Source organism: Coregonus clupeaformis, chromosome 7 (assembly GCF_020615455.1).
Source record: "Coregonus clupeaformis isolate EN_2021a chromosome 7, ASM2061545v1, whole genome shotgun sequence".
NCBI lineage: Eukaryota > Metazoa > Chordata > Actinopteri > Salmoniformes > Salmonidae > Coregonus > Coregonus clupeaformis.
In genome coordinates, this window is record NC_059198.1 from 120,973 (window position 1) to 264,817 (window position 143,845).

A 143,845-nucleotide genomic window follows, 5' to 3' on the forward strand; every position below is an offset into this window, starting at 1 on the left:
CGGTAAGACAGAGAAAAATTGAATCTCCCAAAAAATAGTGCCCACCTGGCTTGACGGGGGTTGAGCTGCTTCGCTGACTGGAGGTAAGCCAGATTCTTATGATCCGTCCAAACGATGAAGGGTTGTTCCGCCCCCTCCAACCAATGTCGCCACTCCTCGAGAGCCAGCTTAACGGCGAGCAGTTCACGATTTCCAACATCATAATTCCTCTCTGCCTGAGAAAGTTTCCTTGAGAGAAAAGCACAGGGATGCAGTTTGTTATCTTCAGGAGAACGTTGTGACAACACTGCACCTACCCCAGTGTCGGATGCATCCACCTCCACGACAAACTGGCGGTCGGGGTCCGGCTGCATCAGAATGGGAGCCGAGGCGAAGCGATGTTTCAGTTCTTCGAACGCTGATTCGGCCCCTTCATTCCAAGCGAACGGTCGTGAGATGGAGGTGAGAGCGGTGAGTGGCGCCGCAATGCGGCTGTAGTCCTTGATGAACCTCCTATAGAAGTTCGCAAACCCCAGGAATCGTTGAAGTTGTTTGCGGGTAGAGGGAGCTGGCCAGTCCGTGACAGCAGAGATCTTAGCTGGGTCCATCCGCAGCTCCCCTGAGCTATGATGTAACCCAAAAAAGAGGTCTCAGACACATGAAATTCACATTTCTCCATCTTCACAAACAGTTTGTTCTCCAACAACCTTTGCAACACCTGGCGCACATGCAGTTCATGTTCCTGGGAGGACTCTGAGAAAATCAAGATATCATCCAGATAGACAAAAACAAACCGATTCAACATGTCCCGAAGGACATCATTGACTAGTGCCTGAAAAACAGCAGGGGCATTAGACAACCCAAAAGGCATAACCCGATACTCAAAATGTCCCAAGGGTGTGTTGAAGGCAGTCTTCCATTCATCACCCTTACGAATGCGCACCAGGTGATACGCATTTCGTAGATCCAGTTTCGTAAAGATGGTAGCACCATGAAGGAGGGGAAAAGCAGAATTAATCAAAGGCAGAGAATACTTGTTCTTAATGGTGATGTTGTTAAGTCCACGGTAATCAATACAGGGTCTGAGGGTCTTATCCTTCTTAGCAACAAAAAAGAATCCCGCTCCTACAGGTGACGAGGAAGGACGCATAATACCTGCCGCCAAGGAGTCCCGAATGTAGTTCTCCATAGCCTCCGTCTCCGGCCGGGAGAGATTGTACAGGCGACTGCTGGGGAGCGGGGCTCCTGGCTGGAGGTCAATGGCGCAGTCGTAAGGCCGGTGAGGAGGAAGAGAAGTAGCTCTGTGTTTGCAGAAAACGGATGCCAGGTCATGATACACGTCAGGAACAGCAGAAAGATCCATGGACTCCAGTGGAGGTTGAGGCACAGTACTGGCAGGAGTCTGAGCAGAACACAAACAATTCACATGACAAAATGTGCTCCATGAAACAATGCTACCTGTCACCCAATCAATGTGTGGATTGTGTTTTATGAGCCAGGGGATACCAAGGACCAGGGGAGTCTGTGGGCAGTCGATAATATGGAATTGAATGTTCTCCTGATGATTTCCCGACACTCTAAGACAAACAGGAACAGTCTGATGGGTAATGCGGGTCAACAATTGTCCATTTAGACCCTTAGCCTGCAGCGGACAGTCCATAGGAACAGTCTCCAAATCCATTTGTTGAGCCCACTCTCTATCCAAAAGCTTTCGTCGGCACCAGAGTCAATCAGCGCACTAACAGAGAAATTCTGGGACTGCCACTGGAGGGATGCCTGGAGCAGAATGCGGGGAGAAGAGGAAGAATCCGCTGCTCGGCTCACCAAAACTTCTCCCATAAATGATGAGCCGGCCCTTTTCCCCGGACGAACTGGGCAGGAAGGAACGAAATGACCAGCTTCTCCACAATACAGGCAGACCCGAGCCTGAATACGACGTGCACGCTCCTCTGAGGACAACCGTGCACGACCCACCTCCATGGCTTCGGGTTCAGTGCTCCTCGTATCGACTCGGGAAGACACGGCTCTCTCCGTAGGGACGATGCAGGGAGGAGTTTGTTGATGACAGACAGGTTGCTTGGAACTAACACTCCTCTCCCGGCGGCGCTCCCGAATCCGATTATCCAACCTGATAGTGAGTGAAATAAGATTATCCAGCGTAGGCGATTCATCATATGACACCAATTCATCTTTTAAAGTCTCAGACAAAGCATTGATGAACACTCCTTGTAATGCCTCGTCATTCCAACCACTCACTGCTGCTAAAGTCCGAAACTCCACTGCCATCTCCGCCACACTACGAGCCCCCCTGCCGAAGAGAAAACAACCGTTTCGCAGCCTCCTTGCCTCGTACGGGGTGGTCAAAAACCTTCCTCATCTCCGTGGTGAAGGCCACGTAAAGCGTTGCAAATGTCCGACTGACTCTCCCAGACCGCGGATCCCCAGGCACGAGCGGAACCGCTAGTAGAGTTGATAAGGTAGGCACACGGGCTCTTTCTGAGGCGTAGGTGAGGGGCTGTTGTTCAAACACTAACGAGCATTGAGTCAAAAAATCGCCACAGGTTCCCATGTTCCCGTCATAGCGCTCTGGAGCAGGAACAAAAGGCTCTCTGATCTGGGCTGAAGGGGTAGTAAGGACAGACACTTGATTGGTGAGTAATTGAACCTGATTAAGCAGCACCTGACTGTCCTCAGCAATCGTCTTAAACAGGGTATCATGTTGGCCAAGTAGAATGCCCTGATTGGCTATGGCAGTCCAAATTTGAGTGCACTCTGGGGTGGTATCCGAGCTACTGTCTGCTGGGTTCATGTTGGTCAGATCATACTGTTATGATTTAACTGGATAGAACCCAAATGCAGACAAGTACACCAAGCCAGAGAAGTTTTAACAGGTTTATTATAATGTTCAATAGTCCAGGTTTCCAATAAATGGGGAAGAGCAAGTCCAGGTTACAGGGAGGGTACAGATCCAGGTCAGGGCAGGTGTGGTACCGTAATGTCCTAGTGTCCGTGGTGAGTCCAAAGGAGAGGCCCGATAGTGGAGAGCAGGATGGTGGTGGCAGGAGTGAAGCGGAGGCAGGAGTCAGGTTCCAAATATATGGTTGTCTTGACTATGATCTGACGATGAGTGGAAAGTTTGACCGGGTCTTAAAGGCTGAGGTGATTATGGTGAATGAGCTGCAGCTGGAACCCTGACTCCCGCACACCAGACTTCACTCCTGCAATCAAGGACAGACAGAGGGGAGGGGGAGAGCAGAGAGAGAGCTACCTAGCAGCAGTAGGCCTAACACCTATAGGCATTGTTATTCCTTTCCTTACATTGTTTTGTGCACACACCTCACATCTTGCTAATGCCTCATCTATTATTGCCTGTAGGCATGGAGACCAGTATCCTTGTTTTTAAATTTTCCTTGTTTTTAAATTTTCCTTATTATCTCCCCCCTTGCGCAATGGTCAAAACCATGCAAATCAGTTATCAGTAAGTTGAGCAACACAATGGGTGCTACTATGGTTCCTTCATGAGACCTCCATAATCCCTTCACATCTTTGGTGGACCCTCTTTGGTGCCACATAGTCTGTTCATAAGGTCCTATTCTTTCCTGCATCCTTATTATATCGTCTGGTTGTGGTATGGATTCAATAATGACCATTGGTGCTGTTAACACTGGGATGGTGCATCTAGATGCCTTCTTTGCAGCTTCATCAGCTGCATTGTTTCCTTTGGTTATAAATCATTTTCCTTTCCTATGCGCTTGACATTTCACTATCGGCAATTTAGTGGGATACATTAACGCCGTCACCTCCATTGCTGCTCCTTGTTTTCCTATAATTATGTACTGAGACATTATAGGTACTGATTTCCCATTTGCATTTAACAACCACAGTTGCTCTAAAAGATCATCACGATAGGGATCATATTGCATGGTGCAGTGATATTCTGACTTTCCTCTTTCTGCCTCTGGTATCTGAGCCTGAATAAACCTACCCCATTTCTTGACTACCCTATCTACTTCTGTCTCAATATCCCCTAACCAATAGACATTTGCTGTATCCTGGTTCATTACCATTTGTAAGTTTAACCCTGCCCTGTCTATGATTACCCCTTCAGAGGAACATCGAATTTGTATACCCATTTTGCATAGGGCATCTCTTCCCAATAGATTGACAGGGGTGTGTTCTGATACAAGTATAGTGAGGGTTGCGGATTTGTCATCCGCTGTCATGCGAACTGGAGCTGTCATTGGAATTAACTGCATTCGTCCCGAGAATCCTACAGTTTTGGCATATTTGCCAGACATGGGGAGGTGAGAGGCATAATTTCAATTTACACAGGTGTAAGTGGCTCCAGTGTCAACCATCATGGGTTTGCCTCTGTTCTCTATTTGAACCTGCAGCATAGGTTCTCGATCAGCTCGTGTAGTTAGTACTGGAAACTTTCCCTCCCGGTAGGATTCTCTGGGCACCCCTAGTACCCCTGATTGGGCCCTGCCCATGGATTCACAGGACCTTGGATTTGTTGCTGATTTTGTTGCCAACCGTCAGGTTGCTTTGGTTGCCAGCCATCTGCTTGCTTCCAATTATTTTGGTTTTTGTTCCCCTGTTGTTGCCAGGGGTTTGTGGGGCAGTTTCGTCTGGTATGCCCTGGCTGCTGGCATCCTCAGCAAATTCCAGGTGTCCCTTGTGGGCATTGATTTCCTCCATTCTGATTATTTTGCTGAAATCTTTGCTGTTTATTGTTATTATTCCATTGCCGGGGTTGTTGTGCATACACTCACTACTGGTGCTGTGGGTTGTACTTGGGACTGTGGCGCGGGAGGCAGATATGGCCCTCCTGGAGTGACTGCAGCCATCATTCCTGTTTCATTCGCAGGTGCTGTTACTGGGGCCTGGATTTTCTTCTTCCCTCTGTTTGTCAGTTCTTCCAATTGGAGTTGAGTTGGAAGTCTCTGTTCATCCTTTCTGTGTTTTTCTACAGCATGTATCACATGGTCACATAATTATTTGTGTGTCTTTGAGGTTAGTCCCACCACATCCTCCAGCCTGCTTCTCACTGATTGGGGCATGGCCTCTATTATTGAGTTTCAGAATAGAGTTGTCATCGGTGGGTCCCCTTCTGGATCTCGTTCTGTTTCCAGTCTCCATCGTTTCATCTGTTCATGTAGATAGGCAGCTGGATTCTCAGTTTCTCCCAGTGTCCCCCCTTTCAGTGACTTGGGGTCAATTCTCGCCGGGTATTCCAGTCTTAGTGCTTGCCAGACTTCAGGGCGGTGTGAATCAAAGTCCATCCCATCTCGTTGTGGGTCACTCACTTCTCTCCTCAGGTCACTGTTCCCCAGTATATCCTCCATTTTTGCCTTTCCAACCACCCTTGCCAACAGTGCCTTCAGATACCCCACAGCCAGCAGTTTCCCCATGGTTTGTTCCTCAAAAATCCTTATCCATTTTCCTGCCCCATCATGCAAATCTGGCAGACGGGCAACTAATCCTTCCAGGTCCAGTGATCCCCACGGAACATAGTGAGCCTGGGTACCTTTTATTAGAATTGGATATTGTCCCTTGTATTTTTCAGGTCTTCTCAATGTTCTCCTATTCCGTAATCTTTCTTCCCTTACGCCTTGATTGCAATCTCCCCATATTTCAGCTGCTGCTCCTTCTTCCTACTCTAGCTCTCTGCCTATCCGCTGTCTTACCTCACTCTGCTCCCTCTCTATTGCTTCCTTTTCTCTCAATATTCTCATTTTATTGACACTACTCCGGACACCTGGGGATATTGTCCACCAACATATGGTGGAGGTCCCGCTATTTCTCCCTTGCCAAAGGGATACCTAGCATTCAGTATTTCTACCACCGTTTTATTCATATTTATGACCTATATGTTTTTTTAAACTTCCTTTTTAATCTATTTTAGTATTCGTCCTATTTATTTATTTATTTCTCCTTCTTAATTATTTTTATATTAGTATTCGCTTTTATTGTTAAAACTATTGGTGCTTATTTGATTATTGTTTGGTCAGAACTTATTTATTATTAATGGGGATTGAACAGTCTCTTTATAAAATAATAATATGATATCTCCTGATGTCCACTTTTCTTTTGTGTGGAACACCTCATGAATCTTTTCCCTTGCTAGTGTTTTTTCTTAGCTTTAAATCACTCAGCTATATTCTTTATGTAATAATAATATAATGTCTCCTGATGTCCACTGATCTTTTGTGTGGAACACCTCATGAATCTTTTCCCTTGCTACTGTTTTTTCTTAGCTTTAAATCACTCAGCTATATTCTTTATGTAATAATAATATAATATATCCTGATGTCCACTTTTCTTTTGTGTGGAACATCTCATGAATCTTCCCCTTGCTAGTGTATTTTCTTAGCTTTAAATCACTCAGCTATATGTGTGTTTCTACCCCTATGAGCATCCACACACCATTCACTTTCTCTCCTGGTGTGAGACCGGGTGCGTCCTTCCTACCAGGTTACACTTAAGCAACGGTCCAGGAAAGGTGCGTCAAACTTTCTCCACCAAGGACAGAGACTTTCACACTCACTTTCACTCTCACTCTTTCACGCACTTGTCTAAGTTACCTGTAAACTTAACCCCTTCTTGATACACTTCCTCGACACAAGAAAAACAGTTTTATACAGGATTTCTATTTATTTAGCCCCCTAGGTGATTCACTTCCTCGACACACCTGGACTTCTACCTATCCTACGCTTTCCTAAGCGACCTGTAAATCCTGCCCTTCTTCTCTGATTCACTTCCTCGACACAGAGAAAAAGCGGTATTTATACAGGATTTCGCCTACCTAAGCAGTCCTCAAAAATGATTCACTTCCCCGACACGTTTAGAGCGGTATCTGTAGGACTTTCTACCATGTTATTCTCTGATCGTTCAACCAGATGGACAGCCGCCTGTGCCGAAATGACCCAGACAAAGTGATCAGCAAGATGAATCAAATGAATCGACCGAATTGAACAGACGCATCAGATGAGCAGCCGAGTGACCCCGATGATTGAATGCACAAATTGAGCAATCGAATCAAACAGATCGATCAGACTGTCCAGATGAGCAACCTGAATGAGACAGATGAATCATCCAACTTGACCACAACCAATCAAATCACAATGGATTAAACAGAATGACCATTAGGACGAACAATTGAATCAAATGATTTGAACAAGCGGTTCAGACGAACAATAGAGTGACATCGACGAGTACAAGACGCGTCAAAACAGTCGGTTTAGTCAAACAGATGCAATCATACTGACCAAATGATCAACTCAAACGAGACAGATAACCCACCCCACTCAACCACAATGACTGAACCACACCAACCCAAGCAGACCATCCACCTACTGAGCAGATCTACTTAAACTATTTTCTACTTATTGCAACCCTCAAGGCTTTTCATCATTTAACATGCATTTTAAATCCAAAAGCTCCCAGTCTCTAATTTTCTGGTTCTTAAATTTGGAGAGACCTACTTGGTATTCTGCAGCTGAGGCCGGGCCCCGGATCGAACCACACAAACTTTATACTATATAAGTAAGAACTTGGCTTACCTTTTTTTTTTTTAAGCGGCCGCTTTTGTTTGTATGGTCCCTCCAAGCCGTTTCACAACCGCAGATGTTCACTGTCTCTGGTCTCTGTTTTCAACTCCTGGCAACACTCGCCATTTATGTGGTAGAAATATTTGACTCAAAAGTGGTCAACTCAAAAATATCTCTCAAGAAACTGGAGCTTGTGAATGCAAAAATTAGACTTTATTATCTAATAATGAAGCCGAGCAGTTCCATGGAATGACTGTCTCTCTTTGGCTTAGAGCTCCCTTTTATACACACACAAATGCACAAACATGCTTACATGGTATATACAGTTACTCCCCTTATGGCAAATTCCTAACTTATTTTAGTTCTGCGCCACCCTTCTCTTTCAACGTCCAGCTGTCACACATGGTCCACTCCAAAAGGACATGAATACTTTTCAATATGAAGCCTCTCATTTCTATTGGTTGCGTGGCTCAGGCCCTTTCTTAAAAAAATAATATACATACATTCATTTAAAGCACAGTTACATACTGCATGGCTATATTCCTTATTTAAGCATGCATCTGGATTATAAAATATCAAACATGTTTATTATATTTTACCTTTGGCATCTCCCTACATTTGCCTTAATGATACATAAAATATCTCTATACAGGTAGCTCCTAAACGTGTCGGTGCCCAGTCTGGGGCCGGCAACCAGTCCTATTACAGGGCTGGAATTTTCCTCTGCATCGGTGCCCAGGCTGGGCACGGCGTTTAGTCCTGCTCCAGAGATGGGAATGGATACGGGTCCAGAAGTTTGCTCCATTCCGGACCCAGAGCAACCACTCCACCGGTGCCTGATCCAGCTCCGGTCGGTTGCTCCACTCCGGAGCCAGAGCAGTCCGCTCCACCGGTGCCAAGTCCAGCTCCGGTCAGCGGATCCACTCCGGAGCCAGAGCAATCCGCTCCACCGGTGCCTGATCCAGCTCCGGTCAGCTGCTCCACTCCAGAGCCAGAGCAGTCCGCTCCACCGGTGCCAAATCCAGCTCCGGTCAGCGGCTCCATTCCGGAGTCAGAGCATTCCGCTCCACCGGGGTCCAGTCCAGCTCCGGTCAGCGGATCCACTCCAGAGCCAGAGCAATCCGCTCCACCGTTGCCTGATCCAGCTCCGGTCAGCTGCTCCACTCCGGAGCCAGAGCAGTCCAGTTCGGTAAGGCCCGTACCTGCTCCCCGCACCGAGCCAGTGGTGCGCGTATCCAGTCCGGTACGGCCCGTGCCAGCTCCTCACACCAAACCAGTGGTGCCTGTCGCCAGCCCGGTATGCCCCGTACCTGCTCCCCGCACCAAACCAGTGGTGCGTGTATCCAGTTCGGTAAGGCCCGTACCTGCTCCCCGCACCAAACCTGTGGTGCGTGTATCCAGTCCAGGACGGCCCGTCCCTTCTCCCCGCACCAAACCAGGGGCGCGTGTCGCCAGCCCAGTACGCCCCGTACTTGCTCCCCACACCAAACCAGTGGTGTACGTATCCAGTCTGGTACGGCCCGTGACAGCTCCTCGCACCAAACCAGTGGTGCCTGTCACCAGCCCGGTACTCCCCATACCTACTCCCCGCACCAAACCAGTGGTGCGCGTATCCAGTCCGGTACAGCCCGTGCCAGCTCCTCGCACCAAACCAGTGGTTCGTGTATCCAGTCCGGCACGGCCCGTGCCTGCTCCTCGCACCAAATCAGTGGTGCGTGTCTCCAGTCCGGCACGACCCGTTCCTGCTCCTCGCACCAGACCTGGGGTGCGGGTCTCCAGTCCGGCCCGGCCCGTTCCTGCTCCTCGCACCAGACCTGTGGTGCGTGTCCCCAATCCCGCCCGGCCTGTTCCACCGGTGCCTGGTCCAGCAACGGTCAGCGGCTCCACTCCGGAGTCAGAGCAGTCCGCTCCACCGGGGTCCAGTTCAGCTCCGGTCAGCGGCTCCACTCCGGAGCCAGAGCAGTCTGCTCCACCGGGGTCCAGTTTAGCTCCGGTCAGCGGCTCCACTCAAGACCCAGAAGTCAGCCCCTCTCCAGGGTTGGGGACTCCCACACCAGGGTCCAGACAGGGCTTGGTGCATCGTGGGGGGATTGCCGATCCAGGCCCAGACGTCAGCCTCTTTCCAGGTTCGGGGTCTCCCACACCAGGGTCCAGACAGGGCTTGGTGCATCGTGGGGGGATTGCCGATCCAGGTCCAGACGTCAGCACCTCTCCAGGTTCGGGGTCTCCCACACCAGGGTCCAGACAGGGCTGGCTGCATCGCGAGAGGATTGCCGATCCAGGCCCAGACGTCCGCCCCTCTCCAGGTTCGGGGTCTCCCACACCATGGTCCAGACAGGGCTTGGTGCATCGTGGGAGGAAGGAGAGGGGAGCATCGCGCCGAGGTCCAGACCAGACCAGGGGCGCAACGGGGAGGCAGAGAGGAAGAGGTCGTCACGCCCGGAGCTGGATCCACCTCCGAGGCTTAAAGCCCACCCGGACCCTCCCCTAATGAGTCAGGTTGGTGCGGCCGGAGTACGCACCTTTGGGGGGTACTGTCACGCCCTGGCCGTGAGAGGCCTGTTGTCTTTAGATGGTTTGGTCAGGGCGTGAGTTTCTATGTTATATATTCTATGTTTACGTTCTAGTTAGTCTATTTCTATGTTTCAGTTCTAGGTTGTGTGTCTATGTTTGGCCGGGTGTGATTCCCAATCAGAGACAGCTGTCACTCGTTGTCTCTGATTGGGGATCATACTTAAGTAGCCTGTTTGCCTACCTTAGTTGTGGGATCTTGTTCCTGTTAGGCTGGTATGTGTATAGCCCTTTGGACTTCACGTTACGTTGTTTTCTTGTTTTGGTTGAATGTTTATTTAATTAATAAACATGTACGCTTTTCAGGCTGTACCTTGGTCCGACCCGTCTCTCAACGTTCGTGACAATCCTAGATCTGTACCTAGGGGAAATACTGTATCATCCCGGCTCGGAGCTATCGCCACCACACTTTCTAGCGCTAGAAGAATGGTTGTAAGTGGCCCCGTTTAGCGCTGTGCCCCATTGAACATTGGGTTTTTAATGCTTTGATAAAGCTTTCACATGGTCACTGGTTGCTAGGGGTTTAACCAAGCTGCACTTTAAAGAGATATGTTTTCAGATGTTTTTGGAAGATGGGCAAGGGCTCTGTCAGGAGGAAGTTCGTTCCACCATTGGGGTGGCAGGACAGAGAAGAGCTTTGACTGGGATGAGTGGGATCTGGCCCCTCATTGGGGTGGAAGCAGTGCTTAATTTGTAAATTGGGAGGTGCCGGAACAAAAAGTGAGCCCGAGAGGGGTGTGACCTGGGGGGCTCTGAGGTACCAGAACGCATTAAATTGTATTTTATTTTATAATAAAGCATTGAATGCATTATCATCACTTTTGCGTAGTGGCATAGAGCAGTAGAGCAGAGGCGCTTGCAGAAGTTGCACACATGGCGATAATTTTTTGAAGCCTAGGGTCCGGGAAAATGTTTGCCTTTCTACATCATTTTAGATGAATGGAGACTTTAGCAGAAACCTTTTTAATACCTCACAAATGATCGAAATGATAGTCAGTCTACTTTGACACTGACAAACTGAGAATCTGAGATCAATAAAAACGACCTTGTCTTGAATCCATCAACTGCCTAGACCTAGGTGTGTGGAGACACACATATTGTACAATATGAGGAGGAAATTATACTCCTAAAAAAGCTTTTCATTTAATTTACTCACCCAATAATGCAGCAGCTCACTCACCAGGAATGGCTGATGCGCTCATGCCAAAAGATTATCTCTCTTGTTTTACTTTGTCAAACAAAGCTGTTTGCTCAATAGGCCTATTTGGAAGTTGATAACTTGGTAGCCTACTGACAGATTATTCTTCTCTTCTCATTAGGATCCCTTTGCTTTCCAACCTGCGTTTTCCCGCGATTGTATTTGAAATATTGCGTTTTGGCTGCATGCTGTTCACTGACAGATTTGCCGCGATTTCTCAACAGCAGGCATGCCTTTTGATTGGGCTGCACATAATCCACAGCTAGGCTATAAAAAAAAGAGAAAAAAAAAGCTATTGATCCTCTGTGGCTAATTCATAGGCCTACTTCTGGTGTAGTAGTCGGAATGATAGCTCCGGCTCAAATTAAGCACTGGGTGGAAGGCCCAAGAGGCTAGAGGTGACAGAACGAAGTGCTCAGGTTGGGGTGTAGGGTTTGACCATAGACTGAAGGTAAGGAGAGGCGGTTCCCCTTGCTGCTCCATAGGCAAGCACTAGGGTCTTTAACTGAATGCGAGCTTCAATTGGGACACAGTGGAGAGTGTGAAGGAGTGGGGTGACGTGGGACAATTGGTAGAGGTGTGTGTATTGGGAGGGATCCAGGATGACATGTACTGTAAAAGCACAACTGTGACAACTGCTGATGCAAACATGGCTTTATAAATAATTTTGATTGATTGATTGACCCACCCAGTGATGGCCTCTTTTGCCTGTAGGACAGAGACCCTGGAGTCCAACAGACACACGTTGAGGTACCAGGCTGGAGGAAACAGAAACACATCACATGGATGACAACACCCAGATGTGCTGTACCCATGTGCCTATTATGCTTACAAAACATAACAATATAGTGGTACTGCTACAGTATAATCATGGTATATCACTGGGAGATAGGAGATACAGATTATAGGATATATACAGTGAGTGTACAAAACATTAGGAACACCTGCTCTTTCCATGACATAGACTGGCCAGGTGAATCCAGGTGAAAGCTATGATCCCTTCTTGATGTCACTTGTTAAATCCACTTCAATCAGTGTAGATGAAGGGGAGGAGACAGGTTAAAGAAGGATGTTTAAGCCTTGAGACATGGATTGTGTATGTGTGACGCGAACTGGCTGAATCGATTCAGTGGCTAGCTTTGCACTTAACTGGCTAACAGTAGCTACTAAGGGTAAGTTATAACCTACATTTATTTTTGTTTTGTTTTTACATACTGGTAACAAGAGTTGTTCAAGGGAATTCGGGACATGGGTGACTAGTTAACGTTAGCTTGGCTCTCTCTGTGTGTTTCGTGCCGTCGGAGGAGGGGTGGTTCGTTGGCAGAGAGCAATGGCTAGCTAGTATGCTAACTATTCTAGCTAACTAACTGGCTGAATAAGTTGATGACGTACTCACTCAAACTGTCAAAACTAACCCAAAACTTTACACAACGACCTGTTTGGCGTGTTAACACACTGGTTTGTTGTAACTGAATATTGGTGCTAAACCATGTTATTGGAGGCTGGCATGCTAGTTGGCTATGGCGTCATAGGATTCGGTGCCCTGGACGGTTTTCACGGAAGAATACTGTACCAAGTTAGCTAGCTGAATAAACTAACATTTACATTTTAGTCATTTAGCAGACGCTCTTATCCAGAGCGACTTACAGTTAGTGAATACATAATTTTATTACTTTTTTTATACTGGCCCCCCGTGGGAATCGAAACCACAACCCTGGCATTGCAAACGCCATGCTCTATCAACTGAGCTACATCCCTGCCGGCCATTCCCTCCCCTACCCTGGACGACGCTGGGCCAATTGTGCGCCGCCCATGAGTCTCCCGGTCGCGGCCGGCTGCGACAGAGCCTGGATTCGAACCAGGATCTCTAGTGGCACAGTTAGCACTGCGATGCAGTGCCTTAGACCACTGCGCCACTCAGGAGTACGTTAGTCTATTCCTAGAAAACATTGAACCGCTGTAGTTTACAACAATTATAATTTCTAAAGTGGAAGTTGGGAGAGTTATATTTGAGTGTTTCAGTGAAACGTAAGTGAGGGAGGCCTCGCTCTCTCGCTTTCCCAGATGTTTAGTTCATTTCATTCTGATCTCCTTTGCATTATTGTAGCCTTTTTCTGTAGCTTGTCAACTATGTGTCTGTCTATCCCTGTTCTCTCCTCTCTGCACAGGCCATACAAACGCTTCACACCGCGTGGCTGCTGCCACTCTAATCTGGTGGTCCCTGCGCGCACGACCCACGTGGAGTTCCAGGTCTCCGGCAGCCTCTGGAACTGCTGTTCTGCGGCCAACAAGGCAGAGTTAATCTCAGCCTATGCTTCCCTCCAGTCCCTCGACTTCTTGGCGCTGACGGAAACATGGATTACCACAGAAAACACTGCTACTCCTACTGCTCTTTCCTCGTCTGACCATGTGTTCTCGCATACCCGAGAGCATCTGGTCAGCGTGGCGGTGGCACAGGAATTCTCATCTCTCCCAAGTGGACATTTTCTCTTTTTCCCCTGACCCATCTGTCTATCTCCTCATTTGAATTCCATGCTGTCACAGTCACTAGCCCTTTCAAGCTTAACATCCTTGTCATTTATCGCCCTCCAGGTTCCCTTGGAGAGTTCATCAATGAGCTTGATGCCTTGATAAGTTCCTTTCCTGAGGATGGCTCACCCCTCACAGTTCTGCGTGGCTTTAACCTCCCTACGTCTGCCTTTGACTCATATGTAAAAAAAACATGTATGCACACATGACTGTAAGTCGCTTTGGATAAAAGTGTCTGCTAAATGGCATATTATTATAATATTATTATTATTTCTCTCTGCCTCCTTCTTTCCACTCCTTTCCTCTTTTGACCTCACCCTCTCACCGTCCCCCCCTACTCACAAGGCAGGCAATACGCTTGACCTCATCTTTACTAGATGCTGTTCTTCTACTAATCTCACTGCAACTCCCCTCCAAGTCTCCGACCACTACTTTGTATCCTTTTCTCTCTCGCTCTCCTCCAACACTACTCACTCTGCCCCTACTCCGATGGTAATGTGCTGTCACAACCTTCGCTCTCTCTCTCCCGCTACTCTCTCCTCTTCCATCCTATCATCTCTTCCCTCTGCTAAATCCTTCTCCCTCCAATCTCCTGATTCTGCCTCCTCAACACTCCTCTCCTCCCTTTCTGCATCTTTTGACTCTCTATGTCTCCTATCCTCCCGGCCGGCTCGGTCCTCCCCTCCTGCTCCGTGGCTTGACGACTCATTGCGAGCTCACAGAAGAGGGCTCCGGGCAGCCGAGCGGAAATAGAGGAAAACTAGACTCCATGCGGACCTGTCAGCCTCTGCCTCTAACCCTAGGAAGCTCTTTGCCACCTTCTCCTCCCTGCTGAATCCCCCTCCTCCTCCCCCTCCCTCATCCCTCTCTGTGGATGACTTCGTCAACCATTTTGAAAAGAAGGTTGATGACATGCGATCCTCATTTATTAAGTCAAATGACACCGCTGGTCCTGCTCACACTGCCCTACCCTATGCTTTGACTTCTTTCTCCCCTCTCTCTCCAGATGAAATCTTGCGACTTGTGACGGCCGGCCGCCCAACAACCTGCCCGCTTGACCCTATCCCCTCCTCTATTCTCCAGACCATTTCCGGAGACCTTCTCCCTTACCTCACCTCGCTCATCAACTCATCCTTGACCACTGGCCATGTCCCTTCCGTCTTCAAGAGAGCGAGAGTTGCACCCCTCCTCAAAAAACCTACACTCGATCCCTCCGATGTCAACAACTACAGACCAGTATCCCTTCTTTCTTTTCTCTCCAAAACTCTTGAGCGTGCCGTCTCTAGCCAACTCTCCTGTTATCTCTCTCAGAATGACCTTCTTGATCCAAACCAGTCAGGTTTCAAGACTGGTCATTCAACTGAGACTGCTCTTCTCTGTGTCACGGAGGCTCTCCGCACTGCTAAAGCTAACTCTCTCTCCTCTGCTCTTATCCTTCTAGACCTATCCGCTGCCTTTGATACTGTGAACCATCAGATCCTCCTCTCCACCCTCTCCGAGTTGGGCATCTCCGGCGCTGCTCACTCTTGGATTGCATCCTACCTGACAGGTCGCTCCTACCAGGTGGCGTGGCGAGAATCTGTCTCCCCACCACGTGCTCTCACCACTGGTGTCCCCCACTAGGCCCTCTCCTATTCTCTCTATACACCAAGTCACTTGGCTCTGTCATATCCTCACATGGTCTCTCCTATCATTGCTACGCAGACGACACACAATTAATTCTGATAACCAGGTGGCGAATCGCATCTCTGCATGTCTGGCAGACATATCAGTGTGGATGTCGGATCACCACCTCAAACTGAACCTCGGCAAGACGGAGCTGCTCTTCCTCCCGGGGAAGGACTGCCCGCTCCATGATCTCGCCATCATGGTTGACAACTCCATTGTGTCCTCCTCCCAGAGTGCAAATAACCTTGGCGTGACCCTGGGCAATACCCTGTCGTTCACCGCTAACATCAAAGCGGTGACCCGATCCTGCAGGTTCATGCTCTACAACATTCGCAGAGTACGACCCTACCTTACACAGAAAGCGGCACAGGTCCTAATCCAGGCACTTGTCATCTCCCGTCTGGATTACTACAACTCGCTGTTGGCTGGGCTCCCTGCCTGTGCCATTAAACCCCTTCAACTTATCCAGAACGCTGCAGCCCGTCTGGTGTTCAACCTTCCCAAGTTCTCTCATGTCACCCCGCTCCTCCGCACACTCCACTGGCTTCCAGTTGAGGCTCGCATCTACTACAAGACCATGGTGCTTGCCTACGGAGCTGTGAGGGGAACGGCACCTCCTTACCTTCAGGCTCTGATCCGACCCTACAACCAAACGAGGGCACTACGTTCATCCACCTCTGGCCTGCTAGCTCCCCTACCTCTACGGAAGCACAGTTCCCGCTCAGCCCAGTCAAAGCTATTCGCTGCTCTGGTACCCCAATGGTGGAACAAGCTCCCCCACGACACCAGGACAGCGGAGTCACTGACCACCTTCCGGAGACACTTGAAACCCTACCTCTTTAAGGAATACCTGGAATAGTATAAAGTAATCCTTCTTCCCCCACCCCCCATAAAAAAAAGGGGGAAAAAAGGTGGTTGTCCCACTGGCTATCATAAATTGAATGCACCAATTTGTAAGTCGCTCTGGATAATAGCGTCTGCTAAATGATGTAAATGTAAATGTGTGCTGTTCAGAGGGTGAATGGGCAAGACAAAATATTTAAGTGCCTTTGAACGGGGTATGGTAGTAGGTGCCAGGCACACCGGTCAAGAACTGCAACGCTGCTTGGTTTTTCACACTCAATTTTTTCCTGTGTGGTGTGCAACTCAATATTAGGAAGGTGTTCCTAATGTTTTGTACACTCAGTGTAGATTATAGGACATAGATTATAGGAGATATTGATTATAGTAGCTAGATGATATGGGAGATATAGATTATAGGAGATATAGATTATAAGAGCTATAGATTATAGAATATATAGATTATAGTGGTGGTCCTCTGTAGCTCAGCTGGTAGAGCACGGCGCTTGTAACGCCAAGGTAGTGGGTTCGATCCCCGGGACCAACCATACACAAAAAAAATGTATGCACCCATGACTGTAAGTCGCTTTGGATAAAAGCGTCTGCTAAATGGCATATTATTATTATTATAGAAAATATGGATTATACAATATATACATTTACATTACATTTTAGTCATTTAGCAGACGCTCTTATCCAGAGCGACTTACAGTTAGTGAATACATATATATATATTTTTTTATACTGGCCCCCCGTGGGAATCGAACCCACAACCCTGGCGTTGTAAACGCCATGCTCTATCAACTGAGCTACATCCCTGCCGGCCATTCCCTCCCCTACCCTGGACGACGCTGGGCCAATTGTGCGCCGCCCATGAGTCTCCCGGTCGCGGCCGGCTGCGACAGAGCCTGGATATATAGATTATAGAAGATATAGATTATAGGAGATGTAGATTATATAACATATAGATTATAGAAGATATAGATTAAAGAATATATAGATTATAGGGATGTAGATTATAGAATATTTAGATTATAGGAGAAGTAGATTATAAAATATATAGATTGTAGGATACATAGATTATTGAAGATAGAATATAGGAGATAGATTACAGAATGTATAGAAAGGGATATAGTATTTATATATTATATAGGAGATATAGGGTCATCCTAACCCTTCATGTATGCACAGTAAGTACTCTTTACTAGTATCTCTCTTTAAACATAAAATACATAAATGAACACACCTTGAGTTGAGCTGTGTAGGATGGGACAGATTGACAAGCTCCTAACATTCACCTCCAGACATGAAAGTGCACCTGTTATACTGCGCCGTTCAAATCAAGCCAACGCAACAGAGGAAAGGAGCAGTAGTGAAACCCAAGCTAGGGTCAATAGGAAGAGCAGCAGGGTAGCCGATGTAACTTTCTTTCTCATAGGGAGGGAGGGAGGGAGGAAGAGAGAGGCAATTCAAGCCTCTTTTGGTCTCCCTCCTTGGCAGGAAATGGAAGAAAACAAAGTGGGAATAGAGTGAGGTGATTTACCAACCTGTCTTGACATCAGAGTGGAAATAAACCAGAGCTGCTGGAAACAGGTTGGCCTGGAGGAGAAGACGGTGGTTATTACACACGTGGCTCAGAAAGCACGGCGCAACACTCTCACATCACAGAGACATCACAACTGGAGCTGGCCTGGTTCTGGGAGGGACACTGTATGTAGCCTACAGCTGCTGCTTGGGCTCGTCCTGTATATGGAGGACCAGGAACTGTGAATACATGCCGGCTGATGTCATAAAACACTTAAAAGTGTTTAAAAAAGTGTTTAACTTTGAAGTTGAGAGTTGAAAAGCATAGTGTAACGTGACAACACTATGGCTTTCTATTCTGGAACTGTTGATGTCAATGGCTTCTCTCAGAGAGAGAGAGAGAGAGAGAGAGAGAGAGATGAAGTGAGGTTTTGACCTTAGGTTGCATGCATGGTACTCCATCCTCTCTCCTCCTCCGTCGCCGAGTGTTTAGCCACTCATGTCCAGACTCAAAATGTGAACCCCCTCCAAGAACAGCAACAGAGCAGATCCAATCTCAACGAGCTGTAATTTTTAAAAAAACGTCTCCCCTGGAAAAACAACAATAAATTTGCGAGGGCCTTCAAAAGAGCCGCCTGTGCTCTTACCTTTTTGTACATAAAACAAAAGTACCGCCTGTTCAGAGACCACTTCAATCGCTCCCCCCTACGACGGGAAACACATCTAACAACACACAGAGACAAAGACCATGAGATGTAGAGAGAGAAGAGAAGAGAGGTAAAAGAGAAAGGCCTCCTCTGAGTTTGACTTATGGAGGTTTTTATGCTGTCAGACTAGGAGGGCTGTTGACTGAACAAGAGCTTTATAATTTTTTTTAGGCTGGTGTGTGTGTGTCTGTCAGGCTTGCAGCAGTGATATCTTACTGTAGTGAGAGAGAGAGAGAGAGAGAGAGAGAGAGAGTAACCAGTGACGAACAAACACCATTGTACAGTGAGGGAAAAAAGTATTTGATCCCCTGCTGATTTTGTATGTTTGCCCACTGACAAAGAAATGATCAGTCTATAATTTTAATGGTAGGTTTATTTGAACAGTGAGAGACAGAATAACAACAAAAAAATCAAGAAAGATGCATGTCAAAAATGTTATAAATTGATTAGCATTTTAATGAGGGAAATAAGTATTTGACCCCCTCTCAATCAGAAAGATTTCTGGCTCCCAGGTGTCTTTTATTCAGGTAACGAGCTGAGATTAGGAGCACACTCTTAAAGAGAGTGCTCCTAATCTCAGTTTGTTACTTGTATAAAAGACACCTGTCCACAGAATCAATCAATCAATCAGATTCCAAACTCTCCACCATGGCCAAGACCAAAGAGCTCTCCAAGGATGTCAGGGACAAGATTGTAGACCTACACAAGGCTGGAATGGGCTACAAGACCATCGCCAAGCAGCTTGGTGAGAAGGTGACAACAGTTGGTGTGATTATTCGCAAATGGAAGAAACACAAAATAACTGTCAATCTCCCTCAGCATGGGGCTCCATGCAAGATCTCACCTCGTGGAGTTGCAATGATCATGAGAAAGGTGAGGAATCAGCCCAGAACTGCACGGGAGGATCTTGTCAATGATCTCAAGGCAGCTGGGACAATAGTCACCAAGAAAACAATTGGTAACACACTACGCCGTGAAGGACTGAAATCCTGCAGCGCCCGCAAGGTCCCCCTGCTCAAGAAAGCACATATACAGGCCCGTCTGAAGTTTGCCAATGAACATCTGAATGATTCAGAGGAGAACTGGGTGAACGTGTTGTGGTCAGATGAGACCAAAATCGAGCTCTTTGGCATCAACTCAAATCGCCGTGTTTGGAGGAGGAGGAATGCTGCCTATGACCCCAAGAACATCATCCCCACCGTCAAACATGGAGGTGGAAACATTATGCTTTGGGGGTGTTTTTCTGCTAAGGGGACAGGACAACTTCACCGCATCAAAGGGACGATGGACGGGGCCATGTACCATCAAATCTTGGGTGAGAACCTCCTTCCCTCAGCCAGGGCATTGAAAATGGGTCGTGGATGGGTATTCCAGCTGTCACGCCCTGACTCTGGGGACTCTTATTTGTTGAGTCAGGGTGTGATGTTCTATGTTGTATTTTCTATGTTTGTGATCTAGGTTTTGTAGTTTTATGTTTGGCCGGGTGTGTTTCCCAATCAGAGGCAGCTGTCGCTCGTTGTCTCTGATTGGGGAGCATACTTAGGCAGCCTATTGGCAATTAGGTGTTGTGGGATCTTGTTCTGTGTGAGGTTTGTTGTGTGTTACCTTTGGACGTCACGTTTCGTTGGTTTATTGTTTTGTCGTTGTTTATTAAGTTTAAATAAACATGTATGCATATCACGCTGCGCCTTGGTCTGACACGTCTATGAATGAACGTGACAGAAGATCCCACCAAACACGGACCAAGCAGCATGTCCAGGAGCAGACAGCCTGGACATGGGAGGAGATCCTGGAAGGAAAGGGATCCTGGTCATGGGAGGAGATTCAGGCCGGGATGGATCGCCGTCCTTGGGAGGAGACAGTGGAGGCCCGGTATAGAGAGGAGCAGCGGCAACGCAGAAGGCGCCGGCCGAGGAAGAAGCCCGAGAGACAGCCCCAAGAAAATGTTTTGGGGGGGGCTAAAAGGGTGGTTGGCGGAGCCTAGTGTTAGTGCAGAGCCAACTCCCCGTACTCACGCGAGGAAGCGTGTGACTGGGCAGGCTCCGTGTTATGCGGAGCTACGTACTGTGTCGCCAGTGTGCCGGCACAGTCCTGTACGTCCTGTGCTAGCACCACGCACGTGCCGTGCGAAGATGGGCATCCAGCCAGGACGGGGTGTGCCGGCTCAACGCTCCTGGTCTCCAGTACGCCTCCTCGTCCCCGCATATCCTGCGCCGGTTCTACGTACTGTATCGCCAGTGCGCGTGCACAGCCCTGTGCGTCCTGTGCTAATGCCTCACACATACTGTGCGGAAGTAGGCATCCGGCCAGGACGGGTTGTGCCAGCTCTCCGCTTCAGACCTCCAGTCCGCCTCCACAGTCCGGTACGGTCCGTTCCTGCTCCTCGCACCAAGCCAGTGGTGCGCGTCGCCAGCCCGGTCCGGCCTGTTCCTGCTCCTCGCACCAAACCAGTGGTGCGTGTTCCCAGCCCGGCCTGTTCCTGCTCCTCGCACCAAGCCAGTGGTGCGCATCGCCAGCCCGGCCCGGCCTGTTCCTGCTCCTCGCACCAAGCCAGTGGTGCGCGTCGCCAGCCCGGCCCGGCCTGTTCCTGCTCCTCGCACCAAGCCAGTGGTGCGTGTCGCCAGCCCGGCCCGGCCTGTTCCTGCTCCTCGCACCAAACCAGTGGTGCGTGTTCCCAGCCCGGCCCCGCCTGTTCCTGCTCCTCGCACCAAGCCAGTGGTGCACGTCGCCAGCCCGGCCCTGCCTGTTCCTGCTCCTCGCACCAAGCCAGTGGTGCGCGTCGCCAGTCCGGCCCGGCCTGTTCCCGCTCCTCGCACCAACCTAGTGGTGCGCGTCGCCAGTCCGGCCCGGCCCGTTCCTGCTCCTCGCACCAAGCCAGTGGTGCATGTTCCTAGTCCGGTTCGGCCCGTGCCTGCTCCTCGCACCAGACCAGTGGTGAGTGTGTCCAGTCCGGCACGGCCCGTGCCCGTTCCACCGGTGCCTGGTCCGGCACCAGTCAGCAGCTCCAGTCCGGAGCCAGAGCAGTCCGCTCCACCGGTGCCTGATCCAGCTCCGGCCAGCTGCTCCATTCCGGAGCCAGAGCAGTCCGCTCCACCGATGCCTGATCCAGCTCCGGTCAGTTGCTCCACTCCGGAGCCAGAGCAGTCCACTCCACCGGGGTCCAGTCCAGCTCCGGTCAGCGGCTCCACTCCGGAGCCAGAGCAGTCCGCTCCACCGGGGTCTGTCCAGATCTGGTCAGCGGCTCCACTCCGGAGCCAGAGCAGTCCGCTCAACCGGTGCCTAGTCCAGCTCCGGTCAGCGGCTCCAGTCCGGAGCCTGAGCAGTCTGCTCCACCGGTGCCAGGTCCAGCTCCGGTCAGCGGCTCCAGTCCAGACCCAGACGTCAGCCCCTCTCCAGGTTCGGGGTCTCCCACACCAGGGTCCAGACAGGGCTTGGAGTATAGTGGGAGGAAGGAGAGGGGAAGCAGCGCGCCGAGGTCCAGACCAGACCAGGGGCGCAACAGGGAGGCGGAGAATTGGTGGTTGTCACGCCCGGAGCCGGATCCGCCTCCGAGGCGGAATGCCCACCCGGCCCCTACCCTGTTAAGTAAAGGTTGTGCGGTAGGAGTCCGCACCTTTGGGGGGTACTGTCACGCCCTGACTCTGGTGACTCTTATTTGTTGAGTCAGGGTGTGATTTTCTATGTTGTATTTTCTATGTTTGTGATCTAGGTTTTGTAGTTTTATGTTTGGCCGGGTGTGTTTCCCAATCAGAGGCAGCTGTCGCTCGTTGTCTCTGATTAGGGAGCATACTTAGGCAGCCTATTGGCAATTAGGAGTTGTGGGATCTTGTTCCGTGTGAGGTTTGTTGTGTGTTACCTTTGGACGTCACGTTTCGTTGGTTTATTGTTTTGTCGTTGTTTATTAAGTTTAAATAAACATGTATGCATATCACGCTGCGCCTTGGTCTGACCCGTCTATGAACGAACGTGACACCAGCATGACAATGACCCAAAACACACGGCCAAGGCAACAAAGGAGTGGCTCAAGAAGAAGCACATTAAGGTCCTGGAGTGGCCTAGCCAGTCTCCAGACCTTAATCCCATAGAAAATCTGTGGAGGGAGCTGAAGGTTCGAGTTGCCAAACGTCAGCGTTGAAACCTTAATGACTTGGAGAAGATCTGCAAAGAGGAGTGGGACAAAATCCCTCCTGAGATGTGTGCAAACCTGGTGGCCAACTACAAGAAACGTCTGACCTCTGTGATTGCCAACAAGGGTTTTGCCACCAAGTACTAAGTCATGTTTTGCAGAGGGGTCAAATACTTATTTCCCTCATTAAAATGCAAATCAATTTATAACATTTTTGACATGCGTTTTTATGGATTTTTGTTGTTGTTATTCTGTCTCTCACTGTTCAAATAAACCTACCATTAAAATTATAGACTGATCATGTCTTTGTCAGTGGGCAAACGTACAAAATCAGCAGGGGATCAAATACTTTTTTCCCTCACTGTAAATACAACCATATTTATGTTTATTTATCTTCCCTTTCGTACCTGAACTATTTGCACATAATATGACATTTGAAATGTCTTTATTCTTTTGGAACTTTTATGAGTGCAATGTTTACTGTTAATTTGTATTGTTTATTTCACTTTTGTTTATTATCTACTTCACTTGCTTTGGCAATGTAAACATATGTTTCCCATTCCGATAAAGCCCTTATATTGAATTGAGAGAGAGACAGAGAGAGAGAGAGAGAGAGAGAGAGAGAGAGAGAGAGAGTCAGAGAGCAAGACAGAGAGACAGTCATAGAGAGAGACAGAGAGAGGTGACCAAAAGAGCACAACGCCAGACAGTGACAAGCTTTGGAACAACATCACTCCTCCTCTGAGGTCATCCAGATGAAAGAACACTGTGGGTTTCGCCCCATTTGTGTCTCCATAGGTGACGACATGACAGAAAGTCCAAATGATACAAGTTAAAATGATACTGTACTTTGGCTGCTCCAGTCTACTTATGGTGTACATATTAGGATATACATGCATGTCGTCTTTGTGGGATGTCTGATGTAGCATGTATGTCCTGATATGTATACCATACTAAGCATGTCATCTTTGTGGGATGTCTGATGTAGCATGTATGTCCTAATATGTACACCATACAGGTAGCATGTCATCTTTGTGTGATGTCTGATGTAGCATGTATGTCCTAATATGTACACCATACATATAGCATGTCATCTTTGTATGATGTCTGATGTAGCATGTATGTCCTAATATGTGCCCTGTGCTGACTACTGAAGGCTTCTGGTGCCACTTATCCTGATCCACCACAGAGCAGAGGAGGATGAGTACCAGGATGAACTGGGGGTGAATCTCAAAAGCATTTTCTTTGAATTCTTACGTCCTCTCTCCTTGCCTCCGTCTCAAAATGTCAGAGGGAAGCGAGGTGAGAGAGAGAGAAGCGAGGGGAGAGAGAGGGAAGAGAGGGAAGAGAGAGGGAAGAGACGAGAGAGATAGGGAAGAGAGAGGGAAGAGAGAGAGGGAAGAGAGAGAGAGGGAAGAGAGAGGAAAGAGAGAAGAAAGAGAGAGGGGAGAGAGAGGAGAGAGAGAGGGGAGAGATGAAAGAGAGAGGGGAGAGAGGAAAGAGAGAGGGGAGAGAGGAAAGAGAGAGGGAAGAGAGAGGAAAGAGAGAGGGAAGTGAGAGGGGAGAGAGTGGAGAGGGGGAAGAGAGCAAAGAGAGAGGAAAGAGAGAGGGAAGAGAGAGGGAAGAAAGAGGGGAGAGAGAGGGGAGAGAGGGGAGAGAGGGAAGAAAGAAAAGAGAGTGGAGAGAGAGGGAAGATAGGAAAGAGAGGGAAGAGAGAGGGAAGAGAGGGGAGAGAGAGGGAAGAGGGGGAAGAGAGGGGAAGAGAGGGAAGAGAGAGGGAAGAGAGGAAAGAGAGAGGGAAAAGAGAGGGAAGAGAGGAAAGAGACAGGGAAAAGAGAGGGGAGAGAGAGGGGAGAGAGAGGGAAGATAGGAAAGAGAGGGAAGAGAGAGAGAAGAGAGGAAAGAGAGAGGAAAGAGAGAGGAAAGAGAGAGGAAAGAGAGGGAAGAAAGAAAAGAGAGAGGGAAGAAAGGGAAGAGAGGGAAGAGAGAGGGAAGAGAGGGGAGAGAGAGGGAAGAGGGGGAAGAGAGGGGAAGAGAGGGAAGAGAGAGGAAAGAGAGAGGGAAAAGAGAGGGGAGAGAGAGGGAAGATAGGAAAGAGAGGGAAGAGAGAGGGAAGAGAGGAAAGAGAGAGGAAAGAGAGAGGAAAGAGAGGGAAGAAAGAAAAGAGAGAGGGAAGAAAGGGAAGAGAGGGAAGAGAGAGGGAAGAGAGGGAAGAGAGGGAAGAGAGGGGAGAGAGAGGGAAGATAGAGGGAAGAGAGAGGGAAGCGAGAGGGAAGAGAGAGGGAAGAGAGGAAAGCATTGGAGGAGAACGTCACCAATGCTTCCCTCCTGAGGATTTGAGGAAGCGCAGAGAGAGAACGCGAGGAATCAAAGAACATTTGATTGAGATTCACCCACAGGAAGTGACTGTAAGCTGGACACACTGCTTTCATCCATTGAATGACCAGCTACACCAAAAGCTTGGGTGGATATTACAATTTTACACTCCATGGTCTGAGGAAAGAGAGAGGGAAAATAGGGAAGAGAGGGGAAAGAGAGGGAAGAGAGGGGAAGAGAGGGAAGAGAGAGGGAAGAGAGGGAAGAGAGGGAAGAGAGAGGGAAGAGAGGAAAGAGAGAGGGAAGAGTTGAAGAGAGAGGAAAGAGAGGGAATAAATAAAAGAGAGAGGGAAGAGAGGAAAGAGAGGGAAGAGAGGGAAAAGAGGGAAGAGAGGGGAGAGAGAGGGAAGAGAGGGGAAGAGAGGGGAAGTTAGGAAAGAGAGGGAAGAGAGAGGGAAAATAGGGAAGAGAGGGGAGAGAGAGGGAAGAGAGGGAAGAGCGGAAAGAGCGGGAAGAGAGGATAGAGAGTGGAAAGAGAGGGAAGAAAGAAAAGAGAGGGAAAAGAGGGGAAGAGAGGGAAGAGAGAGGGAAGAGAGGGGAGAGAGAGGGAAGAGAGAGGGAAGAGAGGGGAGAGAGAGGGAAGAGAGAGGGAAGATAGAGGGAAGAGAGGGGAGAGAGAGGGAAGAGAAGGAAGAGAGAGGGAAGAGAGAGGGAAGAGAGAGGGAAGCGAGAGGGAAGAGAGAGGGAAGAGAGGAAATCATTGGAGGAGAACGTCACCAATGCTTCCCTCCTGAGGATTTGAGGAAGCGACGAGAGAGAACGCGAGGAATCAAAGAAAATGTTATTGAGATTCACCCACAGGAAGTGACTGTAAGCTGGACACACTGCTTTCATCCATTGGATGACCAGCTACACCAAAAGCTTGGGTGGATATTACAATTTTACACTAGGGAAGAGAGGGAAGAGAGGGAAGAGAGAGGGAAGAGAGGGGAAGAGGGGAAGAGAGAGGGAAGAGAGGGAAGAGAGGGAAGAGAGGAAAGAGAGAGGGAAGAAATAAAAGAGAGAGGGAAGAGAGGGAAAAGGGGGAAGAGAGGGAAGAGAGAGGGAAGAGAGAGAAAAGAGAGAAGAAAGAGAGAGGGGAGAGAGGAAATAGAGAGGGGAGAGAGGAAAGAGAGAGGGAAGAGAGAGGAAAGAGAGAGGGAAGTGAGAGGGGAGAGAGTAGAGAGGGGGAAGAGAGGAAAGAGAGAGGGAAGAGAGAGGGGAGAGAGAGGGGAGAGAGGGAAGAAAGAAAAGAGAGAGGGAAGAGAGGGGAGAGAGAGGGAAGAAAGAAAAGAGAGAGGGGAGAGAGAGAAGAGAGAAAAGAGAGAGGGAAGAGAGGGGAGAGAGAGGGAAAATAGGGGAGAGAGGGAAGAGAGGAAAGAGAGGGTAGAGTTAAAAGAGAGAGGGAAGAGAGGGTAGAGAGGAAAGAGAGAGGGAAGAGAGGGAAGAGAGGAAAGAGAGGGAAGAGAGAGGGAAGAGAGGAAAGAGAGAGGGAAGAGAGGAAAGAGAGGAAAGAGAGGAAAGAGAGGGGAGAGAGGGAAGAGAGGAAAGAGAGAGGGAAGAGATGGAAGACAGGGGAGAGAGAGGGAAGAGGGGGAAGAGAGGGGAAGAGAGGGAAGAGAGGGAAAAGAGGTAAGAGAGGGGAGAGAGAAAAGAGACGGGAAGAGAGGGAAGAGAGAGGGAAGAGAGGGAAGAGAGGAAATAGAGGGAAAAGAGGGAAGAGAGGGGAGAGAGAGGGAAGAGAGGGAAGAGAGAGGGAAGAGAGGAAAGAGAGAGGGAAGAGAGAGGAAAGAGAGGGAAGAAAGAAAAGAGAGAGGGAAGAAAGGGAAGAGAGGAAAGAGAGAGGGAAGAGAGAGGGAAGAGAGAGGGAAGAGAGGGGAGAGAGAGGGAAGATAGAGGGGGAAGAGAGGGGAGAGAGAGGGGAGAGAGAGGGAAGAGAGAGGGGAGAGAGAGGGAAGAGCGAGGGAAGCGAGAGGGAAGAGAGAGGGAAAAGAGGAAAGCATTGGAGGAGAACGTCACCAATGCTTCCCTCCTGAGTATTTGAGGAAGCGACGAGAGAGAACGCGAGGAATCAAGTAAAATTTTATTGAGATTCACCCACAGGAAGTGACTGTAAGCTGGACACACTGCTTTCATCTATTGGATGACCAGCTACACCAAAAGCTTGGGTGGATATTACAATTTTACACTCCATGGTCTGAGGAAAGAGAGAGGGAAAAGAGGGAAGAGAGGGAAGAGAGGGGAGAGAGAGGGAAGAGACAGGAAGAGAGGGAAGAGAGGGAAGAGAGAGGGAAGAGAGGAAAGAGAGAGGGAAGAGAGGGAAGAGAGAGGGAAGAGAGAGGAAAGAGAGGGAATAAATAAAAGAGAGAGGGAAGAGAGGGAAGAGAGGAATGAGAGGAAAGAGGGAAAAGAGGGAAGAGAGGGGAAGAGAGGGGAGAGAGAGGGAAGATGGGGAAGAGAGGGGAAGTTAGAGAAGAGAGGGAAGAGAGAGGGAAAATAGGGAAGAGAGGGGAGAGAGGGAAGAGAGGAAAGAGAGAGGAAAGAGAGGGAAGAAAGAAAAGAGAGGGAAGAGAGGGAAGAGAGAGGGGAGAGAGGGAAGAGAGGGGAGAGAGAGGGAAGAGAAGGAAAAGAGTGGGAAGAGAGAGGGAAGAGAAGGAAAAGAGAGGGAAGAGAGAGGGAAGAGAGAGGGAAGCGAGAGGGAAGAGAGAGGGAAGAGAGGAAAGAGTTGGAGGAGAACGTCACCAATGCTTCCCTCCTGAGGATTTGAGGAAGCGACGAGAGAGAACGTGAGGAATCAAATAAAATATTGAGATTCACCCACAGGAAGTGACTGTAAGCTGGACACACTGCTTTTATCCATTGGATGACCAGCTACACCAAAAGCTTGGGTGGATATTACAATTTTACACTCCATGGTCTGAGGAGACTCAGAACAGGAAATCAATGGGATACAACCAATATCCTGCATCCTGATTCTGGCAAGAGGGACAGGGCCAGGCCATGACTGAGTGACCCAAGAGAAAAGGCCAGGTGTCCCCAAAGCACAAGACAAGCCCTCCTCCCTCCAGTACTTATCCTGCCCACCAATGGCTCCATCAAGCTATGACCTCCTGGCACAGTGATCTTAACCAGTGGGGTGTAAAGCTGGGTGGGACGGAAGGGGGGATGGATGAGGGGATGGATGGGAGGATGAGGGATGAGTGCTGGGGATACAATAGCTGCTGGATCATGAGACTTCAATATAAAGTTGAAAGGGAATATTTATAGTTTGAAAACAAAAACATGTGGAGGGAGATGATGCACTATAGAAACAGAGGTATGGGCAATGTAACCATATGGTGTAAAAACCCATCAGACAGATAGTCTTGTCTGTTCACATTGAATATTTTGTATCGCGTCATACAGTATACCAAAAAACTGTTAAATAAAACAAGTAGCGATTATCTTAATCGTAGGAGTGATAATGCAAGTCAACAGAAATATGTTTTCATTTTAGGGCCTCAAAGTGCACTGCTGTTTTCTATTTTCTGGTTTGATGAAGGCACTTCCAAAGGCCTCAGCACTCAGCAGAGACATGCTGCACAGTGATGGGGGGGAGAGACCTGAGTTGTTTGGATGTCTAAATTGAAGAAAGATTTGGGCGAGGACATACGTCCATTAATTGTCAAAGTAAACATAGACGTCTCAGAGAGAGAAATTAGTGAGTGACAGTTTAGCCTTTTTAGTGGTAGATGATGGGAAAAGTAGTTTGATGGTTTGGTTTGAGGTGATGCCCCTTGGTGGTCAGCAGAGCATCAACAAGTTGCCCCCACATCACAGACGAAGTGAATCATCCATCTTTCATAGACGGCACTATTTTGATGCCAACATTGGCATAATATATCTGCGATGGTTGGATGGGATGACAGGCGTTGTGGGTGGTTGGAGAACTGTTGAGTTTACATGTTTTTACATTTTAGTCATTTAGCAGACCTTCTTATTCAGAGCGAGTGAGCGCATACATTTTCATAGTTTTTTCGTACTAAGATTGGGAATATGCTTGATCAGTTGATTTTTACTGTGCATATTTCCAACTGTCCATAATTGAGGTTAACAGCCTTCAGTGTTAAAGGCCCAGTGCAGTCAATAACGTGATTTTCCTGTGTTTTCTACATATTTTCACACTATGAGGTTACAACAATAACAGATAGTTTTCAGTCACCCCCTCCCTACTCAGATCACACTGCTTTGCTTTATCTTGGCCAGGTCACAGTTGTAAATGAGAACTTGTTCTCAACTGGCTTACCTGGTTAAATAAAGGTTAAAAAAAACAATAAAAAATAATAAAAAAACTGTTGTAGCTAAATTCTTGGTTGAGAAATTGCTCTTTTCTAAGAAGCTATTGTTGTTTATTTTTGTCCATTTCAATTAAAAACAATCACAGTAAGGTACTTGTCACGAACGTTGAGAGACGGGTCAGACCAAGGTGCAGCGTGGTATGGGCAGCAGGTAGCTTAGTGGTTAAGAGCATTGTGCCAGTAACCGAAAGGTCGCTGGTTCTAATCCCTGAGCCGACTAGGTGAAAAATCTGTCGATGTGCCCTTGAGCAAGGCACTTAACCCTAATTGCTCCTGTAAGTCGCTCTGGATAGGTGCGTCTGCTAAATGACTAAAATGTAAATGTAAAATGTAAATGTAAAATGTATGCGAACATGTTTATTAAACTGGATAAACACTAGACATAATAACAAACTCAACGAAACCGTGACGTCCTATGGGCTATACACGAAACAAGCCTAACAGAAACACAAACAAGATCCCACAACCCAGGCAGGAAAACTGCTGCCTAAGTATGATCCCCAATCAGAGACAACGAGCGACAGCTGCCTCTGATTGGGAACCACACCCGGCCAAACATAGAACTACAAAACATAGATTTTCACACCCTGACCAAGTGACAGTACCCCCCCCAAAGGTGCATACTCCGGCCGCACCAACCTGACTCATTAGGGGAGGGTCCGGGTGGGCATTCAGCCTCGGCGGCGGATCCAGCTCCGGGCGTGACGACCTCTCCCTCTCTGCCACCCCGTTGCGCCCCTGGTATGGTCTGGACTTCGGCGCGATGCTTCCCCTCTCCTTCCCCTCACAATGCACCAAGCCCTGTCTGGACCCTGGTGTGGGAGACCCCGAACCTGGAGAAGGGCTGACGTCTGGGTCTGGAGTGGAGCCGCTGACCGGAGCTGGACTAGGCACGGTGGAGCGGACTGCTCTGGCTCCGGAGTGGAGCCGCTGACCGGAGCTGGATTAGACCCTGCTGGAGCGGACTGCTCTGGCTCTGGAGTGGAGCCGCTGACCGGAGCTGGACTGGGCACCGGTGGAGCGGAATGCTCTGGCTCCGGAGTGGAGACGCTGACCGGAGCTGGATCAGGCACCGGTGGAGCAGATTGCTCTGGCTCCGGAGTGAAGCAACCGACCGGAGCTGGATCAGGCACCGGTGGAGCGGATTGCTCTGGCTCCAGAGTGGAGCAAACCTCCGGACCCGTATCCATCCCCATCTCTGGAGCAGGAATGGGCCGGGCCGGACTGGAGACACACACCACAGGTCTGGTGCGAGGAGCAGGAACGGGCCCGGGCCGGACTGGATACACGCACCACAGGTCTGGTGCGGGGCACGGGCCGGGCCGGACTGGGGACACGCACCACAGGTCTGGTGCGAGGAGCCGGAACGGGCCGGACTGGGGACACGCACCACAGGTCTAGTGCGAGGAGCCGGAACGGGCCGTGCTGGACTGGAGACACGCACCACTGGTTTGGTGCGGGGAGCAGGTACGGGCCGTACTGGACTGGATACACGCACCACTGGCTTGGTGCGGGGAGCAGGTACAGGGCGTACAGGGCTGGCGACAGGCACCACTGGTTTGGTGTGAGGCACGGGCCGTGCCGGACTGGATACATGCACCACTGGCTTGGTGCGGGGAGCAGGTACGGGGCTTACCGGGCTGGTGAGGCGCACTGGTAACCCAGTGCGTAGAACCGGAGCAGGATATACTGGACCGTGGAAGCGCACTGGACATCTGGAGTGTACAGCTGGCCCAACCCGTCCTGGCTGGATGCCCACTCTCGCACGACACGTGCGGGGCGCTGGCACAGGACGCACTGGGCTGTGAACTCGCACTGGCGACACAGTGCGTGGGACTGGCGCAGGATATACTGGACCGTGAAGGCGCACTGGAGACCAGGAGCGTTGAGCCGGCACAACCCGTCCTGGCTGGATGCCCACTCTCGCACGACACTTGCGGGGCGCTGGCACAGGAAGCACTGGGCTGTGCATGCGCACTGGCGACACAGGGCGTATCTCCGCATACTTAGGTTCTTCTATGAACACACGCTCCTTCTGTTGCCTTACCAGCTCCTCTCTCCTTGCCTCCACTACTTCCTTCTCACTTTGAGCCTCCTGTAGCGCCTCCCTCTGAACGGATACCTCCTGCTCCCTCTGATCTAACAGCCCCCGTAACGTGGTGGCCTCCTCTTTCAGTCTCTCGATCCGCAGGTCTTGGAGGACCTCTAGAATAGCGGCCTCCTCCTCTCTAGTCAGCCCTATTCCGGCCTCCTGCTGCCTCGTCGTCCACCCCGTGAGCCCCCCAAAAAAATGTTTATTGGGGCTGCTTCTCGGGCTTCCTCTTCGGCCGGCACCGTTGATGTCGCTGTTGATCCTCTCCTGCTTGGGCTTCCTCCTTCGCCCAGGGTCCTTTACCTGCCAATATCTCCTCCCAAGTCCAAAATGACTTCCCCACCTGTGTCCAGGGTGTCTGCTGCTCCTGGGCACGCTGCTTGGTCCATTTTTGGTGGGATCTTCTGTCACGAACGTTGAGAGACAGGTCAGACCAAGGTGCAGCGTGGTATTGGAACATGTTTATTAAACTGGATAAACACTAGACAAAATAACAAACTCAACGAAACCGTGAAGTCCTATGGGCTATACACGAAACAAGCATAACAGGAACACAAACAAGATCCCACAACCCAGGCTGGAAAACTGGCTGCCTAAGTATGATCCCCAATCAGAGACAACGAGCCTGCCTGGCAGGGTTGGTCCTACAAAGCCAGAGCCCCCTGATGGGAGAGCATAATATACAAGGAAATTCTCAAAGCTGCTAATGAGAACCTTGACAACCTTGTACCTAGCCGGTGGGGATTCCGGTGGGGTACCCCCACCCAGGTAGTGGCAGTGCTGGCAACACTGGCTGCAGTAACCCATGGGAAGGGGGTCACACTCTGACAATCAGAGAGTGGGCATATTATTGTGGTCCTGGTGGCACAAAATAATCAAAGGTCTGACTGCACGGAGATGCTTGGGAAAAATGCTTACAAGTGTTTGTGTCTCAGGGGAAGAGGGTGGATCTGATCTCCATCACCTAGAACTTGACATAGATTAATCAAATCTCACATTGTTGTCAATCTTTGCTCAATTTTGCATGCATTCTCAAACAGCTGTAACTGTATTCGTAAATCAGGTCCTTCTTGAGTTGGGCTCTGGGATGTAACAACCATTGAGCATCTGATCTTATGGTTGATTGTGGAGGAAAGGGGTTGAGTGTGTTAGAGTATGTGCGTGTGTGTGTGTGTTTATCCCACATCTGTTGCAAGGGGGTAAGGATGTTAGGGAGAATATAAGATGAACCACAATAATTGTTTGCTAAAATAATAATTGCTTGACAAATTGTAATGTAATAAAATGGCAATCCAGTTTATAGGTAACAATCCTACGCATGAACTGCCAACATGATTACGCATATTACTTGATAATGATGGAAATTAAGATATGCAAGATATTTGAATAGATATACATTTTTAAATAGCTATATATATATTGAGGTGAGAGCATTGGAAATGCTTTTGGCGGTTGACCTGCTTCTGTTTTGTGGGTGGCACTGTGTGCTGTTTTCGATGGATGGTGTCACGGTTTCGGCCGAGGCTGCCTCTCTTCCTTGCTCGGGCAGGCTTCGGCGTTCGTCGTCTCCGGAATACTAGCTGCCACCGTTGCATGTTTCTATGTTCGTTTGCTTTTGTCTGTTTGTTGTGACACCTGTTATCGTTTAGTGTATAAGTGTCCTATAAGTTCTCGTTGTGTTTGTCTAGTGTTGTGTGTGATTGTTTTCACTGTCGTGCGTATTGCTTGTGTATACAGTTTGCTCGGTTGAGCGGCTCTCCATTTGATTTTGGAGTATTTTGTCGCACGTGTTTAGTGCGCCCGTTTTATTTCGCCTGCGTGCGGAGTTTCTCGCCTCAGGGCATTGATTTTCGTGCTGTGTTGTTTTGCTACACCACTAAAGTCTGTTGGACTTATTTTGTGCGTCCTGCGCCTGATTCCACCACCACACCCACCTACAGCTATACTGACAGAATCACACACCTTCAAGAATGGAATCAGCAGGAGCCGCAGCAGCACAGGCGACGCTGGAGGACAGGGTCCGCGAACAGAGTGACCAGATCCTGCGGATGGGGTCCGCACTGCAGGAGGTGATCACCACCATCCGAGGCTGGGAGACCCGAGGGACTTCTCCACCGCCATCCTCCCTGCCAGCACCATCGGCAAGTCAGCCCATTCCCGCTCCGGAACCCAGAGGAGTTCGACTCTCGCTCCCGAGGGCCTACGATGGGACCGCGGCCGGGTGTCAGGGATTCCTTCTCCAGGTGGAGCTTTACCTGGCCACCGTGCACCCGGCGCCCTCGGGACACGAGAGCGTGTCCGCCCTGATCTCCTGCCTTTCCGGGAAGGCGTTGGAATGGGCCAACGCAGACTGGAGGAGAATCGACGCGAACACCATCACCTACGACGAGTTCTCCCGCCGCTTCAGGGAGGTGTTTGACCATCCCCGGAGGAAGCGGCGAGGGGCGTCTGGTCTGCCTCCGGCAGGGGAAGAGGAGTGCCCAGGAGTTCGCCTTGGAATTCCGTACTCTAGCGGTGAATGCAGGGTGGAATGAGCGGGCTCTCATCGATCACTACCGATGTAGTCTACGCGAGGGCGTCCGTAGGAGCTGGCCTGTAGGGACACCAGCCTCGTTCGACCAGTTGGTCGACATGTCCATCAGGCTGGATAACCTGCTAGCTACCCGCGGGACGTCCCGAGGGGGTCCGTCCATTTCACCCTCCAGCGCCTCCGAGCCGTGCCCCATGGAGCTCGGGGCGCTGGCGCTAGAGAGAGGAGGGGTCGGCTTACGAGGGGTCCATCTCCTGCACCAACTGTGGTCGGGGAGGACACACCGCGGCTAGGTGCTGGGGATGGCCTCCTAGGGGAGAGGACGACAGGTCCCGCACTGGGGAGTCCTTCCAGGTGAGTAGGCGCCCACTCACCCAGAGCTCTCTGTTGCACATTTCTGTATACCTGTGCGTTTTCCACAGGTAGCACCTCATTCCCAGCATAAGGCGCTGGTAGATTCAGGCGCGGCTGGGAATTTTTTTGATAAGAAGTTTTGTTTAGCCTTAGGGATTCCCCTTCTTCCTGTTGACGTCCCCTTCCCGTTCATGCCCTAGATAGCCGTCCGTTGGGTGCGGGCTTGATCAGGGAGGTCACTGCGCCACTTAGGATGTGTGCGCAGGGGGGTCATCAGGAGATGATCCAGCTATTTCTGATCGACTCGCCTGCGTATCCGGTGGTGCTGGGCATGCCCTGGTTGAGTACCCATAACCCATCTATTTCGTGGCAGGAGAGGGCTCTGATGGAGTGGTCTGCTCAGTGTGTGGGTCGATGTTTAGGCGTTTCCGTGGGGGCTACCTCGGTGGAGAGTCCAAACCAGGTGCCCGCATTGCACGTTCCCCCTGAGTATGGGGATTTGGCTATTGTGTTCAGTAAGTCGAGGGCGACGCAGTTGCCTCTCCATAGGCAGGAGATTGTGCGATAGACCTCCAGGCAGGAGCTGCGCTCCCACGGAGCCATGTGTATCCTCTGTCTCAGGAGGAGAAGAGAGCTATGGAGACGTACATAGACGAATCTCTGAGACAAGGATACATACGGCCCTCCACTTCCCCTGCGTCCTCGAGTTTCTTTTTTGTGAAGAAAAAGGATGGAGGATTACGCCCGTGCATTGATTACCGTGGTCTCAATCAGATCACGGTGAAGTACAGTTATCCACTCCCGCTGATTGCGAACATGACGGAGTCATTGCACGGGGCGCGTTTCTTCACTAAATTAGATCTCAGGAGCGCGTACAACTTGGTGCGCATTAGGGAGGGCGATGAATGGAAGACAGCCTTTAGTACCACCTCGGGCCATTACGAGTATCTCGTCATGCCATACGGGTTGATGAACGCTCCTTCAGTTTTCCAATCGTTCGTGGATGAGATCTTCAGGGACATGCAGGGGCAGGGGTGGTCGTGTACATCGATGACATTCTCGTGTACTCGCCTACCCGAGTCGAGCATGTGGCCCTGGTGCGCCGAGTGTTGCGGAGGCTGTTGGAGCACGACCTGTATGTCAAGGCAGAGAAGTGTCTGTTCTTCCAGGAGTCGGTCTCCTTTTTGGGTTATCAGTTGTCTGCGTCAGGGGTGAAGATGGAGGTAGACCGGGTGTCGGCCGTGCGTAATTGGCAAACGCCAACCACTGTGAAGGAGGTGCAGCAGTTTTTTGGGGTTTGCGAATTATTACCGGAGGTTTATCCGGGGTTTTGGACAGGTGGCAGCTCCCATAACGTCTCTTTTGAAGGGGGGTCCGGTGCGTCTGCAGTGGTCAGCCGAGGCGGACAGGGCGTTTGGGAGGCTGAAGGACCTGTTTACCTCGGCTCCGGTGCTGGCGCATCCGGATCCCTCTTTGCCATTTCAGGTAGAGGTGGACGCGTCAGAGGCCGGGTATAGGAGCCGTGCTGTCGCAACGGTCCGGCGCGCCACCTAAACTCCGCCCCTGTGCCTTCTATTCCAAGAAGCTCAGTCCGGCGGAGCGAAACTATGACGTGGGGGACAGGGAGCTGTTAGCCGTAGTACAGGCCCTAAAGGTGTGGAGGCACTGGCTTGAGGGGGCTCAACACCCCTTTCCTCATTTTGACGGACCACCGTAACCTGGAGTACATCCGGGCAGCGAGGAGGCTGAACCCTCGCCAGGCGAGGTGGAATATGTTTTGACCCGGTTCACATTTAAGATCACGTACATCCCTGGGTCACAGAACGGTAAGGCAGACGCACTGTCTCGGCGGTATGACACGGAGGAGAGGTCCGTGGAGCCCACTCCCATACTGCCGGAGTCGTGTCTGGTGGCACCGGTAGTGTGGGAGGTCGATGCTGAACTCGAGCGGGCGTTACGCACCGACCCTAGTCCACCGCAATGCCCGGAGGGTCGGAAGTACGTTCCGCTCGAGGTTCGGGATCGATTGATCTATTGGGCTCACACGTCACCCTCCTCTGGACACCCTGGTATCGGCCGGACAGTGCACTGTCTTAGTGCCAAGTACTGGTGGCCCACGTTGGCGAGGGATGTGAGGGTTTATGTTTCCTCCTGCTCGGTGTGCGCCCAGTGTAAGGCACCTAGACATCTGCCTAGGGGTAAGTTACTACCCCTGCCCGTTCCACAACGACCATGGTCTCACCTCTCGGTGGATTTCCTCACTGACCTTCCTCCTTCACAGGGGAATACCACTATACTGGTCGTTGTGGACCGGTTTTCTAAGGCCTGTCGTTTGCTCCCTATGCCGGGCCTTCCTACTGCCCTGCAAACCGCCAAAGCACTATTCACCCATGTGTTCCGGCACTACGGGGTACCCGAGGATATTGTGTCTGATCGAGGTCCCCAATTTACCTCCAGAGTCTGGAGAGCTTTTATGGAGCGGTTGGGGGTCTCGGTGAGCCTCACCTCGGGTTACCACCCGGAGAGTAATGGGCAGGTGGAACGCGTGAACCAGGATGTGGGGAGGTTTCTTAGAACATACTGCCAGGATCGGCCGGAGGAGTGGGCAAGATACGTTCCCTGGGCCGAAATGGCCCAGAATTCCCTACGCCATTCCTCCACTAACCTAACCCCTTTTCAATGTGTGTTAGGTTACCAGCCGGTTCTGGCACCTTGGCAGCAGAGCCAGATCGAGGCTCCTGCAGTGGATGAGTGGGCGCGGCGCTCGGAGGAGACATGGAACGCTGCACACGTCCACCTGCAGCGGGCCCTCCGTCGTCATAAGGCGAGCGCCGATCTCCACCACAGTGAGGGACTGGTGTACGCACCTGGTGATCGAGTCTGGCTCTCTACCAGAAACCTGCCCCTCCGCCTGCCCTGTCGGAAACTGGGTCGGCGGTTTGTAGGGCCATTTAAAGTCCTGAGAAGGTTGAACGAGGTGTGTTACAAATTACAACTACCTGTTGAATATAAAAGCATTAACCCCTCGTTCCATGTGTCTCTTCTCAGGCCGGTGGTAGCTGGCCCACTCCAAGAAAGTGAGATCAGGGAGACTCCTCCGCCCCCATTGGACATCGAGGGGGCACCGGCGTACTCCGTGCGGTCCATCTTGGATTCGAGACGTCGGATGGGGGTCTCCAATATCTAGTGGAGTGGGAGGGGTACGGTCCGGAGGAACGGTGCTGGGTGCCGAGGAGAGACATTTTGGACCCGTCTCTCCTGACGGAATTCCATCGTGGGCACCCGACGCACCCTGCTCCGCGTCCTCCTGGTCGTCCCCGAGGCCGAGTCGGCGCACGTCTGGAGCCGCGCGTCAAGGGGGGTACTGTCATGGTTTTCGGCCAAGGCTGCCTCTCTTCCTTGCTCGGGCAGGCTTCGGCGTTCGTCGTCTCGGAATACTAGCTGCCACCGTTGCATGTTTCTATGTTCGTTTGCTTTTGTCTGTTTGTTGTGACACCTGTTATCGTTTAGTGTATTAGTGTCCTATAAGTTCTCGTTGTGTTTGTCTAGTGTTGTGTGTGATTGTTTTCACTGTCGTGCGTATTGCTTGTGTATACAGTTTGCTCGGTTGAGCGGCTCTCCATTTGATTTTGGAGTATTTTGTCGCACGTGTTTAGTGCGCCCGTTTTATTTCGCCTGCGTGCGGAGTTTCTCGCCTCAGGGCATTGATTTTCGTGCTGTGTTGTTTTGCTACACCACTAAAGTCTGTTGGACTTATTTTGTGCGTCCTGCGCCTGATTCCACCACCACACCCACCTACAGCTATACTGACAGATGGGTCCTGGCCTCTCAGGGGCCTAGGGATACGGGGGGACGGGGGTGGTATGCCGATCACTGGGATGACGGCCAAACTTGGGATGGGGAGGGGCTTTAGCGGGGGGAATAGTGGAGAACAATTGGAGGGTTACTTAGTAGCAATGCAAATATCATGGTACAGCTATATGGACACTCAATCACTATGGTATTTTTTATTGGTAAATTTACAAACATATATAATGATAAATAGATTTGAAACTTTAATCTCATGGTATGTGGTGAAATAAGTATAGCCAGTTATAATTGTAATGGCGGATAATAACAAAAGTATGAAAAAATAAAAAAAATAATAATGTATGCACTCACTAACTGTAAGTCGCTCTGGATAAGAGCATCTGCTAAATGACTTAAAATGTAAAAAATATAATTTTTTTATTTTAAATATGTTATTGGACCATAAACAGATATCGCTCATTAACCTTTACGGACCAAATAATGATGATCCACACTTCTTTGACAATATATACAGTGGGGAGAACAAGTATTTGATACACTGCCGATTTTGCAGGTTTTCCTACTTACAAAGCATGTAGAGGTCTGTAATTTTTATCATAGGTACACTTCAACTGTGAGAGACGGAATCCAAAAATCCAGAAAATCACATTGTATGATTTTTAAGTAATTAATTTGCATTTTATTGCATGACATAAGTATTTGATCACCTACCAACCAGTAAGAATTTCGGCTCTCACAGACCTGTTAGTTTTTCTTTAAGAAGCCCTCCTGTTCTCCACTCATTACCTGTATTAACTGCACCTGTTTGAACTCGTTACCTGTATAAAAGACACCTGTCCACACACTCAATCAAACAGACTCCAACCTCTCCACAATGGCCAAGACCAGAGAGCTGTGTAAGGACATCAGGGATAAAATTGTAGACCTGCACAAGGCTGGGATGGGCTACAGGACAATAGGCAAGCAGCTTGGTGAGAAGGCAACAACTGTTGCCGCAATTATTAGAAAATGGAAGAAGTTCAAGATGACGGTCAATCACCCTCGGTCTGGGGCTCCATGCAAGATCTCACCTCGTGGGGCATCAATGATCATGAGGAAGGTGAGGGATCAGCCCAGAACTACATGGCAGGACCTGGTCAATGACCTGAAGAGAGCTGGGACCACAGTTTCAAAGAAAACCATTAGTAACACACTACGCCGTCATGGATTAAAATCCTGCAGCGCACGCAAGGTCCCCCTGCTCAAGCCAGCGCATGTCCAGGCCCGTCTGAAGTTTGCCAATGACCATCAGGATGATCCAGAGGAGGAATGGGAGAAGGTCATGTGGTCTGATGAGACAAAAATAGAGCTTTTTGGTCTAAACTCCACTCGCCGTGTAAATACTTATGTCATGCAATAAAATGCAAATGAATTACTTAAAAATCATACAATGTGATTTTCTGGATTTTTGTTTTAGATTCCGTCTCTCACAGTTGAAGTGTACCTATGATAAAAATTACAGACCTCTACATGCTTTGTAAGTAGGAAAACCTGCAAAATCAGCAGTGTATCAAATACTTGTTCTCCCCACTGTATAATAAATTATCAACCCTGCAAGCAATACAAGACTATGTTATTATGTTGGGAGATTATAATACTACGGTCGGACCATCATATAATTGGCATATACATTACTCTTACTGAATTTCCACGTGGGCGAGGATATTGGAAATTTAATCAAAGCCTATTGGATGATAACTTGTTTTTAACTAGGACAGAGGAATTTATAAATGTTTTTTTCCGACATAACATAGGTACAGCAAATCCCCTTATTGTATGGGACACTTTAAATGTGCCTTTAGAGGCCATGCAATTCAGTACTCATCTCGAAAACAAAAGCAATTTAGGTCAAAAGAGTCCATACTAACAAAGGAAATAGAAGGTCTAACAGAACAGATAGATAACAATAAAAACTGTAACATAGAGGCTAAGAATAAATTAGAGGAAAAACTAAAATAGATCAAGTGTAATATATTATAAAAATAAAGCAAACTGGATGGAATATGGGGAAAAATGCACCAAATTATTTTTAAATCTTCAACATAGAAATGCTACCAAAAAGAATTGAATGAAACTGGTTACAAATGACAGAGTCACCCATGATTCACCAAATTATATTTTGAAGGAGGAACCAAAGTACTTTAAGCATATGTTTTTGTTTTAGTCGCCTCCATCTCCTCTAACTGAAGCTAATTGTAGAGATTTTCTTTCTATTGATAATGTAAAATTAACAGCCATACAGAAAGACTCATGTGAAGGTGAAATTACAGAGGAGGAACTTCTGGATGCAATTAAAGACTTTAAGTCCGGGAAAACTCCAGGGTTGGATGGCATACCAGTTGAGGTATACCAAACCTTTTTTGATATACTCAGAGGACCGTTATTAGCATGTTTTAACCACTCCTATGTAAATGGTAGATTATCAGACACTCATGAAGAAGGTCTGATTGAATTATTACTGAAACAGGATACAACTGGAAAATATAAAGATCCAGTCCATTTAAAAAATTGGATGCCCCTTACACTTCAGTGTTGTGATGCAAAAATTCTAGCAAAATGTATAGCGCATAGAATTAAAAAGGTATTGTCGGACATTATTTATTCTAATCAGACAGGTTTTTTACATGGACGATACATTGGAGATAAAATAAGGCAAGTACTGGAAACAATAGAACACAATGAAAAATCTGGGAAACCAGGCCTGCTATTCATAGCAGACTTTGAAAAGGCATTTGATAAAGTACGACTGGGGTTTATATATAAATGCCTGGAGCATTTCAATTTTGGAGAATCTCTTATAAAATGGGTTAAAATCATGTATAGTAACCCTAGGTGTAAAATAGTAAATAATGGCTATTTCTCCGAAAGTTTTAAACTGTCAAGAGGAGTGAAACAAGGTTGTCCACTATCGGCACATCTATTTATTATGGCCATCGAAATGTTAGCTATTAAAATCAGATCCAACAATAATATCAAGGGAAAAGAAAGGAGGACCAAGACACTGTTCATATAATTAATTAAAATGCCTTTATTTGTATGGCATGTTCAATAGAAACAAGTTTAATTTTTTTATCCGACACGTTTCGACGAAGGCCATGCAGCCGAAACGCGTCGCCCCTTTTATCAAAGAGCACCTTCTGTCTACCAACATTTACTATTGTGTACCTTAGTAGCGCTTCCCTTCCTCCTCTTTCTACTAATAATATCAAGGGATTAGAAATCCAGGGTTTAAAAACAAAGGTGTCATTGTACGCTGATGATTTGAATCCCTCCACAGCCTCATAGAGGATCTAGATACATTTTCTAACCTCTCTGGATTACGACCAAATTATGATAAATGTACTATATTACGTATTGGATCACAAAAAAATTTAAATGTTACATTACCATATAGTTTACCAATAAAATGGTCTGATGGTGATCAAATCAAATCAAATCAAATCAAATTGTATTGGTCACATGCGCCGAATACAACAGGTGCAGACATTACAGTGAAATGCTTACTTACAGCCCTTAACCAACAGTGCATTTATTTTTAACAAAAAATAGTAAAAACAAAACAACAACAAAAAAAGTGTTGAGAAAAAAAGAGCAGAAGTAAAATAAAATAACAGTAGGGAGGCTATATATACAGGGGGGTACCGGTGCAGAGTCAATGTGCGGGGGCACCGGCTAGTTGAGGTAGTTGAAGTAATATGTACATGTGATGTGGATATATTCGGAATACATATCCCAAATGAAATAAATGATCTCACTCCAATACATTTTAATAGAAAGTTCGCAAAAATAGATAATATCTTGCTACCATGGAAAGGTAAATACCTGTCAATTTGTGGAAATATCACCCTGATTAACTCTTTAGTATTATCCCAGTTTACGTATTTGCTTATGGTCTTGCCTACACCTAGCGAACAGTTTTTTAAATTATACGAGAAAATAATATTCCATTTTATTTGGAACGGCAAGCCAGACAAAATTAAATCGGCCTATTTATATAATGAAAATTAATTCGGAGGACAGAAATTATAAAATATTAAAGCATTAGACCTATCACTAAAAGCTTCAGTCATACAAAAGTTATATTTAAACCAAACTGGTTCTCTTGCAAATGAGTAAGATTGTCTCACCCAATGTTCAAAAATGGCCTTTTTCCCTTTATTCAGGTTACAGCCTCTCACTTTCGATTATTTGAAAAGGAAATAATCTCCCAAATATCACTAATTCTAAAACAAGCCATAGAAAGTTATTTGCAATTTCAATGTAATCCTCCAGAAACGACAGAACAAATAATGCAACAAATATTGTGGTTAAATTCAAATATACTAATTGATAAAAAACCATTATTTTTTGAAAAAATGTTTACAAAAGGTATAATTTTCGTAAATGATATCATAGGTAGGACTGGTGGAGTTATGTCGCACATACAGCTAACAAAAACATATGGAAATGTCTGCTCTACCCAAAATTACAACCAAATAATTGCAGCATTACCGCAACAATGGAAGAGGAAAGTGGAAGGAGGAAAAAGTAAGGACGTTTTCTGTCGGCCCTGCATTAAAGAACATAATTGGTTAAAGAAAATTGTGATAAATAAAAAGTTTACCAGTTTCATTTAAGGACCAAAGGATTGACAGCCGTCCCATATAGATTGCAAAATAGTTGGGAAGAGATTTTTGACGTACTGATTCCATGGCATAGTGTTTATGAACTGATACGCAAAACGACGCCGGATTCAAAACTTAGAATTGTTCAATTTAAATTATTATACAAAATTCTTGCTACCAATAGAATGTTATTTATATGGGGGATCTTCCCAGTTCTGCAGATTTTGCTGCGAAGAGACAGAATCATTAGATCATTTGTTTTGGTACTGTCCATTTGTAGCTTGTTTTTGGACACAGGTCCAGGAATGGCTGAAGGATTGCAATATTTGCATGGAGCTGACCCTGCAGATAGCACTACTGGTTGATCTGAAAAGTAATAGTAAATCGATCAATAATATAATAATACTTTTAGCAAAAATGTTTATTTTCTATTTACAATCTGTAGAAATAATGAGAATAGAAGGGTTCAGAACTTTTGTAAAACATCACAGTACAGTTGAAAAATATATGGCAAATAGAAATCCAATATGGATGGTGTTAAGAGGTAGATGGGAGGTGTTGAATGGAGTTGAAGGATGGGACTAGTAACAACTAACAACAACTAATAACAACAAGATAACTAATGTAAAGCATACTGTGTCCATAATAAGTATATAGGTTATAGGTAGAGAGCTTTTGTGAAAGAGCACAGTTAGAAAGATATGGCATATAGAAGCAAACCGGATGGACATCATGAAAATGATCGGAGAGGTTGAGGGTAGAGGAAGTTCAGGAGTAAAAACAAACTAAATAGAATTATTGTAAAATTGACTGTGTTCATAAAATGTATATAGTATGTATAAGCTGTAAGTAGAGGCCTAAGCATTGTTGTTCACTAGTTTACTTCAATTAGGGAAGGGGTGGTGGGGTTGGAAAGTAATAAAGGGAAATATATATTTTTAAAGGATATGTATATATGTATGTATGTGTATATGTATGTGTGTGTATGTATATGTATATATATATTTGCGATGATATGATGATGTATACATTACTGGCTGCATCTGAAATGGTACCCTATACCCTACATAGCCCTGTGAACCCTGGTCAAACGTAGTGCACTATATAGGGAATAGAGTGCCATTTATTTGAGCTTTTACACCCTCTAGTTTGTGAATGAAATATCTTCAGGCTGGGACCCAGCTTACCCAGGTGCAGAAGATGCCAACAGGACATTGAGGTTACTAAACGTTGTGTTTGCTGACAGTAGCTCTATCTTCTTCCTCCATCTCGCCTTGTCGGAGAACTGTATCCACAACATCAAGAGGAAGGCCAGATGCTCACCAACAATGCAATAACAAAGCAAAGCCATCGGAACTTCGTTTTCTTCCTCGTTGCATCTCTGATACTGAGAGGGGAAACAGAACCTGTCCACCTACAGCTGAGTAAACTATTTAAATATTATATGAGTACAGACATGATTTTCGAGATGGAAAAGGCCAGAAAATGTGGTAATGATAGAGATGGACAAACATGGTAACGTTTGATTGGTAGACTTCCTTTTGTTGTTTCACTATAGCGTTTGAAGTCTGGAGAGAGGGAGACCAGAGTGAAATCGTAGCGAACTGTCTTCAATTTCGGCACTTTCTAGGGCTGATAACATCTCCTGGACGAGATTCACAGAGGACCGAGCCTCTCTTCGACAACATTCTGTGGGCTACCAAACGCTAAACAAAATGTGCAGTGGAAAACCGGTGCCTTGTCTTTAAGGAGGATCTCACATTGTCTCCTTGAGCCAGCTGTGTGGTAGCTCTCAGCAATAAAATAAGCTCAGGGCCCATTTCCTCCACTACCTATAAATATGGCCTAATCACCCGGCAGTGTGACTGCGAAAGGCAGATGTTGTGATGGCGCTCCGCTCCGCTGCAGTCGCTCTGTGATTGGTTTGCATGTTTACTCAGTTTGCATTCATCTGTGCTACGTCCATTCCCCAATTGTAACCAGTCGCCAGCCTAGAGTCTGGTGGCGGTTTGCAAAGCGGGGCCTCTTCCAGCATGTGGAAACCATGCTCTTTCGCCTTTGTGTATTTCGTGACTCCACACAGAGGAGAGAACTGGTCTCTGGATCTAAACAGAGGATAGAGGGAGGGAGAGTACAAGGAGAGCAACATAACGTTATACTTTGATCTGCTAATTACTGTAGAAAATAACCTGGCAGACAACTGGTATTTTTACGTTTTACGGCATTACCCACATTTTCCACCTAAAACTGACAAATCCTCTCAACACTAAACAATAAAACAAACGTTTTAACAGAAACGCAACAGGTGTATTCCTGTAACGTGCATATTGTTTCGTAAATTACACAACCATCCACCCATTCAATACTACATCCACCTCTTTAAGAGAACATTAACTGAATCAATCCAACAGAAGATCCAACAAATTACATTACTGAATACACTTATTAGCCTTAAAATACATTTACATCAAAACATACTGGAGTCAAAGCAGATAATATATTTAAAAATAAACTATTTTTTAAAATCCTGAATGCTGATTGGATGAGCAGTGTTCCAAGCCGTGCTGTATGGGCCGTCACAGACACACCTATGCCTGCTAACAGTTCCATCTGAAAATGATCACTGCGCCTCCATAAGAATATCATGTTCATGTTGCTGTCCAAATCATCTTTTGTATTTATCTCAACTCGCACATTATTTCCCCTTGCTTCCAGCCTAGCATTTCGTTTGGTACAGCGGGGGTTAATATAAGCCTCGCTGTCTGCCTGTCCGACCTCGGAAACAATATTTCAATTTTGAATTTTGATCTCTGTAGTACCATACATATATTGAACGGTGCCCAGAAGAGACGAGACACTTTTTCCTGAGCGAGTAGAAATCACGTATCAACGTCATTATCATGGACATAGTAAAGTAAATGCCAATAGAAAAAAAGCTCAAACAAACAAAAATGCACCTAGTGTACTGTCATTCCAGGTTCAATGTTTGACGTGACTGAGTTAGCTGAAGTTGGCAAGCTAGCTAGCAAATGACAAAAGCGTTAACCAGTCTGCATAGCAACTGTTTTGTTTAGAATGGACCACCAGTTCTTTTGCATAGTAACTATGCAAAAAGAATTAACGACTAGGTCGCGTCTGTAGCAGCATGACCAAAATAACTAACAACCAGATTTTTGTCCGGACTATATCTTCTGGTGTAATAATTAAATTGTATGAATTGACTTATCAATGTTTTAATGAAAATATGTAATTCATTGTTATTTTAATATGTTGGTAACAGTTTTATAAAAACAATAAGGCACGCGAGGCAGTGCTGTATCATGAATACAGTCACAGGTAAATGGGTGGACTGGCCCTCTGCTACAACGCCGTTTCCCTGTGACTGTATTCATGATACAGCACTGCCTCTTGTACCTTATTGCTTAATTATAAACCATCAATCCTCCTGCCCATTACATAGTATGAACTACACTGCTCAAAAAAATAAAGGGAACACTTAAACAACACATCCTAGATCTGAATGAATGAAATAATCTTATTAAATACTTTTTTCTTTACATAGTTGAATGTGCTGACAACAAAATCACACAAAAATTATCAATGGAAATCAAATTTATCAACCCATGGAGGTCTGGATTTGAAGTCACCCTCAAAATTAAAGTGGAAAACCACACTACATGCTGATCCAACTTTGATGTAATGTCCTTAAAACAAGTCAAAATGAGGCTCAGTAGTGTGTGTGGCCTCCACGTGCCTGTATGACCTCCCTACAACGCCTGGGCATGCTCCTGATGAGGTGGCGGATGGTCTCCTGAGGGATCTCCTCCCAGACCTGGACTAAAGCATCCGCCAACTCCTGGACAGTCCGTGGTGCAACGTGGCGTTGGTGGATGGAGCGAGACATGATGTCCCATATGTGCTCAATTGGATTCAGGTCTGGGGAACGGGCGGGCCAGTCCATAGCATCAATGCCTTCCTCTTGCAGGAACTGCTGACACACTCCAGCCACATGAGGTCTAGCATTGTCTTGCATTAGGAGGAACCCAGGGCCAACCGCACCAGCATATGGTCTCACAAGGGGTCTGAGGATCTCATCTCGGTACCTAATGGCAGTCAGGCTACCTCTGGTGAGCACATGGAGGGCTGTGCGGCCCCCCAAAGAAATGCCACCCCACACCATGACTGACCCACCGCCAAACCGGTCATGCTGGAGGATGTTGCAGGCAGCAGAACGTTCTCCACGGCGTCTCCAGACTCTGTCACGTCTGTCACATGTGCTCAGTGTGAACCTGCTTTCATCTGTGAAGAGCACAGGGCGCCAGTGGCGAATTTGCCAATCTTGGTGTTCTCTGGCAAATGCCAAACGTCCTGCACGGTGTTGGGCTGTAAGCACAACCCCCACCTGTGGACGTCGGGCCCTCATACCACCCTCATGGAGTCTGTTTCTGACCGTTTGAGCAGACACATGCACATTTGTGGCCTGCTGGAGGTCATTTTGCAGGGCTCTGGCAGTGCTCCTCCTGCTCCTCCTTGCACAAAGGCGGAGGTAACGGTCCTGCTGCTGGGTTGTTGCCCTCCATGTCTCCTGATGTACTGGCCTGTCTCCTGGTAGCGCCTCCATGCTCTGGACACTACGCTGACAGACACAGCAAACCTTCTTGCCACAGCTCGCATTGATGTGCCATCCTGGATGAGCTGCACTACCTGAGCCACTTGTGTGGGTTGTAGACTCCGTCTCATGCTACCACTAGAGTGAAAGCACCGCCAGCATTCAAAAGTGACCAAAACATCAGCCAGGAAGCATAGGAACTGAGAAGTGGTCTGTGGTCACCACCTGCAGAACCACTTCTTTATTGGGGGTGTCTTGCTAATTGCCTATAATTTCCGCCTGTTGTCTATTCCATTTGCACAACAGCATGTGAAATGTATTGTCAATCAGTGTTGCTTCCTAAGGGGACAGTTTGATTTCACAGAAGTGTGATTGACTTGGAGTTACATTGTGTTGTTTAAGTGTTCCCTTTATTTTTTTGAGCAGTGTATTATAAACCATCTATCCTCCTGCCCAAGGGCAGTAACTCTTGAACTGTTACACTGATTGAGGCTGTCTTAATATGGACACCGTAAACTGAATGGTTAACTGTTACAGTGAATGAGGATGTCCTAATATGGGTACCGTAAACTGAATGGTTAACTGTTACAGTGAATGAGAATGTCCTAATATGGGTACCGTAAACTGAATGGTTAACTGTTACAGTGAATGAGGATGTCCTAATATGGGTACCGTAAACTGAATGGTTAACTGTTACAGTGAATGAGAATGTCCTAATATGGGTACCGTAAACTGAAAGGTTAACTGTTACAGTGAATGAGGATGTCCTAATATGGGTACCGTAAAGTGTCATTGTTATCTTGCAAAGACTTTTGTGGTCCTCTGACACATTACTACCTGCACCTTGGTGATGCCTTTACTTGCAGTTAGAGGAGCAGAACAATAGAGCCGGGCCCAGTGGATGCCGTCACGTTTAATGAGGGGCTTGGTGAAAAGGGGGCGGCCGCGTCGGCACGACCAAAGGACTGCTTCCTCCATCCACCTCCATTGGACCACAGTGGTCCCGCAGGGATTTGATGGGCCCAGGGAGTGCACTCAGTGCAGACCATCTCTCTCCCACTGCGAGTGGCTGTGGTGGCTGCGGTGACATCAATGGCTCTCGCTGTGCGAAAGGGGGAACGGAGAACACAGAGTGGCGCGCCACACCTCGTGTTTTTGGGGGAGAGGTCATAGGCTAACCGCAGTGGCACCGAGCAGGGTGCCATGGAGGGAGTGGTTGTCTGTCAACACTGCCCACTGGGGCACAAAAATAGGGTTCAACACAGTGAGAACCAAGGAGACCAGGAAAGCCCCGACTCACCAGCTGGTGCACTCTCACTTTCTCTCTCTGTCTCTTTCACTTGATGTGTAGAGAGAATAGGCTACTCCAAGACATAATAATAATAACACATTGTACTACTTTGAACAAAGGCTTGCCATGCTATGCATACACGTAGATCCACATGACAACGACAATGACATGTTACACAAGAGAGAAAACAATGACAACTGTGAAGTCCAGACCCTATATTTAAGAGAGGGAGGGTACGTGGGCTCACGGTTGCACATGGAGTCCTCCGCCCCCAAACCTCATTCCAATCGCTTTGATTCTTTATTCATCCTGTCTCCTTTTTTCTTTCCCCACCCACCCCACCTTCCTCCATCCTTAAGGCCAGCTGATGGAAGCTCTTTTGTCCAGCAGCACCCAGGCAACAACATCAAAGGGGTTGCTGGGTAGAAATGCGGAGGGGCCGAAAAACAAAACAAAACCAACAAACTGAAAGAAGTCCCAGAGGGGATGGGAGATATTCACAACAGGACCTCAGAGAGAGGGGCAGGAGAAATAATGAAGGAGGAATGGATAGAAGGAGAAGGGAAAGAGAGAGACAGAGACAGAGAGAGAGAGAGAGAGAGAGAGAGAGAGAGAGAGAGAGAGAGAGAGAGAGAGAGAGAGAGAGAGAGAGAGAGAGAGAGAGAGAGAGAGAGAGAGAGAGAGAGAGAGAGAGAGAGAGAGAGAGAGAGAGAGAGAGAGAGTGAAAGAGAAACAGAGAGCGAGAGAGCGAGAGAGCGAGAAAGAGAGAGAGAGCGAAAGAGAGAGAGAGTGAAAGAGAGAGAAACAGAGAGAGAGAAAGAGAGAGAGAGAAACAGAGAGAGAACAAGAGAGAGTGAAAGAGAGAGAAACAGAGAGAGAGAGAGAAACAGAGAAAGAGAGAAAGAGAAACAGAGAGTGAGAGAGCGAGAAAGAGAAAGAGAGCGAGAGAAACAGAGAGAGAGAAACAGAGAGAGAGAGAAAGAGAAACAGAGAGTGAGAGAGCGAGAAAGAGAAAGAGAAAGAGAGCGAGAGAAACAGAGAGAGATAGAGTGAAAGAGAGAGAAACAGAGAGAGAGAAAGAGAGAGAGAAACAGAGAAAGAGAGAGCGAGAGAGAAAGAGAGAGAGAGAGCGAGAGAGAGAGAGAGAGAGAGAGAGAGAGAGAGAGAGAGAGAGAGAGAGAGAGAGAGAGAGAGGAAATACTAGCAGTAACACACCCTATAACAGGCTCAATAACTGTCATTAGTAACACATTCATCATCATTACTGAACACACAAAGGTGCAGGGTCATCCTCAGGTTAATGACAACAATAAACACAATGACCAGACCCACATTCTACTATGTGTACACCACCATTATGCTGACTGCTTTGTTGTTGATCATCAAAGCCCATTATAGGAGATGGCGAAAGACCTGATATCACTGTTCACCACAGTTCCTCATTCACTGGGATCTCAATAGGGGAGTAGTTACACAGATCGTTGCACTCACCCTCCACTGTGGAACAAAGTCATGGTTCAGGAAGGAATACAACACTCACTTTGATCTAGGTGACATCCTTGAAGCTAAATGAGAGCTGATGTGTTTACAGCCAATCTGGCTATTCTACTTCTATGCTCCACCAACAGCAACGCCAGACGACGCAGTGTGTGTGTATGTGCATGCGCGCGTGTGTGCCAATGTGTGTGTGTACGTGTGTGTGCTTTTCATCCCTACACCCTGTAGTCTCATGCTGCGTGACAACATGCCTCCTCTAAGGCTTTGTACCCACAAAGTACCCTCCCCCACAATGACACTGTCTATACAGAGTGGGGTACCCTCCCCCACAATGACACTGTCTCTACAGACTGGGGTACCCTCCACCACAATGACACTGTCTCTACAGACTGGGGTACCCTCCCCCACAATGACACTGTCTCTACAAACTGGGGTACCCTCCACCACAATGACACTGTCTCTACAGACTGGGGTACCCTCCACCACAATGACACTGTCTCTACAAACTGGGGTACCCTCCACCACAATGACACTGTCTCTACAAACTGGGGTACCCTCCCCCACAATGACACTGTCTCTACAGACTGGGGTACCCTCCACCACAATGACACTGTCTCTACAGACTGGGGTACCCTCCCCCACAATGACACTGTCTCTACAAACTGGGGTACCCTCCACCACAATGACACTGTCTCTACAAACTGGGGTACCCTCCACCACAATGACACTGTCTCTACAGACTGGGGTACCCTCCACCACAATGACACTGTCTATACAGACTGGGGTACCCTCCACCACAATGACACTGTCTCTACAAACTGGGGTACCCTCCACCACAATGACACTGTCTCTACAAACTGGGGTACCCTCCACCACAATGACACTGTCTCTACAGACTGGGGTACCCTCCACCACAATGACACTGTCTCTACAGACTGGGGTACCCTCCACCACAATGACACTGTCTCTACAAACTGGGGTACCCTCCACCACAATGACACTGTCTCTACAGAGTGGGGTACCCTCCACCACAATGACACTGTCTCTACAAACTGGGGTACCCTCCACCACAATGACACCGTCTCTACAGAGTGGGGTACCCTCCACCACAATGACACTGTCTCTACAGACTGGGGTACCCTCCACCACAATGACACTGTCTATACAGAGTGGGGTACCCTCCACCACAATGACACCGTCTCTACAGAGTGGGGTACCCTCCACCACAATGACACCGTCTCTACAGAGTGGGGTACCCTCCACCACAATGACACTGTCTCTACAAACTGGGGTACCCTCCACCACAATGACACTGTCTCTACAGAGTGGGGTACCCTCCACCACAATGACACTGTCTCTACAAACTGGGGTACCCTCCACCACAATGACACTGTCTATACAGACTGGGGTACCCTCCACCACAATGACACTGTCTCTACAAACTGGGGTACCCTCCACCACAATGACACTGTCTATACAGACTGGGTTACCCTCCACCACAATGACACTGTCTCTACAAACTGGGGTACCCTCCACCACAATGACACTGTCTCTACAGACTGGGGTACCCTCCACCACAATGACACTGTCTATACAGACTGGGGTACCCTCCACCACAATGACACTGTCTATACAGGCAGGCACCACTGGCACCAGGTCTGCAGCCAGTTCCAAACTCAGAATCCTATTCCTTATGTAGTCCATTATGTTTGACCAGGACCAATAGGGCTCTGGTTAAAAGTGGTGCACTAACTAGGAAATAGGGTGCTATTTGGGATTTAGACAGAGCGACAGAGGAGACGCTACTCTATAGCTTGTAATTAAAACTCTCCGACCTCAGAAGAAGCACAACAATCACCAGTCGTAATGGTAGGCTTCATTTTAAGGCATTGGGATTAATGCTAACTCTCTGTGCCCATAGGCCCAGTGATGTGGACAGAGAGGAGGAAGTAAGATATTAAGACTACAAAGAAAGGCTGCTACACATCCCCCATTTTGGATTAGAGGTGTTCACCGTATGCATCGCAAATGGCACCCCACTCCATAGGGAATTGGGTGCTGTTTGGGACGCAACCAGTGTCCCCCTCGGAAGTCTAAGTGGATGGATAGGTTAGACCAAATCCAACATAATAACTCTGAGTCATTTAGGCTAAATCCCCCTGCATTGACTGGCTCATGGGTTATTATTGTACTGTTCCACAATGACTTGACATGCTAAGAAGGGCGACAGCCTGCAGGACATGAAAGTGCCTATAAGAGCCAATGGCAGGACAGGAAAGTTCCTATAGGGCCAATGACAGGACAGGATAGCACCTGTAAGAGCCAATGAGTGGACAGGAAAGCACCTATAAGAGCCAATTACAGGACAGGAAAGTGCCTATAAGAGCACATGACAGGACAGGAAAGCGTCTATAAAAGCCAATGACAGGACAGGAAAGCACCTATAAGAGCCAATGAGAGGACAGGAAAGTGTCTATAAGAGCCAATGAGAGGGAAGGTTCATGTAGTTCCTGTAAAGAGAGCATGTTGTGTGATCAAGGGGGTGACCACATCAAATGGTGTAGCTGAAAAAAACAGCTTGAAAAACAAGGCGCTTCCTCTGTCACGGAGGAGAGGAGATGAGGTGTTGTTTCGGAGGGTGGACCGGCCCATGTTAACCGCCACACTCTCAGGAGACAGACAGACGGACGGAAATAAGAGACAACATACCAAACTGGTCCTCTGTAGCTCAGTTGGTAGAGGACGGTCCTCTGTAGCTCAGTTGGTAGAGGACGGTCCTCTGTAGCTCAGTTGGTAGAGGATGGTCCTCTGTAGCTCAGCTGGTAGAGGATGGTCCTCTATAGCTCAGTTGGTAGAGGATGGTCCTCTGTAGCTCAGTTGGTAGAGGATGGTCCTCTGTAGCTCAGTTGGTAGAGGATGGTCCTCTGTAGCTCAGTTGGTAGAGGATGGTCCTCTGTAGCTCAGTTGGTAGAGGACGGTCCTCTGTAGCTCAGTTGGTAGAGGACGGTCCTCTGTAGCTCAGTTGGTAGAGGACAGTCCTCTGTAGCTCAGTTGGTAGAGGATGGTCCTCTGTAGCTCAGTTGGTAGAGGATGGTCCTCTGTAGCTCAGTTGGTAGAGGATGGTCCTCTGTAGCTCAGTTGGTAGAGGATGGTCCTCTGTAGCTCAGTTGGTAGAGGATGGTCCTCTGTAGCTCAGTTGGTAGAGGACGGTCCTCTGTAGCTCAGCTGGTAGAGGATGGCACTTGCAAAGCCAGGATAGTGGGTTTGGTTCCCAGGACCACCTGTACGTAAAATGTATGCGCATATGACTGTAAGTCACTTGGGATAAAAGCGTCTGCTAAATGGCATATATTATTATTATATTATAAATAGGGCTGTCAATCGGTAAAAAATGTAATTGAGTTTATTGCAGGATTTGCTGTAATTAATGACGATTAATTGTAAATTAAGAATTTACTCAAATTGAGCTGTAATTTAAGATTTTTTAAACAAAAACCATTACAATAATATTGACATCTTGATTTTGTACAAAGTAACGGTTAGCAAAATCAGGTACATTGATTAAGCACACTTTCCTTAACCTCAATGTCAACTTGCTTTGACATTGCATTGTTGTTTTTAGCTGTATAGATTATGTATTTGGGATGTTTTCAGTGTATTATGAACGCTTTCAGACAATACGATTAATCACAATAAAAAACAATATAGTGCACTAAAATGACAAAAAGTGAACTGGAGTTAACTGAATAACTCTGACAGCCTTAATTATAAAACTAACGTCTTCAACGATGGACATGGATGGATAATGAAACCGAAAAACAAAAGTATTTGTCATTGGACAACACCTTATTCAAACGAGAGAATAAAAGAATTACAAAGTACTTGACAATACAATGCGAGGACATACGTGCATGGGGTCTACAGTATATTTCTACAACTGTTTTCGCTTTGTCATTATAGGGTATTGTGTGTAGATTGATGAGGAAAATATTTTATTTAATCAATTTTAGAAGAAGGCTGTAACGTAACAAAATGTAGAATAAGTCAAGGGGTCTGAAAACTTTCCGAACATTCTAGGTCTGACCTGCACTGTGTTCCCATACATCCCATTCTATTAACTATTATTCCAGATATATTATCTATATCCCAGAGCGCACAGATTATTCTGCTCTTTCGCATTCCATCCCTACTGTCTGCAACTGAGGCTGATGTTACACTGTAATTCCCCATCAACAATGTGACATAATCTAGAGAGAGAACGCTTAATGTTGGCAAATTTACTAAAGAGCTATCATTGAAACTGACAACATTAAAAGGAGCCGTCACGACCATGTAAAGCGAACATGATGTGGGAATCACCTTAACAGAGGCAAGGAGGAACTACTAACAGACCATGGAGCAACCCTAGTCCCGCATACACTCAAGTTCTACACCTGATGTAAAACACATTTGGCACAACCTCTGTGATATAACAGAGAGTTTTTCTGCAAATAAATAATTACACAAGCGCTGTGCAAACTCTCCATTGTATCACACAATTATCAGTTGTATCACAACCATTGTATGAAATGTGTTGTACATCAGTTGTACAACCTGAGTGTATACAGGGCCTTGGAGGGCTCTTAGTGGGCCTGAGAACAGCAATATTGCAGCCACATGTGTGAGCTTGTTTACCTACGCGCTTGGCATTTAACTGGAGGAATCTCATAAATGAAACCACAACCTAACAGCCTAAATTATTAGCATGTTGTATGGCATCTCCCTCCGCCCTCCGCCCTCCGCCCTCCACCAACACACACACACACACACACACACACACACACACACACACACACACACACACACACACACACACACACACACACACACACACACACACACACACTCATTGAAGAAATAAGTGAAAGTATGCATGCATACACAAACACACACACACACAGCCCTCTGTGTACCCGTAGGTAAGGGGATGGAACGTTTATTTCTAGAAGCCTAATCATGTAAATCTGTCCTTTAAACAATAAACTTTCGACTTCATTTAATCTCTGTCTTGCCAGGACCACATCAAACAAGCCCTGAGGTCAACAAGGGTCAGCGAAAGGATTTGGATAATGACGAGGCTCAAAGAGAAAGAGGGAGAGAGAGAGAGAGAGAGAGAGAGAGAGCGAGAGAGAGTGTGTGTGTGTCAGAGAGAGAGAGAGAGAGAGAGAGAGAGAGAGAGAGAGAGAGAGAGAGAGAGAGAAGACCACTCACTATGTGCAAAGGTCAAGACTTGTAACGATAGACATTGTTGCATAAATAAACAGGAACTGTGCAGGCTCAGGTTCCCCAGATAGTAGGGCAAGAGAGGAAAGCTTTCATTTCAGGGGACAACTGAGGTTGATTGAGAGGAGAGCTTTGGTGGTGTGGGCTCTGGCTCTGGCTCTCTCACCTCTCTCAGTGCTTCCTCAGTCACATCTCCATCAGAACGTCTCAGTTTCTCCTATAAAAGGTTCTCAACTGTCTGATCCAGTGCCATTTATGGCCATGTATATCAAAAGAGAAAATACCATAATTTATAGTTCTATAGCCTAGCTCCAAAAATGAATGCTAACATAACATGACATGACAACATGCCGTAACGTAACATAACATGACATGACACCATGCTGTAACGTAACATAACATGACATGACAACATACCGTAACGTAATGCAACATAACATGACATGACAACATGCCGTAACGTAACATAACATAACATGACATGACAACATGCTGTAATGTAACATAACATAGCATGACATAACATGACAACATGATGTAACGTAACATAACATGGCAACATGCCGTAACGTAACGTAGCATAACATGACAACATGCCGTAACGTAACGTATCATAACATGACATGACAACTTGCCGTAACAAATGTAACATAACATGGCAGGACAACAAGCCGTAACATAACATAACATGACAACATGCCGTAACGTAATGTAACATAACATGACAACATGCCGTAACGTAACGTGACATAACATGACATGACAACATGCCGTAATGTAACATAACATGACAACATGCCGTAACGTAATGTAACATAACATGACAACATGCCATAACGTAATGCAACATAACATGACATGACAACATGCCATAACGTAACGTAACATAACATGACATGACAACATGCCGTAACGTAATGTAACATAACATGACAACATGCCATAACGTAATGCAACATAACATGACATGACAACATGCCGTAACGTAACATAACATAGCATGACATAACATGACAACATGATGTAACATAACATAACATGACAACATGCCGTAACGTAACATAACATGACATGACAACATGCCATAATGTAACGTAACGTAACATGACAACATGCTGTAACGTAACATAACGTGACATGACAACATGCCGTAACGTAACATAACATGACATGACAACATGCCATAACGTAATGTAACATAACATGACAACATGCCATAACGTAATGCAACATAACATGACAACATGCCCTCACGTAACGTAACATACCAAATAGTAGAGCTGGAGGCTTGGAGGTGTGTAGGAAAGAACAGTGTAACTTTATGTTAAGTAGCAGGCTATCTTCTTGTTTGATGCTACGGAGACAGAGAGACCATCTGTATAGGGTCAGATAAGTGGGAAGGGGGAGGCTGGAGGAGACTACAGAGGTTCTCTGATGTCCTCGAGGCCCACATCTGTGATCGTCTTCCCTTCACCTCCGCCACCATTACCGGGGCCTTCTCCCTTCTCTGTTCCCCTCTCTCTCTGTCCCCCATCTCTCAGGCCCACACCAAGGCTGCGACCCGGGCCAAAATGGATACCGTCCCAAAATGGATGCCGTCCCAAAATGAATGCCGTCCCATTAAGAAGGCCATCATCAGACAAACAAGATAAACTAAGACCTCTTCCTGGCAGAGCTGATCAAAGCACAGGCCTGTTAACCCCATGGCCAATGTCTAACGCAGATGAGGTCACATGGAAATGGCGAGAAGTTCTCCGCTGTCCGCTTTTTTTTTACAGAGGAGACAGGGAAGGAAGGGAGAGAGGGAATGAGGTGAGAGAGGACAAACAGTTAAGGAGGAAAAAGAGGGGAGATAGAGAAGGAGAGAAGATAAGGAAGGAATGGAGAGAGAGAGAGACAAAGGGGGGAGAGGAGAGAAAAGGGAAAAGAGAAAGGATGGAATGGTCAGGGAGAGGTGAGAAAGGGAGAGAGAAAGGATGGAATGGTCAGGGAGAGGTGAGAAAGGTAGAGAGAAAGGATGGAATGGTCAGGGAGAGGTGAGAAAGGGAGAGAGAAAGGATGGAATGGTCAGGGAGAGGTGAGAAAGGGAGAGAGAAAGGATGGAATGGTCAGGGAGAGGTGAGAAAGGGAGAGAGGACCATTCTGTGTCTGAAGCTATAAGGATGCTTACTCTCTGTAGCTGTATAATTCAATCATATCATCTATTTTCTTTGGAGGTTGCGTTGGTTTTTTGTCAGACAATCATCTCCGTTGTCATTAATCCGGCAACGGATGACTCCCATTAAAAAAGTATTGGCTCCATCCGAAATTCTCAGACAGACAATTCTGATGTGGCCACTTCAGCTAATCTTCTGCCAATGCTCCAGTGTCTTCTTTGATCTGTCAATCACCTTTACTAAAAGGCTTCCTTCATACACGTCTGAGACTGAGGTTGTCCTAATATAGACATTGTGCACATCAAACACAATTAACACTTAGGAAACGAACCAACCTTGGAAAATCATTCCAGACTGTCCCAAGTGTTGACATACATACAGTATATTGCCAAAACTTTTGTAAGAATGAAAGAAAACAGCAGGACTGCTGTCTTCAGTTTGTGTGTAAGACAGCACGTAGACTCCGGCTCATTCTTCTGGTAGAAAGAGGACATTCCACTGCTTTTTCTCAGGAGGGCCATATTGAATTGTAATCAAAAGATTATCCCAGAATAATCAAACAGACCCCCTATGGGAGCACCCACTGAGAGTACAGAAAGGGAACCCCAGACTGGCTGCATGCCATACTCAGCTTTCCTTTCCTCCAGGACCCTCATGATGTGATGCCACTACAGCCCATACAGGACAGACAGGCTAGTGAGGTCAAAGGGACACAGGCTTTTTTACTGTTGTTTGTGTTCGTTTTGTATTAAAGGGACAGTTTATCTTTTTGTTCAATTCCAACATACAGGTACTTCACAGATTATTATGATAGTTTCTCTTCAATGCCAAAATAGCTATCACTTTAACTCTTTAAGCTAACATTTATTGGGTAGCTTTTATGTGTCCCAGGATAGATGGATAGCAGCATAGCTCTCTCACCGGGATTTCCCACATGTAGGCTATGGCCTGAATTCAATCAAATCAAGTGTTAACCGGCGATAACCGACACCTGCATAGCTGATGTTCTGGCAGTGTCTGAGGTGTAACCGTGTTGGAGCTGTCAAATCAGTGAGCAGCTGCTCTTGATCATTGTCACGAAGCCACACCCGTTCCACTCACGTTAGAATTTCAGAACGAGAAAGCGTATAGAAATAATGACGCTCAAAATTGAAAGTCATTAAAGAAAATAAAGAGGGTTGCATGGGATTTCTGTTGAGCGACTCCGTGCAGCCAATGGCAATGTCCGCCTTAGGTATAATGCCAGGAGCCGCTTGTGGATTTGACAGCTCTAACACAGTTCCACCTCCGACACGTCAAAACAACCGCTATGTGGATGTTGGCTAAAGTAGATCTGATTGAATAGAGCCCTAAGATTTGTATGAACACTTATTAACTGTGTCCCAAATGGCACCCTATTCCCTACATAGTACACTATTTTTGACCAGGGCCCATAGGACATGATGTATGAGTATAATATACCATGCATTTGTATTACATACAATATGTCTCTGTTTGGTTTACAGTTACAGTAGGTAACGTTCCTGGAACATAGAAACCAGTCATAGAATAATGTCTCTGTCTGATTTACAGTTAGGTAACGTTCCTGGAACATAGAAACCAGTCATAGAATAATGTCTCTGTCTGGTTTACAGTTAGGTAACGTTCCTGGAACATAGGAACCAGTCATAGAATAATGTCTCTGTCTGATTTACAGTTAGGTAACGTTCCTGGAACATAGAAACCAGTCATAGAATAATGTCTCTGTCTGGTTTACAGTTAGGTAACGTTCCTGGAACATAGAAACCAGTCATAGAATAATGTCTCTGTCTGGTTTACAGTTAGGTAACGTTCCTGGAACATAGAAACCAGTCATAGAATAATGTCTCTGCCTGGTTTACAGTTAGGTAACGTTCCTGGAACATAGGAACCAGTCATAGAATAATGTCTCTGTTTGGTTTGTGGGCTGATCAACAGAACGGAAAAAAGAGCAGCTACAAACAAACAACAATCTGAAATGAGCCTCATAAGGACTTCTGTCCACTTCTATATGTATATTTCTGCTCTCTCTCTCTCTCTCTCTCTCTCTCTCTCTCTCTCTCTCTCTCTCTCTCTCTCTCTCTCTCTCTCTCTCTCTCTCTCTCTCTCTCTCTCTCTCTCTCTCTCTCTCTCTCTCTCTCTCTCTCTCTCTCTCTCTCTCTCTCTCTCTCTCTCTCTCTCTCTCTCCCTCTCTCTCTCTCTCTCTCTCTCTCTCTCTCTCTCTCTCTCTCTCTCTCTCTCTCTCTCTCTCTCTCTCTAATAGAGCTGTAGTTCTCCTGACTAGTGGGTGACGAGATAAACAAAGCTGGCAGAGTTTAGACAAGCATGTGCCTGCCGTGATGAGTGTGTGTGTCTGTGTGTGTCAGTATGTGTGTGTGTGAGTGTGTGCATGCTTGCCTGCTGTGATGGCCCTGTGCTGGGCTAGGTGAGATAGGGGCCGAGGGGCCAGAAGGAACAGAGGAGGGCCCTGTACCACATGGAGTTTACAGACAGACATCAACCACCAACCGGTTTTTCCCTCAGAACTTTTGATTAACCGACACTGTGACACATTTTCTGATTAACAGAGAAAGACATTGGGTTATATAGACTGTGGTTGATGTTTAAGGATTGTTAGGGCTGTTTGGGGCCATAAGCTGCCCCCACAATATTTTTGTCCAATTGAATGGTCTTTCGAAAAGGGTTCATGGTTTGCTTGCATTGCGTGTATTGGGGGATAATGCTACTGTTGACAAGGATATGATGACTTACAATTCTGTATTTTTAGGGGACACTTCTAAGAGAAACCATTTGCATTCGGTCTTTTGGAGCTAGTACATTCCTTTTGGGTGATGGAGGTGTATAGACTAGTTGATGGGTAAAGTGCACAGGAGGTTGGTGGGACCTTAATTGTGGAGGACCTGCTCGTGGTAACGGTTGGAGCAGAATAGGTGGAATGGTATCAACAAGATCAAACACATGGTTTCCATAGACTAGTTGATGGGTAAAGTGGGGTGGTGGGATGGTGGGTGGTGGAGAGGTATAGACTAGTCGATGGGTAAAGGGGTAAACACTAGACAGCTTGTGGTATAGACTAGTCGATGGGTAAAGGGGTAGACACTAGACAGAACCCACCCAATTTTCTTTAAATGCGGGCTAATTAAAGAACTATAAATCATCTGTAGGGATTTGATGGACTTCAAAGACAACTGGATGTCCTCAGCTGTAATTTCTAATTACTGAATTCTGTTATTAATTAGGCATCTTAAGTGCCTTTGAAGATGGCTGAGGACCATCCTTCATCGAGAAGAAGACATAATGTCTGGCGCATCAAACCAAAAACAGAGTTAGGGGGAAAACCCACCAGAGTCCCATTGGCTCTGATAAATCAGAGCTCTCAGGAGAAATCAGCGGGCCAGTCTTATTGTATTATTTTTCTTATTTCTGGGCCTTGGCTTTCTAGCTAAACATCCAGGCTCTGACGTCAGTGGATCATTGTCATTTCGAAGCGGACTCTTGGAAGCCGAGCAGGGGTTGTGATTGAACTTCGAGAACTGCCCTGGAGCACTACTTTGAGGGAGAAACCACGGAACCACAGATAATGCCTTGCAGTCCACTAGTCTCAACGACTGTCATCAGATTTTCACTGGGTGAAATGCTTGAAGAAGATTGTCATTCCAGTTTCCTTTGGAGGGGCCATGCCCATTGATGTCAGACTGGAGACAAGATGCTACGGTACCGATAGACCAGAGTAATGAACACAGACGACTTGTACAGTTACAGGGTCAAACTCTCTGATACATGTAATCTAATATAGTATCTGTTAAGACATGCCTTTCAGTGTCAGTGGAGAAGAGACAACAGCATGGGACTCAAAACAACAGAACCTTTTAAGGGCTTTTCACTCTACTGAGCCGAAGTGAGGCAAAGCAAGCTTTACTGAGCTGGCCCGGTTACACACCCATGTCTGGAACTGTGATGGAATGGACATATCTGAGCCAGCACAGTGTGTATCTGTGTGTGTGTGTCCAAAGTGTGGTTCAGGTCACGATGGTGTGAAAAGGGTATTTAAGTAGGTTAAAGGTCTACAGTCAGTCAAACACACTGGCTGGTGTTATGACACTGTCCTTACCTCGAAGAAGGTGGCGTCAGGGTCAATTAGCCTGGTTTTGGGGTGGCGCGGTAACTGTTTATATAGAAATGACAAAACAGAGGCCACCATAACATGAGGTTCTATCCTGTCAAGTACGAAAACAAAGAATAAAACTGCTCCGTTGATTGGTTCAAGAGCAGAAAAGACACGAAAGAGACACAAGTTCAACCCCTCCTCTGTCTCTTCCTCTCTTCCTCCTCTTCTTTCCACTGCAGGGTGGGTCAACACTTTTCAGGAGGATCTGTGGAGGCCATCTTTCTTTCATCCCCAACCACCACCACAGACAAAACAGACATATAAAAACATCTAGGATAAAAAGTGGCAATAGTCCTTTTAACTCCAGACAAAACCAAAAGACGTGAAAGACTTAATTACAGAACGGGGGCGACCCAGCCCTTTTTTTAAATGACACTTAAAGTAAGACCTTTGAAGTGAATGCATCCTTTCTCCCTATTTCTTTGTTGTGTTCGACTTCCTGTCCACTTGTAAAGAGTGTCATTGACTCCTCTGTGGTTTGTCAAATGGTGGGTCTCCATTTGCAACCTTCAATGATGCCCTACTAGCCATGACTCGGGTCATCAAAGCAAAAAAAGTATCCTTTCTCAGTGTGTTAAGAATGAATATGTTCCTATAACCTATATATTTGTCTAAGATTAGTGAGTGTGTGTTCTCATGGATCATGAGCGTACTCACAAAGGCAGAACTAAAGCTCAGGTTTAGCCAGTTGGTTCCTCACAAACTGCCTCAAGTTGCCAACTGCAAACACACCAAACATATTATCAACCATTTCATAAGCAATAAAAACATGTGAAACACCACACAGCACCAACTACCTTAGTCATCTACAACATAATCCACTTCAAAAGAGCAACTCAATCCCAGCTTGACATTATGCTTAAATGGACCAAAGCTGTTATTACTCAATCGATTGAAATGAAAAACAACTGTTCATTCCTTTTGACATTGCCAGAAATGTTCATTTCTCGACCGTTGTTAGGTACCTGTCTGTCTGCCTAACAAACTAGTTAACACAATGACATGAGATTTGTAGTGCTGTTGGTTATTTATTTATTTTAAACAACTAATTGACCAATGTCGGTTCAATTATTTGAATTCCATTTCGTTCAGTTAATTTTTTTGTGAGCTCAATGTGCACATTGTACAGTTTCTCTAGAGATAAATCAGATCCAGCCTGAACTGTGAGATGTAGTAGGGAGTTGTAGGTCCAACAGGCCAATATTCTACATAGTTTAGCTCATTAAACCTGGTCATTAACTACAATGACCATAATCCATTGCGCATCTACTTGTCCCGTCTGTGTTTCTACAGATCGTGAGGGGATGTAGAGAGCAGCTGTTGCTTCGCGAGGTATCTCTACCTGAGAATACATTATCTAAGTGATTGATAGTTGGTATTAAGCAGTCATTAAAGTATGCCTTATTTACTTTGAAGAACTACTAAAATAGTGATTTTGTCAGACAGCATAGGCAGCAGCTCTATAGAGATGAGATGATGACTTGGAATGAAATAATAAAGTCATCAAATAAAACAAATGTAATATACAGAACAACTGAAATATTTTATTAAAGGAAAGTAAAGTGTATACATGATGGTTAATAAGTGATAAGCAGTAATGGGCAGTCACTATCATCATGGGAATTTGTATTAATTGGTCCCGTGTAGCTCAGTTGGTAGAGCATGGTGTTTGCAACGCTAAAGTTGTGGGTTTGATTCCCACGGGGGATCAGTATGGAAAATGTATGCACTTACTACTGTAAGTCGAGCGTCTGATTAAAATGTTTTATTCTGTGTTACAGCATTCAACCCAAGAAACCGAAATCGAACCGACCTCAAAAAGCACTAATCACTCAGCACTGTATTTCTGTAAACTGGGTCATCTTCATTTGGCACAAAGTGGAATAAACAGTCCAAAACAGAAAGGTACTATCTGAAGTTGTCCAATAAGAAACCCAAATTATGGTCTTCTGTTGCACAACGTTTTGAAATGTTTTGCAAAGCATTCTTGTGGCGTGGTTTATTCTAAGAGCAGGGGATTATTCACAGTAGAGATGACGGGTTGGGGAAAGGAAGGCTTTGGGTTTGGGTGGCAGGCAGGATGTGTGGGGGCATTCTCTCCATTTCTCTCTTTATCCCAATACTCCGCACACTCTCTTTCTCTCTAATTATCTCTCAATTTCTCTCTCTCTCTCTCCATTCCTCTATCCATTCCTCTATCTATCTCTCTCTCTCTCTCTCTCTCTCTCTCTCTCTCTCTCTCTCTCTCTCTCTCTCTCTCTCTCTCTCTCTCTCTCTCTCTCTCTCTCTCTCTCTCTCTCTCTCTCTCTCTCTCTCTCTCTCTCTCTCTCTCTCTCTCTCTCTCTCACACAGGCACAGTCAGGACTCTGCCAGGACTAACTATAGGTATTGGGCTATGCAGTAAATCAGCTTGGGATCGGATGATCAAACGCTTGTCGTTAGTTCCCGCGCTTTCATGTAATCTCGTAAAATAACCCAAGCGCTCTGACGAACTCAGCCTGCCTGCCAAACCAGCCAGGCCTCCCATTCCGGGGCTGCAGCGCCTGTGGCTCGGGCCTGTTTGTTGATCAGACCAAACTCTGAAGTAAATAAACGAAGTAAACAAACTGAAAATGAATGAAGTAAACAAACGGAATATTGACTGCACTGGGCGTATAAGTGGACATGATCTAAAGTTCCCAGGTACAGAATATATTCAAACCTATAACAGAAATGCCACAAACTCCATGAACAATGTACTTATGTACAGTAAGTCTGGCATGTTCACTGTTGTACAGTACTCATATTCTTAGTCCACATTATAACAAAGGGCCGATGAGCATGTCTGTCTGTCTGTACCACGTAAAGCAAATGTCTGTCCAGCTCAAAGTGAGGGAACCTATTTGGAAACGTACTGGTGGTGTATGCTGCTAACTTATTGTGTCTATACAATAGACGGATATTTTGCGTGTGAAACCTCTTCTCTTTTCTAACATCACTCAAGCTCCGTTGACACTCTGCGTTATCCTCCTCCTCTCCTCCGCAAAATCAGTGTCCCACTCGACATGGGGAACACAAAAGAAAGAGAGAGAGAAGAGAGAGAGAGAGAGAGAGAGAGAGAGAGAGAGAGAGAGAGAGAGAGAGAGACGGGGAGAGAGAGAGAGAAAGCAAGAGAGAGAGCAAGAGAGAAAGCAAGAGAGAGAGAGCAAGAGAGAAAGAGCAAGAGAGAAAGAGAGAGAGAGAGAGAGAGAGAGAGAGAGAGAGAGAGAGAGAGAGAGAGAGAGAGAGAGAGAGAGAGAGAGAGAGAGAGAGAGAGAGCAGTCAGTGATACCGAATTTATGGCCAGTACCACTGTATATCCTTCTACAGTACATGTCTTTTGTGGGCCCTGGGTCATTTTGAAAGAAACCCTTCACAGTTTCTAATGGATGTCCTGTTACTAAAAACTAAAACTTCCATGCTCCAGGGAAAGTTTATGGGCCGCGTTGTGACAAATGGACTAAGGGCTAGATAAAACGGTCAGACACCGAGGCCCACTCCCTCCTCAAATAAAATAACTAAATAACCGTAAAAAAGAGCTGCTATTAAAACCTTGGGCAGCCATACATTAGGCATAAAAGGTGGGGTTTGGCTGCCGTGTAAAGGGTTTTGAGAGGACACATACCACACATACATGAAGAATAGTTGCTAAGTGCTGGTGAACTTGGACGTATCAAACGTTATGCTGGTAGGTCGTCAAAGGGATGAGATGCCTGCCAGTGTCGGGACGACTCATTTACAGCTTTCTGAGATCCGGCCAACTAACACGCTGTGGGGTGTGGGGAAGGTAACTACTTCAGTATTTTCAGTCAAAGCATTTTTTTTTTTATGCATCGATTACATTCATCAGTGCTGATTGAACACCTTTGAATCCCCATTGGTTGCAGGGGAGCGACCTTTAAGCTCTGATAAAGCTACAGTAGGCTACTAGAGAAATATCTTCATTGGTATTGATGCTATCCAAGCAGGAGCACGTTGTGACTAATCTTCTTATGGGTTAGACTCTGACAGTGAGAGGGTGTGTGTGCCACAGTGTTTGTGTATCTACGTGCATGTGTTGTTTTATGTGTTTTTATGTTAAGCTGTGTGTGTGTGTGTGTTTGTGTTTGTGTGTGTGTGTGTGTGTGTGTGTGTGTGTGTGTGTGTGTGTGTGTGTGTGTGTGTGTGTGTGTGTGTGAAACCTCAGAGAGACAGGGACACTTGTGCCCATGGCGTATGTGAGAGCTCGTGACTGTGCCTGTTTAACTCCGCTAACAGAGCACCCTTCCCCAAATCCCCTCACGCAACCCACAGATGTCTCCCAGAACAGAGACAGAACAGACAGGGCCGCGCCGAAACCAACAAGGAGCAGTAATAAACCCCCGCCCGCCCCCACAGTCCACACACACATACACACATACACACACACACAAATACACACATACACACACACACACAGGAATGCACCCAAACAGGAATGCACACACACGCGTATCCACACACACAGACACACATGCACACACACACGCATGCACGCACACACACACACACACACCCGTACACTTCCTCTGTCAATACACTGTATATACATGGTTGTGTTGTAGCTAGCTAATGTAACTAGTAGGTACAGGGAACCATGGATACAGTGTCTACAGGAGACTATTAAAGAACCTTAGCTGTCTCCATGGGTGGAAAGAATCCTTGTAAGACGTGCCGGTCAGGAAACTGAACTCTCACCACCACCTACACGTGGACAGTCAGAGAAACAGAAACATTCAAATATATTTGAAATATATTTTGAAACAACTGGTTAATACTCACGTCCAGGCTAACAGAGCAGAGGGCTTTGATGAATTCATTGACTTATTCTGACCAGCCAAGTGGCATCAATCAAGTTGTAACCCACTTGGCACAGACGTCAGTTCAACGACTAGTTTTGATTTACATTTGGTTGAGTTGTCAACTAACGTGAATTCAACATGAAATCAAAAACACATTTCACCATCATTGGATTTTGGTTAAAAGTTGGTTAAAAAAAAGACAAAATGCCCTTACGTTGATGACTTTTTGCAAATCCAATCATTTTCCCACATTGATTCAACATCAACATTTTTTTGTTGAAATGACGTGGAAACAACGTTGATTCGACCAGTTTTTGCCCAGTGGGAAGTAATTTCAACATTATGGTCTTCATCAATTGCAGGTTTGAGGTCAATCCCATTTAAATTCCAGTCAATTCAGAAAGTAATCCAAATTCCAATTCTCCTAATTGAAAAGCATTGAAGAGATTTGGAATTTCAGTTTACTTCCTCAATTGACTGGAATTGAAATGGTGTTGAACCCAACCCTGTTTCTCTTCAGGCCTCCCTTAGGGTATCTCTGCATCCTCTGGACCATGTGTGACTCCAGCACAGCTGAGGTGAGTAAGGGTGCGTCCTCCAAGGCTTTCCTGGTAAAACAACAAGAGCAATGTATCTCAATGAGGATCCACAGGGTATTTGTTTAGTAGCCTAGAAAACCCTCTGTAGTCTACAGTCCCAGAGTAAAGATGAAATGTGTCAACAAACATTTACAGTACATCTCTTGTCACCTAGCCTACATGCTATGCACTTGAAAATTATGCGCATTGGAGAATAATGCCGAAAAAGGCGCAAAAGGCTTTTTTGTCCCGGTGCGCAAGCACCATTTGAGAGCATACCTTTTGAAGCTACCTTTTTTTACTCTATTTAAGTCGAGTATTGAGACAACTATGGACAAAAACAAGTAGTTAGGTTTTAGTCCTAACCTGGCAGGTGGTCAAAAGCAGTGACGTTTTCATGAAGGAATGCAGAGTAGGTCACGTGGCGGAACGTTTGCCATCAGAAATTTGAATAACAAGGTACACTATATATACAAAAGTATGTGGACACCCCTTCAAATTAGTGGATTCGGCTATTTCAACCACACCCGTTGCTGACAGGTGTATAAAATCGAGCACACAGCCATGCAATCTCCATAGACAAACATTAGCAGTAGAATGGCCTTACTGAAGAGCTCAGTGACTTTCAATGTGGCACTGTCATAGCATGCCATCTTTCCAACAAGTCAGTTCGTCAAATTTCTTCCCTGCTAGAGCTGCCCCGGTCAACTGTAAGTGCTGTTATTGTGAAGTGGAAACATCTAGGAGCAACAGAACAGCCGTGAAGTGGTAGGCCACAGAGTGCTGAAGCGAGTAGCGCGTAAAAATTGTTTGTCTTCGGCTGCAACACTCACTACCGAGTTCCAAACTGCCTCTGGAAGCAATGTCAGTACAATAACTGTTCGTCGGGAGCTTCATTAAATGCGTTTACATGGCCGAGCAGCCGCACACAAGCTACCTGCCTGAATGCATAGTGCCAACTGTAAAGTTTGGTGGAGGAGGAATAATGGTCTGGGGCTGTTTTTCATGGTTCGGGCTAGGCCCCTTAGTTCCAGTGAAGGGACATCTTAACGCTACAGCATACAATTACATTTTAGACGATTCTGTACTTCCAACTTTGTGGAAACAGTTTGGGGAAGGCCCTTTCCTGTTTCAGCATGATGCCCCTGTGCACAAAGCGAGGTCCATACAAAAATGGTTTGTCAAGATCGGTGTGGAAGAACTTGACTGACCTGCACAAAGCCCTGACCTCAACCCTATCGAACACCTTTGGGATGAATTGGAACGCCGACTGCGAGCCAGGCCTAATCGCCCAACATCAGTGGCCGACCTCACTAATGCTTGTGGCTGAATGGAAGCAAGTCCCCGCAGCAATGCTCCAACATCTACATTTTCCATCAACTGGGAATCACTCTAATAATGATATCTTTGTATTCTTCAGTATCTCGGATATTATATAATGTGTGAAAAGGTACGTTTGAACAAGAGAAATTGAACAGGAAGGATTTGTCAATGTAACTTTGATTATTAAATAAGCTAACTTTCTCTATGCGATGATGAAAACGAATCTGCCGAAAAGTCAATGGGCTGGAGTCAAAGGTGAAACCAAGGCCCTTGGTGCCTTTACGTTGAGCTTGGGACTGTAAGGTTCTATCTGCAGTTTTGTCCAAATTGAGTTATTGACATAGCCTTGTTCAGTTTAATGTTCTCTACCTATATAGTACTCTAAATACCCCAATGCATGTTGTTACGTTTAAAAGAATACAAGATAAAAATTGCTGACACCATTCAAACCAATGAGGGTTTGGAACTTTAAAGCCAATTATCTCAGAATCATCTTTTTGCATATAGAACCTTACAGTCCCAATCCCTCGAGTTGTCCCTTGGTGCCTTTACGTTCACAGCTAGGGATTGAGAGTCGCCTCAGCCCCGACATGCAATGTGGGCTCCGACTTCAAAGAGACTAAAGAAAATGTGTAAATACAAAACCATTAGCCAGCTTGTTTACTTTAGTTAACATTTCAAACACACTGCGGAGAGGATCGTGTTTTTCAATCCCCTCTCTGTAACTCCGATGTTGATGTTGTTTTTTCTGACGGTGCCGAATCAAGCCCTTGGTGCCACAGCTGGAAAATCTTCAACACCCTTCAGGAAAAGGTCTTGACAAACACAGCAGGGTCAGTGGGAACACAACCTCCTCCAGCCAGCTAGCCCCGGCCCTCCTCGCCACCACTGCCTCGCTGTGACACTCTGGCTCTATGGACTTTGATTTTTGAGCCAGGGTTGTTCATTTCACTTGGGTGTATTTCTATGTTGGTTAGTCTAGGTTGTTTTTCTATGTTTGGTCAATGACTCCCAATCGGAGGTAACGAGTGTCAGCTGTCGGCTCGTTATCTCTGATTGGGAGCCATATTTATACTGTGTTGGTTTTCATTGTATTTGTGGGTTTTTGTTCCATGTTTCTGTCAGTGTTACAGAGGACTTCACTATCGTCATTTGTTGTTTTTTGTGGTTGCTTTATTTAATAAAGTCATCATGTTCACTCCACGCGCTGCGTATTGGTCCGCTTCTTCAGACGATCGTGACAGAAAAACCCACCATAGAAGGACCAAGCAGCGTGTCCAGGAGCAAGACAGCTGGACATGGGAGGAAGCGCCTGGTAAGGAGCTCGAGAGGCTGGCGATGGCCCAGGTGGGCAAATCGTGGTCCTGGGAGGACATGCTCGGGGGCAAGGGACCTTGGGGAAGATCAAGGCCCTGGCGAGAGAGGAGCAACGGCGTCAGCAGGGCCATCATCGTTGGAAGGACGAGAGGCAACCCCAAAAAGTTTTTGGGGGGGCACATGGCAAGCGGCTGGGCAGCAGGAGGCTGCTACAGGGAGACGTGGAGAGAAGGCTATCGGATTACGGGAGCCATTGGCGAGTAGAGGAAGGGAAGTTGTTGCGGCACGGCGTGAGAGACTGATGTGTGTTACCAGTCCGGTCCGGCCCGTTCCTGATCCCCAGTTAAAGCCAGTGGTGTGTGTTCCCAGTACGGACCGGCCTGTTCCTACTCCACGCATCAAGCCCACGGTGTGCGTCGCCAGCCCAGCCCGGCCTGTTCCTGCTCCACGCACAGAACCTACGGTGTGCGTCGCCAGCCCAGCCCGGCCTGTTCCTGCTCCACGCACCAAGGATACGGTGTGCGTCGACAGCCCTGCCCGGCCTGTTCCTGCTCCACGCACCAGGCCCGCGGTGTGCGTCGCCAGCCCAGCCCGGTCTGTTCCTGCTCCACGCACAGAACCTACGGTGTGCGTCGCCAGCCCAGTCCGGCCTGTTCCTGCTCCACGCACAGAACCTACGGTGTGCGTCGCCAGCCCAGTCCGGCCTGTTCCTGCTCCACGCATCAGGCCTATGGTGCGTCCCCCAGGGCCCAGCATGCCCTGTTCCTTCTCCCCGCACTAGCCCTGAGATGCGTGTCCTCAGCCCGGTACCTCCTGTTCCGGCACTACGCGCCAGGCCTAAGGTGCGCCTCAGACGGCCAGAGTCTGCCGTCTGCCCAACGGCGCCTGAACTGCCCGTCTGCCCAACGGCGCTTGAACTGCCCGTCTGCCCAACGGCGCTAAAGCCGCCCGTCTGTACTGAACCTGCAAAGCCGCCCGTCTGCCATGAGCCTTCAGAGCCGTCCGCCAGACCGGAGCCGCTAGAGCCTTCCGCCAGACAGGAGCCGCTAGAGCCTTCCGCCAGACAGGATCAGCCAGAGCCTTCCGCCAGACAGGATCAGCCAGAGCCTTCCGCCAGACAGGATCAGCCAGATCCGTCAGCCAGCCATGAGCAGCCAGATCCGTCAGCCAGCCATGAGCAGCCAGGTCCGTCAGCCAGCCATGAGCAGCCAGATCCGTCAGCCAGCCATGAGCAGCCAGATCCGTCAGCCAGCCATGAGCCGTCCAGCCAGGATCCGCCAGAGCCGTCCAGCCAGGATCCGCCAGAGCCGTTCAGCCAGGATCCGCCAGAGCCGTCCAGCCAGGATCCGCCAGAGCCGTCCAGCCAGGATCCGCCAGAGCCGTTCAGCCAGGATCCGCCAGAGCCGTCCAGCCAGGATCCGCCAGAGCCGTCCAGCCCGGATCCGCCAGAGCCGTCCAGCCCGGGATCCGCCAGAGCCGTCCAGCCCGGGATCCGCCAGCCAGCCAGGATCCGCCAGAGCCAGCCAGCCAGGATCCGCCATTCAGTCCGGAGCTGCCCCTTAGTCCGGTACTGCCCCTTAGCCCGGTGCTGCTCCTTAGCCCGGTGCTGCCCCTTAGCCCGGTGCTGCCCCTTAGTCCGGTGCTGCCCCTTAGGCCGGTGCTGCCCCTTAGTCCGGTGCTGCCCCTTAGCCCGGTGCTGCTCCTTAGCCCGGTGCTGCCCCTTAGCCCGGTGCTGCCCCTTAGTCCGGTGCTGCCCCTTAGTCCGGTGCTGCCCCTTAGTCCGGTGCTGCCCCTGAGTCCGGTGATGCCCCTTAATCCTGTGGGGTTTAGTTGGGGGGTGGTCATGTGGAGGAGGTTACACAAGCGGGTAGTGACTATGGTGGGGTGGGGACCACGACCAGTGCCTGAGCCGCCACCATAGACAGACGCCCACCCAGACCCTCCCCTAGACTGTATGCTGGTGCGCCCGGAGTTCGCACCTTTAGGGGGTACTGTGACACTCTGGCTCTATGGACTTTGATTTTTGAGCCAGGGTTGTTCATTTCACTTGGGTGTATTTCTATGTTGGTTAGTCTAGGTTGTTTTTCTATGTTTGGTCAATGACTCCCAATCGGAGGTAACGAGTGTCAGCTGTCGGCTCGTTATCTCTGATTGGGAGCCATATTTATACTGTGTTGGTTTTCATTGTATTTGTGGGTTTTTGTTCCATGTTTCTGTCAGTGTTACAGAGGACTTCACTATCGTCATTTGTTGTTTTTTGTGGTTGCTTTATTTAATAAAGTCATCATGTTCACTCCACGCGCTGCGTATTGGTCCGCTTCTTCAGACGATCGTGACACTCGCCGACCCTCCACGGAGGAGACATTTTGTGTGCGTCCCAAATGGGCACCGTATTCCCTATATAGTTCTCAACATTTTACCAGAGCCTTTTGGGCCCTCTTCTGAAGTAGTGTACTATATACAGAATAGGCTGCCATTTGAGAGGCAGCTTTTGTGCCATCCTCATCATCAGAGTAGGATACAAACATGGCTGGGTGTAGTAGTGGTGTCAGAGACGAATAGAACACAAGCACTCTCAAGACAACATCACAGGGCTTTAAACACACCCACTTAAAGTGACTCATTCTCCTCGGTGAACTTCAGATACGAGGGGGATCCTCTGTGTAGACAGATTACCACTTCACTAAACAAACCAGAATTTCAAACAACAATAACAGGCCCTTGGACACGCATACTGTAGCAGTAAGAGAGCATTAGGCCGTCTCCCCCCAACCTTAGGACAATTCCAAACATTTACTGGAAGGAAATCAAATGGTTTGCCTTTTTCGTTGTATTCCCCCCCAGCAATAAACATGTTTACAAGTGAGGTATATAAATGTTCTGAATATTACATTCTCTGCAACTATTTTTAAACCCATATGAGCTGCAAACTGCATCATAAAGGAGTCTAAAACACTGTTCTGAAAAGCTGAGCCACATTATAAAAGCAGTCCAGAAAGCTGTCAGAGGAGCAGTTGGATGTGGTTGACCGCAACTCTGAGGTTGACCAGAATAGGAATATAAGTATAAGGAACCACTAGCTTCAGCAGTATCAAGGCATGCATGTCCAAATCAGTGACGAGCAAGGAAATACACTGCTATTATGGCACAAACCCACTCCCATTGAAAAGGTAACAACTACATGATGAGTAAAGACAATGAAATTCATTAACCTTATCACTCAGAGAGGGTCCCTCAACAAACACATGGAGAAAACTGTGTGTGTGTCCCCCAATGTGCATTGCCCTCAGTGAACACATGAATGCTGTGTGCGTGTGTGTGTGTGTGTGTGTGTGCGTGTGTGTGTGTGTGTGTGTGTGTGTGTGTGAGAGAGATTATGCGTGCATGTATGAGTACGTGCGTGGGTGTGTGTCCTAAAGTGCATTGCCACAGTTGAGTCAGAGATTGGCCATGAAAGTTATACATTAGTATTACAGTTGGCAGCATGAAACAGGAGCTTTATTCATTCATAACCTCAACCACATTTTTTGAAACACTCACTTGAGAAGCATAACTGTAGTCATCAGATTTGCTACTGTAAAACACCTGTTGTTAGAAGTAGAGAAGCACCATGGTTGGGAATGCTCTCTTCTATGGCAGTGTTTCCCCTAGATCTGTTCCTAGAAATCAACATCTACGGCTTCATTAACTCAAATCTTTAAACGAAACCAATTGGCGTCCCCCACTTTACAATGGTAGGGAAAACACTGCTTTTTTTTGTTGGATCCATTAAATGCAACCTGGCCTGATTGGATGTTGAAAAAGGGATCAGTTGCCTGGCATCCAATCAGAAAGGAGAAGCAGGCTGCAGCAGCGACATGGTGACACCAGTGCAAAGAAGAAACAGATCTTCTCTCACTTCAAAGAGCTTTTAAAAATCACACCAGCAATAAAGTAGAACAGAGGTTCATCAGTTTCTCCACAACATGAAAGGGGACTTTCAAAGTCAAGTCTCTTTGAGTAGTGCCCTCTCCCCCAAGTGTAGCCCTCAACAAAGCCCATATCACCATGTAAGAACTATGGCTCTGCTGTTTACATGAGGAGCGCTACTAGGGGAGGAGCCACATTATTTACATTGTAGAGATACAGCTAGCCTAGCTAGACTGCTAGCTACATTGTAATGGGGGACATCTTTGACCATGTTAAAAAAGGAATGGTGGCTTCGACCTTAGAGATGATCACAGATGCTCCTTACAGATTCTGGAAGTTATCGATAACAATGGTTATTGACCATCAAAATCTGCACCCAAATAAACAACACTGAAATTATCAAGTTGTATTAGGCTATTTTGACAGAAATTAGCTGTTACCTAATGGTGCCTCTGATCTGGAAAGTTTCTTAAATTAGATATGAATGTCACAGCTATTCAGATGTACGTAAGTAGGCTACCAGGAACTGTCGTCGTCGCCGGTAGTGTTTTCCTTGGCATGAAAGTAAATTGCATCCCGGAGACAGGAGCCGAAATCCTCCTCCTTCGCATGACTAATTGAAGTAATTACAGAAGGGACATGAAAGGGGTGGCCTGCCCTGTCCACAGCCTGAGCACATTATCCCCATAAACTGTGCATCAGGAGTTTCCATAGCCAGCATATAAAGAGATAAAAGACTCCAAATGAGTCAGAAGGAATGAGACTACTGTATTGTCTGTATTTACATGGTTCAGAAGTAGTAGAATACCTGCATAGTAGCAGTTGTAGTATTACTTTGAAACTATGAATGTATAAGATAGGATAGGATAGGATAGTGCAGGATAGGATAATGTAGGATAGGATAGGATAGTGTAGGATAGGATAGTATAGGATAGGATAGTGTAGGATAGGATAGTATAGGATAGGATAGTGTAGGATAGGATAGTGCAGGATAGGATATTGTAGGATAGGATAGGATAGTATAGGATAGGATAGTATAGGATAGTGTAGGATAGGATAGGATAGGATAGTGTAGGATAGGATAGTATAGTGTAGGATAGGATAGTGCAGGATAGGATATTGTAGGATAGGATAGTATAGTATAGGATAGGATAGGATAGGATAGGATAGGATAGGATAGGATAGGATAGGATAGGATAGGATAGTATAGTATAGTATAGTATAGTATAGTATAGTATAGTATAGTATAGTATAGTATAGGATATTTGAAAACAAATAAACAGTTACCGGTCATTCTGTGCATTTCGCGTTTTGACGTCATCAATTGTTACCTGATAGAAGTCGTCTGTCAGGTCTCACAGACAGACAGACAGATACAGACCAACCTGTCAGGTGACAGACTGACAGACAGACAGACAGACAGACAGACAGACAGACAGACAGACAGACAGACAGACAAGCAGGCAGGCAGGCAGGCAGACAGACAAGCAGGCAGGCAGGCAGGCAGGCCTGTCAGTTGACAAACAGACACAGTATTAGAGAAAGGTATTTCCTGTATTCTACCACAGTGACACAAATTACGTTAAGTTCCCTATCAGTTGCAGCTCCCTCCTGAGGTAAATCCAAGAACAACATAGCCTACAATGCATCACTTTCCACATGATGAGGCTGCACACATATTTTTCAAAGTAGTGACTGTTTAATCACTTTGTTGTTGAAACGATTGTTCCCTTGAGCTGGAGTAGAGAGAAGATCAAGTTAGCTTTAGCCTGGCTTGTAAATCAGAATGAACAATATCTCCGTATTCCTTACACAACTCCAGTTATTTCAGTTGCAAACAGTGACGGGTTAGGGGCCAGGGGAGCTGGCTAGGGGTTGTTTCTGGACAGGGCAGTAGTCTGATTACAGCTTCTGACATCTATCTGTCTATAGTGTTAATAACATTAACAATCTAATCAAATACTATATAACCAGATATTATTCATGCAATACCACTAGCTGTGACTGGGTATACATGCACAGTGGTCAGTCAATCAGACCCCAGAGTCAAAATGTAAAGAATATTTGTTTTAATTTATACACCGGGTAATTCCACAGCCTTCTCTGTGTCCTGCCACTCTTCGTGTTGGGCACTTGCTCAGTGCTGAAAGAGAAATTAAAGGTAAAATATGACATCATTTCTTCAAATTACAAGGCCCTCCTGTTGTCTATTCTGGGCTTTGAAAAAACGAGTGACATCCATTCCACTCCGACATGCCAGCCTGTCGACTTTTCAACATTTTCTTCTCTGTTCTTTTTTGGGGTAAAAAAACTAACTATTGAAAGTAGTGAGTTAAAAAAAAGGAGCATAACTACAGTGGAGGAGGACAGAGTAGTGAGAATAGAGTCCCCCATGGTAGAGGACAGAGTAGTCAAAGTAGAGTCCCCTGTGGTACATTTACATTTTACATTTACGTCATTTAGCAGACGCTCTTATCCAGAGCGACTTACAAATTGGTGCATTCACCTTATAGCCAGCAGGCCAGAGGTGGATGAACGCAATGCCCTCGTTTGGGTGTAGGGACTGATCAGAGCCTGAAGGTACGGAGGTGCCGTTCCCCTCACAGCTCCGTAGGCAAGCACCATGGTCTTGTAGCAGATGCGAGCTTCAACTAGAAGCCAGTGTAGTGTGCGGAGGAGCGGGGTGACGTGAGAGAACTTGGGAAGGTTGAACACCAGACGGGCTGCGGCATTCTGGATGAGTTGTAGGGGTTTAATGGCACAGGCAGGGAGCCCAGCCAACAGCGAGTTGCAGTAATCCAGACGGGAGATGACAAGTGCCTGGATTAGGACCTGTGCCGATTCCTGTGTAAGGCAGGGTCGTACTCTCCGAATGTTGTAGAGCATGAACCTACAGGATCGGGTCACCGCCTTGATGTTAGCGGAGAACGACAGGGTGTTGTCCAGGGTCACGCCAAGGCTCTTCGCACTCTGGGAGGAGGACACAACGGAGTTGTCAACCGTGATGGAGAGATCATGGAACGGGCAGTCCTTCCCCGGGAGGAGGAGCAGCTCCGTCTTGCCAAGGTTCAGCTTGAGGTGGTGATCCGTCATCCATACTGATATGTCTGCCAGACATTCAGAGATGCGATTCGCCACCTGGTTATCAGAAGGGGGAAAGGAGAAGATTACTTGTGTGTCATCTGCATAGCAATGATAGGAGAGGCCATGTGAGGATATGACAGAGCCAAGTGACTTGGTGTATAGCGAGAATAGGAGAGGGCCTAGAACTGAGCCCTGGGGGACACCAGTGGTGAGAACACGTGGTGCGGAGACATCTTCTCGCCACGCCACTTGGTAGGAGCGACCGGTCAGGTAGGACACAATCCAAGAGTGAGCCGCGCCGGAGATGCCCAGCTCGGAGAGGGTGGAGAGGAGGATCTGGTGGTTCACAGTATCAAAGGCAGCAGACAGGTCTAGAAGGACAAGAGCAGAGGAGAGAGAGTTAGCTTTAGTAGTGCGGAGAGCCTCCGTGACACAGAGAAGAGCAGTCTCAGTTGAATGACCAGTCTTGAAACCTGACTGGTTTGGATCAAGAAGGTCATTCTGAGAGAGATAGCAAGAGAGTTGGCTAAAGACGGCACGCTCAATAGTTTTGGAGAGAAACGAAAGAAGGGATACTGGTCTGTAGTTGTTGACATCAGAGGAATGCAACTCTCGCTCTCTTGAAGACGGAAGGGACATAGCCAGCGGTCAAGGATGAGTTGATCAGCGAGGTGAGGTAAGGGAGAAGGTCACCGGAGATGGTCTGGAGAAGAGAGGAGGGGATAGGGTCAAGCGGGCAGGTTGTTGGGCGGCCGGCCATCACAAGTCGCAAGATTTTATCTGGAGAGAGAGGGGAGAAAGAAGTCAAAGCATAGGGTAGGGCAGTGTGAGCAGGACCAGCAGTGTAATTTGACTTAACAAACGAGGATCGGATGTCGTCAACCTTCTTTTCAAAATGGTTGACGAAGTCATCCACAGAGAGGGAGGGGGGATACAGCAGGGGGGAGAATGTGGCAAAGAGCTTCCTGGGGTTAGAGGCAGATGCTTGGAATTTAGAGTGGTATAAAGTGGCCTTAGCAGCAGAAACAGATGAAGAAAATGTAGAGAGGAGGGAGTGAAAAGATGCCAGGTCCGCAGGGAGTCTAGTTTTCCTCCATTTCTGCTCGGTTGCCCGGAGCCCTGTTCTGTGAGCTCGCAATGAGTCATCAAGCCACGGAGCTGGAGGGGAGGACCGAGCCGGCCGGGAGGATAGGGGACATAGAGAGTCAAAGGATGCAGAAAGGGAGGAGAGGAGGGTTGAGGAGGCAGAATCGGGAGATTGGAGAGAGAAGGATTGAGCAGAGGGAAGAGATGATAGGATGGAAGAGGAGAGAGTAGCGGGAGAGAGAGAGCGAAGGTTGCGACGGCGCATTACCATCTGAGTAGGGGCAGAGTGAGTAGTGTTGGAGGAGAGCGAGAGAGAAAAGAATACAAAGTAGTGGTCGGAGACATGGAGGGGAGTTGCAGTGAGATTAGTAGAAGAACAGCATCTAGTAAAGATGAGGTCAAGCGTATTGCCTGCCTTGTGAGTAGGGGGGGATGGTGAGAGGGTGAGGTCAAAAGAGGAGAGGAGTGGAAGGAAGGAGGCAGAGAGAAATGAGTCAAAGGTAGACGTAGGGAGGTTGAAGTCCCCCAGAACTGTGAGGGGTGAGCCATCCTCAGGAAAGGAACTTATCAAGGCGTCAAGCTCACTGATGAACTCTCCAAGGGAACCTGGAGGGCGACAGATTCAAGGATATTAAGCTTAAATGGGCTAGTGACTGTGTCAGCATGGAATTCAAATGAGGAGATAGACAGATGGGTCAGGGGAAAAATAGAGAATGTCCATTTGGGAGAGATGAAGATTCCTGTGCCACCACCCCGCTGACCAGATGCTCTCGAGAACACATGGTCAGACGAGGAGAGAGCAGTAGGAGTAGCAGTGTTTTCTGTGGTAATCCATGTTTCCGTCAGCGCCAAGAAGTCAAGGGACTGGAGGGTAGCATAGGCTGAGATGAACTCTGCCTTGTTGGCAGCAGAACGGCAGTTCCAGAGGCTGCCTGAGACCTGGAACTCCACGTGGGTGGTGCATGCAGGGACCACCAGGTTAGAGAGGCAGCAGCCACGCGGTGTGAGGCGTTTGTATAGCCTGTGCGGAGAGGAGAGAACAGGGATAGACAGAGGCATAGTTGACAGGCTGCAGAAAATGGCTACAATAATGAAAAAGAGATCGGAATGAAATGAACTAAACATCTGGGAAAGGAGAGAGCGGGGCCTCCCTCACCACAACACCCAAATATAACTCTCCCAACTTCCACCTCAGAAACTATAATTGTTGTAAACTACAGCGGTTCAATGTTTTCTAGGAATAGACTAACTTAGTTTATTCAGCTAGCTAACTAGGTACAGTATTCTTCCGTGAAAATCGTCCAGGGCACCTAGTCATAAGATGCCACAGCCAGCTAGCATGCCGGACTCCAACAACACGGTTTAGCACCAATACTCGGCCACAACAAACCACCAGTGTGTCAACACGCCAAGCAGATCGTTCGTGTCCGTGTCTAACGTTGTGGGTTAGTCCCGACAGCTTGAGCGAGTCCGTCGTCAACTTATTCAGCCAGTTAGTTAGCTAGAATAGTTAGCATACTAGCTAGCCATTGCTTTCAGACAAAGAAGAAACCCCTCCTTTCACGGTACGAACACACAGAGAGAGCAAAACTAACGTTAACGAGTCACCCATGTCCCGAATTCCTTGAACGACTCTAGCTACCAATATGTAAAAATAAAACACAAATGTAGGTTATGACTTACCCCTAGCAGCTACTGTTAGCTAGCCTCCTGAGTGGCGCAGTGGTCTAAGGCGCCGCATCGCAGTGCTAACTGTGCCACTAGAGATCCTGGTTCGAATCCAGGCTCTGTCGTAGCCGGCCGCGACCGGGAGACTCATGGGGCGGCGCACAATTGGCCCAGTGTCGTCCAGGGTAGGGGAGGGAATGGCCGGCAGGGATGTAGCTCAGTTGATAGAGCATGGCGTTTGTAACGCCAGGGTTGTGGGTTTCGATTCCCACGGGGGGCCAGTATAAAAAAATAAATAATAATAATAAATAAATAAAAGAAAAAAAAATTAAAAAATTGTATTCACTAACTGTAAGTCGCTCTGGATAAGAGCGTCTGCTAAATGACGTAAATGTAAATGTAAATGTAGCCAAGTGCAAAGCTAGCCACTGAATTGACTCAGCCAGTTCGCGTCTGTTCGCCAGGTCGTTCCAGCTATTGTTTACTAGTTGCTATCCAGGTAGCAACAAGCTAGCTAAATTTCAAGCACAGTAGCCACTTACTACCTAACATTAACGGTTCAGACAATGAGGTTAGAAAACAGCTGAATAGTAGGCAAATATTGTATGTAATTATTGTAGGCAGCCAGCTGGCGTAATTACAGGCACTCTCAGGCGTGAAACAACTATACCGTTGCTAATAGTTGCCAGTAGCTACCCGCTAGGTAGTGGGTTAGCCAGCTAGCTTCGTGCTTCACCGGGCTCAGCCGAATACAATACTAACCTACAATAATTACATACAACAACCCACGATAACTACCAACAATACCTGACTACAATACCTAACTTTTATGGCACACTACATCCAAAAGTTGTATTGCCGCCACCAACTGGACGGTTTGAAACCACAAAATAAATTAAATAAAAAATACATCCATACTTAATAGTACATTGCCTAAACAAACAAAACTCCCATTTCTTCCTTCTTTTAAATCTCCATATCTCCCTTCTCAGTCTCTAGGACCTGAGATGGTGGTATGGCATTTGCCAATATATGGTAGAGGACAGAGTAGTGATATTAGAGTCCCCCCATGGTAGAGGACAGAGTAGTGATAGTAGAGTCCCCCGTGATAAAGGACAGAGTATTCAGAGTAGAGTCCCCCCATGGTAGAGGACAGAGTAGTTAGAGTAGAGCCCCTGTGGTAGAGGACAGAGTAATCAGAGTACAGTCCCCCGTGGTAGAGGACAGAGTAGTCAGAGTATAGTCCCCCATGGTAAAGGACAGAGTAGTGATAGTAGAGTCCCCCCATGGTAGAGGACAGAGTAGTGAGAATAGAGTCCCCCCGTGGTAGAGGACAGAGTAGTGATAGTAGAGTCCCCCGTGGCAGAGGACAGAGTAGTCAGAGTAGAGTCCCCCATGGTAGAGGACAGAGTAGTCAGAGTAGATTCCCCCATGGTAGAGGACAGAGTAGTGATAGTAGAGCCCCCCCCGTGGTAGAGGACAGAGTAGTCAGAGTAGAGTCCCCAATGGTAGAGGACAGAGTAGTCAGAGTAAAGTCCCCCGTGGTAGAGGACAGAGTAGTGATAGTAGAGTCCCCCCATGGTAGAGGACAGAGTAGTGATAGTAGAGTCCCCCGTGGTAGAGGACAGAATAGTGATAGTAGAGTCCCCCGTGGTAGAGGACAGAGTAGTCAAAGTAGAGTCGCCTGTGGTAGAGGACAGAGTAGTGATAGTAGATTCCCCCGTGGTAGAGGAGAGAGTAGTGTTAGTAGAGTTCCCCCGTGGTAGAGGACAGAGTAGTGAAAGTAGAGTCCCCCGTGGTAGAGGACAGAGTATTCAGAGTAGAGTCCCCCCATGGTAGAAGACAGAGTAGTCAGAGTAGAGTCCCCCGTGGTAGAGGACAGAGTAGTGATAGTAGAGTCCCCCTGTAGTAGAGGACAGAGTAGTGATAGTAGAGTCCCCCATGGTAGAGGACAGAGTAGTGATAGTAGAGTCCCCCGTGGTAGAGGACAGAGTAGTGATAGTAGAGTCCCCCGTGGTAGAGGACAGAGTACTCAGAGTAGAGTCCCCCATGGTAGAGAACAGAGTAGTCAGAGAAGATTCCCTGTGGTAGAGGACAGAGTAGTAAAAGTAGAGTCCCCCATGGTAGAGGACAGAGTAGTGATAGACGAGTCCCCCATGGTAGAGGACAGAGTAGTGATAGTAGATTCCCCCGTGGTAGAGGAGAGAGTAGTGTTAGTAGAGTTCCCCCGTGGTAGAGGACAGAGTAGTGAAAGTAGAGTCCCCCGTGGTAGAGGACAGAGTATTCAGAGTAGAGTCCCCCCATGGTAGAAGACAGAGTAGTCAGAGTAGAGTCCCCCATGGTAGAGGACAGAGTAGTCAGAGAAGATTCCCCTTTGGTAGAGGACAGAGTAGTAATAGTAGAGTTCCCCCATGGTAGAGGACAGAGTAGTGATAGTAGAGTCCCCCGTGGTAGACGACACAGTAGTGATAGTAGAGTCCCCCGTGGTAGAGGACAGAGTTGTCAAAGTAGAGTCCCCTGTGGTAGAGGACAGAGTAGTGATAGTAGATTTCCCCGTGGTAGAGGACAGAGTAGTGGTAGTAGAGTCCCCCAAGGTAGAGGACAGAGTAGTCAGAGTACAGTACCCCATGGTAAAGGACAGAGTAGTGATAGTAGAGTCCCCCCATGGTAGAGGACAGAGTAGTGAGAATAGAGTCCCCACGTGGTAGTGGACAGAGTAGTGAGAGTAGAGTCCCCCGTGGTAGAGGATAGAGTAGTCAGAGTAGAGTCCCCCATGGTAGAGGACAGAGTAGTCAGAGTAGAGTCCCCCATGGTAGAGGACAGAGTAGTGATGGTGGAGTCTCCAAGTGGTAGAGGACAGAGTAGTGATAGTAGATTCCCCCCATGGTAGAGGACAGAGTAGTGATAGTAGAGTCCCCCATGGTAGAGGACAGAGTAGTGATAGTAGGTTCCCCCGTGGTAGAGGACAGAGTAGGGATAGTAGAGTCCCCCCGTAGTAGAGGACAGAGTAGTGATAGTAGAGTCCCCCCGTGGTAGAGGATAGAGTAGTGTTAGTAGATCCCCGTGGTAGAGGAAGAGTAGTCAACGTAGAGTCCCCAATGGTAGAGGACAGAGTAGTGATAGTAGATTCCCCCGTGGTAGAGGACAGAGTAGTGATAGTAGAGTCCCCCATGGTAGAGGACAGAGTAGTCAGAGTACAGTCCCCCGTGGTAGAGGTCAGAGTAGTTATAGTAGAGTCCCCCCGTGGTAGAGAACAGAGTAGTGATAGTAGAGTCCCCCGTGGTAGAGGACGGAGTTTTCAGAGTAGAGACCCCCCATGGTAGTGGACAGAGTAGTCAGAGTAGAGTCCCCCACGGTAGAGGACAGAGTAGTCAGAGTACAGTCGCCCATGGTAGAGGACAGAGTAGTCAGAGAAGATTCCCCTTTGGTAGAGGACAGAGTAGTAATAGTAGAGTCCCCCCATGGTAGACGACAGAGTAGTGATAGTAGTCCCCCGTGGTAGACGACACAGTAGTGATAGTAGAGTCCCCCGTGTTAGAAGACAGAGTAGTCAGAGTAGAGTCCCCCATGGTAGAGGACAGAGTAGACAGAGAAGATTCCCCTTTGGTAGAGGACAGAGTAGTAATAGTAGAGTCCCCCCATGGTAGAGGACAGAGTAGTGATAGTAGAGTCCCCCGTGGTAGACGACACAGTAGTGATAGTAGAGTCCCCCGTGGTAGAGGACAGAGTTGTCAAAGTAGAGTCCCCTGTGGTAGAGGACAGAGTAGTGATAGTAGATTTCCCCGTGGTAGAGGACAGAGTAGTGGTAGAAGAGTCCCCCAAGGTAGAGGACAGAGTAGTCAGAGTACAGTACCCCATGGTAAAGGACAGAGTAGTGATAGTAGAGTCCCCCCATGGTAGAGGACAGAGTAGTGAGAATAGAGTCCCCCCGTGGTAGTGGACAGAGTAGTGAGAGTATAGTCCCCCGTGGTAGAGGATAGAGTAGTCAGAGTAGAGTCCCCCATGGTAGAGGACAGAGTAGTCAGAGTAGAGTCCCCCATGGTAGAGGACAGAGTAGTGATGGTGGAGTCTCCAAGTGGTAGAGGACAGAGTAGTGATAGTAGATTCCCCCCATGGTAGAGGACAGAGTAGTGATAGTAGAGTCCCCCGTGGTAGAGGACAGAGTAGGGATAGTAGAGTCCCCCCGTAGTAGAGGACAGAGTAGTGATAGTAGAGTCCCCCCGTGGTAGAGGATAGAGTAGTGTTAGTAGATCCCCCGTGGTAGAGGAAGAGTAGTCAACGTAGAGTCCCCAATGGTAGAGGACAGAGTAGTGATAGTAGATTCCCCCGTGGTAGAGGACAGAGTAGTGATAGTAGAGTCCCCCTTGGTAGAGGACAGAGTAGTCAGAGTACAGTCCCCCGTGGTAGAGGTCAGAGTAGTTATAGTAGAGTCCCCCCGTGGTAGAGAACAGAGTAGTGATAGTAGAGTCCCCCGTGGTAGAGGACAGAGTTTTCAGAGTAGAGACCCCCCATGGTAGTGGACAGAGTAGTCAGAGTAGAGTCCCCCATGGTATAGGACAGAGTAGTCAGAGTACAGTCGCCCATGGTAGAGGACAGAGTAGTCAGAGTAGAGTCCCCCATGGTAGATGACAGAGTAGTCAGAGTAGAGCCCCCCGTGGTAGAGGACAGAGTAGTGCTGGTAGAGTCCCCCCATGGTAGAGGACAGAGTAGTCAGAGTACAGTCCCCCGTGGAAGAGGACAGAGTAGTCAGAGTACAGTCCCCCGTGGTAGAGGACAGAGTAGTCAGAGTAGAGTCCCCCATGGTAGAGGACAGAGTAGTTAAAGTAGAGTCCCCATGGTAGAGGACAGAGTAGTGATAGTAGAGTCCCCAAGTGGTAGAGGACAGAGAAGTGATAGTAGAGTCCCCTGTGGTAGAGGACAGAGCAGTCAGACTAGAGTCCCCCATGGTAGAGGACAGAGTAGTCAGAGTGGAGTCCCCCATGGTAGAGGACAGAGTAGGGATAGTAGAGTCCCCCCGTAGTAGAGGACAGAGTAGTGATAGTAGAGTCCCCCCGCGGTAGAGGATAGAGTAGTGTTAGTAGAGTCCTGCAGGGTAGAGGACAGAGTAGTCAAATTAGAGTCCCCTGTGGTAGAGGACAGTGTAGTGATAGTAGATTCCCCCATGATAGAGGACAGAGTAGTGATAGTAGAGTCCCCCATGGTAGAGGACAGAGTAGTCAGAGTAGAGTCCCCCATGGTAGAGGACAAAGTAGTGATAGTAGAGTCCCCACGTGGTAGAGGACAGAGTAGTGATAGTGACTCCCCTGTGGTAGAGGACAGAGCAGTCAGACTAGAGTCCCCCATGGTAGAGGACAGAGTAGTCAGAGTAGAGTCCCCCGTGGTAGAGGACAGAGTAGGGATTATAGAGTCCCCCCGTAGTAGAGGACAGTAGTGATAGTAGAGTCCCCCAGTGGTAGAGGATAGAGTAGTGTCAGTAGAGTCCCCCGTGGTAGAGGACAGAATAGTCAAAGTAGAGTCCCCTGTGGTAGAGGACAGAGTAGTGATAGTAGATTCCCCCATGGTAGAGGACAGAGTAGTGATAGTAGAGTCCCCCATGCTAGATGACAGAGCAGTCAGAGTACAGTCCCCCGTGGTAGAGGACAGAGTAGTGATAGTAGAGTCCCCCCGTGGTAGAGGACAGAGTATTCAGAGTAGAGACCCCCATGGTAGTGGACAGAGTAGTCAGAGTAGAGTCCCCCATGGTAGAGGACAGAGTAGTCAGAGTACAGTCCCCCGTGGTAGAGGACAGAGTAGTCAGAGTACAGTCCCCCGTTGAAGAGCATAGAGTAGTCAGAGTAGAGTCCCCCGTGGTAGAAGACAGAGTAGTTAAAGTAGAGACCCCATGGTAGAGGACAGAGTAGTGATAGTAGAGTCCCCATGTGGTAGAGGACAGAGAAGTGATAGTAGAGTCCCCTGTGGTAGAGGACAGAGCAGTCAAACTAGAGTCCCCCATGGTAGAGGACAGAGTAGTCAGAGTAGAGTACCCCGTGGTAGAGGACAGAGTAGGGATAGTAGAGTCCCCCCGTGATAGAGGACAGAGTAGTGATAGTAGAGTCCCCCGGTTTTAGAGGATAGAGTAGTGTTAGTAGAGTCCCCCGTGGTAGAGGACAGAGAAGTCAAAGTAGAGTCCCCTGTGGTAGAGGACAGAGTAGTGATAGTAAAGTCCCCCGTGGTAGAGGACAGAGTATTTAGAGTAGAGTCCCCCCATGGTAGTGGACAGAGTAGTCAGAGTAGAGTCAACCATTGGTAGAGGACAGAATAGTCAGAGTACAGTCCCCCAAGGTAGAGGACAGAGTAGTCAGAGTACAGTCCCCCGTTGTAGAGGAAAGTAGTTAGAGTAGAGTCCCCCATGGTAGAGTACAGAGTAGTTATAGTAGAGTTCCCCATGGTAGAGGACAGAGTAGTGATAGTTTAGTTCCCACGTGGTAGAGGACAGAGTAGTGATAGTAGAGTCCCCCTGCGGTAGAGGACAGAGTAGTGATAGTAGGTTCCCCCGTGGTAGAGGACAGAGTAGGGATAGTAGAGTCCCCCCGTAGTAGAGGACAGAGTAGTGATAGTAGAGTCCCCCCGTGGTAGAGGATAGAGTAGTGTTAGTAGAGTCCCCCGTGGTAGAGGACAGAGAAGTCAAAGTAGAGTCCCCTGTTGTAGAGGACAGAGTAGTGATAGTAGATTCCCCCGTGGAAGAGGACAGAGTAGTGATAGTAAAGTCCCCCGTGGTAGAGGACAGAGTATTTAGAGTAGAGTCCCCCCATGGTAGTGGACAGAGTAGTCAGAGTAGAGTCAACCATTGGTAGAGGACAGAATAGTCAGAGTACAGTCCCCCGTGGTAGAGGACAGAGTAGTCAGAGTACAGTCCCCCGTTGTAGAGGAAAGTAGTTAGAGTAGAGTCCCCCATGGTAGAGTACAGAGTAGTTATAGTAGAGTTCCCCATGGTAGAGGACAGAGTAGTGATAGTATAGTCCCCACGTGGTAGAGGACAGAGTAGTGATAGTAGAGTCCCCCTGCGGTAGAGGACAGAGTAGTGATAGTAGGTTCCCCCGTGGTAGAGGACAGAGTAGGGATAGTAGAGTCCCCCCGTAGTAGAGGACAGAGTAGTGATAGTAGAGTCCCCCCGTGGTAGAGGATAGAGTAGTGTTAGTAGATCCCCCGTGGTAGAGGAAGAGTAGTCAACGTAGAGTCCCAAATGGTAGAGGACAGAGTAGTGATAGTAGATTCCCCCGTGGTAGAGGACAGAGTAGTGATAGTAGAATCCCCCATGGTAGAGGACAGAGTAGTCAGAGTACAGTCCCCCGTGGTAGAGGTCAGAGTAGTTATAGTAGAGTCCCCCCGTGGTAGAGAACAGAGTAGTGATAGTAGAGTCCCCCGTGGTAGAGGACGGAGTTTTCAGAGTAGAGACCCCCCATGGTAGTGGACAGAGTAGTCAGAGTAGAGTCCCCCATGGTAGAGGACAGAGTAGTCAGAGTACAGTCGCCCATGGTAGAGGACAGAGTAGTCAGAGAAGATTCCCCTTTGGTAGAGGACAGAGTAGTAATAGTAGAGTCCCCCCATGGTAGAGGACAGAGTAGTGATAGTAGAGTCCCCCGTGGTAGACGACACAGTAGTGATAGTAGAGTCCCCCGTGGTAGAAGACAGAGTAGTCAGAGTAGAGTCCCCCATGGTAGAGGACAGAGTAGTCAGAGAAGATTCCCCTTTGGTAGAGGACAGAGTAGTAATAGTAGAGTCCCCCCATGGTAGAGGACAGAGTAGTGATAGTAGAGTCCCCCGTGGTAGACGACACAGTAGTGATAGTAGAGTCCCCCGTGGTAGAGGACAGAGTTGTCAAAGTAGAGTCAACTGTGGTAGAGGACAGAGTAGTGATAGTAGATTTCCCCGTGGTAGAGGACAGAGTAGTGGTAGTAGAGTCCCCAAAGGTAGAGGACAGAGTAGTCAGAGTACAGTACCCCATGGTAAGGGACAGAGTAGTGATAGTAGAGTCCCCCCATGGTAGAGGACAGAGTAGTGAGAATAGAGTCCCCCCGTGGTAGTGGACAGAGTAGTGAGAGTATAGTCCCCCGTGGTAGAGGATAGAGTAGTCAGAGTAGAGTCCCCCATGGTAGAGGACAGAGTAGTCAGAGTAGAGTCCCCCATGGTAGAGGACAGAGTAGTGATGGTGGAGTCTCCAAGTGGTAGAGGACAGAGTAGTGATAGTAGATTCCCCCCATGGTAGAGGACAGAGTAGTGATAGTAGAGTCCCCCATGGTAGAGGACAGAGTAGTGATAGTAGGTTCCCCCGTGGTAGAGGACAGAGTAGGGATAGTAGAGTCCCCCAGTAGTAGAGGACAGAGTAGTGATAGTAGAGTCCCCCCGTGGTAGAGGATAGAGTAGTGTTAGTAGATCCCCCGTGGTAGAGGAAGAGTAGTCAACGTAGAGTCCCCAATGGTAGAGGACAGAGTAGTGATAGTAGATTCCCCCGTGGTAGAGGACAGAGTAGTGATAGTAGAGTCCCCCATGGTAGAGGACAGAGTAGTCAGAGTACAGTCCCCCGTGGTAGAGGTCAGAGTAGTTATAGTAGAGTCCCCCCGTGGTAGAGAACAGAGTAGTGATAGTAGAGTCCCCCGTGGTAGAGGACGGAGTTTTCAGAGTAGAGTCCCCCCATGGTAGTGGACAGAGTAGTCAGAGTAGAGTCCCCCATGGTAGAGGACAGAGTAGTCAGAGTACAGTCGCACATGGTAGAGGACAGAGTAGTCAGGTAGAGTCCCCCATGGTAGATGACAGAGTAGTCAGAGTAGATCCCCCCGTGGTAGAGGACAGAGTAGTGCTGGTAGAGTCCCCCCATGGTAGAGGACAGAGTAGTCAGAGTACAGTCCCCCGTGGTAGAGGACAGAGTAGTCAGAGTACAGTCCCCCGTGGTAGAGGACAGAGTAGTCAGAGTAGAGTCCCCCATGGTAAAGGACAGAGTAGTTAAAGTAGAGTCCCCATGGTAGAGGACAGAGTAGTGATAGTAGAGTCCCCAAGTGGTAGAGGACAGAGAAGTGATAGTAGAGTCCCCTGTGGTAGAGGACAGAGCAGTCAGACTAGAGTCCCCCATGGTAGAGGACAGAGTAGTCAGAGTGGAGTCCCCCGTGGTAGAGGACAGAGTAGGGATAGTAGAGTCCCCCCGTAGTAGAGGACAGAGTAGTGATAGTAGAGTCCCTCCGCGGTAGAGGATAGAGTAGTGTTAGTAGAGTCCTGCATGGTAGAGGACAGAGTAGTCAAATTAGAGTCCCCTGTGGTAGAGGACAGAGTATTGATAGTAGGTTCCCCCGTGATAGAGGACAGAGTAGTGATAGTAGAGTCCCCCCGTGGTAGAGGACAGAGTAGTGATAGTAGAGTCCCCCATGGTAGAGGACAGAGTAGTCAGAGTAGAGTCCCCCATGGTAGAGGACAAAGTAGTGATAGTAGAGTCCCCACGTGGTAGAGGACAGAGTAGTGATAGTAGACTCCCCTGTGGTAGAGGACAGAGCAGTCAGACTAGAGTCCCCCATGGTAGAGGACAGAGTAGTCAGAGTAGAGTCCCCCGTGGTAGAGGACAGAGTAGGGATAGTAGAGTCCCCCCGTAGTAGAGGACAGTAGTGATAGTAGAGTCCCCCCGTGGTAGAGGATAGAGTAGTGTCAGTAGAGTCCCCCGTGGTAGAGGACAGAGTAGTCAAAGTAGAGTCCCCTGTGGTAGAGGACAGAGTAGTGATAGTAGATTCCCCCATGGTAGAGGACAGAGTAGTGATAGTAGAGTCCCCCATGCTAGAGGACAGAGCAGTCAGAGTACAGTCCCCCGTGGTAGAGGACAGAGTAGTGATAGTAGAGTCCCCCCGTGGTAGAGGACAGAGTATTCAGAGTAGAGACCCCCCATGGTAGTGGACAGAGTAGTCAGAGTAGAGTCCCCCATGGTAGAGGACAGAGTAGTCAGAGTACAGTCCCCCGTGGTAGAGGACAGAGTAGTCAGAGTACAGTCCCCCATGGAAGAGCATAGAGTAGTCAGAGTAGAGTCCCCCGTGGTAGAAGACAGAGTAGTTAAAGTAGAGACCCCATGGTAGAGGACAGAGTAGTGATAGTAGAGTCCCCATGTGGTAGAGGACAGAGAAGTGATAGTAGAGTCCCCTGTGGTAGAGGACAGAGCAGTCAAACTAGAGTCCCCCATGGTAGAGGACAGAGTAGTCAGAGTAGAGTACCCCGTGGTAGAGGACAGAGTAGGGATAGTAGAGTCCCCCCGTGATAGAGGACAGAGTAGTGATAGTAGAGTCCCCCGGTTTTAGAGGATAGAGTAGTGTTAGTAGAGTCCCCCGTGGTAGAGGACAGAGAAGTCAAAGTAGAGTCCCCTGTGGTAGAGGACAGAGTAGTGATAGTAGATTCCCCCGTGGAAGAGGACAGAGTAGTGATAGTAAAGTCCCCCGTGGTAGAGGACAGAGTATTCAGAGTAGAGTCCCCCCATGGTAGTGGACAGAGTAGTCAGAGTAGAGTCAACCATTGGTAGAGGACAGAATAGTCAGAGTACAGTCCCCCGTGGTAGAGGACAGAGTAGTCAGAGTACAGTCCCCCGTTGTAGAGGAAAGTAGTTAGAGTAGAGTCCCCCATGGTAGATTACAGAGTAGTTATAGTAGAGTTCCCCATGGTAGAGGACAGAGTAGTGATAGTATAGTCCCCACGTGGTAGAGGACAGAGTAGTGATAGTAGAGTCCCCCTGCGGTAGAGGACAGACCAGTCGGACTAGAGTCCCCCATGGTAGATGACAGAGTAGTTAGAGTAGAGTCCCCTGTGGTAGAGGACAGAGTAGTGCTAGTAGATTCCCCTGTGATAGAGGACAGAGTAGTGATAGTAGAGTCCCCCCATGGTAGAGGACAGAGTAGTGATAGTAGAGTCCCCCATGGTAGAGGACAAAGTAGTCAGAGTAGAGTCCCCCATGGTAGAGGACAAAGTAGTGATAGTAGAGTCCCCACGTGGTAGAGGACAGAGTAGTGATAGTAGACTCCCCTGTGGTAGAGGACAGAGCAGTCAGACTAGAGTCCCCCATGGTAGAGGACAGAGTAGTCAGAGTAGAGTCCCCCGTGGTAGAGGACAGAGTAGGGATAGTAGAGTCCCCCCGTAGTAGAGGACAGTAGTGATAGTAGAGTCCCCCCGTGGTAGAGGATAGAGTAGTGTCAGTAGAGTCCCCCATGGTAGAGGACAGAGTAGTCAGAGTAGAATCCCCCATGGTAGAGGACAGAGTAGTGATAGTAGAGTCCCCACGTGGTAGAGGACAGAGTAGTGATAGTAGACTCCCCCATGGTAGAGGACAGAGTAGTCAGAGTAGAGTCACCCGTGGTAGAGGACAGAGTAGGGTCAGTAGAGTCCCCCGTGGTAGAGGACAGAGTAGTCAAAGTAGAGTCCCCTGTGGTAGAGGACAGAGTAGTGATAGTAGATTCCCCCATGGTAGAGGACAGAGTAGTGATAGTAGAGTCCCCCATGCTAGAGGACAGAGCAGTCAGAGTACATTCCCCCGTGGTAGAGGACAGAGTAGTGATAGTAGAGTCCCCCCGTGGTAGAGGACAGAGTATTCAGAGTAGAGACCCCCCATGGTAGTGGACAGAGTAGTCAGAGTAGAGTCCCCCATGGTAGAGGACAGAGTAGTCAGAGTACAGTCCCCCGTGGTAGAGGACAGAGTAGTCAGAGTACAGTCCCCCATGGAAGAGCATAGAGTAGTCAGAGTAGAGTCCCCCGTGGTAGAAGACAGAGTAGTTAAAGTAGAGACCCCATGGTAGAGGACAGAGTAGTGATAGTAGAGTCCCCATGTGGTAGAGGACAGAGAAGTGATAGTAGAGTCCCCTGTGGTAGAGGACAGAGCAGTCAAACTAGAGTCCCCCATGGTAGAGGACAGAGTAGTCAGAGTAGAGTACCCCGTGGTAGAGGACAGAGTAGGGATAGTAGAGTCCCCCGTGATAGAGGACAGAGTAGTGATAGTAGAGTCCCCCGGTTTTAGAGGATACAGTAGTGTTAGTAGAGTCCCCCGTGGTAGAGGACAGAGAAGTCAAAGTAGAGTCCCCTGTGGTAGAGGACAGAGTAGTGATAGTAGATTCCCCCGTGGAAGAGGACAGAGTAGTGATAGTAAAGTCCCCCGTGGTAGAGGACAGAGTATTCAGAGTAGAGTCCCCCCATGGTAGTGGACAGAGTAGTCAGAGTAGAGTCAACCATTGGTAGAGGACAGAATAGTCAGAGTACAGTCCCCCGTGGTAGAGGACAGAGTAGTCAGAGTACAGTCCCCCGTTGTAGAGGAAAGTAGTTAGAGTAGAGTCCCCCCTACAGAGTCCCCCCTACAGAGTAGTCAGAGTAGTGCTGGTAGAGTCCCCCCATGGTATAGGACAGAAAATTGATAGTAGAGTCCCCCGTGGTAGAGGACAGAGTATTCAGAGTAGAGTCCCCCCATGGTAGAGGACAGAGTAGTCAGAGTACAGTCCCCCGTGGTAAAGGACAGAGTAGTCAGAGTAGAGTCCCCCATGGTAGAGTACAGAGTAGTTAAAGTAGAGTCCCCATGGTAGAGGACAGAGTAGTGATAGTAAAGTCCCCCCGTGGTAGAGGACAGAATAGTCAGAGTAGAGTCCCCCATGGTAGAGGACAGAGTAGTCAGAGTAAAGTCCCCTGTGGTAGAGAACAGAGTAGTGATAGTAGAGTCCCCCCGTGGTAGAGGACAGAGTAGTGATAGTAGAGTTCCCCGTGGTAGAGGACAGAATAGTGATAGTAGAGTCCCCCCGTGGTAGAGGACAGAGTAGTGAAAGTAGAGTCCCCCCATGGTAGAGGACAGAGTAGTCAGAGTAGAGTCCCCCCATGGTAGAGGACAGAGTAGTGATAGTAGATTCCCCCCGTAGTAGAGGACAGAGTAGTGATAGTAGAGTACCCCGTGGTAGAGGACAGAGTAGTCAGTGTAGAGTCCCCCATGGTAGAGGACAGAGTAGTCAAAGTAGAGTCCCCCGTGGTAGAGGTCAGAGTAGTGCTGGTAGAGTCCCCCCATGGTATAGGACAGAAAATTGATAGTAGAGTCCCCCGTGGTAGAGGACATAGTATTCAGAGTAGAGTCCCCCCATGGTAGAGGACAGAGTAGTCAGAGTACAGTCCCCCGTGGTAAAGGACAGAGTAGTCAGAGTAGAGTCCCCCATGGTAGAGTACAGAGTAGTTAAAGTAGAGTCCCCATGGTAGAGGACAGAGTAGTGATAGTAAAGTCCCCCCGTGGTAGAGGACAGAATAGTCAGAGTAGAGTCCCCCATGGTAGAGGACAGAGTAGTCAGAGTAAAGTCCCCTGTGGTAGAGAACAGAGTAGTGATAGTAGAGTCCCCCCGTGGTAGAGGACAGAGTAGTGATAGTAGAGTTCCCCGTGGTAGAGGACAGAATAGTGATAGTAGAGTCCCCCTGTGGTAGAGGACAGAGTAGTGAAAGTAGAGTCCCCCCATGGTAGAGGACAGAGTAGTCAGAGTAGAGTCCCCATGGTAGAGGACAGAGTAGTGATAGTAGATTCCCCCCGTGGTAGAGGACAGACTATTCAGAGTAGAGTCCCCCCGTGGTAGAGGACAGAGTAGTCAGAGTAGAGTCCCCCGTGGTAGAGGACAGAGTAGTGCTGGTAGAGTCCCCCTGTGGTAGAGGACAGAGTAGTGATAGTAGTGTCCCCCGTGGTAGAGGACAGAGTATTCAGAGTAGAGTCCCCCATGGTAGAGGACAGAGTAGTCAGAGTACAGTCCCCCGTGGTAGAGGACAGAGTAGTCAGACTACAGTCCCCCTTGGTAGAGGACAGAATAGTCAGAGTAGAGTCCCCCATGGTAGAGGACAGAGTAGTTATAGTAGAGTTCCCCAAGGTAGAGGACAGAGTAGTGATAGTAGAGTCCCCCTGTGGTAGAGGACAGAGTAGTGATAGTAGAGTCCCCCATGGTAGAGGACAGAGTAGTCAGAGTAGAGTCCCCCGTGGTAGAGGACAGAGTAGGGATAGTAGAGTCCCCCCGTAGTAGAGGACAGTAGTGATAGTAGAGTCCCCCCGTGGTAGAGGATAGAGTAGTGTCAGTAGAGTCCCCCATGGTAGAGGACAGAGTAGTCAGAGTAGAATCCCCCATGGTAGAGGACAGAGTAGTGATAGTAGAGTCCCCACGTGGTAGAGGACAGAGTAGGGATAGTAGAGTCCCCCCGTAGTAGAGGACAGTAGTGATAGTAGAGTCCCCCCGTGGTAGAGGATAGAGTAGTGTCAGTAGAGTCCCCCGTGGTAGAGGACAGAGTAGTCAAAGTAGAGTCCCCTGTGGTAGAGGACAGAGTAGTGATAGTAGATTCCCCCATGGTAGAGGACAGAGTAGTGATAGTAGAGTCCCCCATGCTAGAGGACAGAGCAGTCAGAGTACATTCCCCCGTGGTAGAGGACAGAGTAGTGATAGTAGAGTCCCCCGTGGTAGAGGACAGAGTATTCAGAGTAGAGACCCCCATGGTAGTGGACAGAGTAGTCAGAGTAGAGTCCCCCATGGTAGAGGACAGAGTAGTCAGAGTACAGTCCCCCGTGGTAGAGGACAGAGTAGTCAGAGTACAGTCACCCATGGAAGAGCATAGAGTAGTCAGAGTAGAGTCCCCCGTGGTAGAAGACAGAGTAGTTAAAGTAGAGACCCCATGGTAGAGGACAGAGTAGTGATAGTAGAGTCCCCATGTGGTAGAGGACAGAGAAGTGATAGTAGAGTCCCCTGTGGTAGAGGACAGAGCAGTCAAACTAGAGTCCCCCATGGTAGAGGACAGAGTAGTCAGAGTAGAGTACCCCGTGGTAGAGGACAGAGTAGGGATAGTAGAGTCCCCCGTGATAGAGGACAGAGTAGTGATAGTAGAGTCCCCCGGTTTTAGAGGATACAGTAGTGTTAGTAGAGTCCCCCGTGGTAGAGGACAGAGAAGTCAAAGTAGAGTCCCCTGTGGTAGAGGACAGAGTAGTGATAGTAGATTCCCCGTGGAAGAGGACAGAGTAGTGATAGTAAAGTCCCCGTGGTAGAGGACAGAGTATTCAGAGTAGAGTCCCCCATGGTAGTGGACAGAGTAGTCAGAGTAGAGTCAACCATTGGTAGAGGACAGAATAGTCAGAGTACAGTCCCCGTGGTAGAGGACAGAGTAGTCAGAGTACAGTCCCCCGTTGTAGAGGAAAGTAGTTAGAGTAGAGTCCCCCTACAGAGTCCCCCCTACAGAGTAGTCAGAGTAGTGCTGGTAGAGTCCCCCATGGTATAGGACAGAAAATTGATAGTAGAGTCCCCCGTGGTAGAGGACAGAGTATTCAGAGTAGAGTCCCCCATGGTAGAGGACAGAGTAGTCAGAGTACAGTCCCCGTGGTAAAGGACAGAGTAGTCAGAGTAGAGTCCCCCATGGTAGAGTACAGAGTAGTTAAAGTAGAGTCCCCATGGTAGAGGACAGAGTAGTGATAGTAAAGTCCCCCGTGGTAGAGGACAGAATAGTCAGAGTAGAGTCCCCATGGTAGAGGACAGAGTAGTCAGAGTAAAGTCCCCTGTGGTAGAGAACAGAGTAGTGATAGTAGAGTCCCCCGTGGTAGAGGACAGAGTAGTGATAGTAGAGTTCCCCGTGGTAGAGGACAGAATAGTGATAGTAGAGTCCCCCCGTGGTAGAGGACAGAGTAGTGAAAGTAGAGTCCCCCCATGGTAGAGGACAGAGTAGTCAGAGTAGAGTCCCCCCATGGTAGAGGACAGAGTAGTGATAGTAGATTCCCCCGTAGTAGAGGACAGAGTAGTGATAGTAGAGTACCCCGTGGTAGAGGACAGAGTAGTCAGTGTAGAGTCCCCCATGGTAGAGGACAGAGTAGTCAAAGTAGAGTCCCCGTGGTAGAGGTCAGAGTAGTGCTGGTAGAGTCCCCCATGGTATAGGACAGAAAATTGATAGTAGAGTCCCCCGTGGTAGAGGACATAGTATTCAGAGTAGAGTCCCCCCATGGTAGAGGACAGAGTAGTCAGAGTACAGTCCCCCGTGGTAAAGGACAGAGTAGTCAGAGTAGAGTCCCCCATGGTAGAGTACAGAGTAGTTAAAGTAGAGTCCCCATGGTAGAGGACAGAGTAGTGATAGTAAAGTCCCCCCGTGGTAGAGGACAGAATAGTCAGAGTAGAGTCCCCCATGGTAGAGGACAGAGTAGTCAGAGTAAAGTCCCCTGTGGTAGAGAACAGAGTAGTGATAGTAGAGTCCCCCCGTGGTAGAGGACAGAGTAGTGATAGTAGAGTTCCCGTGGTAGAGGACAGAATAGTGATAGTAGAGTCCCCCCGTGGTAGAGGACAGAGTAGTGAAAGTAGAGTCCCCCCATGGTAGAGGACAGAGTAGTCAGAGTAGAGTCCCCCCATGGTAGAGGACAGAGTAGTGATAGTAGATTCCCCCCGTGGTAGAGGACAGACTATTCAGAGTAGAGTCCCCCGTGGTAGAGGACAGAGTAGTCAGAGTAGAGTCCCCCGTGGTAGAGGACAGAGTAGTGCTGGTAGAGTCCCCCTGTGGTAGAGGACAGAGTAGTGATAGTAGTGTCCCCGTGGTAGAGGACAGAGTATTCAGAGTAGAGTCCCCCATGGTAGAGGACAGAGAAGTCAGAGTACAGTCCCCCGTGGTAGAGGACAGAGTAGTCAGACTACAGTCCCCCTTGGTAGAGGACAGAATAGTCAGAGTAGAGTCCCCCATGGTAGAGGACAGAGTAGTTATAGTAGAGTTCCCCAAGGTAGAGGACAGAGTAGTGATAGTAGAGTCCCCCTGTGGTAGAGGACAGAGTAGTGAAAGTAGAGTCCCCCCATGGTAGAGGACAGAGTAGTCAGAGTAGAGTCCCCCCATGGTAGAGGACAGAGTAGTGATAGTAGATTCCCCCCGTGGTAGAGGACAGACTATTCAGAGTAGAGTCCCCCCGTGGTAGAGGACAGAGTAGTCAGAGTAGAGTCCCCCGTGGTAGAGGACAGAGTAGTGCTGGTAGAGTCCCCCTGTGGTAGAGGACAGAGTAGTGATAGTAGTGTCCCCCGTGGTAGAGGACAGAGTATTCAGAGTAGAGTCCCCCATGGTAGAGGACAGAGTAGTCAGAGTACAGTCCCCCGTGGTAGAGGACAGAGTAGTCAGACTACAGTCCCCCTTGGTAGAGGACAGAATAGTCAGAGTAGAGTCCCCCATGGTAGAGGACAGAGTAGTTATAGTAGAGTTCCCCAAGGTAGAGGACAGAGTAGTGATAGTAGAGTCCCCACGTTGTAGTGGACAGAGTAGTTATAGTAGACTCCCTTGTGGTAGAGGACAGAGCAGTCAGACTAGAGTCCCCCATGGTAGAGGACAGAGTAGTCAGAGTAGAGTCCTCCGTGGTAGAGAACAGAGTAGGGATAGTAGAGTCCCCCCGTAGTAGAGGACAGAGTAGTGATAGTAGAGTCCCCCCGTGGTAGAGGACAGAGTAGTCAGAGTAGAGTCCCCCCATGGTAGAGGACAGAGTAGTGATAGTAGATTCCCCCCGTGGTAGAGGACAGACTATTCAGAGTAGAGTCCCCCCGTGGTAGAGGACAGAGTAGTCAGAGTAGAGTCCCCCGTGGTAGAGGACAGAGTAGTGCTGGTAGAGTCCCCCCGTGGTAGAGGACAGAGTAGTGATAGTAGTGTCCCCCGTGGTAGAGGACAGAGTATTCAGAGTAGAGTCCCCCATGGTAGAGGACAGAGTAGTCAGAGTACAGTCCCCCGTGGTAGAGGACAGAGTAGTCAGACTACAGTCCCCCTTGGTAGAGGACAGAATAGTCAGAGTAGAGTCCCCATGGTAGAGGACAGAGTAGTTATAGTAGAGTTCCCCAAGGTAGAGGACAGAGTAGTGATAGTAGAGTCCCCACGTTGTAGTGGACAGAGTAGTTATAGTAGACTCCCTTGTGGTAGAGGACAGAGCAGTCAGACTAGAGTCCCCCATGGTAGAGGACAGAGTAGTCAGAGTAGAGTCCTCCGTGGTAGAGAACAGAGTAGGGATAGTAGAGTCCCCCCGTAGTAGAGGACAGAGTAGTGATAGTAGAGTCCCCCCGTGGTAGAGGATCGAGTAGTGTTAGTAGAGTCCCCCGAGGTAGAGGACAGAGTAGTCAAAGTAGAGTCCCCAATGGTAGAGGACAGAGTAGTGATAGTAGATTCCCCCGTCGTAGAGGACAGAGTAGTGATAGTAGATTCCCCTGTGTTAGAGGTCAGAGTAGTGATAGTACAGTCCCCCCGTGGTAGAGGACAGACAATTCAGAGTAGAGTCCCCCCGTGGTAGAGGACAGAGAAGTCAGAGTAGAGTCCCCCGTGGTAGAGGACAGAGTAGTGCTGGTAGAGTCCCCCCGTGGTAGAGGACAGAGTAGTGATAGTAGAGTCCCCCGTGGTAGAGGACAGAGTGTTCAGAGTAGAGTCCTCCATGGTAGAGGACAGAGTAGTCAGACTACAGTCCCCCTTGGTAGAGGACAGAGTAGTCAGAGTAGAGTCCCCCATGGTAGAGGACAGAGTAGTTATAGTAGAGTTCCCCAAGGTAGAGGACAGAGTAGTCAGAGTAGAGTCCCCCGTGGTAGAGAATAGAGTAGGGATAGTAGAGTCCCCCCGTAGTAGAGGACAGAGTAGTGATAGTAGGGTCCCCCCGTGGTAGAGGATAGAGTAGTGTTAGTAGAGTCCCCCGTGGTAGAGGACAGAGTAGTCAAAGTAGAGTCCCCAATGGTAGAGGACAGATTAGTGATAGTAGATTCCCCCATGGTAGAGGACAGAGTATTGATAGTAGAGTCCCCCATGGTAGAGGACAGAGTAGTCAGAGTACAGTCCCCCATGGTAGAGGATAGAGGAGTAATAGTAGTGTCCCCTCGTGGTAGAGGACAGAGTAGTGATAGTAGAGTCCCCCGTGGTAGAGGACAGAGTATTCAGAGTAGAGACCCCCCATGGTAGTGGACAGAGTAGTCAGAATAGAGTCCCCCATGGTAGAGGACAGAGTATTCAGAGTACAGTGGCCCGTGGTAGAGGACAGAGTAGTCAGAGTACAGTCCCCCGTGGTAGAGGACAGAGTACTTAGAGTAGAGTCCCCCATGGTAGATGACAGAGTAATCAGAGTAGAGTCCCCCGTGGTAGAGGACAGAGTAGTGCTGGAAGAGTTCCCCCGTGGTATAGGACAGAGTAGTGATAGTAGAGTCCCCCGTGGTAGAGGACAGAGTATTCAGAGTAGAGTCCCCCCATGGTAGAGGACAGAGTAGTCAGAGTACAGTCCCCCGTGGTAAAGGACAGAGTAGTCAGAGTAGAGTCCCCCATGGTAGAGTACAGAGTAGTTAAAGTAGAGTCCCCATGGTAGAGGACAGAGTAGTGATAGTAAAGTCCCCCCGTGGTAGAGGATAGAATAGTCAGAGTAGAGTCCCCCATGGTAGAGTACAGAGTAGTTAAAGTAGAGTCCCCATGGTAGAGGACAGAGTAGTGATAGTAGAGTCCCCCCGTGTTAGAGGACAGAGTAATGATAGTAGAGTTCCCCCGTGGTAGAGGACAGAGTAATGATAGTACATTCCACCCGTGGTAGAGGACAGAGTAGTGATAGTAGGGTCCCCCGTGTTAGAGGACAGAGTAGTCAAAGTAGAGTCCCCCATGGTAGAGTACAGAGTAGTCAGAGTAGAGTCCCCCGTGGTAGAGGACAGAGTAGTGATAGTAGAGTCCCCCGTGATAGAGGACAGAGTAGTGATAGTAGAGTCCCCCGTGGTAGAGGACAGAGTAGTCAGAGTAGAGTCCCCCATGGTAGAGGACAGAGTAGTCAGAGAAGATTCCCCTTTGGTAGAGGACAGAGTAGTAATAGTAGAGTCCCCCATGGTAGAGGACAGAGTAGTGATAGTAGAGTCCCCCGTGGTAGAGGACAGAGTAGTGATAGTAGAGTCCCCTGTGGTAGAGGATAGAGTTGTCAAAGTAGAGTCCCCTGTGGTAGAGGACAGAGTAGTGATAGTAGATTCCCCCGTGGTAGAGGACAGAGTAGTGGTAGTAGAGTCCCCCAAGGTAGAGGACAGAGTAGTCAGAGTACAGTCCCCCATGGTAAAGGACAGAGTAGTGATAGTAGAGTCCCCCCATGGTAGAGGACAGAGTAGTGAGAATAGAGTCCCCCCGTGGTAGTGGACAGAGTAGTGAGAGTATAGTCCCCCGTAGTAGAGGACAGAGTAGTCAGAGTAGAGTCCCCCATGGTAGAGGACAGAGTAGTGATGGTAGAGTCTCCAAGTGGTAGAGGACAGAGTAGTGATAGTAGATTCCCCCCGTGGTAGAGGACAGAGTAGTGATAGTAGAGTCCCTCGTGGTAGAGGACAGAGTAGTGATAGCAGATTCCCCCGTGGTAGAGTACAGAGTAGTGATAGTAGATTCCCCTGTGTTAGAGTTCAGAGTAGTGATAGTACAGTCCCCCCGTGGTAGAGGACAGACTATTCAGAGTAGAGTCCCCCCGTGGTAGAGGACAGAGTAGTCAGAGTAGAGTCCCCCGTGGTAGAGGACAGAGTAGTGCTGGTAGAGTCCCCCCGTGGTAGAGGACAGAGTAGTGATAGTAGATTCCCCCGTGGAAGAGGACAGAGTAGTGATAGTAAAGTCCCCCGTGGTAGAGGACAGAGTATTCAGAGTAGAGTCCCTCCATGGTAGTGGACAGAGTAGTCAGAGTAGAGTCAACCATTGGTAGAGGACAGAATAGTCAGAGTACAGTCCCCCGTGGTAGAGGACAGAGTAGTCAGAGTACAGTCCCCCGTTGTAGAGGAAAGTAGTTAGAGTAGAGTCCCCCATGGTAGAGTACAGAGTAGTTATAGTAGAGTTCCCCATGGTAGAGGACAGAGTAGTGATAGTAGAGTCCCCCTGCGGTAGAGGACAGACCAGTCGGACTAGAGTCCCCCATGGTAGATGACAGAGTAGTTAGAGTAGAGTCCCCTGTGGTAGAGGACAGAGTAGTGATAGTAGATTCCCCCGTGATAGAGGACAGAGTAGTGATAGTAGAGTCCCCCCGTGGTAGAGGACAGAGTAGTCAGAGTAGAGTCCCCCATGGTAGAGGACAGAGTAGTCAGAGTAGAGTCCCCCGTGGTAGAGGTCAGAGTAGTGCTGGTAGAGTCCCCCAATGGTATAGGACAGAAAATTGATAGTAGAGTCCCCCGTGGTAGAGGACAGAGTATTCAGAGTAGAGTCCCCCCATGGTAGAGGACAGAGTAGTCAGAGTACAGTCCCCCGTGGTAAAGGACAGAGTAGTCAGAGTAGAGTCCCCCATGGTAGAGTACAGAGTAGTTAAAGTAGAGTCCCCATGGTAGAGGACAGAGTAGTGCTAGTAAAGTCCCCCCATGGTAGAGGACAGAGTAGTCAGAGTAAAGTCCCCTGTGGTAGAGAACAGAGTAGTGATAGTAGAGTCCCCCCGTGGTAGAGGACAGAGTAGTGATAGTAGAGTTCCCCGTGGTAGAGGACAGAATAGTGATAGTAGAGTCCCCCTGTGGTAGAGGACAGAGTAGTGAAAGTAGAGTCCCCCCATGGTAGAGGACAGAGTAGTCAGAGTAGAGTCCCCCCATGGTAGAGGACAGAGTAGTGATAGTAGATTCCCCCCGTGGTAGAGGACAGACTATTCAGAGTAGAGTCCCCCCGTGGTAGAGGACAGAGTAGTCAGAGTAGAGTCCCCGTGGTAGAGGACAGAGTAGTGCTGGTAGAGTCCCCCTGTGGTAGAGGACAGAGTAGTGATAGTAGTGTCCCCCGTGGTAGAGGACAGAGTATTCAGAGTAGAGTCCCCCATGGTAGAGGACAGAGTAGTCAGAGTACAGTCCCCGTGGTAGAGGACAGAGTAGTCAGACTACAGTCCCCCCTTGGTAGAGGACAGAATAGTCAGAGTAGAGTCCCCCATGGTAGAGGACAGAGTAGTTATAGTAGAGTTCCCCAAGGTAGAGGACAGAGTAGTGATAGTAGAGTCCCCACGTTGTAGTGGACAGAGTAGTTATAGTAGACTCCCTTGTGGTAGAGGACAGAGCAGTCAGACTAGAGTCCCCCATGGTAGAGGACAGAGTAGTCAGAGTAGAGTCCTCCGTGGTAGAGAACAGAGTAGGGATAGTAGAGTCCCCCCGTAGTAGAGGACAGAGTAGTGATAGTAGAGTCCCCCCGTGGTAGAGGATCGAGTAGTGTTAGTAGAGTCCCCCGTGGTAGAGGACAGAGTAGTCAAAGTAGAGTCCCCAATGGTAGAGGACAGAGTAGTGATAGTGGATTCCCCCGTCGTAGAGGACAGAGTAGTGATAGTAGATTCCCCTGTGTTAGAGGTCAGAGTAGTGATAGTACAGTCCCCCCGTGGTAGAGGACAGACAATTCAGAGTAGAGTCCCCCCGTGGTAGAGGACAGAGAAGTCAGAGTAGAGTCCCCCGTGGTAGAGGACAGAGTAGTGCTGGTAGAGTCCCCCCGTGGTAGAGGACAGAGTAGTGATAGTAGAGTCCCCCGTGGTAGAGGACAGAGTGTTCAGAGTAGAGTCCTCCATGGTAGAGGACAGAGTAGTCAGACTACAGTCCCCCTTGGTAGAGGACAGAGTAGTCAGAGTAGAGTCCCCCATGGTAGAGGACAGAGTAGTTATAGTAGAGTTCCCCAAGGTAGAGGACAGAGTAGTCAGAGTAGAGTCCCCCGTGGTAGAGAATAGAGTAGGGATAGTAGAGTCCCCCCGTAGTAGAGGACAGAGTAGTGATAGTAGGGTCCCCCCGTGGTAGAGGATAGAGTAGTGTTAGTAGAGTCCCCCGTGGTAGAGGACAGAGTAGTCAAAGTAGAGTCCCCCATGGTAGAGGACAGAGTATTGATAGTAGAGTCCCCCATGGTAGAGGACAGAGTAGTCAGAGTACAGTCCCCCGTGGTAGAGGACAGAGTAGTGATAGTAGAGTCCCCCCGTGGTAGAGGACAGAGTAGTGATAGTAGAGTCCCCCGTGGTAGAGGACAGAGTATTCAGAGTAGAGACCCCCCATGGTAGTGGACAGAGTAGTCAGAATAGAGTCCCCCATGGTAGAGGACAGAGTATTCAGAGTACAGTGGCCCGTGGTAGAGGACAGAGTAGTCAGAGTACAGTCCCCCGTGGTAGAGGACAGAGTACTTAGAGTAGAGTCCCCCATGGTAGATGACAGAGTAATCAGAGTAGAGTCCCCCGTGGTAGAGGACAGAGTAGTGCTGGAAGAGTTCCCCCGTGGTATAGGACAGAGTAGTGATAGTAGAGTCCCCCGTGGTAGAGGACAGAGTATTCAGAGTAGAGTCCCCCCATGGTAGAGGACAGAGTAGTCAGAGTACAGTCCCCCGTGGTAAAGGACAGAGTAGTCAGAGTAGAGTCCCCCATGGTAGAGTACAGAGTAGTTAAAGTAGAGTCCCCATGGTAGAGGACAGAGTAGTGATAGTAAAGTCCCCCCGTGGTAGAGGATAGAATAGTCAGAGTAGAGTCCCCCATGGTAGAGTACAGAGTAGTTAAAGTAGAGTCCCCATGGTAGAGGACAGAGTAGTGATAGTAGAGTCCCCCCGTGTTAGAGGACAGAGTAATGATAGTAGAGTCCCCCGTGATAGAGGACAGAGTAGTGATAGTAGAGTCCCCCGTGGTAGAGGACAGAGTAGTCAGAGTAGAGTCCCCCATGGTAGAGGACAGAGTAGTCAGAGAAGATTCCCCTTTGGTAGAGGACAGAGTAGTAATAGTAGAGTCCCCCATGGTAGAGGACAGAGTAGTGATAGTAGAGTCCCCCGTGGTAGAGGACAGAGTAGTGATAGTAGAGTCCCCTGTGGTAGAGGATAGAGTTGTCAAAGTAGAGTCCCCTGTGGTAGAGGACAGAGTAGTGATAGTAGATTCCCCCGTGGTAGAGGACAGAGTAGTGGTAGTAGAGTCCCCCAAGGTAGAGGACAGAGTAGTCAGAGTACAGTCCCCCATGGTAAAGGACAGAGTAGTGATAGTAGAGTCCCCCCATGGTAGAGGACAGAGTAGTGAGAATAGAGTCCCCCCGTGGTAGTGGACAGAGTAGTGAGAGTATAGTCCCCCGTAGTAGAGGACAGAGTAGTCAGAGTAGAGTCCCCCATGGTAGAGGACAGAGTAGTGATGGTAGAGTCTCCAAGTGGTAGAGGACAGAGTAGTGATAGTAGATTCCCCCCGTGGTAGAGGACAGAGTAGTGATAGTAGAGTCCCTCGTGGTAGAGGACAGAGTAGTGATAGTAGATTCCCCCGTGGTAGAGTACAGAGTAGTGATAGTAGATTCCCCTGTGTTAGAGTTCAGAGTAGTGATAGTACAGTCCCCCCGTGGTAGAGGACAGACTATTCAGAGTAGAGTCCCCCCGTGGTAGAGGACAGAGTAGTCAGAGTAGAGTCCCCCGTGGTAGAGGACAGAGTAGTGCTGGTAGAGTCCCCCCGTGGTAGAGGACAGAGTAGTGATAGTAGATTCCCCCGTGGAAGAGGACAGAGTAGTGATAGTAAAGTCCCCCGTGGTAGAGGACAGACTATTCAGAGTAGAGTCCCTCCATGGTAGTGGACAGAGTAGTCAGAGTAGAGTCAACCATTGGTAGAGGACAGAATAGTCAGAGTACAGTCCCCGTGGTAGAGGACAGAGTAGTCAGAGTACAGTCCCCGTTGTAGAGGAAAGTAGTTAGAGTAGAGTCCCCCATGGTAGAGTACAGAGTAGTTATAGTAGAGTTCCCCATGGTAGAGGACAGAGTAGTGATAGTAGAGTCCCCCTGCGGTAGAGGACAGACCAGTCGGACTAGAGTCCCCCATGGTAGATGACAGAGTAGTTAGAGTAGAGTCCCCTGTGGTAGAGGACAGAGTAGTGATAGTAGATTCCCCCGTGATAGAGGACAGAGTAGTGATAGTAGAGTCCCCCCGTGGTAGAGGACAGAGTAGTGATAGTAGAGTCCCCCATGGTAGAGGACAGAGTAGTCAGAGTAGAGTCCCCCATGGTAGAGGACAAAGTAGTGATAGTAGAGTCCCCACGTGGTAGAGGACAGAGTAGTGATAGTAGACTCCCCTGTGGTAGAGGACAGAGCAGTCAGACTAGAGTCCCCCATGGTAGAGGACAGTGTAGTCAGAGTAGAGTCCCCCGTGGTAGAGGACAGAGTAGGGATAGTAGAGTCCCCCCGTAGTAGAGGACAGTAGTGATAGTAGAGTCCCCCCGGGGTAGAGGATAGAGTAGTGTCAGTAGAGTCCCCCGTGGTAGAGGACAGAGTAGTCAAATTAGAGTCCCCTGTAGTAGAGGACAGAGTAGTGATAGTAGATTCCCCCATGGTAGAGGACAGAGTAGTGATAGTAGAGTCCCCCATGGTAGAGGACAGAGCAGTCAGAGTACAGTCCCCCGTGGTAGAGGACAGAGTAGTGATAGTAGAGTCCCCCCGTGGTAGAGGACAGAGTAGTTAAAGTAGAGACCCCATGGTAGAGGACAGAGTAGTGATAGTAGAGTCCCCATGTGGTAGAGGACAGATAAGTGATAGTAGAGTCCCCTGTGGTAGAGGACAGAGCAGTCAGAGTACAGTCCCCCGTGGTAGAGGACAGAGTAGTCAGAGTACAGTCCCCCGTGGTAGAGGACAGAGTAGTCAGAGTACAGTCCCCTGTGGAAGAGCATAGAGTAGTCAGAGTAGAGTCCCCCGTGGTAGAAGACAGAGTAGTTAAAGTAGAGACCCCATGGTAGAGGACAGAGTAGTGATAGTAGAGTCCCCATGTGGTAGAGGACAGAGAAGTGATAGTAGAGTCCCCTGTGGTAGAGGACAGAGCAGTCAAACTAGAGTCCCCATGGTAGAGGACAGAGTAGTCAGAGTAGAGTACCCCGTGGTAGAGGACAGAGTAGGGATAGTAGAGTCCCCCCGTGATAGAGGACAGAGTAGTGATAGTAGAGTCCCCCGGTTTTAGAGGATAGAGTAGTGTTAGTAGAGTCCCCCGTGGTAGAGGACAGAGAAGTCAAAGTAGAGTCCCCTGTGGTAGAGGACAGAGTAGTGATAGTAGATTCCCCCGTGGAAGAGGACAGAGTAGTGATAGTAAAGTCCCCCGTGGTAGAGGACAGAGTATTCAGAGTAGAGACCCCCCATGGTAGTGGACAGAGTAGTCAGAGTAGAGTCCCCCATGGTAGAGGACAGAGTAGTCAGAGTACAGTCCCCCGTGGTAGAGGACAGAGTAGTCAGAGTACAGTCCCCCGTGGAAGAGCATAGAGTAGTCAGAGTAGAGTCCCCCGTGGTAGAAGACAGAGTAGTTTAAGTAGAGACCCCATGGTAGAGGACAGAGTAGTGATAGTAGAGTCCCCATGTGGTAGAGGACAGAGAAGTGATAGTAGAGTCCCCTGTGGTAGAGGACAGAGCAGTCAAACTAGAGTCCCCCATGGTAGAGGACAGAGTAGTCAGAGTAGAGTACCCCGTGGTAGAGGACAGAGTAGGGATAGTAGAGTCCCCCGTGATAGAGGACAGAGTAGTGATAGTAGAGTCCCCCGGTTTTAGAGGATAGAGTAGTGTTAGTAGAGTCCCCCGTGGTAGAGGACAGAGAAGTCAAAGTAGAGTCCCCTGTGGTAGAGGACAGAGTAGTGATAGTAGATTCCCCCGTGGAAGAGGACAGAGTAGTGATAGTAAAGTCCCCCGTGGTAGAGGACAGAGTATTCAGAGTAGAGTCCCCCCAAGGTAGTGGACAGAGTAGTCAGAGTAGAGTCAACCATAGGTAGAGGACAGAATAGTCAGAGTACAGTCCCCTGTGGTAGAGGACAGAGTAGTCAGAGTACAGTCCCCCGTTGTAGAGGAAAGTAGTTAGAGTAGAGTCCCCCATGGTAGAGTACAGAGTAGTTATAGTAGAGTTCCCCATGGTAGAGGACAGAGTAGTGATAGTATAGTCCCCACGTGGTAGAGGACAGAGTACTGATAGTAGAGTCCCCTGTGGTAGAGGACAGAGTAGTGATAGTAGAGTACCCCGTGGTAGAGGACAGAGTAGTCAGAGTAGAGTCCCCCATGGTAGAGGACAGAGTAGTCAGAGTATAGTCCCCCGTGGTAGAGGACAGAGTAATCAAAGTACAGTCCCCCGTGGTAGAGGACAGAGTAGTCAGAGTATAGTCCCCCATGGTAAAGGACAGAGTAGAGTAGAGTCCTCCCATGGTAGAGGACAGAGTAGTGAGAATAGAGTCCCCCCGTGGTAGTGGACAGAGTAGTGAGAGTATAGTCCCCCGTGGTAGAGGATAGAGTAGTCAGAGTAGAGTCCCCCATGGTAGAGGACAGAGTAGTCAGAGTAGAGTCCCCCATGGTAGAGGACAGAGTAGTGATGGTAGAGTCTCCAAGTGGTAGAGGACAGAGTAGTGATAGTAAATTCCGCCCGTGGTAGAGGACAGAATAGTGATAGTAGAGTCCCCCGTGGTAGAGGACAGAGTAGTGATAGTAGAGTCCCCCATGGTAGAGGACAGAGTAGTGATAGTAGAGTCCCCCCGTAGTAGAGGACAGAGTAGTGATTGTAGAGTACCCCGTGGTAGAGGACAGAGAAGTCAGAGTAGAGTCCCCCATGGTAGAGGACAGAGTAGTCAGAGTATAGTCCCCCGTGGTAGAGGACAGAGTAATCAAAGTACAGTCCCCCGTGGTAGAGGACAGAGTAGTCAGAGTATAGTCCCCCATGGTAAAGGACAGAGTAGAGTAGAGTCCTCCCATGGTAGAGGACAGAGTAGTGAGAATAGAGTCCCCCCGTGGTAGTGGACAGAGTAGTGAGAGTATAGTCCCCCGTGGTAGAGGATAGAGTAGTCAGAGTAGAGTCCCCCATGGTAGAGGACAGAGTAGTGATGGTAGAGTCTCCAAGTGGTAGAGGACAGAGTAGTGATAGTAAATTCCGCCCGTGGTAGAGGACAGAATAGTGATAGTAGAGTCCCCCGTGGTAGAGGACAGAGTAGTGATAGTAGAGTCCCCCATGGTAGAGGACAGAGTAGTGATAGTAGAGTCCCCCGTAGTAGAGGACAGAGTAGTGATTGTAGAGTACCCGTGGTAGAGGACAGAGAAGTCAGAGTAGAGTCCCCCATGGTAGAGGACAGAGTAGTCAGAGTAGAGTCCCCCGTGGTAGAGGTCAGAGTAGTGCTGGTAGAGTCCCCCCATGGTATAGGACAGAAAAGTGATAGTAGAGTCCCCGAGGTAGAGGACAGAGTATTCAGAGTAGAGTCCCCCATGGTAGAGGAAAGAGTAGTTAGAGTACAGTCCCCGTGGTAAAGGACAGAGTAGTCAGAGTAGAGTCCCCATGGTAGAGTACAGAGTAGTTAAAGTAGAGTCCCCATGGTAGAGGACAGAGTAGTGATAGTAAAGTCCCCCCGTGGTAGAGGACAGAATAGTCAGAGTAGAGTCCCCCATGGTAGAGGACAGAGTAGTCAGAGTAAAGTCCCCTGAGGTAGAGAACAGAGTAGTGATAGTAGTCCCCCCGTGGTAGAGGACAGAGTAGTGATAGTAGAGTTCCCCGTGGTAGAGGACAGAATAGTGATAGTAGAGTCCCCCCGTGGTAGAGGACAGAGTAGTGAAAGTAGAGTCCCCCATGGTAGAGAACAGAGTATTCAGAGTAGAGTCCCACCATGGTAAAGGACATAGTAGTCAGAGTAGAGTCAACCATAGGTAGAGGACAGAATAGTCAGAGTACAGTCCCTTCGTGGTAGAGGACAGAGTAGTCAGAGTACAGTCCCCCGTTGTAGAGGAAAGTAGTTAGAGTAGAGTCCCCCTTGGTAGAGTACAGAGTAGTTATAGTAGAGTTCCCCATGGTAGAGGACAGAGTAGTGATAGTATAGTCCCCACGTGGTAGAGGACAGAGTACTGATAGTAGAGTCCCCCTGCGGTAGAGGACAGACCAGTTGGACTAGAGTCCCCCATGGTAGATGACAGAGTAGTTAGAGTAGAGTCCCCTGTGGTAGAGGACAGAGTAGTGATAGTAGAGTACCCCGTGGTAGAGGACAGAGTAGTCAGAGTAGAGTCCCCCATGGTAGAGGACAGAGTAGTCAGAGTATAGTCCCCCGTGGTAGAGGACAGAGTAATCAAAGTACAGTCCCCCATGGTAGAGGACAGAGTAGTCAGAGTATAGTCCCCCATGGTAAAGGACAGAGTAGAGTAGAGTCCTCCCATGGTAGAGGACAGAGTAGTGAGAATAGAGTCCCCCCGTGGTAGTGGACAGAGTAGTGAGAGTATAGTCCCCCGTGGTAGAGGATAGAGTAGTCAGAGTAGAGTCCCCCATGGTAGAGGACAGAGTAGTCAGAGTAGAGTCCCCCATGGTAGAGGACAGAGTAGTGATGGTAGAGTCTCCAAGTGGTAGAGGACAGAGTAGTGATAGTAGATTCCGCCCGTGGTAGAGGACAGAATAGTGATAGTAGAGTCCCCCGTGGTAGAGGACAGAGTAGTGATAGTAGAGTCCCCCATGGTAGAGGACAGAGTAGTGATAGTAGAGTCCCCCGTAGTAGAGGACAGAGTAGTGATTGTAGAGTACCCCGTGGTAGAGGACAGAGAAGTCAGAGTAGAGTCCCCCATGGTAGAGGACAGAGTAGTCAGAGTAGAGTCCCCCGTGGTAGAGGTCAGAGTAGTGCTGGTAGAGTCCCCCCATGGTATAGGACAGAAAAGTGATAGTAGAGTCCCCCGTGGTAGAGGACAGAGTATTCAGAGTAGAGTCCCCCCATGGTAGAGGACAGAGTAGTTAGAGTACAGTCCCCCGTGGTAAAGGACAGAGTAGTCAGAGTAGAGTCCCCCATGGTAGAGTACAGAGTAGTTAAAGTAGAGTCCCCATGGTAGAGGACAGAGTAGTGATAGTAAAGTCCCCCCGTGGTAGAGGACAGAATAGTCAGAGTAGAGTCCCCCATGGTAGAGGACAGAGTAGTCAGAGTAAAGTCCCCTGAGGTAGAGAACAGAGTAGTGATAGTAGTCCCCCCGTGGTAGAGGACAGAGTAGTGATAGTAGAGTTCCCCGTGGTAGAGGACAGAATAGTGATAGTAGAGTCCCCCCGTGGTAGAGGACAGAGTAGTGAAAGTAGAGTCCCCCATGGTAGAGAACAGAGTATTCAGAGTAGAGTCCCCCCATGGTAAAGGACAGAGTAGTCAGAGTAGAGTCCCCCCATGGTAGAGGACAGAGTAGTGATAGTAGATTCCCCCCGTGGTAGAGGACAGACTATTCAGAGTAGAGTCCCCCCGTGGTAGAGGACAGAGTAGTCAGAGTAGAGTCCCCCGTGGTAGAGGACAGAGTAGTGCTGGTAGAGTCCCCCCGTGGTAGAGGACAGAGTAGTGATAGTAGAGTCCCCCGTGGTAGAGGACAGAGTATTCAGAGTAGAGTCCCCCATGGTAGAGGACAGAGTAGTCAGAGTACAGTCCCCCGTGGTAGAGGACAGAGAAGTCAGACTACAGTCCCCCTTGGTAGAGGACAGAATAGTCAGAGTAGAGTCCCCCATGGTAGAGGACAGAGTAGTTATAGTAGAGTTCCCCAAGGTAAAGGACAGAGTAGTGATAGTAGAGTCCCCACGTGGTAGTGGACAGAGTAGTTATAGTAGACTCCCTTGTGGTAGAGGACAGAGCAGTCAGACTAGAGTCCCCCATGGTAGAGGACAGAGTAGTCAGAGTAGAGTCCTCCGTGGTAGAGAACAGAGTAGGGATAGTAGAGTCCCCCCGTAGTAGAGGACAGAGTAGTGATAGTAGAGTCCCCCCGTGGTAGAGGATCGAGTAGTGTTAGTAGAGTCCCCCGTGGTAGAGGACAGAGTAGTCAAAGTAGAGTCCCCAATGGTAGAGGACAGAGTAGTGATAGTAGATTCCCCCGTCGTAGAGGACAGAGTAGTGATAGTAGATTCCCCTGTGTTAGAGGTCAGAGTAGTGATAGTACAGTCCCCCCGTGGTAGAGGACAGAGTATTCAGAGTAGAGTCCCCCCGTGGTAGAGGACAGAGTAGTCAGAGTAGAGTCCCCCGTGGTAGAGGACAGAGTAGTGCTGGTAGAGTCCCCCCGTGGTAGAGGACAGAGTAGTGATAGTAGAGTCCCCCGTGGTAGAGGACAGAGTATTCAGAGTAGAGTCCCCCATGGTAGAGGACAAAGTAGTCAGAGTACAGTCCCCCGTGGTAGAGGCCAGAGTAGTCAGACTACAGTCCCCCTTGGTAGAGGACAGAGTAGTCAGAGTAGAGTTCCCCATGGTAGAGGACAGAGTAGTTATAGTAGAGTTCCCCAAAGTAGAGGACAGAGTAGTGTTAGTAGAGTCCCCACGTGGTAGTGGACAGAGTAGTGATAGTAGACTCCCCTGTGGTAGAGGACAGAGCAGTCAGACTAGAGTCCCCCATGGTAGAGGACAGAGTAGTCAGAGTAGAGTCCCCCGTGGTAGAGAATAGAGTAGGGATAGTAGAGTCCCCCCGTAGTAGAGGACAGAGTAGTGATAATAGAGTCCCCCCGTGGTAGAGGATAGAGTAGTGTTAGTAGAGTCCCCCGTGGTAGAGGACAGAGTAGTCAAAGTAGAGTCCCCAATGGTAGAGGACAGATTAGTGATAGTAGATTTCCCCATGGTAGAGGACAGAGTATTGATAGTAGAGTCCCCCATGGTAGAGGACAGAGTAGTCAGAGTACAGTCCCCCGTGGTAGAGGACAGAGTAGTGATAGTAGAGTCCCCACGTGGTAGAGGACAGAGTAGTGATAGTAGAGTCCCCCTGCGGTAGAGGACAGACCAGTCGGACTAGAGTCCCCCATGGTAGATGAATGAGTAGTTAGAGTAGAGTCCCCTGTGGTAGAGGACAGAGTAGTGATAGTAGAGTACCCCGTGGTAGAGGACAGAGTAGTCAGAGTAGAGTCCCCCATGGTAGAGGACAGAGTAGTCAGAGTATAGTCCCCCGTAGTAGAGGACAGAGTAATCAAAGTACAGTCCCCCGTGGTAGAGGACAGAGTAGTCAGAGTATAGTCCCCCATGGTAAAGGACAGAGTAGAGTAGAGTCCTCCCATGGTAGAGGACAGAGTAGTGAGAATAGAGTCCCCCCGTGGTAGTGGACAGAGTAGTGAGAGTATAGTCCCCCTTGGTAGAGGATAGAGTAGTCAGAGTAGAGTCCCCCATGGTAGAGGACAGAGTAGTCAGAGTAGAGTCCCCCATGGTAGAGGACAGAGTAGTGATGGTAGAGTCTCCAAGTGGTAGAGGACAGAGTAGTGATAGTAGATTCCCCCAGTGGTAGAGGACAGAATAGTGATAGTAGAGTCCTCCGTGGTAGAGGACAGAGTAGTGATAGTAGAGTCCCCCATGGTAGAGGACAGAGTAGTGATAGTAGAGTCCCCCCGTAGTAGAGGACAGAGTAGTGATTGTAGAGTACCCCGTGGTAGAGGACAGAGAAGTCAGAGTAGAGTCCCCCATGGTAGAGGACAGAGTAGTCAGAGTAGAGTCCCCCGTGGTAGAGGTCAGAGTAGTGCTGGTAGAGTCCCCCCATGGTATAGGACAGAAAAGTGATAGTAGAGTCCCCCGTGGTAGAGAACAGAGTATTCAGAGTAGAGTCCCCCCATGGTAGAGGACAGAGTAGTCAGAGTACAGTCCCCGTGGTAAAGGACAGAGTAGTCAGAGTAGAGTCCCCATGGTAGAGTACAGAGTAGTTAAAGTAGAGTCCCCATGGTAGAGGACAGAGTAGTGATAGTAAAGTCCCCCGTGGTAGAGGACAGAATAGTCAGAGTAGAGTCCCCCATGGTAGAGGACAGAGTAGTCAGAGTAAAGTCCCCTGTGGTAGAGAACAGAGTAGTGATAGTAGTCCCCCCGTGGTAGAGGACAGAGTAGTGATAGTAGAGTTCCCCGTGGTAGAGGACAGAATAGTGATAGTAGAGTCCCCCCGTGGTAGAGAACAGAGTAGTGAAAGTAGAGTCCCCCATGGTAGAGAACAGAGTATTCAGAGTAGAGTCCCCCCATGGTAGAGGACAGAGTAGTCAGAGTAGAGTCCCCCCATGGTAGAGGACAGAGTAGTGATAGTAGAGTCCCCCCGTGGTAGAGGACAGACTATTCAGAGTAGAGTCCCCCCGTGGTAGAGGACAGAGTAGTCAGAGTAGAGTCCCCCGTGGTAGAGGACAGAGTATTCAGAGTAGAGTCCCCCATGGTAGAGGACAGAGTAGTCAGAGTACAGTCCCCCGTGGTAGAGGACAGAGTAGTCAGACTACAGTCCCCCTTGGTAGAGGACAGAGTAGTCAGAGTAGAGTCCCCCATGGTAGAGGACAGAGTAGTTATAGTAGAGTTCCCCAAGGTAGAGGACAGAGTAGTGATAGTAGAGTCCCCACGTGGTAGTGGACAGAGTAGTGATAGTAGACTCCCCTGTGGTAGAGGACAGAGCAGTCAGACTAGAGTCCCCCATGGTAGAGGACAGAGTAGTCAGAGTAGAGTCCTCCGTGGTAGAGAACAGAGTAGGGATAGTAGAGTCCCCCCGTAGTAGAGGACAGAGTAGTGATAGTAGAGTCCCCCCGTGGTAGAGGATCGAGTAGTGTTAGTAGAGTCCCCCGTGGTAGAGGACAGAGTAGTCAAAGTAGAGTCCCCAATGGTAGAGGACAGAGTAGTGATAGTAGATTCCTCCCTCGTAGAGGACAGAGTAGTGATAGTAGATTCCCCTGTGTTAGAGGTCAGAGTAGTGATAGTACAGTCCCCCCGTGGTAGAGGACAGACTATTCAAAGTAGAGTCCCCCCGTGGTAGAGGACAGAGTAGTCAGAGTAGAGTCCCCCGTGGTAGAGGACAGAGTAGTGCTGGTAGAGTCCCCCCGTGGTAGAGGACAGAGTAGTGATAGTAGAGTCCCCCGTGGTAGAGGACAGAGTATTCAGAGTAGAGTCCCACATGGTAGAGGACAGAGTAGTCAGAGTACAGTCCCCCGTGGTAGAGGACAGAGTAGTCAGACTACAGTCCCCCTTGGTAGAGGACAGAGTAGTCAGAGTAGAGTCCCCCATGGTAGAGGACAGAGTAGTTATAGTAGAGTTCCCCAAGGTAGAGGACAGAGTAGTGATAGTAGAGTCCCCACGTGGTAGTGGACAGAGTAGTGATAGTAGACTCCCCTGTGGTAGAGGACAGAGCAGTCAGACTAGAGTCCCCCATGGTAGAGGACAGAGTAGTCAGAGTAGAGTCCCCCGTGGTAGAGAATAGAGTAGGGATAGTAGAGTCCCCCCGTAGTAGAGGACAGAGTAGTGATAATAGAGTCCCCCCGTGGTAGAGGATAGAGTAGTGTTAGTAGAGTCCCCCGTGGTAAAGGACCGTGTAGTCAAAGTAGAGTCCCCAATGGTAGAGGACAGATTAGTGATAGTAGATTCCCCCATGGTAGAGGACAGAGTATTGATAGTAGAGTCCCCCATGGTAGAGGACAGAGTAGTCAGAGTACAGTCCCCCGTGGTAGAGGACAGAGTAGTGATAGTAGAGTCCCCCCGTGGTAGAGGACAGAGTAGTGATAGTAGAGTCCCCCGTGGTAGAGGACAGAGTATTCAGAGTACAGTCGCCCGTGGTAGAGGACAGAGTAGTCAGAGTACAGTCCCCCGTGGTAGAGGACAGAGTACTTAGAGTAGAGTCCCCCATGGTAGATGACAGAGTAATCAGAGTAGAGTCCCCCGTGGTAGAGGACAGAGTAGTGCTGGTAGAGTCCCCCCGTGGTATAGGACAGAGTAGTGATAGTAGAGTCCCCCGTGGTAGAGGACAGAGTATTCAGAGTAGAGTCCCCCCATGGTAGAGGACAGAGTAGTCAGAGTACAGTCCCCCGTTGTAGAGGACAGAGTAGTCAGAGTAGAGTCCCCCATGGTAGAGTACAGAGTAGTTAAAGTAGAGTCCCCATGGTAGAGGACAGAGTAGTGATCGTAGAGTCCCCCCGTGTTAGAGGACAGAGTAATGATAGTAGAGTTCCCCCGTGGTAGAGGACAGAGTAATGATAGTACATTCCACCCGTGGTAGAGGACAGAGTAGTGATAGTAGAGTCCCCCGTGGTAGAGGACAGAGTAGTCAAAGTAGAGTCCCCCATGGTAGAGGACAGAGTAGTCAGAGTAGAGTCCCCCGTGGTAGAGGACAGAGTAGTCAGAGTAGAGTCCCCCATGGTAGAGGACAGAGTAGTCAGAGTAGAGTTCCCCATGGTAGAGGACAGAGTAGAGATAGTAGAGTCCCCTGTGGTAGAGGACAGAGTAGTGATAGTAGATTCCCCCGTGTTAGAGGTCAGAGTAGTGATAGTAGATTCCCCCGTGGTAGAGGACAGAGTAGTGATAGTAGAGTCCCCTGTGGTAGAGGACAGAGTAGTGATAGTAGATTCCTCAATGTTAGAGGTCAGAGTAGTGATAGTAGAGTCCCCCGTGGTAGAGGACATACTATTCAGAGTAGAGTCCCCCGTGGTAGAGGACAGAGTAGTCAGAGTAGAGTCGCCCTTGGTAGAGGACAGAGTAATTATAGTAGAGTTCCCCATGGTAGAGGACAGAGTAGTGATAGTAGATTCCCACGTGGTAGAGGACAGAGTAGCGATAGTAGAGTCCCCGTGGTAGAGGACAGAGAAGTCAGACTAGAGTCCCCCATGGTAGAGGACAGAGTAGTCAGAGTAGAGTCCCCGTGGTAGAGGACAGAGTAGTGATAGTAGCGTCCCCCGTAGTAGAGGACAGAGTAGTCAGAGTAGAGTCCCCCATGGTAGAGGACAGAGTAGTCAGAGTAGAGTTCCCCATGGTAGAGGACAGAGTAGTGATAGTAGAGTCCCCCATGGTAGAGGACAGAGTAGTGATAGTAGAGTCCCCCATAGTAGAGGACAGAGTAGTCAGAGTACAGTCCCCCGTGGTAGAGGACAGAGTAGTTAGAGTACAGTCCCCTGTGGTAGAGGACAGAGTAGTCAGAGTAGAGTCCCCCATGGTAGAGGACAGAATATTTATAGTAGAGTTCCCCATGGTAGAGGACAGAGTAGTGATAGTAGATTCCCCACGTGGTAGAGGACAGAGTAGTGATAGTAGAGTCCCCCGTGGTAGAGGACAGAGCAGTCAGACTAGAGTCCCCAATGGTAGAGGACAGAGTAGTCAGAGTAGAGTCCCCCGTGGTAGAGGACAGAGTAGTGATAGTAGATTCCCCCGTGGTAGAGGACAGAGTAGTCAAAGTAGAGTCCCCTGTGGTAGAGGACAGAGTAGTGATAGCACATTCCCCCGTGGTAGAGGACAGAGTAGTGATAGTAGAGTCCCCCATAGTAGAGGACAGAGTAGTGATAGTAGAGTCCCCCGTGTTAGAGGACAGAGTAGTGATAGTAGAGTCCCCCAGGGTAGAGGACAGAGTAGTGATAGTAGAGTCCCCCGTGTTAGAGGACAGAGTAGTGATAGTAGAGTCCCCCGTGGTAGAGGACAGAGTAGTCAAAGTAGAGTCCCCTGTGGTAGAGGACAGAGTAGTGATAGCAGATTCCCCTGTGGTAGAGGACAGAGTAGTGATAGTAGAGTCCCCCGTGGTAGAGGACAGAGCAGTCAGACTAGAGTCCCCCATGGTAGAGGACAGAGTAGTCAGAAGAGTCCCCCGTGGTAGAAGACAGAGTAGTGATAGTAGAGTCCCCCCGTAGTAGAGGACAGAGAAGTCAGAGTAGAGTCCCCCATGGTAGAGGACAGAGTAGTCAGAGTAGAGTTCCCCATGGTAGAGGACAGAGTAGTGATAGTAGAGTCCCCCATGGTAGAGGACAGAGTAGTGATAGTAGATTCCCCCGTGGTAGAGGACAGAGTAGTTATAGTAGAGTCCCCTGTGGTAGAGGACAGAGTAGTGATAGTAGATTCCTCAATGTTAGAGGTCAGAGTAGTGATAGTAGAGTCCCCCCGTGGTAGAGGACATACTATTCAGAGTAGAGTCCCCCCGTGGTAGAGGACAGAGTAGTCAGAGTAGAGTCGCCCATGGTAGAGGACAGAGTAGTTATAGTAGAGTTCCCCATGGTAGAGGACAGAGTAGTGATAGTAGATTCCCCACGTGGTAGAGGACAGAGTAGTGATAGTAGAGTCCCCCGTGGTAGAGGACAGAGCAGTCAGACTAGAGTCCCCCATGGTAGAGGACAGAGTAGTCAGAGTAGAGTCCCCCGTGGTAGAGGACAGAGTAGTGATAGTAGCGTCCCCCCGTAGTAGAGGACAGAGTAGTCAGAGTAGAGTCCCCCATGGTAGAGGACAGAGTAGTCAGAGTAGAGTTCCCCATGGTAGAGGACAGAGTAGTGATAGTAGAGTCCCCCATGGTAGAGGACAGAGTAGTGATAGTAGAGTCCCCCATAGTAGAGGACAGAGAAGTCAGAGTACAGTCCCCGTGGTAGAGGACAGAGTAGTTAGAGTACAGTCCCCCGTGGTAGAGGACAGAGTAGTCAGAGTAGAGTCCCCCATGGTAGAGGACAGAATATTTATAGTAGAGGTCCCCATGGTAGAGGACAGAGTAGTTATAGTAGATTCCCCACGTGTTAGAGGACAGAGTAGTGATAGTAGAGTCCCCCGTGGTAGAGGACAGAGTAGTCAGAGTAGAGTCCCCCATGGTAGAGGACAGAGTAGTCAGAGTAGAGTTCCCCATGGTAGAGGACAGAGTAGAGATAGTAGAGTCCCCTGTGGTAGAGGACAGAGTAGTGATAGTAGATTCCCCCCGTGTTAGAGGTCAGAGTAGTGATAGTAGATTCCCCCGTGGTAGAGGACAGAGTAGTGATAGTAGAGTCCCCTGTGGTAGAGGACAGAGTAGTGATAGTAGATTCCTCAATGTTAGAGGTCAGAGTAGTGATAGTAGAGTCCCCCCGTGGTAGAGGACATACTATTCAGAGTAGAGTCCCCCCGTGGTAGAGGACAGAGTAGTCAGAGTAGAGTCGCCCTTGGTAGAGGACAGAGTAATTATAGTAGAGTTCCCCATGGTAGAGGACAGAGTAGTGATAGTAGATTCCCCACGTGGTAGAGGACAGAGTAGTGATAGTAGAGTCCCCCGTGGTAGAGGACAGAGAAGTCAGACTAGAGTCCCCCATGGTAGAGGACAGAGTAGTCAGAGTAGAGTCCCCCGTGGTAGAGGACAGAGTAGTGATAGTAGCGTCCCCCCGTAGTAGAGGACAGAGTAGTCAGAGTAGAGTCCCCCATGGTAGAGGACAGAGTAGTCAGAGTAGAGTCCCCCATGGTAGAGGACAGAGTAGTGATAGTAGAGTCCCCCATGGTAGAGGACAGAGTAGTGATAGTAGAGTCCCCCATAGTAAAGGACAGAGTAGTCAGAGTACAGTCCCCCGTGGTAGAGGACAGAGTAGTTAGAGTACAGTCCCCTGTGGTAGAGGACAGAGTAGTCAGAGTAGAGTCCCCCATGGTAGAGGACATAATATTTATAATAGAGTTCCCCATGGTAGAGGACAGAGTAGTGATAGCAGATTCCCCTGTGGTAGAGGACAGAGTAGTGATAGTAGAGTCCCCCGTGGTAGAGGACAGAGCAGTCAGACTAGAGTCCCCAATGGTAGAGGACAGAGTAGTCAGAGTAGAGTCCCCGTGGTAGAGGACAGAGTAGTGATAGTAGAGTCTCCCGTAGTAGAAGACAGAGTAGTGATAGTAGAGTCCCCCTGTGGTAGAGTACAGAGTAGTGATAGTAGAGTCCCGCATGGTAGACGACAGAGTAGTGATAGTAGATTCCCCCGTGGTAGAGGACAGAGTAGTCAAAGTAGAGTCCCCTGTGGTAGAGGACAGAGTAGTGATAGCACATTCCCCCATGGTAGAGGACAGAGTAGTGATAGTAGAGTCCCCCATAGTAGAGGACAGAGTAGTCAGAGTAGGGTTCCCCATGGTAGAGGACAGAGTAGTGATAGTAGAGTCCCCCTGGGTAGAGGACAGAGTAGTGATAGTAGAGTCCCCCGTGTTAGAGGACAGAGTAGTGATAGTAGAGTCCCCCGTGGTAGAGGACAGAGTAGTCAAAGTAGAGTCCCCTGTGGTAGAGGACAGAGTAGTGATAGCAGATTCCCCTGTGGTAGAGGACAGAGTAGTGATAGTAGAGTCCCCCGTGGTAGAGGACAGAGCAGTCAGACTAGAGTCCCCCATGGTAGAGGACAGAGTAGTCAGAAGAGTCCCCCGTGGTAGAAGACAGAGTAGTCAGAGTAGAGTCCCCCATGGTAGAGGACAGAGTAGTCAGAGTAGAGTTCCCCATGGTAGAGGACAGAGTAGTCAGAGTAGAGTTCCCCATGGTAGAGGACAGAGTAGTGATAGTAGAGTCCCCCATGGTAGAGGACAGAGTAGTGATAGTAGATTCCCCCGTGGTAGAGGACAGAGTAGTTATAGTAGAGTCCCCTGTGGTAGAGGACAGAGTAGTGATAGTAGATTCCTCAATGTTAGAGGTCAGAGTAGTGATAGTAGAGTCCCCCGTGGTAGAGGACATACTATTCAGAGTAGAGTCCCCCGTGGTAGAGGACAGAGTAGTCAGAGTAGAGTCGCCCATGGTAGAGGACAGAGTAGTTATAGTAGAGTTCCCCATGGTAGAGGACAGAGTAGTGATAGTAGATTCCCACGTGGTAGAGGACAGAGTAGTGATAGTAGAGTCCCCCGTGGTAGAGGACAGAGCAGTCAGACTAGAGTCCCCCCATGGTAGAGGACAGAGTAGTCAGAGTAGAGTCCCCGTGGTAGAGGACAGAGTAGTGATAGTAGCGTCCCCCGTAGTAGAGGACAGAGTAGTCAGAGTAGAGTCCCCCATGGTAGAGGACAGAGTAGTCAGAGTAGAGTTCCCCATGGTAGAGGACAGAGTAGTGATAGTAGAGTCCCCCATGGTAGAGGACAGAGTAGTGATAGTAGAGTCCCCATAGTAGAGGACAGAGTAGTCAGAGTACAGTCCCCCGTGGTAGAGGACAGAGTAGTTAGAGTACAGTCCCCCGTGGTAGAGGACAGAGTAGTCAGAGTAGAGTCCCCCATGGTAGAGGACAGAGTATTTATAGTAGAGTCCCCGTGGTAGAGGACAGAGTAGTGATAGTAGATTCCCCCGTAGTAGAGGACAGAGTAGTCATAGTAGAGTCCCCCTGGTAGAGGACAGAGCAGTCAGACTAGAGTCCCCAATGGTAGAGGACAGAGTAGTCATAGTAGAGTCCCCTGGTAGAGGACAGAGTAGTGATAGTAGAGTCCCCCATAGTAGAGGACAGAGTAGTCAGAGTACAGTCCCCGTGGTAGAGGACAGAGTAGTTAGAGTACAGTCCCCCGTGGTAGAGGACAGAGTAGTCAGAGTAGAGTCCCCCATGGTAGAGGACAGAATATTTATAGTAGAGGTCCCCATGGTAGAGGACAGAGTAGTTATAGTAGATTCCCCACGTGGTAGAGGACAGAGTAGTGATAGTAGAGTCCCCCGTGGTAGAGGACAGAGCAGTCAGACTAGAGTCCCCAATGGTAGAGGACAGAGTAGTCAGAGTAGAGTCCCCCGTGGTAGAGGACAGAGTAGTGATAGTAGAGTCCCCCGTGTTAGAGGACAGAGTAGTGATAGTAGAGTCCCCCGTGGTAGAGGACAGAGTAGTCAAAGTAGAGTCCCCTGTGGTAGAGGACAGAGTAGTGATAGCAGATTCCCCTGTGGTAGAGGACAGAGTAGTGATAGTAGAGTCCCCCGTGGTAGAGGACAGAGCAGTCAGACTAGAGTCCCCCATGGTAGAGGACAGAGTAGTCAGAAGAGTCCCCCGTGGTAGAAGACAGAGTAGTGATAGTAGAGTCCCCCCGTAGTAGAGGACAGAGTAGTCAGAGTAGAGTCCCCCATGGTAGAGGACAGAGTAGTCAGAGTAGAGTTCCCCATGGTAGAGGACAGAGTAGTGATAGTAGAGTCCCCCATGGTAGAGGACAGAGTAGTGATAGTAGATTCCCCCGTGGTAGAGGACAGAGTAGTTATAGTAGAGTCCCCTGTGGTAGAGGACAGAGTAGTGATAGTAGATTCCTCAATGTTAGAGGTCAGAGTAGTGATAGTAGAGTCCCCCCGTGGTAGAGGACATACTATTCAGAGTAGAGTCCCCCCGTGGTAGAGGACAGAGTAGTCAGAGTAGAGTCGCCCATGGTAGAGGACAGAGTAGTTATAGTAGAGTTCCCCATGGTAGAGGACAGAGTAGTGATAGTAGATTCCCCACGTGGTAGAGGACAGAGTAGTGATAGTAGAGTCCCCCGTGGTAGAGGACAGAGCAGTCAGACTAGAGTCCCCCATGGTAGAGGACAGAGTAGTCAGAGTAGAGTCCCCCGTGGTAGAGGACAGAGTAGTGATAGTAGCGTCCCCCCGTAGTAGAGGACAGAGTAGTCAGAGTAGAGTCCCCCATGGTAGAGGACAGAGTAGTCAGAGTAGAGTTCCCCATGGTAGAGGACAGAGTAGTGATACTAGAGTCCCCCATGGTAGAGGACAGAGTAGTGATAGTAGAGTCCCCCATAGTAGAGGACAGAGTAGTCAGAGTACAGTCCCCCGTGGTAGAGGACAGAGTAGTTAGAGTACAGTCCCCCGTGGTAGAGGACAGAGTAGTCAGAGTAGAGTCCCCCATGGTAGAGGACAGAATATTTATAGTAGATGTCCCCATGGTAGAGGACAGAGTAGTTATAGTAGATTCCCCACGTGTTAGAGGACAGAGTAGTGATAGTAGAGTCCCCCGTGGTAGAGGACAGAGTAGTCAGAGTAGAGTCCCCCATGGTAGAGGACAGAGTAGTCAGAGTAGAGTTCCCCATGGTAGAGGACAGAGTAGAGATAGTAGAGTCCCCTGTGGTAGAGGACAGAGTAGTGATAGTAGATTCCCCCGTGTTAGAGGTCAGAGTAGTGATAGTAGATTCCCCCGTGGTAGAGGACAGAGTAGTGATAGTAGAGTCCCCTGTGGTAGAGGACAGAGTAGTGATAGTAGATTCCTCAATGTTAGAGGTCAGAGTAGTGATAGTAGAGTCCCCCCGTGGTAGAGGACATACTATTCAGAGTAGAGTCCCCCCGTGGTAGAGGACAGAGTAGTCAGAGTAGAGTCGCCCTTGGTAGAGGACAGAGTAATTATAGTAGAGTTCCCCATGGTAGAGGACAGAGTAGTGATAGTAGATTCCCCACGTGGTAGAGGACAGAGTAGTGATAGTAGAGTCCCCTGTGGTAGATTACAGAGAAGTCAGACTAGAGTCCCCCATGGTAGAGGACAGAGTAGTCAGAGTAGAGTCCCCCGTGGTAGAGGACATAGTAGTGATAGTAGCGTCCCCCCGTAGTAGAGGACAGAGTAGTCAGAGTAGAGTCCCCCATGGTAGAGGACAGAGTAGTCAGAGTAGAGTTCCCCATGGTAGAGGACAGAGTAGTGATAGTAGAGTCCCCCATGGTAGAGGACAGAGTAGTGATAGTAGAGTCCCCCATAGTAAAGGACAGAGTAGTCAGAGTACAGTCCCCCGTGGTAGAGGACAGAGTAGTTAGAGTACAGTCCCCTGTGGTAGAGGACAGAGTAGTCAGAGTAGAGTCCCCCATGGTAGAGGACATAATATTTATAGTAGAGTTCCCCATGGTAGAGGACAGAGTAGTGATAGCAGATTCCCCTGTGGTAGAGGACAGAGTAGTGATAGTAGAGTCCCCCGTGGTAGAGGACAGAGCAGTCAGACTAGAGTCCCCAATGGTAGAGGACAGAGTAGTCAGAGTAGAGTCCCCCGTGGTAGAGGACAGAGTAGTGATAGTAGAGTCTCCCCGTAGTAGAAGACAGAGTAGTGATAGTAGAGTCCCCCTGTGGTAGAGTACAGAGTAGTGATAGTAGAGTCCCGCATGGTAGACGACAGAGTAGTGATAGTAGATTCCCCCGTGGTAGAGGACAGAGTAGTCAAAGTAGAGTCCCCTGTGGTAGAGGACAGAGTAGTGATAGCACATTCCCCCATGGTAGAGGACAGAGTAGTGATAGTAGAGTCCCCCATAGTAGAGGACAGAGTAGTCAGAGTAGGGTTCCCCATGGTAGAGGACAGAGTAGTGATAGTAGAGTCCCCCTGGGTAGAGGACAGAGTAGTGATAGTAGAGTCCCCCGTGTTAGAGGACAGAGTAGTGATAGTAGAGTCCCCCGTGGTAGAGGACAGAATAGTCAAAGTAGAGTCCCCTGTGGTAGAGGACAGAGTAGTGATAGCAGATTCCCCTGTGGTAGAGGACAGAGTAGTGATAGTAGAGTCCCCCGTGGTAGAGGACAGAGCAGTCAGACTAGAGTCCCCCATGGTAGAGGACAGAGTAGTCAGAAGAGTCCCCCGTGGTAGAAGACAGAGTAGTGATAGTAGAGTCCCCCCTTAGTAGAGGACAGAGTAGTCAGAGTAGAGTCCCCCATGGTAGAGGACAGAGTAGTCAGAGTAGAGTTCCCCATGGTAGAGGACAGAGTAGTGATAGTAGAGTCCCCCATGGTAGAGGACAGAGTAGTGATAGTAGATTCCCCCGTGGTAGAGGACAGAGTAGTTATAGTAGAGTCCCCTGTGGTAGAGGACAGAGTAGTGATAGTAGATTCCTCAATGTTAGAGGTCAGAGTAGTGATAGTAGAGTCCCCCCGTGGTAGAGGACATACTATTCAGAGTAGAGTCCCCCCGTGGTAGAGGACAGAGTAGTCAGAGTAGAGTCGCCCATGGTAGAGGACAGAGTAGTTATAGTAGAGTTCCCCATGGTAGAGGACAGAGTAGTGATAGTAGATTCCCCACGTGGTAGAGGACAGAGTAGTGATAGTAGAGTCCCCCGTGGTAGAGGACAGAGCAGTCAGACTAGAGTCCCCCATGGTAGAGGACAGAGTAGTCAGAGTAGAGTCCCCCGTGGTAGAGGACAGAGTAGTGATAGTAGCGTCCCCCCGTAGTAGAGGACAGAGTAGTCAGAGTAGAGTCCCCCATGGTAGAGGACAGAGTAGTCAGAGTAGAGTTCCCCATGGTAGAGGACAGAGTAGTGATAGTAGAGTCCCCCATGGTAGAGGACAGAGTAGTGATAGTAGAGTCCCCCATAGTAGAGGACAGAGTAGTCAGAGTACAGTCCCCCGTGGTAGAGGACAGAGTAGTTAGAGTACAGTCCCCCGTGGTAGAGGACAGAGTAGTCAGAGTAGAGTCCCCCATGGTAGAGGACAGAATATTTATAGTAGAGGTCCCCATGGTAGAGGACAGTGTAGTTATAGTAGATTCCCCACGTGGTAGAGGACAGAGTAGTGATAGTAGAGTCCCCCGTGGTAGAGGACAGAGCAGTCAGACTAGAGTCCCCAATGGTAGAGGACAGAGTAGTCAGAGTAGAGTCCCCCGTGGTAGAGGACAGAGTAGTGATAGTAGAGTCCCCCATAGTAGAGGACAGAGTAGTCAGAGTACAGTCCCCCGTGGTAGAGGACAGAGTAGTTAGAGTACAGTCCCCCGTGGTAGAGGACAGAGTAGTCAGAGTAGAGTCCCCCATGGTAGAGGACAGAATATTTATAGTAGAGGTCCCCATGGTAGAGGACAGAGTAGTTATAGTAGATTCCCCACGTGGTAGAGGACAGAGTAGTGATAGTAGAGTCCCCCGTGGTAGAGGACAGAGCAGTCAGACTAGAGTCCCCAATGGTAGAGGACAGAGTAGTCAGAGTAGAGTCCCCCGTGGTAGAGGACAGAGTAGTGATAGTAGAGTCTCCCCGTAGTAGAAGACAGAGTAGTGATAGTAGAGTCCCCCTGTGGTAGAGTACAGAGTAGTGATAGTAGAGTCCCCCATGGTAGAGGACAGAGTAGTGATAGTAGAGTCCCCCGTGGTAGAGGACAGAGTAGTCAAAGTAGAGTCCCCTGTGGTAGAGGACAGAGTAGTGATAGCACATTCCCCCGTGGTAGAGGACAGAGTAGTGATAGTAGAGTCCCCCATGGTAGAGGACAGAGTAGTCAGAGTACAGTCCCCTGTGGTAGAGGACAGAGTAGTCAGAGTACAGTCCTGCGTGGTAGAGGACAGAGTTGTCAGAGTAGAGTCCCCCATGGTAGAGGACAGAATATTTATAGTAGAGTTCCCCATGGTAGAGGACAGAGTAGTGATAGTAGATTCCCCACGTGGTAGAGGACAGAGTAGTGATAGTAGAGGTCCCTGTGGTAGAGGACAGAGCAGTCAGACTAGAGTCCCCAATGGTAGAGGACAGAGTAGTCAGAGTATTGTCCCCCGTGGTAGAGGACAGAGTAGTCAGAGTACAGTCCCCCGTGGTAGAGGACAGAGTAGTCAGAGTAGAGTCCCCCATGGTAGAGGACAGAGTAGTGATAGTAGAGTCCCCCTGTGGTAGAGTACAGAGTAGTGATAGTAGAGTCCCCTGTGGTAGAGGACAGAGTATTCAGAGTAGAGTCCCCCCATGGTAGTGGACAGAGTAGTCAAAGTAGAGTCCCCCATGGTAGAGGACAGAGTAGTCATGGTACAGTCCCCCATGGTAGAGGACAGAGTAGTCAGAGTACAGTCCCCCGTGGTAGAGGACAGAGTAGTCAGAGTAGAGTCCCCCATGGTAGAGGACAGAGTAGTCAGAGTAGAGTCCCCCGTGGTAGAGGACAGAGTAGTGATAGTAGAGTCCCCCCGTAGTAGAGGACAGAGTAGTCAGATTAGAGTCCCCCATGGTAGAGGCCAGAGTAGTCAGAGTAGAGTTCCCCATGGTAGAGGACAGAGTAGTGATAGTAGAGTCCCCCATGGTAGAGGACAGAGTAGTGATAGTAGAGTCCCCCGTGGTAGAGGACAGAGTAGTGATAGTAGAGTCCCCCGTGGTAGAGGACAGAGTAGTCAAAGTAGAGTCCCCTGTGGTAGAGGACAGAGTAGTGATAGCACATTCCCCTGTGGTAGAGGACAGAGTAGTGATAGTAGAGTCCCCCATGGTAGAGGACAGAGTAGTCAGAGTACAGTCCCCCGTGGTAGAGGACAGAGTAGTCAGAGTAGAGTCCCCCATGGTAGAGGACAGAGTAGTTATAGTAGAGTTCCCCATGGTAGAGGACAGAGTAGTGATAGTAGAGTCCCCACGTGGTAGAGGACAGAGTAGTGATAGTAGGGTCCCCCGTGGTAGAGGACAGAGCAGTCAGACTAAAGTCTCCCATGGTAGAGGACAGAGTAGTCAGAGTAGAGTCCCCCGTGGTAGAGGACAGAGTAGTGATTGTAGAGTCCCCCCATAGTAGAGGACAGAGTAGTGGTAGTAGAGTCCCCCCGTGGTAGAGGACAGAGCAGTGTTAGTAGAGTCCCCCGTGGTAGAGGACAGAGTAGTCAGAGTAGAGTCCCCCGTGGTAGAGGACAGAGTAGTGATAGTAGAGTTCCCCCGTGGTAGAGGACAGACTATTCAGAGTAGAGTCCCCCCATGGTAGTGGACAGAGTAGTCAAAGTAGAGTCCCCCATGGTAGAGGACAGAGTAGTCATGGTACAGTCCCCCGTGGTAGAGGACAGAGTAGTCAGAGTACAGTCCCCCGTAGTAGAGGACAGAGTAGTCAGAGTAGAGTCCCCCATGGTAGAGGACAGAGTAGTCAGAGTAGAGTCCCCCGTGGTAGAGGACAAAGTAGTGATAGTAGAGTCCCCCCGTAGTAGAGGACAGAGTAGTCAGAGTAGAGTCCCCCATGGTAGAGGACAGAGTAGTCAGAGTAGAGTTCCCCATGGTAGAGGACAGAGTAGTGATAGTAGAGTCCCCCATGGTAGAGGACAGAGTAGTGATAGTAGAGTCCCCCGTGGTAGAGGACAGAGTAGTTATAGTAGAGTCCCCCGTGGTAGAGGACAGAGTAGTCAAAGCAGAGTCCCCTGTCGTAGAGGACAGAGTAGTGATAGCACATTCCCCTGTGGTAGAGGACAGAGTAGTGATAGTAGAGTCCCCCATGGTAGAGGACAGAGTAGTCAGAGTACAGTCCCCCGTGGTAGAGGACAGAGTAGTCAGAGTAGAGTCCCCCGTGGTAGTGGACAGAGTAGTGATAGTAGAGTCCCCCCATAGTAGAGGACAGAGTAGTGGTAGTAGAGTCCCTCCGTGGTAGAGGACAGAGTAGTGTTAGTAGAGTCCCCCGTGGTAGTGGACAGAGTAGTCAGAGTAGAGTCCCCCGTGGTAGAGGACAGAGTAGTTATAGTAGAGTCCCCCGTGGTAGAGGACAGAGTAGTCAGAGTAGAGTCCCCCATGGTAGAGGACAGAGTAGTCAGAGTAGAGTCCCCCGTGGTAGAGGACAGAGTAGTGATAGTAGAGTCCCCTGTGGTAGAGGACAGAGTATTCAGACTAGGTACCCCCATGGTAGAGGACAGAGAGAGTAGAGTCCCCCGTGGTAGAGGACAGAGTAGTGATAGTAGATTCCCCCGTGTTAGTGGTCAAAGTAGTGATAGTAGATTCCCCCGTGGTAGAGGACAGAGTAGTGATAGTAGAGTCCCCTGTGGTAGAGGACAGAGTAGTGATAGTAGATTCCTCCATGTTAGAGGTCAGAGTAGTGATAGTAGAGTCCCCCCGTGGTAGAGGACAGACTATTCAGAGTAGAGTCCCCCCGTGGTAGAGGACAGAGTAGTCAGAGTAGAGTCCGCCAATGTAGAGGACAGAGTAGTGATAGTAGAGTCCCCCGTGGTAGAGGACAGAGTTTTCAGAGTAGAGTCCCCCCGTGGTAGAGGACAGAGTAGTGATAGTAGAGTCCCCCGTGGTAGAGGACAGAGTAGTGATAGTAGAGTCCCCCGTGGTAGAGGACAGAGTAGTGATAGTAGAGTCCCCCGTGGTAGAGGACAGAGTAGTCAAAGTAGAGTCCCCTGTGGTAGAGGACAGAGTAGTGATAGCACATTCCCCTGTGGTAGAGGACAGAGTAGTGATAGTAGAGTCCCCCATGGTAGAGGACAGAGTAGTCAGAGTACAGTCCCCCGTGGTAGAGGACAGAGTAGTCAGAGTAGAGTCCCCCATGGTAGAGGACAGAGTAGTTATAGTAGAGTTCCCCATGGTAGAGGACAGAGTAGTGATAGTAGAGTCCCCACGTGGTAGAGGACAGAGTAGTGATAGTAGGGTCCCCCGTGGTAGAGGACAGAGCAGTCAGACTAAAGTCTCCCATGGTAGAGGACAGAGTAGTCAGAGTAGAGTCCCCCGTGGTAGAGGACAGAGTAGTGATAGTAGAGTCCCCCCATAGTAGAGGATAGAGTAGTGGTAGTAGAGTCCCCCCGTGGTAGAGGACAGAGCAGTGTTAGTAGAGTCCCCCGTGGTAGAGGACAGAGTAGTCAGAGTAGAGTCCCCCGTGGTAGAGGACAGAGTAGTGATAGTAGAGTCCCCCCGTGGTAGAGGACAGACTATTCAGAGTAGAGTCCCCCCATGGTAGTGGACAGAGTAGTCAAAGTAGAGTCCCCCATGGTAGAGGACAGAGTAGTCATGGTACAGTCCCCCGTGGTAGAGGACAGAGTAGTCAGAGTACAGTCCCCCGTGGTAGAGGACAGAGTAGTCAGAGTAGAGTCCCCCATGGTAGAGGACAGAGTAGTCAGAGTAGAGTCCCCCGTGGTAGAGGACAGAGTAGTGATAGTAGAGTCCCCCCGTAGTAGAGGACAGAGTAGTCAGAGTAGAGTTCCCCATGGTAGAGGACAGAGTAGTCAGAGTAGAGTTCCCCATGGTAGAGGACAGAGTAGTGACGACGTGACTTTAGAGAAAATGGAAACAGATTGGTTTACACACCTCCATTAAAAAGCAAAAAACTTATACTGATAAACGTAGGAAGAATTGTGTGTACATTTCATTAAGCTCTCTTTTAAAGGGGTAATCTGGGATTGGTACATTCATTTTTGGATTTTAGTGATATATATTGAAATGAATGATATATAGCCATTGATTCTAGAAGAATATAACTTCTAAATGCCTCATGAATTTGAGAGTGGTTACATTGCTCCAGCTCCATCACTCAGCTGTTTACCAAAAAAGGTGGCGGGTTGGCGTTTTGTTGTTTTTCAAATGCAAGATTGCCCCTTTTAAATGTCCTTTGATTTGGGGAAAGGAAGGGTCAAATATCGTTGTGTAACGCTTTGATCAGGGAGTCGCACCATTGTCTTTGTGACCATGCCACATGGTGGCTCTGTGTGTGTGTGTGTCTATGTGTCTGTGTGTGTGTGTCTGTGTGTGTGTGCGTGCCTGCGTGCCTGCGTGCCTGTGTGTGTGTGTTTCTTTCCCCGAAGGCTGATCCTCCCACTCTCTGGGCCGGGCGGATATCAAAGGCCTGTATTTACAGTTATCTCTGCTCGGCTGCGTCACGGAAGTAATCAGCCAAGGTCAGGGGTCAGCGCTCTGGCCTGGGACAGGAACACAACTGACTGTCGCTCTGACTTCAAAGGGGAAGAAGTGATCCTCTGACTGGCTGTTGTTTTAGCCAGGGAACCCTCTACGTCATAATCAAGAATGTGGAAGGGGACAGTCGGGAGAGAGAATTGTGTGTGTGTGTGGTGGGGGGGGGGGGTTTGGTTCTTGTGTGTGAGTTCTTGTGTGCACATGTGTGTGTTGTGTGTGTGTGTGTATTGTATGTTCTCTCTTGTCTGAGAACAGCACTGAGAGAGAGAGAGAGAGAGAGAGAGAGAGAGAGAGAGAGAGAGAGAGAGAGAGAGAGAGAGAGAGAGAGACTACCTTTGAATAATGACATCTCATGACATCAAAGAGCAGGCTCTGGTTTGGTCTGTTTAACCTCTCTGACACACAAACTGAGCAGCAACAACACACAAAAAAACTTCAATTTATTCCGTCCTGTTGTTGTTCCTCTGAATGGCGAAACCCAAAACCATGTCAAACATAATGGAACATATTTGAGGTATTTTATTAACCAAGAACAGCTTTGATGTTTGACGTCTTTATTTGTTCTAGAAGAAGAAAGAGAGAAGGGGCAGTATAGCATGTGAGAGATCTTCTTTTCTCGCAAAGCGGCAGAGACAACAACAAGGCAGAGATGAATAACACCAAAACCAAACCAGAGCTCCCTCATTCTACATAATCAATTAAACATCATTAACAGACGTTTTAAACAGGCCGACATCAAACGGGATGATCAAAGTGATAGCTCTTTGTTTGAGAACAAACCCCCTTACTGCTATATTCCCTCTGCCTCTTACTGCTATAGTCCCTCTGACTCTTACCGCTATACAGCTATATTGCTGTTCACTGGACCTTATGATCACTCAGCTGCACAGCTGATGCCTGCTGGACTGTTCCTTTACACGGTACCCTGTCCTGTTTAGTCTTAGCCCAAACGTTATCGCTATTTCCAGTTGTGTCTTAGCTCTCTCTAATAACACCTGTGACTGCTTTATGCCTCTCTCCCATGTCAATTATGCCTTGCCTATTGCTGTTTGGGTTAGTTCTTATTATACAATTTCACTGTAGAACCCCTAGTCCCTCTCAAACTGCCTCATATAGTTCCTTTGTTCCACCCCCCATACACGCCGAGACCGGCTCAATCGATGCCTCCAATGACGCTATCTCTTTCATTGTTACCCAACGCTTAGGGTTACCTGAACTGTACTCATATCCTTCCATATCCTTTTCTGTACATAATGCCCTGAATCTTTTCTACAACGCCCGGAGAACTGCCCCCTTTATTCTATGTACCCAACGCACTAGAAGACCAGTTCTTAAAGCCTTTAGTCGTATCCTTATTCTAGTCCTCCTCTGTTCCTCTGGTGATGTAGAGGCTAACCCAGGCCCTGCAGCCCCCAGTATCACTCCTACTCCCCAGGAGCTATCATTTGTTGACTTCTGTAACCGTAAAAGTCTTGGTTTTCTGCACATAAATATCAGAAGCCTCCTTCCTAAGTTTGAGTTATTCACTGCGTTAGCACACTCCGCCAACCCTGATGTTCTAGCAGTGTCTGAATCCTGGCTTAGGAAGGCCACCAAAAATTCTGAAATTTCCATCCCCAACTATAACATTTTCCGTCTAGATAGAACTGCCAAAGGGGGTGGAGTTGCAATCTACTGTAGAGATAGCCTGCAGAGCTCCATCATACTATCCAAGTCTGTGCCCAAACAGTTTGAGCTTCTACTTCTAAAAATCCACCTTTCCAGAAATAAATCTCTCACTGTTGCCGCTTGCTACAGACCCCCTCAGCCCCCAGCTGTGCCCTGGACACCATATGTGAATTGATTGCCCCCATCTATCCTCAGAGTTTGTACTGCTTGGTGACCTAAATTGGGATATGCTTAACACCCCGGCCATCCTACAATCTAAACTAGATGCCCTCAATCTCACACAAATTATCAACGAACCTACCAGGTACAACCCTAAATCCGTAAACATGGGTACCCTCATAGATATCATCCTGACTAACTTACCCTCTAAATACACCTCCGCTGTCTTCAACCAGGATCTCAGCGATCACTGCCTTATTGCCTGCGTCCGTAACGGGTCCGCGGTCAAACGACCACCCCTCATCACTGTCAAACGCTCCCAAAAACACTTCAGCGAGCAGGCCTTCCTAATTGACCTGGCCCAGGTATCCTGGATGGATATAGATCTCATTCCGTCAGTAGAGGATGCCTGGTTGTTCTTTAAAAGTAATTTCCTCTCAATCTTAAATAGACATGCCCCATTCAAAAAATACAGAACTAAGAACAGATATAGCCCCTGGTTCTCCTCAGACTTGACTGCCCTTGACCAGCACAAAAACATCCTGTGGCGTACTGCATTAGCATCAAATAGCCCCCGCGATATGCAACTTTTCAGGGAAGTTAGGAACCAATATACACAAGCAGTTAGGAAAGCAAAGGCTAACTTTTTCAAACAGAAATTTGCATCCTGTAGCACTAACTCCAAAAAGTTCTGGGACACTGTAAAGTCCATGGAAAATAAGAGCACTTCCTCCCAGCTGCCCACTACACTGAGGCTAGGAAACACTATCACCACCGATAAATCTACAATAATCGAGAATTTCAACAAGCATTTTGCTACGGCTGGCCATGCTTTCCACCTGGCTACCACTACCCTGGCCACCAGCTCTGCACCCTCCGCTGCAACTTGCCCATGCCCCCCCCGCTTCTCCTTCACACAAATCCAGACAGCTGATGTTCTAAAAGAGCTGCAAAATCTGGACCCCTACAAATCATCTGGGCTAGACAATCTGGACCCTTTCTTTCTAAAACTAGCCGCCGAAATTGTCGCAACCCCTATTACTAGCCTGTTCAACCTCTCTTTCGTAACGTCTGAGATCCCCAGAGATTGGAAAGCTGCCGCGGTCATCCCCCCTCTTCAAAGGGGGTGACACTCTAGATCCAAACTGTTACAGACCCATATCCATCCTGCCCTGCCTTTCAAAAGTTTTTGAAAGCCAAGTCAACAAACAGATCACCGACCATTTCGAATCCCACCGTACCTTCTCCGCTATGCAATCCGGTTTCCGAGCTGGTCATGGGTGCACTTCAGCCACGCTCAAGGTCCTAAACGATATTATAACCGCGATCGATAATAGACAGTACTGTGCAGCCGTTTTCATTGACCTGGCCAAGGCTTTCGACTCTGTCAACCACCGCATTCTTATTGGCAGACTAAATAGCCTTGGTTTCTCAAATGACTGCCTCGCCTGGTTCACCAACTACTTCTCAGATAGAGTTCAATGTGTCAAATCGGAGGGCCTGTTGTCTGGACCTATGGCAGTCTCTATGGGGGTGCCACAGGGTTCAATTCTTGGGCCGACTCTTTTCTCTGTGTATATCAATGACGTCGCTCTTGCTGCTGGTGACTCTCAGATCCACCTCTACGCAGACGACACCATTTTGTATACATCTGGCCCTTCATTGGACACTGTGTTAACAAACCTCCAAACGAGCTTCAATTCCATACAACACTCCTTCAGTAGCCTCCAACTGCTCTTAAACACTAGTAAAACTAAATGCATGCTCTTCAACCGAACGCTGCTTGCACCCGCCCACCCGACTAGAATCACTACTCTCGACGGGTCTGACCTAGAGTATGTGGACAACTACAAATATCTAGGTGTCTGGTTAGACTGTAAACTCTCCTTCCAGACTCACATTAAGAATCTCCAATCCAAAGTTAAATCTAGAATCGGTTTCCTATTTCGCAACAAAGCCTCCTTCACTCATGCTGCCAAACATGCCCTCGTAAAACTGACTATCCTACCGATCCTTGACTTCGGCGATGTCATTTACAAAATAGCCTCCAACACTCTACTCAGCAAATTGGATGTAGTCTATCACAGTGCCATCCGTTTTGTCTCATATAATAAGCCCCATATAATACCCACCACTGTGACCTGTACGCTCTTGTTGGCTGGTCCTCACTACATATTCGTCGCCAAACCCACTGGCTCCAGGCCATCTATAAATCACTGCTAGGCAAATCCCCGCCTTATCTTAGCTCATTGGTCACCATAGCAACACCCACCCGTAGTCTGCGCTCCAGCGGGTATATCTTACTGGTCATCCCCAAAGCCAACACCTCCTTTGGCCGCAGTTCCTTCCAGTTCTCTGCTGCCAATGACTGGAACAAATTGCAAAAATCTCTGAAGCTGGAGACACTTATCTCCCTCACTAACTTTAAGCATCAGTTGTCAGAGCACCTTACCGATCACTGCACCTGTACACAGCCCATCTGAAATTGGCCCGCCCAACTACCTCATCCCTATATTGTTATTTATTTTGCTCATTTGTACCCCAGTATCTCTATTTGCACATCATCTCTTGCACATCTATCATTCCAGTGTTAATACTAATTGTAATTATTTTGCACTATAGCCTATTTTATTGCCTTACCTCCATAACTTGCTAAATTTGCACACTGTATATTATATGTATTTCTGTTGTATTTTTGACTTTGTTTTGTTTTACCCCATATGTAACTCTGTGTTTGTTTTTATCGCACTGCTATGCTTTATCTTGGCCAGGTCGCAGTTGTAAATGAGAACTTGTTCTCAACTGGTTTACCTGGTTAAATAAAGGTGAAATAAATAAAAAAATAAATAAAAAAATATTCACTCTGTCTCTTACTGCTATAGTCCCTCTGACTCTTACCGCTATATTCACTCTGTCTCTTACTGCTATAGTCCCTCTGCTCTTACTGCTATAGTCCCTCTGTCTCTTACTGCTATAGTCCCTCTGTTCTGTATCTTACTGCTATAGTCCCTTTGTTCTGTATCTTACTGCTATAGTCCCTCTGTTCTGTCTCTTACTGCTATAGTCCCTCTGTCTCTTACTGCTATAGTCCCTCTGTCTCTTACTGCTATAGTCGCTCTGTTCTGTTTCTTACTGCTATATTCCCTCTGTTCTGGCTCTTACTGCTATAGTCCCTTTGTTCTGTCTCTTACTGCTATAGTCCCTCTGTTCTGTCTCTTACTGCTATAGTCCCTCTGTTCTGTCTATTACTGCTATAGTCCCTCTGTTCTGTCTCTTACTGCTATAGTCCCTCTGTATCTTACTGCTATAGTCCCTCTGTCTCTTACTGCTATAGTCCCTCTGTCTCTTACTGCTATATTCCCACTGTTTCTTACTGCTATAGTCCCTCTGCCTCTTACTGCTATAGTCCCTCTGTTCTGTCTCTTACTGCTATAGTCCCTCTGTCTCTTACTGCTATAGTCCCTCTGTCTCTTACTGCTATAGTCCCTCTGTTCTGTATCTTACTGCTATAGTCCCTCTGTTCTGCCTCTTACTGCTATAGTCCCTCTGTTCTATCTCTTACTGCTATAGTCCCTTTGTTCTGTCTCTTACTGCTATAGTCCCTCTGTTTTGTCTCTTACTGCTATAGTCCCTCTGTCTCTTACTTATATAGTCCCTCTGTTCTGTCTCTTACTGCTAGAGTCCCTCTGTCTCTTACTGCTATATTCCCTCTGTTCTGTCTCTTACTGCTATAGTCCCTCTGTTCTATCTCTTACTGCTATAGTCCCTCTGTCTCTTACTGCTATAGTCCCTTTGTTCTGTCTCTTACTGCTATAGTCCCTCTGTTTTGTCTCTTACTGCTATAGTCCCTCTGTCTCTTACTTATATAGTCCCTTTGTTCTGTCTCTTACTGCTATAGTCCCTCTGTCTCTTACTGCTATATAGTCCCTTTGTTCTGTCTCTTACTGCTATAGTCCCTCTGTTTCTTACGACGATGTAACGAGGCAAAACTGGAGAAATTTGGCATAGTCCTTCAGACGACTGTCTTCGATGTCGAGGGCTCCCCAGAGCAACGTAAAACGGCTTTGTTATTGTACACCATGAAATCTCCACACGGCTTCAATTTGATTTTACCCAGCAGTGCAGCGTGAAAGTCATCTTTATCTTCCATCTGTGACAAGCCACTGATGTATCGGGGTGTAGAGTAGCACGCCAGCTAGGCAGTTCTAGTTGTCCTTGTGTTACTATGTGTGCGTCCCAGTTGGCACCCTATTGCCTGGTCAAAGTGGTACACTATACAGTGAGGGAAAAAAGTATTTGATCCCTTGCTGATTTTGTACGTTTGCCCACTGACAAAGAAATGATCAGCCTATAATTTTAATGGTAGGTTTATTTGAACAGTGAGAGACAGAATAACAAAAAAATCCAGAAAAATAAATTGATTTGCATTTTAATGAGGGAAATAAGTATTTGACCCCCTCTCAATCAGAAAGATTTCTGGCTCCCAGGTGTCTTTTATACAGGTAACGAGCTGAGATTAGGAGCACACTCTTAAAGGGAGTGCTCCTAATCTCAGTTTATTACCTGTATAAAAGACACCTGTCCACAGAAGCAATCAATCAATCAGATTCCAAACTCTCCACCATGGCCAAGACCAAAGAGCTCTCCAAGGATCAGGGACAAGATTTAAGACCTACACAAGGCTGGAATGGGCTACAAGACCATCGCCAAGCAGCTTGGTGAGAAGGTGACAAAATGTAAATGTAAATGTAACAACAGTTGGTGTGATTATTCGCAAATGGAAGAAACACAAAATAACTGTCAATCTCCCTCGGCCTGGGGCTCCATGCAAAATCTCACCTCGTGGAGTGGCAATGATCATGAGAACGGTGAGGAATCAGCCCAGAACTACACAGGAGGATCTTGTCAATGATCTCAAGGCAGCTGGGACCATAGTCACCAAGAAAACAATTGGTAACACTCTACGCCGTGAAGCACTGAAATCCTGCAGCGCCCGCAAGGTCCCTCTGCTCAAGAAAGCACATATACAGGCCCGTCTGAAGTTTGCCAATGAACATCTGAATGATTCAGAGGAGAACTGGGTGAAAGTGTTGTGGTCAGATGAGACCAAAATCAAGCTCTTTGGCATCAACTCAAGTCGCCGTGTTTGGAGGAGGAGGAATGCTGCCTATGACCCCAAGAACACCATCCCCACTGTCAAACATGGAGGTGGAAACATTATGCTTTGGGGGTGTTTTTCTGCTAAGGGGACAGGACAACTTCACCGCATCAAAGGGACGATGGATGGGGCCATGTACCGTCAAATCTTGGGTGAAAACCTCCTTCCCTCAGCCAGGGCATTGAAAATGGGTCGTGGATGGGTATTCCAGCATAACAATGACCCAAAACACACGGCCAAGGCAACAAAGGAGTGGCTCAAGAAGAAGCACATTAAGGTCCTGGAGTGGCCTAGCCAGTCTCCAGACCTTAATCCCAAAGAAAATCTGTGGAGGGAGCTGAAGGTTCGAGTTGCCAAACGTCAGCCTCGAAACCTTTAATGACTTGGAGAAGATCTGCAAAGAGGAGTGGAACAAAATCCCTCCTGAGATGTGTGCAAACCTGGTGGCCAACTACAAGAAACGTCTGACCTCTGTGATTGCCAACAAGGGTTTTGCCACCAAGTACTAAGTAATGTTTTGCAGAGGGGTCAAATACTTATTTCCCTCATTAAAATGCAAATCAATTTATAACATTTTTGACATGCGTTTTTCTGGATTTCTTTGTTGTTATTTTGTCTCTCACTGTTCAAATAAACCTACCATTAAAAGTATAGCCTGATCATGTCTTTGTCAGTGAGCAAACGTACAAAATCAGCAGGGGATCAAAAACTTTTTTCCCTCACTGTATATTGGGAATAGGGTGCCATTTGGGACGCAGACTGTGAATTAGATCAGAGTAAACTAAACAGAACGTGTGATTTAATTAGGCCTACTGTGCTTTGGTGGAAAAGGCGTGTTATTTCTGACACATTAATGGTGAGCAGCATTTAAAGGCAGGAGATACACACGACGGCAGCAGAGGTGGGGAAACAAAGTCACTCTTATTCCGCGGGGGGATGTGAAACTGGAAAATACATCAGCAAGGCTCCAGTGCATTTCAACCTGGCGTTCTGGTACAAGAAAGTCCAAAGGAACATTCCAGCTATCAAAGGCCCAGGCCACGGACCTTTTCAAGCGTATATGCTTTGCAACTGGACACTTCAAATGCTTAGCAACAGCATGAAAAGGGCCCTCTTCAGCTTTGCGGGTGCTAAGAAAAAGATCTGTGTGGATTTGACATCCTGTGCTGTGTGAGGGTAGGGTGAGGAGGAGGGTCAAGTCACATCAAGTCAGCATTTCAGGGTGGTCAGCTTAGGGGGACGGGAAGTCAGAAAGCCCCGTTATGAGTCACCCCACCCCTGTGCCTGTCTATGGAAGTGTTTCCCAACCCTCTCCTGTCCTACAGAACCCCCAGCCAGGTCCACTTATTTGATACATTGCCAGTACAAGTTCACCTTCCAGAACATTCTACCTTGGTGTCTGTCTGTACTGCCTCTGGCTCGCTTTGCTTCTGGTGGACCTCCAAGACTGGAGACTTCAGTTGCTGGTGAGACTGTAGAACTTGACCTCCTCAAGTCACTTGTGGTCCCAAAACCATCCGACACAAGTCTGTGGCCTTCCCCGGAAAAGGACTGGACCTTTAAGTCTGTGGCCTGCCCCGGAAATGGACAGGAACTTTAAGTCTGTGGCCTGCCCCGGAAAAGAACTGGACCTTTAAGTCTGTGGCCTGCCCCGGAAATGGACAGGAACTTTAAGTCTGTGGCCTGCCCCACAAAGCTGCTGGTTTTGGGGGTGGAGGAGTAGATGGGGGTGAAGGTGAAGGTGGAGGGCCCTACGTCTGGAGGGTTCTCACTAGGTGGACCCAGGGGCTCCTCAGGACTCCTGGGCTCTTTCCTCCGACTTCGTGGCCTCTTTTTGGGACCTGTCATCCACCCACAGTGCACTGGTACTGTTGTCCTCCTGTATGTCTTCCCTCTGTTGGCACAGTGCTGAGTAGAAGGGGGCATGTGACCTCATGTTGGCATAGCCCAGTCCTGCATGTCTTATCAGTATTAGCAGATGCTCAACGCTTTGGTTGTGGAAGATCAGAGGTGTATTCAGTGATGTGATATATTAAGATTGACATGTAATGACTAGAGCTAACACGATTCCCAATTCTACATGACAGACAATCATAATGTATCTGTTCTACACAGTACTTTTCTGATTGTTTTGTAACGTTACCCCTTACTGAACAGACCCAGACACAGGACAAAGGTCTGTGGAAACAGACATGTCTCCTCCTCCAATGTGGCCACTGTTACAGCCTGATTAAGTCTGAACACTTTGTCTAGAGGGAACCTGAGTTACAGGACCTTGGGTAGCTCTTTACTCAATACAAATCCCTTACTCATAGCATTACAGGACACCAAAGGAGAAGACATTGTTGTGGTACCTTTAGTAGTGGTCTGCTCTCTCTCTCTCTCTCTCTCTCTCTCTCTCTCTCTCTCTCTCTCTCTCTCTCTCTCTCTCTCTCTCTCTCTCTCTCTCTCTCTCTCTCTCTCTCTCTCTCTCTCTCTCTCTCTCTCTCTCTCTCTCTCTCTCTCTCTCTGTAACGATCCCGGCTGTCTGAGTCGGGTCCTGTCTGGTGACTAGTGTTCCGGTTCGTAATCTCCAGTTTCCCGAGGGTTCGGGAACGCTCCGGGGAGCGCTCTTGTTTTCCGCACCTGCATCCCATCAGCAATCTGCACACCTGGTCCTGATCATCACCCTTCTTAGGCTCTGGCCTAACATCCAGTTCCTGCCGGATCGTTAGCTATGAACAGTATGTTTGTCAGCGTATCAGCCTCTGAGCCATTAGTGTTAGTTTTGTTGTTTTGCACCTTGTGACTTGCTGTGTACTGACCTCCGTTTTTGTTCTGTCTGCAGTCTTTCACCCGGAACCTTCACCCAACCTCTGCCTGATGGTCGGCGGCTGCCGAGCCAGTACCGGACCAACCACTGCACCCTCAACAACCCATCCACGCCACCCGCTCTGTTCCCTGGATTATTCAGCCTCACTCGGAATCTATTTAATAAACACTCACCTTTCTCTCTACGTTCCTTGTCCTGGTCTGCTTTTGGGTTCTGGCATAGTAAACCGTGACAGAACGATCCGGCCAGTATGAACCCAGCGGACCTGGACTCTGTTCGCCATGCTATTACCCAGCAGGAGAAGATGTTGGGCCATCATAGCATGGTACTACAGGAGATCGCGTTGTCAGTTCGGAACCTTTCTACCGGTCTGACGGAGGTCCAGAACCAACGTAAGTGTCCGGTGGAGGATCCACTACCGGTTTCACCCATCTCGCCTGCCGCTTCTGAAGCTGTGTCCATCCGTGAGCCCAAGGTTCCGACGCCGGATAAATATGAGGGGGAGCTGGGAAGATGCCGTTCCTTCCTTATGCAGTGTGGATTAGTGTTCGATCTACAGCCCTACTCTTATGCCACAGACAAGGCTAGGATAGCCTTTGTGATTGAGTTGCTGCGTGGTCGAGCGCTGGAGTGGGCTTCAGCCGTTTGGGAACGACAGGATCCCTGCATGGCTTCATACCAGGGGTTCACGGCCGAGATGAGGAAGCTCTTCGACCATTCCGTCCGAGGGAGGGACGCAGCTAGGCGCCTGTTTTCGCTTCGCCAAGGAACTCGCAGCGTGGCCGACTTCGTGATCGAGTTCAAGACGTTGGCTGTGGAGAGTGGGTGGAACGAGGAGTCTCTGCAAGCGGCCTTTTACCAGGGTCTGTCGGAGCAGCTCAAGGATGAGTTGATCTCCTATCCGGAGCCTAGTGACCTGGACAGCTTGGTAGCCTTGTCTATTCGGGTGGATAATCGAGTCCGAGAGCGAAGGAGGGAGAAGCAATGGGGTCCGTCCAATCGATCAGCTTCTCAGTTCCCAGTCGGGTCGGGTGGTGGACCAGAACACGTCGATCATTCTCCACCACAATGGATTAGTGGAGAGGTCCTCTCTCCCGATTCTGAACCCATGCAAGTGGGGCGGCACGGGTTAACCAAGGAGGAGCGTCAACATAGACGTAAGACCAACTGCTGCCTCTACTGTGGTAGCTCGGGACATTACATCTCCACTTGTTCCCGGCGGTCGTCAAACTGCCCGGCTCGCTAAAGTTGGGAGGACTTTTAGCGAGCCAGTTTCAACCTCTCAGTACCTCTGTCAGACCCCGTTTCCCGGCTACCCTTGTGAACAGGAATCAGAGCTTAGCGCTTAACGCTTTTATCGATTCAGGTGCCGATGGAAGCTTTCTTGATGCCGAGTTGGTGGAACAGCTGGGGCTTTCCAAGGAGCAATTGCCGGAAGCCATTGAAGCGACCACTCTGAACGGCAGTAGTCTGGCACGTATCACGATGAGGACTGAACCGGTTAAGATGCGGTTGTCGGGGAATCATTCTGAGATGATTTCATTCTTCATTCTGCCGTCTTCCCATGTTCCTCTGGTCCTTGGATACCCCTGGCTGAAGGAACACAATCCCACGTTCGATTGGGTGACGGGCAAGGTAACGAGTTGGAGCCTTGATTGTCATGCTAACTGTCTCAAGACTGCCTGCCCCCATTCGGTTCCCAGTCAGGTGATTGAGGCTAAACCCCCAGATTTGTCCCTGGTTCCCGAGACATATCACGATTTGGGGGAAGTTTTCAGTAAGCAGAAGGCTCTGTCACTCCCTCCCCACCGACCATATGATTGTGCCATCAACCTGGTCCCTGGAGCTGTCTACCCCAAGGGAAGGTTATACAGTATCTCCCGACCTGAACGTGAGGCGTTGGAGACCTACATCAAGGAGTCCCTAGCTGCTGGTCTCGTTCGTCCCTCGTCATCACCCCTGGGGGCAGGATTCTTCTTTGTGGGTAAGAAGGATGGCTCTCTTCGACCGTGTATTGATTATCGGGGGTTGAATGACATCACGGTCAAGAACAAGTATCCCCTGCCCTTGATGAGTTCTGCCTTCGACTCCTTACAGGGTGCTACGGTGTTCACCAAGCTAGACCTACGCAATGCGTATCACCTGGTCCGGATCAGAGAGGGGGACGAGTGGTTGACGGGTTTCAATACACCGATGGGTCACTTCGAGTATCAGGTGATGCCGTTTGGACTGACCAATGCTCCAGCGGTATTCCAGAGTATGGTGAACGACGTCCTGAGAGATATGATCGGTCTCTTTGTGTTTGTTTACCTGGATGACATTCTGATCTTCTCGAAGGAACCTTCCGACCACGTCCAGCATGTCCGGCAGGTTCTGCAGCGATTGTTGGAGAATCGCCTGTTCGTGAAGGCCGAGAAGTGCGAGTTTCACGCCCACACGACATCCTTCCTCGGGTACATCATCTCCAGGGGAGAGATTAGGATGGACCAGGAGAAGGTGAGAGCGGTTCTGGAATGGGCCCAGCCCGGTACGAGATTGCAGCTCCAGAGATTTTTGGGGTTTGCGAATTTCTACCGCAGATTCATCCGGGATTACAGCCGTGTGGCCGCTCCGTTAACTGCCTTGACTTCCAGTATCAGGACCTTCAAGTGGAATCCGGAGGCGGATCGAGCGTTTCTGGATTTGAAGAGGCGATTCACCAACGCACCGATTCTCTCTCAACCGGACACGGCCCGTCAGTTCGCCGTTGAAGTGGACGCGTCTGATGTGGGAGTTGGCGCCATCCTGTCGCAGCGATGCTCCACGGACAGTAAACTCCATCCCTGCGCCTACTACTCTCGTCGCCTTTCGCCTGCGGAGAGGAATTACGATGTGGGTAACCGGGAGCTTCTCGCGGTGAAACTTGCCTTGGAGGAGTGGCGCCACTGGTTGGAGGGGCGGAGCAACCGTTTATTGTCTGGACTGACCACAAGAATCTTGCTTACGTGCAATCGGCTAAACGTCTCAACTCCCCGTCAGGCCAGGTGGGCGTTGTTTTTCGGACGATTCAAGTTTGCCCTGACGTTCCGACCTGGATCTAAGAACGGCAAGGCGGACGCCTTGTCCCGGATGTTCTCCAAGACGGAGGAGAGTGGGTCCAAGACCGAGACAATCCTCCCCCGGAACTGCGTCGTGGGAGCAGTTATGTGGAAGATTGAGGAGGAGGTGCTGGCGGCCCTTCGGACTCAGCCCGGTCCCGGTAACGGTCCACCCGGGTCGGTTGTTTGTGCCTGAGTCGGTTCGTCCTGCTGTCCTCAAATGGTCCCACGCCAGCAAGATGGCTTGTCACCCTGGCGTGGCTCGGACAATGGCGTTTCTTCGCAGACGTTTTTGGTGGCCTGCCATGGCCGAGATACTCGGGGTTTTGTTGCTGCCTGTCCAGTGTGTGCGCAGAATAAGAGTACCAATCGGCCCAGCTCTGGACTACTTCACCCCCTTCCTATTCCCCGCGACCATGGTCGCATCTGGCCCTGGACTTCGTCACTGGGTTGCCCGCTTCTGAGGGGAACACGGTCGTTCTGACTATCGTGGACAGATTCAGCAAGTTCGCCCACTTTGTGCCTATTGCCAAGCTTCCCTCTGCCTCGGAGACGTCCGAGATCCTGGTTAGGGGAGGTTTTCAGGGTCCACGGTTTGCCCAGTGATATCGTTTCCGACCGTGGCCCTCAGTTTACCTCTGCTGTCTGGAAGTCCTTCTGTTTGGCCATTGGAGCTACAGTCAGTCTCACATCTGGTTTTCACCCCCAATCCAATGGTCAGGCGGAGAGAGCCAACCAGAAGATGGAATCCACGCTACGCTGTCTGGTCTCTTCCAACCCCACCTCCTGGGTCTCTCAGTTGCCTTGGGTTGAGTATGCCCACAATACTCTTCCTACATCTGCCACTGGGATGTCTCCCTTCCAGTGCCTGTATGGCTACCAACCTCCCCTGTTTCCTTCTCAGGAGAAGGAGCTCTCAGTGCCTTCTGTTCAGGCCCATATTCGTCGTTGCCACCGGACCTGGCATCGGGCCAGAAAGGCACTCCTTAGAGTTTCGGACCGGTATCAGCTCCAGGCGAATCGTCGCCGGATCCCCGCTCCCACCTATACCATCGGAGATAGGGTTTGGTTGGCCACACGGGATCTTCCGTTACGGACTGAGTCTAGGAAGTTGTTACCGAAGTTCATTGGTCCGTTTGTGGTGGAGAAGGTGATCAATCCAGTGGCAGTTCGACTCAAACTACCGAGGACGCTCAGAGTCCATCCCACCTTTCATGTCTCCTGCCTCAAGCCTGTCTTCCTCAGTCCTCTGTTGCCTCCTCCGCCTCCTCCTCCTCCTCCTCGGATGATCGGAGGTGGTCCTGCCTACACGGTGCGTCGCATCATGGATTCCAGACGGCGGGGCCGGGGTTTCCAGTATCTCGTGGACTGGGAGGGGTATGGCCCTGAAGAGAGGAGTTGGATTCCGCAGCGACAGGTCCTAGATGCGGACCTCATCAGTGACTTCTACCGCCTCCATCCTGGCGCTCCGGGAGTCCGCCCGGTGGCGTTCGCCGGAGGGGGGGTACTGTAACGATCCCGGCTGTCTGAGTCGGGTCCTGTCTGGTGACTAGTGTTCCGGTTCGTAATCTCCAGTTTCCCGAGGGTTCGGGAACGCTCCGGGGAGCGCTCTTGTTTTCCGCACCTGCATCCCATCAGCAATCTGCACACCTGGTCCTGATCATCACCCTTCTTAGGCTCTGGCCTAACATCCAGTTCCTGCCGGATCGTTAGCTATGAACAGTATGTTTGTCAGCGTATCAGCCTCTGAGCCATTAGTGTTAGTTTTGTTGTTTTGCACCTTGTGACTTGCTGTGTACTGACCTCCGTTTTTGTTCTGTCTGCAGTCTTTCACCCGGAACCTTCACCCAACCTCTGCCTGATGGTCGGCGGCTGCCGAGCCAGTACCGGACCAACCACTGCACCCTCAACAACCCATCCACGCCACCCGCTCTGTTCCCTGGATTATTCAGCCTCACTCGGAATCTATTTAATAAACACTCACCTTTCTCTCTACGTTCCTTGTCCTGGTCTGCTTTTGGGTTCTGGCATAGTAAACCGTGACACTCTCTCTCACACACACACTCTCTTTCTTTCACTCCCACACAAATACACACTGTGAATTGTTCGATACTACTGCACTGTTGGAGCTAGGAACACAAGCATTTCGCTACACCCACAATAACATCTGCTAAATATGTGTATGTGACCAATAAAAATGTGATTTGATTTGAATGCTAAAGAGTGATGTCAAATAGTCTATTTGAACAGCAATGAAACCTGTCCACTTTGTGCCTATCCCCAGTGAAAACATTTATTTGAGAGAGAGTGGGTTTGACCTAGCTCTTCTCTGGTACAACAACACAAAGCAGAGTGTATTCTGATAGCTGGGGCCCGGGCGCCCCGCGGAGA